At 42.3% G+C, this 119,906-nt stretch overlaps 6 protein-coding genes and 2 long non-coding RNA genes across 17 annotated transcripts; 3 read left to right on the forward strand and 5 right to left on the reverse strand.

Moving 5' to 3' along the window:
* Positions 1-2,127: 2,127 nt before the first annotated feature.
* LOC148216249 (uncharacterized) lies at positions 2,128-10,954 on the reverse strand. The gene is made up of 3 exons (XR_015795633.1): positions 10,883-10,954; positions 7,242-7,421; positions 2,128-3,661 (listed from the first exon to the last, which is right to left on the reverse strand). It is a non-coding gene; the product is annotated as an uncharacterized LOC148216249 (long non-coding RNA).
* Positions 10,955-11,128: 174 nt separating this feature from the next.
* LOC103051552 (selenide, water dikinase 1) lies at positions 11,129-20,946 on the forward strand. Its single transcript, XM_007444661.4, has 8 exons — positions 11,129-11,474; positions 12,123-12,226; positions 12,383-12,490; positions 13,890-14,044; positions 16,539-16,629; positions 17,010-17,109; positions 19,619-19,831; positions 20,214-20,946. Exons 1-8 carry the CDS (start codon positions 11,183-11,185, stop codon positions 20,441-20,443), a joined length of 1,293 nt encoding a protein of 430 aa, XP_007444723.2. The 5' UTR covers positions 11,129-11,182; the 3' UTR covers positions 20,444-20,946.
* A 152-nt stretch (positions 20,947-21,098) lies between these two features.
* IKBKG (inhibitor of nuclear factor kappa B kinase regulatory subunit gamma) lies at positions 21,099-38,016 on the reverse strand. Of its 3 annotated transcripts, XM_088137718.1 has the most exons (17): positions 37,663-38,016; positions 37,473-37,558; positions 35,508-35,596; positions 35,196-35,390; positions 33,175-33,374; positions 32,881-32,976; positions 32,346-32,519; positions 32,122-32,183; positions 31,478-31,540; positions 30,163-30,274; positions 29,936-30,054; positions 28,958-29,110; positions 28,755-28,851; positions 28,448-28,597; positions 28,207-28,349; positions 27,959-28,017; positions 21,099-21,771 (listed from the first exon to the last, which is right to left on the reverse strand). In XM_088137718.1, exons 4-17 carry the CDS (start codon positions 35,377-35,379, stop codon positions 21,614-21,616), a joined length of 1,770 nt encoding a protein of 589 aa, XP_087993844.1. In that variant the 5' UTR covers positions 35,380-35,390; positions 35,508-35,596; positions 37,473-37,558; positions 37,663-38,016; the 3' UTR covers positions 21,099-21,613. The 3 variants fall into 3 exon arrangements, with proteins under 3 accessions (XP_087993844.1, XP_087993845.1, XP_087993843.1); XM_088137719.1 differs by lacking the exon at positions 35,508-35,596 and having other exon boundaries at positions 32,385-32,519; XM_088137717.1 differs by lacking the exon at positions 35,508-35,596 and having other exon boundaries at positions 37,663-38,015.
* Positions 38,017-48,493: 10,477 nt separating this feature from the next.
* Positions 48,494-67,261, forward strand: G6PD (glucose-6-phosphate dehydrogenase). Its single transcript, XM_088137721.1, has 13 exons — positions 48,494-48,567; positions 49,630-49,775; positions 59,083-59,120; positions 59,205-59,313; positions 59,552-59,769; positions 60,474-60,632; positions 60,953-61,078; positions 62,791-62,884; positions 63,863-64,049; positions 64,181-64,416; positions 65,332-65,408; positions 65,755-65,847; positions 66,640-67,261. The coding sequence occupies exons 2-13, from the start codon at positions 49,647-49,649 to the stop codon at positions 66,728-66,730; spliced, it is 1,557 nt and encodes a 518-aa protein (XP_087993847.1). The 5' UTR covers positions 48,494-48,567; positions 49,630-49,646; the 3' UTR covers positions 66,731-67,261.
* Positions 64,425-88,026, reverse strand: LOC103052975 (ceramide kinase-like). 3 transcript variants are annotated; one of them, XM_025165108.2, is made up of 14 exons: positions 87,693-88,022; positions 78,465-78,572; positions 77,208-77,333; positions 76,451-76,579; positions 76,233-76,296; positions 73,895-74,040; positions 73,662-73,736; positions 73,150-73,302; positions 72,421-72,526; positions 72,109-72,191; positions 70,110-70,309; positions 68,397-68,593; positions 67,659-67,755; positions 64,425-65,435 (listed from the first exon to the last, which is right to left on the reverse strand). In XM_025165108.2, exons 1-13 carry the CDS (start codon positions 87,808-87,810, stop codon positions 67,692-67,694), a joined length of 1,569 nt encoding a protein of 522 aa, XP_025020876.1. In that variant the 5' UTR covers positions 87,811-88,022; the 3' UTR covers positions 64,425-65,435; positions 67,659-67,691. The 3 variants fall into 3 exon arrangements, with proteins under 3 accessions (XP_025020876.1, XP_007425796.1, XP_087993846.1); XM_007425734.4 differs by lacking the exon at positions 64,425-65,435 and having other exon boundaries at positions 66,760-67,755; XM_088137720.1 differs by lacking the exons at positions 64,425-65,435; positions 67,659-67,755; positions 70,110-70,309 and having other exon boundaries at positions 68,516-68,593; positions 87,693-88,026.
* A 5,563-nt stretch (positions 88,027-93,589) lies between these two features.
* Positions 93,590-97,501, reverse strand: LOC112540362 (serine protease 52-like). Its single transcript, XM_025165112.2, has 5 exons — positions 97,456-97,501; positions 95,750-95,927; positions 95,338-95,582; positions 94,727-94,866; positions 93,590-94,213 (listed from the first exon to the last, which is right to left on the reverse strand). Exons 1-5 carry the CDS (start codon positions 97,499-97,501, stop codon positions 93,590-93,592), a joined length of 1,233 nt encoding a protein of 410 aa, XP_025020880.2.
* A 1,860-nt stretch (positions 97,502-99,361) lies between these two features.
* Positions 99,362-119,015, forward strand: LOC103052507 (dynamin-1-like protein). 6 transcript variants are annotated; one of them, XM_025165106.2, is made up of 19 exons: positions 99,362-99,413; positions 99,599-99,740; positions 100,098-100,248; positions 101,285-101,331; positions 102,030-102,065; positions 104,187-104,258; positions 104,354-104,440; positions 107,568-107,730; positions 108,511-108,631; positions 108,795-108,926; positions 111,937-112,143; positions 112,246-112,366; positions 113,469-113,624; positions 115,196-115,285; positions 115,800-115,898; positions 115,996-116,139; positions 116,531-116,640; positions 117,277-117,436; positions 118,006-119,015. In XM_025165106.2, the coding sequence occupies exons 2-19, from the start codon at positions 99,639-99,641 to the stop codon at positions 118,060-118,062; spliced, it is 2,055 nt and encodes a 684-aa protein (XP_025020874.1). In that variant the 5' UTR covers positions 99,362-99,413; positions 99,599-99,638; the 3' UTR covers positions 118,063-119,015. The 6 variants fall into 6 exon arrangements, with proteins under 6 accessions (XP_025020874.1, XP_007425794.1, XP_087993849.1 ...); XM_007425732.3 differs by lacking the exon at positions 102,030-102,065; XM_088137723.1 differs by lacking the exon at positions 118,006-119,015 and having other exon boundaries at positions 117,277-117,998.
* On the reverse strand, positions 114,432-116,525 carry LOC148216250 (uncharacterized). The gene is made up of 3 exons (XR_015795634.1): positions 116,307-116,525; positions 115,962-116,155; positions 114,432-115,383 (listed from the first exon to the last, which is right to left on the reverse strand). It is a non-coding gene; the product is annotated as an uncharacterized LOC148216250 (long non-coding RNA).
* Positions 119,016-119,906: the final 891 nt, after the last annotated feature.

A 119,906-nucleotide genomic window follows, 5' to 3' on the forward strand; every position in this document is an offset into this window, starting at 1 on the left:
ATGCTTCTTGTCTGGACTACCTTGCAAGGCTCAGAAATATTTGAGAGCCAGCTGGATCTGCGGGCTTAACGTTATTGTTTCTGGCTGGAGCAGTTAAAGCAGCAGCAGCAGAGGCTTCAGGTGAGTGGGATTTGCAGTGGTGCCATTTATCAGCTGTGTGGCGGAAGCCAAGGGTCCACTGTTCAGATGTTGGAGGTCTTTCACAATGTGGTGGCAGCAGCAGCGGATTTGGCGCATTCTTCCCAGGCAGCAGTAGCAACAATAGCAGCAAAGTCCATGCTGTGGCTGGATTGGCACTGGGGCTTCCTAGGCTTGTGGTGCTGGGGGGACTTCAACCTGCCCTCCTCAGGAGCAGACTCGGAGGCAGCTCAGGAATTTGTGGCACATGGTAACCATAGACCTGACTCAAGTTATTTCTGCTCTGACTCACAACGGAGGCCACACATTGGACCTGTTTCTTATCTTGGGGCAGTGGTGATGTGATCTGGACTTACGGGATGTTACCCTCAGTCCCTTATCAGAGAGAGATAACTCCTTGCTGGCTTTAGAGAGGAGAGGTAGGATCTATTTGACCAGTCTTCCCCAGGAGCCTGATGAATCCTACTGGTTTTCAGAGAGAGCTTGGAGTTGTTTCTGAGGCTCTGGTACATGGTTTAACCAAGGCTTTGGTCACCACTTGGAATGAGAGATGGCATCTATCAGGACTCTCCGTGTATTTGGGTCCCAGAGGGCCCTCTGATTTTCATAGAAGCTCCAAGTGATGAAATGGCATAAGAGATGCTTTGGGCTGCTGCTGGAGGAAAATGAAGAATGAACTTGACCAAACACAAGTAAAAGCCCTTTTTAAGGATTACCTCATGGCAATAAGGGCAACAAAATGGAGTTATTTTCCTGCTGTTAGTGCATCTACAGAGAGCCAACCAGTGGCCCTCTTTAGATTAATCCAATTCTTCCTGAATGAGGAGGACCTAGGGGATTACTGATAGAACTGTTGTGAGGATTATTCTAGGCTTCCATTGGATAAAATCACTGGATGGATGTGGACACTGGATTTTTGTCCAGTCTCCAACATTCCTTTTACAGAAGATGGTTGAGAAGGTGGTTCCACAGAGGGCTGTGGAAGTATCAGATTATCTGGACCCCTTCCAGTCAGGATTCAGGCCTGGCCATAGTTCTAGGATTGATCACGCTGGTCAATGACCTTTTGTGGACTCAGGATGGGGGTAATGCATCCATCCTCACCCTCTTTGATCTCTCAGTGGCCTTCAATACCATCAATCATGGTATCTTTCTGGGCCATCTTAGAGGATTGGGAGTAGGAGGCATGGTATTATGGTGGTTCTCGTCCTTTCTCCAGGGCTGCTTTCAGTTGTTGGTGATGGGGTTAGAGATTGAGCCTGAGGTGCCTGCTTTATGGGGTACCTCAGGGCTCTCCTCTCTTCCCACTCTTATTTAGCATCTGCATGGAGCCACTGGGTGAGGTCATCCATCAGCATAGGTTATGGTATCATCAGTATGCCGATGATACTCAGTTGTATATCTCTGTCCTAGGCCAACAAGGTGATGCCATCCAGGTCCTTCCCCAGTGCCTGGAGACTTTCAGGGTTTGGATGTGGGAAAACAGGATTCAGCTCAACCCTGGCAAGACCAAATAGCTCTGGAGATCAGGAGATTTTCCATCTTTAACTCTGCATGGAGGAGGGGTACTTCCCCAGTTAGAGTTTGTGTGCAGTTTGGGGGTGCTTCTACAATCACGACTCCTGCTCGAAAAGCAGGTGGCAGCCATGGCTAGGAGAACCTTTGAACAGATTCTTCTTGTGCACCAATTGTGCCCTTTCCTGGACCAGGAGACTTGTTCTCGGTAACTCCCCCTTAGTCATCTTCCACATGGGTCACGTAACACTCTCTAAAGGGACTGCCCTTGAAGAGCATTCAGAAACTGCAGCTGGTCCAGAACGCAGTGGTGCTGGCATTTTTTGGCGTTTCTCATTATGCCCATATAACACCACTGCTTTGAGAGCTGCACTGGCTCCCAGTGGGCTTCCAGGTACTAGTCAGGCTGCTCATCATCAACTATAAAGCCTTACATGGCATAGAGCCAGACTATATTTGGGACTGCCTGTCTGCCATTGTGTCAGCCATTCAGTGTTGTCCAGATCAGGAAACAAACTCCCCAAGAAGACTGTATGGCACCTTTTATTTCCCAAGTTTCAATAAAGCCAAATAAGAAGGCTTGAGATGAGGCTTTTAATTAACAGAGGTTTTATTGGCCAAGGAAACCATCTGGATGGCTCAAGGAGTGTGGCCCAGAACCACACCTTGCAAAGCAAGCAACAAAGATTTTATAGGCATATTCAGATATTTCAGATAGTACATCCCCTCATATCCATACAAGGGAATTTTGGGATGACCCAGGGAAAAGTAAAGGTGGGCCTAAAGAGGTGAATCTAAGTTTAACTTTTTTTTCTTCTGGTTATCAAGGAAATACCTAACTTCTTTGGAATGTAGGGCCTCTCTCGTTGCAACTTCTTTGCCTGGTACCGATCTAATTTATGGCTTCAGGCATCTGGCTAATTGCTTCTAAGGAAAGGGGGGGGGGATGCTGTGCTCTCTTAGAAGGCAATCAGGCATTCAACAAAGAGATAAGGTGGGGGAAAGAAACGCTGTGCTCTTTACAAAGCAAGTTAATCCTTTGTAAATAAGATAGAGTGCACTATCACATGCATGCCCACACATTATGAGAGAGTATAAAATTGTGTATCAAAACAATGCCCTTCATTTCCTCCCTTTGCTTTTGAACGTAAGATGCTTCTTATGTATGTGATTCCACTTATACGTTTTCGGAAGAAAGCGAAGGATCATAAGTTTGGCAAATGTTTGGGCTTCATTTCTGGGGGCTGCAATTACAGTTAAACCATCAATCGTGGAAACAACAACCTTTCCTTTCCTTTCCTTTCCTTTCCTTTCCTTTCCTTTCCTTTCCTTTCCTTTCCTTTCCTTTCCTTTCCTTTCCTTTCCTTTCCTTTCCTTTCCTTTCCTTTCCTTTCTTCACACACATATACACACTCTATGGCAGTTAGCAGTCCACAGCCAGTGCTCATCACACATCCTGTTCCCTGCACCAGCTTGCTCACTCGCTCTCTTTCCCTTCAGTAAATAGTAATTCTCTTCCCCAAAAGACATGGGGAAACCAACAACAAAGGAAAAGTATTTCAGAACAAACAATCAACACAATAAAAACAATATCAGTTCCACAACTTAGTTTGTGACAAACCCAGCACGTCTAGGGGTTGTGTGGCTGGTAGAATCTATGATGCCAAATCTTCTGGTTGTTCTTGAATTAGGTCGCTACCGGTGGACCTAATCAGTCTTTGAAAAGATCTGTTGGAGAAGCTAGAGAGCGCTGCAATTTTAATTTGAGTCTATCGACCGAGGAAACTTGCCAAATGTCTGGGGATTCCTTCACCTGCTCGATCCTGGATCCGTGCACCCAAGCTTTGATGCCCTCGATTTTTACAGCAGTTGGCATGCTCAGTAGGACTTGCTTCGGCTCGGACCACTTCAGATCAGTGCAGGATGGGAACAGCTCCTTCACTCTGACCCACTGGCCTGGCTGGGCGATGGGTGGTACGTCAGGAGCGACTAGCAAGGCATCTCGGACCTGCAGGGAAATATGGAATGTGCGCTAACTTCACCTGTCCATGCAGTTTGTGCTTCATGGCGTACAACGGTCTCCCCTAAAGCATTTCGAAGGGGGACAGCAATAGTGGCCCTCTGGGCATAACCCTGATATGTGTTAAAGCAAGGGGCAGTATTTTTGGGCCACGGCAACTGAGTTGCTTTGCAAGCTGAGCTTTTAAAGTACGATCTTCAGCCCCCTTTCATGTCTTCAGCCCTGGCTGAAACCTGAGGCTTGTAATTAGAATGTGAATACCAAGGAATGTCCAGGAATTTACTGACTTGCTGAATGACTTCAAAGGTGAAGTGCCGGCTGTTATCTGATTTAACCTTTTAGGGACCAAAAATCTTGGAATGATGTGCTCCACTAGGCCCTAACCATTTCCCCCTGCAAGCTGAAATGAAGCAGGGAAGGCTTCAGGCCATCCGGAGAACAAATCCACAAAGATTAAAAGATGATTTTTGGGTCCCTTTTTGGGAAGTTCAGTAAAGTCCACTTGCCAGGCTTCTCCTGGGTATTGAGCAGTACGGAGGTGGCCTGGAGGGGTAGGTTTATCACTCTTTGGGTTATTTTTGTGGCAAACAGTGCATTGAGCTACAGCTGATTGGCAAAGGTGCCTCAGCTTCTTGTTGCTGTATCTTTGAGAAAGCCACTTTCACAGGATTTGAAGAGGTAGTTGAACACGATTGTTAACAATCCACCACCCATCCTTCCACTTTCCTTGTGGATCAAGATGATCTCTCTAATCATAGAGAGGGGAAATGGGCGATCAGGCTCTACAGGAATGAGGGGCAAAAGCTGGTGAGTTTCTGCAGGCATGACATCACCCCTCCAAGCAGCTTGTTTTGCCCAGTAATCAGCAGCACGATTGTCTTGGGAGATTTCACCTCGATCAGTCTGGTGGCCTCTGCAATAAACTATTGCTAATTGGGTAGATCAAAAAGAGATTTCATTTTCAGGGCTTTTCCATTCCACATATCCTCGGGCCTTCCAAAAAGCAGCACGTGTGTGAGCGGCTGTCAGTAAAAATGTTGGCAAGATAGCAAGCTTCTATGAGGGCTAACAGTTCAGCTGCTTGGGCTGACCAGTGAGAGGGAAGCTTACGTAGTAAAATAGGTCCATCAGTGGTGACCACAGCCAAACCTGTCTGGCGGACCCCATTTTCAGCAAAAGAAGAACCATCAGTCCAAAACTGACATTCTGCCAAGTTAAAAGGTTCAACTTGGAGGTCAGGGCGAATTCCAACAATAGTCTCTAAAACCTGATGGCAGTCATGGGGGCCTTCTGATGGGCTAGCCTCCTCTAATGGTCGAGGCAGGAGGGTGGCTGGGTTGAGCTGTTCACAGCGAAACAGTTTAACTGAATCATTTTCCAAAATTAAGCTGGCATATTTAGTCAATCGGGCTGAAGTAGCCCATGCAGGAAGTTTTTGTTCCAGCAATGTTTGAACAGAGTGGGGGGTGCAGACATCTTTTGAATTAAAAGCGCGGTAGCTGCAATTGAACGAAGGCAGCCTTTTACCACAGCATCCATGACTTTTGGATAGATAAGCAATAGGAATCCTTTTCAGGTCTTAATTTCTGGGTAAGGACTCCTAATATGCATCCTTGTTTTTCAATAACTGTATACCATACTTAGTCACTAGACAAGGTGGTCAATTAATATTTTAATTCCCAGGCATGCTTCCCATCTGATAGGACATTGCTTGATTGAGATGGGTTGTGCCTCAGGGAACAACTGAGCCATGTGGGGCTTGACAAACGGAGCAAGCCCTGGTTTCCCTTGATACCACACCCGTGGGTCAATCTGGGTGTTATCAAGTGGGCTGGCTTCAGTTGGCTTGGATAAAAACAAAAATAAGCCTGTTCTGGGGGAATGTGAAGACTCAAGCCTTGATCATTGAATTAAATGGTAGCTCTTAATTTTCCTAAAAGGTCCCAACCAAGGAGATTGATGGGACAATGTGGCATAAACAAAAAAGAATGATCCAGTTGAGGTCCCTGGGAGCAACAACTGAAAAAAGTTAGCTGATTGGTGCCATTTCCATAACTCCTGTTGCACCAATTACAGGAGCAGAGGAAATGGTCAGGCAAGGAATATTTTTGTCATTTAAAACATTATAAGTTGCACCCGTATCAATGAGAAAATGATAGGGTTGGCATTTAACTCAGCCAGAGGATCGGGGGAAAACAAAAGTCCTCTGGAGTCCCCTCAATATGAACTGTTCTCAGGGTAAAATTCAGAGGCTTGAGCACTTAAAAAGAAAAAGGAGTCCAGACCTCTGCTGGGAGTTTTGAGGTCTGCCTCTCTGTGGTTTTTGGTCTTTTTCAGCCTCTGTTGGCCCTTGAAGGTCGGGCATCAGGCTTGGCATTCCACAAACATTCATTTCTCCACTGGCCAATTTGCTCACATTTTGCACATTGATCTTTCTATATGAGTCTCTGAGGGGGAGGATTCCTGCCTCCCTTTGCTTTGTGGGCAAATGGCCAGTGCAAGAAGAGATGCTTGTATATGCATTCTCTTATCTCCTTTCTTTTCATCTTTTTTCTTTTTCCTCGAGCTCTCTCTGAGAATAAACAGTGAAAGCCATCTAGATAGGAGTTTCAAAATTTTGGGTTGATGGGGCAGGTAACTTCTGGAGCTTTTTCCTAATATCTGGAGCACTTTGGCCAACAAAAGCAGCTTTGATCATAACTTCATTGGCAGGGGCTTCTGGGTCAAGATCAGTGAAGCAGCAGTGGCCATCTTTAAGGCGTGTCAGGAATTCCATAGGGGATTCTTTAGATTCCTGAACAATTTGATGGACACAATGAAAATTCACTGTCTTTAGCACACCCAATCGCAGCCTCTGAAGGAAAGCAGTTCTAACCCTTTCCAAAACAAGTGCTCTATCTGGGGTGTTGGGGTTAGCCTCATAACTGGGCGGCTAGTCAGGAACCCAGTGGGTGGCCAGCCTGTGCATCCAAGTTTTCTTTTGCAGCTGTGTAAGTGTCAGTAGCTGCTTTAAGCACTTGGCATTTTTCTTCTAATGATAAGAAGATTGATAGCAAAATAAAAGAATACAAAATCTTGCCACTTTTTCTTTTCTTTTTCTATTTTTTTGGGGGGGGGTTTTCCTTTTCCTTTTCCTTTTTTTTTTTTCTTTTCTTTTCTTTTTTTCCCCTTTTTCTAAGCCTTCTGTTAACTAGAGGATTTCTCGGGTTTTTCCTTCAACTCGGGATTCTTTCTTTACAGACTCCACTGGAGAATTTCTCGGGCTCTTTATTTTCCCTCCCTGTCCGTCTTTCCCTCGATGCAGGAGTTCAGCTCGGGATTTCTCGGGATTTCTCGGGCCGATTTTTCCTATAATCAGCTCGGGGTCTGGCCAGTGTACCCTCCCTAATGTGAAATCCTTCTCCATGTAACGGTGAGTCCTCCTAACCTAGAATCCTCCTCTAGGACAATATATTCCAACAAGCACACATACTGCACTCACTTCGTAGGCAAGCCCCCAGTGGAATTTCCTACGTCTCACTCACGCACTCTCAAGGCAGCTCTCCCCACCTAATAAAAGCATACTCACCCTTTTCCATTTTCCCCAAATCCACTTTATACAACAGATATAAAAGAAAAAGCCTCAATTTTGAGCGTTCAGGTTCAGCTGGAGCGGAGTCTGTTGACGGTGCCCAGCACAAGGTCACTGGAAAACTTTCCAGGCGCACACTTGACGTTGTTAAAGGTCCCCGCCGATTTCCTCCATCCGCTGTAGTGAAGGCAATTTAGAGAGGGGCTAAAAACAGCCTCCCCAAGGAATCCCTGTCTTTGGGACTCCTGGCTGGCTCACCAAAAATGTATGGCACCTTTTATTTCCCAAGTTTCAATAAAGCCAAATAAGAAGGCTTGAGATGAGGCTTTTAATTAACAGAGGTTTTATTGGCCAAGGAAACCATCTGGATGGCTCAAGGAGTGTGGCCCAGAACCACACCTTGCAAAGCAAGCAACAAAGATTTTATAGGCATATTCAGATATTTCAGATAGTACATCCCCTCATATCCATACAAGGGAATTTTGGGATGACCCAGGGAAAAGTAAAGGTGGGCCTAAAGAGGTGAATCTAAGTTTAACTTTTTTTTCTTCTGGTTATCAAGGAAATACCTAACTTCTTTGGAATGTAGGGCCTCTCTCATTGCAACTTCTTTGCCTGGTACCGATCTAATTTATGGCTTCAGGCATCTGGCTAATTGCTTCTAAGGAAATGGGGGGGGGGAATGCTGTGCTCTCTTAGAAGGCAATCAGGCATTCAACAAAGAGATAAGGTGGGGGAAAGAAACGCTGTGCTCTTTACAAAGCAAGTTAATCCTTTGTAAATAAGATAGAGTGCACTATCACATGCATGCCCACACATTATGAAAGAGTATAAAATTGTGTATCAAAACAATGCCCTTCAAGACTAAAACTAAGCTTCATTGAGACAGGCAATATTAAGAGAATCTTGAAGGTCTGATTGTGTTCTTCCCTCTCTTTTATACCCCAGTGAGTCAGGGAGGGGCCAGCCTGAGTCTCTTTCTAATACTACTTCCTTTCCAGGGCTCAAGGAAAGGTTCTGCCCTTTTAGTTTTGTGACTCTGGTTTCTTTGGCAGCTGGATGTGCTTTTACCATTAAGGAGGGCAATTGCAACACAATGACAGAGACAGCGGAGGCTTTTATGATTCTTTTACTATATACAATTATTTATAGCTAGTAGGAACCTCTTTGTACAAAAATGTCACTTTCTCTGAGCCTCTTTCTCAGGTCTATTCACTAACAACCACCAACTCTGGTGCTAAGCTACCAATCACACACACTTTTTCTTCCTTCCTCCTCCTCTGATTTCTCACTAAGAGAGAAAGACAGGAAGAGAATTGGCTGGATTACTTCAGAGTGTGCTCAGCATGTTTTGTCTTCTTGGATTTCATCAACTAACCCTCTGCGTAGTTGCTGTATGATACACTTCCCTCTGGGTCTTCTGCCCAGTCCTTCCCATCTGGGGCTCCCCCAAAGACTCCACGTGTCTGTCTGGAGCCAGCCGTCTCCCTCCTTCCCCGTCTACGGTGGGTTTTAGGTGTCGTTTGTCCTTCTATCTGTTGTTTCGCTTGTTTTCTGCTGGGGAACCCTCTTGTTCACTTCCTCACCTTCTTCTCCCTCCCAGGGCTGGGAAATTGTGACCACACAAACAAACTCTCCCACACACTTACTATGATGTTTCTCCCCAGCCAAAACTTCTAACAGTGTCTCCAACAACATGTTCTGCAATACCTGCTGAAATGTGGCAACATATCTGTTTCTCTTCTCTATCTATCTGCCTCTCTCTTTCCTTCACAGGTCCGACCAGCAGCATGTCCCTCAGCAACTCAGGTAGTGGGTCCCCCACACACAGGGATTTAGTCCCCAACTCCTATATACAAGACTTGACCAATGGGAATGCTACTTATATCTGCCCCACAACAGTCCTAGCCAGCAGCTCCTCAGCTCTTGTGATAGCACAGCTGCACTCCAAAGCCATACCTGAGCTGCTTCTCCTCCCCCGCCTTATTTTTTTTTCTCCTTCTGTTGACTCAAGCCAACACCACAGCAACCAAGCCAGGCTACTAAAATCTATATGCCACAAACAGCTTCTGAACATTTCCCTGAAGACCATCTCTGTGGTCCACATCATCTCTGCTGGCCCCACTAGAACTAGCAGTGAGGGCATGCTCTCTTCCATTAAACAATGTCATCTCGTTGGACCCTGGAGTCATGCCTTCTCTGTGGCAGCGCCCGTTCTATAGAACATCATCCCTTCAGAGTTCTGGATGGCTCCAATCTTTTTCACCTTTCATAAAGCATTAAAGACCTGGCTGTGTTTTGTTTGTGACCTCAGGCATTATGGCTGTCATTGAACTATTGTTTTTAACCCTTGTATGCCACCCGGAGTCACTTTTGTGAGATGGGTGGCCATTTAAATTCTTTAAGGAAATGAATGCACTTTATCATCTACTCTTCATACATTCCAAGTCATAATCTTCCATAGGTCATGAAGATATTGACTTCCACTGCTCATTATAGCTAAGACTGCAGCTTTCCATAACACTTTTATTAAGTGAAGGAAAAACAGATTAGGTTACTATCCTTGGTCACACCTGTGCCATGTGTAGCATTGCCAGCTAACATTAAGGATAGAAATATCAGTCAGTTTACCAATATGCTAAGTGTAACCAAAGCTCATTCTATGCCAGGCATGTTCATATTATGATCTTCAAACTAAAGATTACCTTGCAAGGAAACATTTTGTTACTCCCATGCCACGCAGTAGGAGACACATACAGTATACTGACATATTTTGGATATATTAACAATGTTTTTATTGATTAAACCAATCTCTATACTGCCCCAGTCTAACAGCTCTGGGTAATTAGTCCAAGTGCAAGAGAAGAGCTTTCTGGTGAGAACATCCTTAATCAAGATGCCACTGCAAAAAAGTTCTCATCTCCCTGGATTCAGCAAACAAGACTGATTTAATGGAGGATCTGAGTGAAAAGCTTGAAATGAATATTCTAAATACTGGGTAGAATCATATGGGTAAAGTTAATTGCTTCTATAACTGGGTTCCATATCACTAGACCTTCAAAAAGAAACTTTCTGACAGCGCAACCACTGGTATCTTTACCAGCATCCAGGTAATAATTATGATTCTAAACTGATATTTGAATTTCATCTTTTTGAAACTGAAATTCAGAGTCATTCTGGAGTCAGGTGATGCCAAAATCAAACAAATGATCTTGGAAACATTCTTTTTTAGTCTTCCATACTTATTTATTTATTAAATTTATATGGCCACCCACCTCGTACAAAATGACTCTGGATGGCATACAATCATTAAAATAAAACAATAAATATACAAAAACAATTATTAAAATTATTGTGTTATTTATAACCCACCATAATCCTGATGGATTCTTGATATGGTATGTGATTAATAGTGACAAGTATTTGATTAATTCATAGTGAAAAGTTACACGATTTTTGGCTACATGCTTATAGCACTGCCTGGAAACTTTTAAAATGTGAGCGTAATAAAACTTTTGGATGTGGGATAGCAATTAGTCAATCTTGAAAAGCTATGCAGGATACAGCCTGGTTAGTACGTAGATGAGAAATCATCAGAAAAGTCTGTAGACCAGAGTAGGAAGTTACAAAAATATTACAGAAAACCACAGCGGCAAACCAGGAGTGACTTTCATCCATTGTTCAGAACGTCCCCCTTCTATGACATCACTGCCTACAATTTAAATATGAACTTCCGAAAGCGTCGTCCCTCAACTTCTCGCGAGATTCTTCCGTCGCTTTGCTAGAGAATAACCCGCGGGCGGGGGAAGGGGGAACGCAAGCTTGCCCTTCCCCCGCCCTTAGATTGAGGCCAACTCCCGTCCTGCCCGCGCGAAGTCTGGCGAACGTTTTTTCTGCCCAGTTCTCGCGGGAAAAGAAGCTTCTGCTGTAGAGCGACCATGGCGGCGGTGGCTGGTTCGCCGTCTGCCACTCTCCCTTCTTTGACGACGACCACCACTCCAAGTCCCGCCGCCCTGCCGCCCGGGCCACCAGGTTACCGGCCCTTTGAGCCTGAGGCGCTGGGTCTGAGCCCGGGCTGGAGGCTCACCAGCTATGGGGAGCTGCGCGGCTGAGGCTGCAAAGTCCCCCAGGAGACGCTGCTCAGACTCCTGGAGGGACTTGGCACTTCCCATGCCGGGTCGGCCGGAGCGGGGGAGGCGGCGGCTGCCGGGAGTCCTGCTCCCACCCTTGGTGAGGAAAGGGGCGAATATGGCCTTTGAGGAAGGTGGTTGCCTGTTGTGTGCTACTACGCGGGGATGTTTCAAAACTGCTGGGAGGGTTAGTAGTGGACGATGGAGGTGGTAGTGCAAAACTTGAGCGGGTTAGAGGCGGCAAATACGGTGCATTGGTAGCGTCTGGGCTACAGATCAAACGGGTGCGCTGTTTAAAACCTTTATCTTGCATAAACTCTGCAAGCGGCCCTAAACTAAATGCATTCGATTTTAGTCTTTGCTCCCACATAATCTTCACATGTGGATAATATGTCTCTAAATAAAAATCTCCATTGATTTTAACTTTACTCTGGTGACTCCACGGGCATGTAATTCTTGGCAGTACTGCAGAAATGGTTTGCTGTTGCATGTTGGGATTATAGTTTGATTTTAGTCTAGCAGAGGTTATAAAGGTCACAGTAACACAGTGCATGGCTAGCTGCTCAAAAGTGCTACTTAAGTCTTTTTCTTGCTGTTTATTCTGTAACCTTGGCACTGTCTCACCTCATTCCCTATTTTATTGCATAAGTACTGAAAGTGAAGGTACAGACCATCCACTTCCAAGTAATTGCTTGAATTGGAAATAAATGCAGAGGTTCAAGAATGCTGTGATCCCTCTTCTCTACAGGCATTGGAATGGACTCCTGTGTGATTCCCTTGAGGCATGGGGGCCTATCCCTTGTACAGACTACAGACTTTTTTTACCCACTAGTAGAAGATCCCTATATGATGGTGAGTTTGCATGCTGGTGAGGAGGTGGAGGGAATGTTGATCAATTTGGAACGGATTAAGCTGTGTCAGTGAAACTTGGTTTCTTCCTCCCAGTTGATTATAACAGTTGTCTTGCCCTTCTTGCTCAGTGCTTGTTGTTTCATTTATTTGATTTAGGGCCGCATTGCTTGTGCCAATGTGCTGAGTGACCTTTATGCCATGGGTATCACAGAATGTGACAATATGCTTATGCTGCTGAGTGTGAGCCAGAAAATGACTGAGGAGGTGAGAAACATTTTACCTCTTAAAATAATTTGAATATGTTTTTTATATGTTGGCTGGGTTCATGTAATACCTCAAGTTATAATGTAATTCAGTGATTTTTGGCTTAAGATACGCAAAGCAGTTAGTGTAGCCCCTTGAATGAATAAAGGGGACATTAAGTGTTAGCTTGTCCCCAATCCACTGTTTTTAGTATTATAATGGGAAATTTTCTTGTACTGTTTGTAACTTACGTTGGTAGATATAAACTGCTCAAAACCTGTGGGAACTAAGCAACATAGAAGCCATAGTAAATAAATAAAACAACTAAGCCACTGTTTTGATTAATTATAGGATTGTAGGTAAATGAAGTTGTGAAATGAATTTATTTAAGTGAACGTAGTCATTTCAGTGAAGTTTATTTAAACAAATGATGACTTAGCATATTGTGAAACATAACTACTTGTAATTACAGAACAGATATATGTACTTAACTTTTAAATTAAAGATTACCTTTCTGTATTGTTAGTGTTGAAAGTAATGAATGATTGCAAAAAACCTACCTGTTTAATTCCATCTTTTCATCCAAAAAAATTCCGTGACCTTTTCTGTGGCCAAGAAAGTGAAAACAGTACAGTATTTTGAAAATCTTAAATTTAATAATTTTAATGTAATTTAAAATTAATTTAATTGTATGTAATTTAAAAATACAGTATTTTGAAAATCTTAAAAGTGTAGGAACATAGCTATGTAAGAACATAGATCATATGCTTGTAGTGCAGAAGATTCGAGGTTCAATCCTTGCACACCACTTAATTGGATCCAGTGGTAGCTAACATGAAAGTCCTCAAGCTCTCATTTTAGAAATCCATTGACAAAATAGATGTTGAATGAGTATGAGGCGTTTTTCAGTAAGAAAACAACACTTTTTACATGCTCAAAGGTGTTTCTAATGCAGATTTTCTGGAACGAAGTTTGTTTCTAGGATTTGAGTGAATGATTGATTGTAGAGGTAAGCTTGGACACTTGTTAAACCATAGTTTTTCCTGATTGTATTTTTAAATGAGACCATAGTCTTTGCAAATAGCCAGCAAAAACATAGAATTGCTTGTTTATGTTCATTTTCCATCAGCATTTGTACACCTATGTGCAGGGATACCCAGTGCACCCATTCATTAAATTTTGTACATTCTGATTTGCTGTCTTTTTGTAAATAATGATTTATTAGCGTGGACATCTTAAGATTCTTTAAACATAACTTAGTATGATATCTGAATTGAGCAAGCAGTGTTTCACTGGTGTAGATCATCTTTTGTTGTGAAGTATGCTGGCAAATCATCTTGAATTTCCTAGACATAATTTCCTGTTCCTGGTCTGTTGGGTACAAATGGTTCTTAAGTCCTTTCTTGTATATGTCACCCAGGAGCGGGAAAAAATCATGCCTCTGATAATCAAGGGTTTCCGGGATGCAGCAGAAGATGGTGGCACTTCAGTAACTGGTGGGCAGACTGTCTTGAATCCTTGGATCATTGTTGGAGGGGTTGCAACAGTTGTTTGTCAGCCCAATGAATTCATTATGTGAGTATTAAGCTCTCATTAGCAAATGGAAATTTGAAAAAGTAGGGTATCGCATTTCAGGTGCATGTATAGAAGAGGCAAACATGTTGCATTGTCTGTAATCGCTACAAGAATTCTTGTTAGGCTACAAAGTAACTAAGTCCAAACTTTAGAAAAGTGATTAATAAATGAACTAATATTTTTATGTAGTTTTTATTAGAGAAAGTTGAGTAGGAGTCAAAGCTAGTAAATTTTCTGTTTGAAGGTGAACTATATTGGTGTTTGGGTTATTATGTAGGACACCAAATCATGTATAAGATGAGACTCCAGTGACTCAGAGCATGGACTACATATAGTAATGCTGGTTGAGCAAGATTGCCTTTATAAACAGTATGAATGGGGAGTTGCTTGTGAATTACATGTAACATCCATCCCCTCTCAAATTCCTGCTTGACTGGTGAGAGGGAGCTGGTCTGTATTGCTGGGTGGAGCTAGTTTCTCCCACTTGTGCCTTCCTTGATACTTGAATCAAAACTGGAGATGCAAGAAATAGCATGATTATTCTCAGAATCCTCCAGTACTTCTTGGAAGTTTTTTTCCCACGGAATAAACTAATCTGACAGTGGGAGGAAGGTGTCATTCATTTCCAGAGATACATATCCCAGAATGGAAGTGGTTTGAAATATTCTGGACATAAACAGGGAAACAATTTCTCCAACATGCTCAGATCAACCTATTCTAGGAAAAACCCAGAACATTCTTGAAACAGACTACAGGTTGTCCTCGCTTACCAACCACAATTGGAGCCAGCAACTCCATCGCTAAGTGCTGCAGTCACTAAGCAAAATGTCATGTGACCTTGCTGGACTTATGACCCCACTTTCACTTCCATTGTTAAGCAAGCCATCACATGAGCACAACTTGCGATTTCACTTCTGCATTCATTAATTCTGCGTGTTGGAAGCCAGTTGTGAAGCACATGAATGGTGATCACATGACTCTGGAATGCTGTGATGGTCATAAATGTGCACTAGTTACAAAGTGCCTGAATGGCAACCCACATGACCACAGGATGCTGCGATAGTCATAAATGCAAGGATTGGTCACAAAGCTGTTTTTCTTTTTCTTTCCAACCATCATAACTTTCAATGCTCACTAAACAAGGCAGTCAGCAAGCGGGGACTACCTGTATACAGTTTGGCACACAAATATTTAGAATCAACTTAGACTTGGAGAAAGAAGATTGCTAATCTGGAGGGATTATATTTTATGTTGAGATTCTGCTGGTGTACAGTATATTTGCCTAGTTATCTCCCTGCCTCATGTGATGAAGTTGCTTTCAGATTTACTACTGAAGGTTCTCAAAATAGGTGTCCTAAGCATCTTCAGGAGGCTGGGAGATGGCTAGAATTCAAGTAGAGAAAGACTAGTAGTTATTCTTATGACACAGTGAGCAAGCAAGCAATGATAAGCCTGTTCTGTGATGGTGAAGGTGGCACAGATCTTTTTGCCAACATTTTCTGGGTTCGTACATTGCATTAAATAAATTCATGCATGATGCTGAGATACAAATCACAGTTTTACATAGTACTTTGGATTGATTTATATATCATTCCAGGCCAAAACAGCTAAACCCAGTCTGTTGTGCCTTCTCAGTCATCCAGGACTGGCTTACAAATTGTTGGACCCAGTTTGGCCCAATAGAAGCTGTGAAAAAACTTTAGAAGTCTGCTGTAACATATTTTCCATAATCTGTTGAAGCAGGAAGGTGATTAGGAGACTTTTGTCCTGTTTGTCGGATGACCTTTGTTTACTCCTAAAGCTAAGAAGAATGCTTGATCAATTCTGGAAACGCCCCGTTTAGGGCTCTCCAAGGTTGGGGATTTTAAGTCCTGGAAAGCACTTTCCTAAATCAATAAAATTACAGTAGAATGCTGTGTTGTACATTCCTACTATTACTGAATAACATTGTGGTAGTCCTTGCTTCACATGTACTCGTTCAGCAACTGTTTGAAGTTATAACGGCTCTGAATGAGAGATACTTATGACAGGTCCTCATAGTTGCAGCCATCACAGTGTTCTCACAGTCATGTGATCATGATTCAGGTGCTCAGATTGCAATTATATTGCAGCGTCCTGCGGTCATGTGATAATCATTTCTGACCTTCGCTGCCAGCTTTTGACAAAATCAATGGAGAAGCCACAGGAGGTCACAAATGGCAAACATGTGGCAGCAGGACACTGACCACGCAGGATTCCCCTAATGACGGCAACTGGGACTGCTGGAATGGCCATAAGTCAGCATAGTCACCTGACATGCCTTTCAACCATGTCCCTTAGCAACGGGGTTCCCAATTACCATTGGTAAGTGAGGACTACCTGTATTTTTTTCTTTTTGTAGTTGAATTTATGTTTTATGTGATTCGGTATAAAATAAGCTTTACAGGCTGTAGGTTAGCCTATTAAGGCAGTAAGAAAATAATAAGGGAAGGCATTCTTGTTCCCTTGATTCTAGGCCAGACAGTGCAGTTCCAGGAGATGTCCTTGTGCTTACCAAGCCTCTGGGGACTCAAGTGGCTGTAAACGCTCACCAATGGTTAGATAATGTAAGTGTTTATCCATGGGGAAATGTGCATGTTTCTTTGTGTTTATGTATTCCAATAAAGAGGAAAAGTGCCCTCACCCCACCCCACCCCATACACACATGGAAAAGAACAAAAAGAAAATATTTTCTGAGAATAATGCAAGCTCCAAGTTGCAAGGTGACTTTAGAATACTGTATTCCCATCCACAAAATCTGTATCATTTGCTTGATGTGAAGATGGTAAGTAGGCAAGGAGTGTTGTTGTTGTCCCAACTAAGTTGCTTTGTATCAAACAGTGAAGAAGTTTTTATTGAGGTCACAATGATCTGTCAGATATTCTTGCTTTTGCTAGGAAAGAGTGAAACCTTAGAGCTGCTTTAAATGCTTACATTACTCTTCCAGCCAGAGCGATGGAATAAGATTAAGTTGGTGGTCTCCAAAGAAGATGTTGAATTGGCCTACCAGGAAGCCATGTTTAGTATGGCCATGCTGAACAGAACAGGTAGGGGACTGAATGTGGGCTTAGACTTTTACTCAGTTTGCAGCACAAGGCTGCTGTGGCTGGAAATGCTGACTTCAGAAAAGAAACAAAAACACCAAGCTAATATACATTAGAGTAATAATAGAATAAACTTATTTTTGAACATGCTTCGCAGGAGCAAAGTGGAATAGAAATCAGTTTAGTGATTATTTATTCTTTAATGTCCACACTTCATTTTGTATTTCTCAAGATTCTTGGAATGTTTGGATCCCAAAACCATACTTTAAAGGGAAATTATGCTGAACGGAGGTTTCTACATTTTTAAACATCTTACTCCTGTTCTTTAAAGAGGTGTATAAAGTATGGTCTGACAATCTCTAGTACAAGAGTTGTTTTATTTTCACAGATAACATTCAACCATATCTTCCTCCAAAACCTATTTAGGGAAACAGTTAAAAAACATAACACTAAAGTACTTAATGTTCTATGGCAAGATGTTTTGAGCATGATTGGTATAGACTCGCAAAAAACGAAACAAAACTCTGAAATAATCACAAGGTTTTTGCCAATCTCTGGGATTGTAAAATGACAGTTTGTTGACCTATAGAGGCAAAATTAAAATAATTGAGCAACAATTAGATTAATATGCTATCAGAGGTAGAACATTTAGACATGTACAAAACAGTTTTTATTGGGAGCTTCCTATTAATAGTGGGGCAAAAAGTATTTAGTTAGCCACCAATTATGCAAGTTCTCCCACTTAAAAAGATGAGAGAGGCCTGTAATTTTCATCATAGGTATACCTCAACTATGAGAGACAAAATGGGGAAAAAAATCCAGAAAATCACATTGTCTGATTTTTAAAGAATTTATTTGCAAATCATGGTGGAAAATAAGTATTTGGTCAATATTAAAAGTTCATCTCAATACTTTGTTATATATCCTTTGTTGGCAATGACAGAGGTCAAACGTTTTCTGTAAGTCTTCACAAGGTTTTCACACACTGTTGCTGGTATATTGGCCCATTCCTCCATGCAGATCTCTAGAGGAGTGATGTTTTGGGGCTGTTGCTGGGCAACACAGACTTTCAACTCCCTCCAAAGGTTTTCCATGGGGTTGAGATCTGGAGACTGGCTAGGCCACTCCAGGACCTTGAAATGCTTCTTACAAAACCACTCCTTTGTTGCCCGGGTGGTGTGTTTGGGATCATTGTCATGCTGAAAGACCCAGCCACGTCTCATCTTCAATGCCCTTGCTGATGGAAGGAGGTGTTCACTCAAAATCTCACGATACATGGCCCCATTCATTCTTTCCTTTACACGGATCAGTCGTCCTGGTCCCTTTGCAGAAAAACAGCCCCAAAGCATGATGTTTCCACCCCCATGCTTCACAGTAGGTATGGTGTTCTTTGGATGCAACTCAGCATTCTCTCTCCTCCAAACACAAGTTGAGTTTAGACCAAAACGTTCTACTTTGGTTTCATCTGACCAGATGGCATTCTCCCAATCCTCTTCTGGATCATCCAAATGCTCTCTAGCAAACTTCAGACCAGCCCGGACGTGTACTGCCTTAAGCAGGGGGACACGTCTGGCACTGCAGTTTTTGAGTCCCTGGCAGCGTAGTGTGTTACTGATGGTAGCCTTTGTTACTTTAGTCCCAGCGTTCTGCAGGTCATTCACTAGGTCCCCCCGTGTGGTTCTGGGATTTTTGCTCACTGTTCTTGTGATCATTTTAACCCCACAGGGTGAGATCTTGCATGGAGCCCCAGATCAAGGGAGATTATCAGTGGTCTTGTATGTCTTCCATTTTCTAATGATTGCTCCCACAGTTGATTTCTTCACACCAAGCTGCTTGCCTATTGCAGATTCAGTCTTCCCAGCCTGGTGCAGGTCTACAATTTTGTTTCTGGTGTCCTTCAACAGCTCTTTGGTCTTGGCCATAGTGGAGTGTGACTGTTTGAGGTTGTGGACAGGTGTCTTTTATACTGATAACAAGGTCAAACAGGTGCCATTACTACAGGTAACAAGTGGAGGACAGAGGAGCCTCTTAAAGTAGTTGTTACAGGTCTGTGAGCCAGACATCTTGCTTGTTTGTAGGTGACCAAATACTTATTTTCCACCATGATTTGCAAATAAATTCTTTAAAAATCAGAAAATGTGGTTTTCTGGATTTTTTTTTCTCATTTTGTCTCTCATAGTTGAGGTATACCTATGATGAAAATTACAGGCCTCTCTCATCTTTTTAAGTGGGAGAACTTGCACAATTGGTGGCTGACTAAATACTTCTTTGCCCCACTGTGTATATAATGAGCAGCTATAAATCCACCATTTTTGTGAATCAAAGGCTGTATCCCTCTGCGCATATATTGCTGTCACCAACTTCAGATGTCTCCTAATAAAAATCAGCACTAGATAGTAAATGATTCTTGTTGTTTCAGTTATAGAACAGATAGCAATTAGCTAAAAATTGTTGTACACAGGTTTAGCTACTATTCTATTACCACTATGCCACTTTTGTTCCTGCTCTCCAGCTGCCAGTTTGATGCATACTTTCAATGCCCATGCTGCCACAGACATTACAGGATTTGGGATTCTGGGCCATGCACAGAACTTGGCCAAGCAGCAGCGTAGCGAGGTATCATTTGTCATTCATAATCTACCCATCATTGCCAAGATGGCTGCTATTAGCAAAGCATGTGGCAACCGGTCCAGGCTCCTCCAAGGGACATCTCCAGAGACTTCTGGTAAGTTGTATAAACTAGACAAGGAATGAGCAAAATGTAGACTGGGATTCTGTGCAAGACCTCTAAATGATTTGCAGTAGATCAGCAACAATTGCAGAGTCCCAAATGTTTAACAAAATTACTTCACTTCCCCAGTCCTCCCACAAAACTGCTGAAATTAAAACAAAACACAAACAACGTTGGGGTAATTAGGTGTGGATTTTGTGTGGAAAAACTGCTCTGCAAAATCATATGTAAATTAAATCTATCTTGTGTAGCATTACTTTAGTGGATTGTAAGAGTTTAGGTTAATCTGATCTGAACAAGGCTAGTGTAGTTATAAGGGCGAATGAAGAAGTATCATCCTTTGGGTGGTTATAATTTGCTGTCTTTCTGTTATCAGGAGGGCTACTGATCTGTCTACCCCGGGAGCAAGCTGCCCGCTTCTGTGCTGAAATAAAGTCACCTAAATATGGAGAAGGACACCAAGCCTGGATCATTGGCATTGTGGAAAAGGGCAACCAGACAGCTCGCATCATTGACAAACCTCGTATTATTGAAGTAACCCCACGGGGAGCCAGTGCTTCCCCTCAGGATAACAATTCTAGTGCTAGCCCTGAAGTTGCCTCATGAGGAGGAAAAATGATTTCTCCACACTGTAGGCTCTGCAATTGAAAAGGGCAGCCCTCTGAAGTTCTGGGTCAACGTACAATGTTTCTACAGCACAAATGTGCCCAGAACATATCTCCTTATTGGTTGATGGCTGGTTCCTTTCTGCTATCTGAGATAATTAGTTCTGAAGTCATGTCCTGCAAGCAGATAAATTGCTAGCATGGTTGATTTGGAGAATATGATAATTCAAATTATTTATTGGAATAGTTCTGCCTATTGTTGAGCTCTTCCAACTTTTGGCCAGACTGAGCAGCTGGTCCAAAAGGAGGGTGGGTGATTTAAAAAGCCATTTGGCTGAGTCAGAGGTCTCTCCTCTCTTCATGAAGCATCTCTCTGAAAACCCTATCAGGGCTTGGAGGAGCGGAGGAATCCTAGAGGAGCAGTGCCAAGCTCAGCTTCGTGGATTGTTGCTTTGGTTGTAAATTATGGGTGATTGAGTTAATAAAAAATGAATTTCTAAAGGATGGAGTGCTAATGCATTGTTGACCTAGAAAGTCACTGCTTAACAATTGTTGCTTTAATTGTTGCTTTAAGGTAAAAGAGTCATACAGTGCCTTTTCATCCTAAAATGTTGCTTACTAACCACAAGCAGTTTCATTTGGAAGCGCTCCTAGAAAGCAAAGGAAAAAAAAACCCTCCATCCTTTTTATTTTATGGATAAATTACCTCATTATGGCTTAATTGAGATGTTTAAGGCAAAGTTATACGGATTGAAGGATTCTTACCGGGACATGGGACAGAGAACCAGTAGTCTTCGTAGGGAAGGAGAGATTTTTTTTCATCACCCAGAAAATTAGTTACTGGGAAGCTAATAGACGTGTGACTTGTTATTCCAAGGGAGCGACCTAATCCCTGGTATCCGTGACATATAGTAAAAACACTTGTAAAGATTGCTTTACACAAACTTAGAAGAGTGCAACCCCTTTTCCCCATGGCTATGATAGCCAGGCCCTGAAGAAGGACAGCAGTAGGCTCAGCCATTATTATAAGAGGAAAAAAGTTAATGACATACAAGGGAGCAGGAAGTAAGCAGTCCATGGTCTTTGCTCCAGGATCGGCAGTTGAACTGCTGGTTCTGTTTAAAACAATGCAAATGCACATCAGCCTGGAGCTTCTCCTCCTTCATTGCTATCACTGGATACAATCCATGACATGGATCTGTAGGGTGTCCATGTCTGGAGCTTTATACTGGCATTTGGGACAATAGTGGATAGGTTGTTCTTCCAGAATGCTTTGTCTTCGCCCTGTTATAAGCTGGGGATGGAATGGAGCAGTACCCATCAAGAAAGCTGGAAAGGAAAGGAAGAAGTAGTTAGCAAACTGCACACACTGTATATTCACTCCCCTTCTAACAAACAGCAATGGCAATATTTAGTGGAAGTTACGAAAAGGAGCATTATCTGGTAAAAAAAAAATACAAGAAAAAGTGAAGTTGTATTAATTCTACATTGAGTTAATGGAAGTGATGATCTAATGGTCTAAAGATGCAATTGCTAAAATACAGTATGATCATAAAGAAGTTTAATAACTTTTATCTACCTTTTCTGTGGAAGGGTTTTCTGGCAAATTCACTGGTCTTTATCAAGGAGCTAGCAACAGTTAATAAATATGCAATATAAGGAAAACTACTTTTCAGAGAAGAAAACAGTTACTGTTTTTAAAAAGTTCAGGAAACTGCAGGCCATTGTACTTTGCACTAGGAGAAAAAAATGGATTGCTAAATATAGAGAAAACCTAGTAGGTTCCAGGGCATTCAACATTTGCGTGATTTTGAGGCGGGGGGCTGGGGGACAAAAAGATTGATGATCTCTGATGTAGAATAAAATTATGCCAATACAGTATCAGGCAAAACTTTTTTTCTTAGAAACCCCTCTCCAATCTTTTGAAGCTCTCCAAGTGTGTCCAAGTTTTATACTGACTTGATAGTCAACATAAAAGGACTTTGAGAAAATCCCATGAAAGGCTCCATCCAGTATAAACTTAGACATAAAAAAAGAAGACAGATCATCTTAGGTAAGTGACTGGTTAAATAATAGCAAGCAGAGAGCTGGTCTAAATATTTAGTTAAGAAAAACAAATGGTTCCCCCAAGTACCTAATTAGAGCACAACAATTACCTTGTTACTATACTTGGGAAGACAACCTTGTGAGATGGGTGTGACTATAACACTGCTGCTATGCTAGGTATGGCCAGTCATAAAAACACCCATTTACCAGAAGGCAGTCTGGCAAGATGGATTCCCTCCACCCTCTTTAGCACCCCAGAATGCTTCCTACAATCCAGTTTACTTTTCTTTTTTTTTCAGGGTGGCACTGAACGCTTCCAAACCAAGCATTGGGCAGCAGCAATGCAACATTTTTCCCCCCCAAGATTGCCAGGGAGGCCCAAAGGTATTCTTTGAAATAAAGATGATGCTGGAGGCAAGTATTTCTCTTCAAAAGATAAAATATTAAAGGAGAGGCAGGAGCCTACTGGGTGCGCATGGGCATCACACTGACCTAAATTTCTGAAATTACAAGTCAGCAATAACCTAACCAGGTCTGTAGGGACTATCAAATTATTAGGAGCATAAACATCCTTTACATGAGGTTGAAAAGAGGGTTCTCCAGTGAACAAATGATATTATGTTCTATCTATGGAAGTGAAAAGTAATACCTCAATTCCCACGTATGCCAGGCTCTGAACTGCCAGTTACAACAAAAATATTAATAGTTCAATGAAAATACTATAAGTGACAGAAATTGGAAGCAAATCCCATGCCATAAATCAGGAAAAGAATTAAAAATGAAGCTACCAGAATTTCAAGTTCTGACATAGCCATGTAAGCAGTTGTCCTATTGTAAGAAGATAGAGATCAGGTTGCAAAAAGAAAAAACAAGAGGTTGCAGTAGTGCTGATCTGAAAACATAGCCACAATTTAGATGCAGAAGTTTCCATTTTCCATTTTATTTATTTTGCTTCCAATGAGAGCAAGAGAGTTTCCCCAAGATAGCTGCTGACTGTTTTCATGTATATCAGAGCAAATGGTGAAAAAGAAAATTGAGCTACCTTAAGAAAACTCTATTGTAAACCCAGTTCAAACCTTTACTGGCATTACAAACATTAAAATACAAGGTATTAGCATATCATAAGGATGACAGCAGGAAAACAATACTCAAAGAAGAGTTTGGTTACATTTCCTTTTGAACACTTCCTCCAAGAACTTAGCAACAATTTGGGTAATCTCGGGTAGAGCATCACAAAGCAAATACCGGCAGGATGACGCAGGATCCACGTCCAGAGGGTATTTGCCCTGCAAGGGTCTTAGAAGCAAATCATGCCAAAGAGACACAAATAAATAGCAATCGAAAATGATATGATAGATTGTATCTGGGCTGCCACAAAGACAGAGCCTGTCATGGATGGGAATGCGTTTATACCTTCCAAGGAGCACCTTAGAAGGAAAAGCATTCACTCTAGCCAAGAAAAAGGCCCTTCGCTGGGAAGGTAACACAAGATCGTTGAAATAATGCACCATCTTGCCTAATTGATTTTCTGTACCAAGCATGGCAGGGGAGCATACACGAGGTTGGGCTGGTCTGAATTTATGGTATTCTAAGTCCAAAAGTCTCTGTTTAATAGTGCTAAATACAAAGCTTTTGTCTGAAAGGTATGGGTCCTCAATTGCAATCCCAATCTGTTTAAGCTTGGATATAATATGTTGCGACCACAGTGAGATGTAATTGTCTTTTTTGAGATATGATAGCAGACTTCGAGGAGCTGCTCTAAATAAGATTCTGAGCCAATATTTAATTGTTAGTATCCAGGCTTTAGTTTCGATTAAACTTTGACCCGTTTCTAGGCAGATTATGGGATAAGAGACGCAATTAGGAGCCCCTATGAGCTGCCTCAGAAAGGAAGCCTGTATACCTTCCACTTTAGCATTAAAAGCTCTCAACCAAAGAGGGATACCATAAAGTATTTGAGAGAGAGATTTGGCTTTAAATATCCTAATTGCTGCCGGTACAAATTGATTGCCTCTTGTAAAATAGAACTGTTTGATCTGGGCGGCAGAACAATTGGCTAAGTGAATTGACTTATTACGATGAGTTACCCAAGAAAGATTATAGCTAAAAGCAATGCCAAGGTATTTAAAAGTTTTGACTTGTTCGATTTCTATACTGCCCATAGACCATCTCGCCAGATGCCATCTTTTAGCAAATATTATTACCTTTGATTTGGAAAAATTAATCGTGAGTTACTTTGACAATAATTATAAAATGCCTCCAAATATCTTTGTAAGCCCACCCTCGAGCAGGAAAGAACTGTGGTATCATCGGCATAAAGTAACAATGGAGTAGGAAGACTGCCAAGGCTGGTGGGGTGACCATTAATTAAACTAAGGGAGTGGCCAAGTCATTCAAGAAAAGATTAAAAAGGTGAGGAGCAAGGACACAGCCCTGCTTAACTCAGGTCTATTCCTTGTTTCTTCAATTTAGACCACAGTACATCCCTCGGAATTGAGTCAAAAGCGCTTTTAAGATCTATAAATGCTACAAAAAGCTTTTTCCTTTCTAAATTCAGGTATTCTTCAATTAGAAAGTTCAATGTAAGACAGTGGTCAATCGCAGAATTTCCTTTGCAGAAGCCTATCTGTTCAGGCCTGATTACATCATTTGTATACATCCAATCTAGTAGACAGCATTCAAGATGTTTAGCGTAAAGCTTGCCTAAGATAGATAAAAGGCTGATTGGACGAAAATTAGCAGGCTGGTCAAACCCACCTTTCTTGTAAATTGGAATTATTATTGAATTGAGCCACGTGTTTGGAATTTTGCTGTAATGATCAATGAGCGTAAATAAGGAAGCCAACGGCCGGGCCCACCAATCAACATGTTTTTTAAGTAGTTCAGCTGGGAGCCCATCCGGGCCAGGCGATTTTCCCATTTTTAGATCAACAATTAATTCAATGATTTCGTCTGTGCTCACCGGAGGCCACAGTGGTAAATCTAAGGCAGTGGGACCATCTTCCTCATTGTAGGGAGCTACAGGGGCGTCATACAATGTTGAGAAATGTGCCACCCATTGCTGAGATGTAATACCAGGGGTGGCAAAAGAGGAGTTATCACTGGAATTGCTCGAAGTAAGTTTCCAAAAAGATTTACTATCCTTGCATTTGATAGCCCTATACAATTGGTCCCATTTATCCTGAAAAAATCATTTTTTTCCCCTTAATGATAAGGTCTTGGAAGCTTTCCTTATGTTTTAAAAATTCATTATATTTACTTAAGTCCCCAGCCTGGCGTAATTCTTTAAACATGCATCTCAGTTTCTTTTTCCGGATATGGCATTCCAGATTGAACCAAGTGGAAGATTTTGAGACAGCTAGCTCAGCAGGTTTAGCTTTTAGACTACATTTGCTAATTAAGCAAGAGAAGATAGAAAGAGCATCTTCAACCCTACAAGTTGAGTTAATTAAGTCCACTCGCAAGCTGATCATTGGTTCAGATCCAAGTAAAGCATGAAAATCCTTTTCTAAAGCTGCAGACCATCTAATTCTTTTAAAGATATTATCGGAGGCATGACTATCATAAAGCAATATGCGCGCAAGGTTTGATAAGTTACATTTTAAAACGATAGTCAAAGGCAAATGGTCACTTTCGATGTGAGATTCGATAGTAAAATAGGAAATATTGGTCAATAGGCTATACGAGCAGAGCATATAATTATTACACTTTGACCCCTTGCGGAGCTAAAAGTGCACCCCTTTGAGTTGGGGAAGCAGCTTAAACCGTTCAGGATTATCATATTGTACATTATGCGAAGGTCTAACATCTTCCTCCCTGCGGTATTAAAAGCTGCATCACTAGATGAGCGGGGTAAGCAGAGAATTGGCAGTAAAAGCTCTTCATCATCAAAGCCTAACTTTGAGAACCAGTCATAAATACTATTTCCAATTCTAGCGTTAAAATCACCAGCCATAAAAAGTTGATCTGCAGGAAACTTTTTAGTTAAGAGCAAAATGTAGTTAAAAAACTTGTCCCAATTGGCAATATAGTCACCATCTTCTGTAGCCTGGGGTAGATAAACATTAACAATAATAAGATTCATAGAAGGTAATACCAACCTAAGTGCTTGAACTATAGGGGGACATGAATCTAACAATAAAATCTGTGCATCAAGATTAGCATTCACTAAAATTGCTAATCCAGCCCTGTGACGGCCCTTGCTAAAAAGTTTGTAGGCTGGAAGAATAAAATTTCTAAAACCATTTAAATTAAAAGGGTTTGCTGACCAAGTTTCCTGCAAAAGAAGACAATCAAAAGAAGTTTAAAAATTTATAAAATCCATGTCATGCATTTTGTTTCTCCACCCCGCTATATTCCAAGAGACCAAACTCAAGGAACCACAGGGGGTATAAGTACTTAGTCAATCCAACTCAGTTATGTAATTCAGAGAATTAGAAGGATCATTGAATATGCAACCATTTTGGGGAATGGACTTTGAGGCAGAGTGTATGGCTTCCGTGTTTGTAAAGCTTGAATTAGTCAGTAACTCCTGGGGGTTAGGAGTAGTCAGGCTGGTCTTTAAGCCTTTAGGGATCATTAGGGTAGGCTTCGCATAAGGACTCAGTGAAGAAAGGATCATAGTCTCTTTGTTGTTCACTGCAGAGCAGGAAACCTCATCATCTCTTATGTTTTGTAGTCTGTTTTTTATTAAATCTAATCTTTCTAAAATCATTTGTTGATCCGGAGTGGGTAAGGTTCCAAAAGAACAGAGAAGCCTAAACCTAGCAGCAAGACTTGCCTGCAGTAAGCCCTGGACTGAAACTCTTCAGTTTTAACTTTGCCACACGCCCCGTACTGCTGAAATAGCACCCAAATTTTCAGCAAATTTAGCTTGATTTGGCATACTTTATCTACAAAGAATGAGTGAAAGATTTGGAGCTTTAAGTTGAGGAGAAGTGTTTCGTTGATACAGTACCGGGGGTGGGTGGGTATCAAATTCAAACTCACAATTAATGCTAGAGAAATTACTTCGTATAACAGTAAAAAGATGAAATTCGCAGCACAAATATACTGTCCAAAGACAGGCATTATTTGATTCTTAAGTGTATCTACATCCTACACCCAGGTATCACTTTATCAACACTATGAAATGAGAACCGTACATCCTTGCTGAAAGAAACAAATCTACGGCTTCTAATTCTATCAGGTGTATCTTTCTGCAGGGATGATCACATAGCCGTTGTCTGCAAATCTTTAAAGCAGCAACAGCATCTTGGGGCCATATGGTTGCCTCCGCAGCTATATCTGATTCTGGGAAATATCACATTTGATTGAAAGTTGTGGCCAAGCGCTGCATCCACACTGCCTATGCACACTCTAAAGCACTTTTTTGCCTTCAGATCTGAAGCATTGCATAGCCCTGCTTTGTCATTGTGTCAGCCTCTGAAATCAGTGGAGTTGTTGCAAAATAATCAGTGCCAACACTTACGTGGCTGAGGAGGTGGACGCATTTCTGAATGGCGATTCCTCATCTCTTCCATCAGAGCCCTAGATGGACAAGAGACAGCACCAGAATGGCTTTCAGTAGGAAATGGCAGAAGAGTGAGCTGTATTGCCTCTGACTACAGACTCCATTTCCAACAAAACACTACAGAAGTTAAACATGAGCTGTGGTAGAAAAATGGCTCTATTCCAGGTGTACAAGGGTTTCTTTCTTTCCATCCTCTACCTACTCACCGGCTGACTCCTTCAGAGTCAGCTTTCAGCTTCTCATTCTCTCTCTGCAATTGTGCAACTTGTTCCACCAGGGTCTCTCGCTGTTCATGCAGCTTTTCACGAGCCTGGCGCTCTGCCAGGAAATCTGTCTTGAAGATATCAGCCTGAATGGAAAGGACAGGATGAAGTTCCCATTACCTCTCATGTTGCACCGCTCACAAACACACCCAGGAATTCTCTAACATAGTGACATCATACTCACCTGTGCCTTGAGCACAGGCACAGTCTCCATAATAGTTTTGTGTTGTTCAGCCTCCTCCTTCAGCTTGTCAATGAGCTCTTGCTTGGCCACCAGAGCCTCTTCAGCCTGCTGCAGTTGCTGAGACAGTTCAGCAACCTGCAGATCCAAGCCCTGAGGAGGGGACAAGAAGACTACAATTACAATGTTGACACTATGTGCAAAGAAACTTTTTTCCTGGGGCAAGAGAAGGTTGTCCCATCCCATATTCTAGCTCCCACTTATCCACAGCATCAAGATTTTCCATTACAATTTATCTCATGTCTCCCACCTTGCTTCGCTTCTCACTTTCCAAGCTGGTCTTGATATGGGTATCATACTCTTGGAACAGTTGGTGATAGGCCACCTGCACTTGGGCTAGTTTTCTCCTAAATGGGAGGAGAACATACAAATTGCCACAGGACTCAGTTTGACTGCTGCTATCAGGAATGCCCTCTCTTCCTTTGGCTCTGCCCAAATCACTTTCACACTCACTTTTCCTCTGTGGCACTCTGTCGTTCCACTCGCAGAGCGCTCTCAAGGTTTTGCACCTGTAGCCGTAACTGATCCACCTGTACGCTGTGCTGTTTGGTGCGGACTTCAGCCTCCTTTTCAAGCTGTTGCAGTCGTTCACCAGCCCCACGAACCCTGTAGAGATGGCATGCACACAGGCATCTAGCTCTGCTTACCTGCCAAAGTTCCAGTGTGGACAGAATTACCTTGAACCTTTGACCCCAGCAAGTACGCACCATGACAACACTAGATCCAGCATTGTTTGATTCAGTAAGTTTTCAACACAGCTTCCTGAGTCTTCACCATCATGTTCAGGGGCATCATCCTCTTCTGTGGCTTCACATGGAAAGTGTGTCACCTTGGAGGATGTGCGTGCAACTGGGGGTCCCTCTGAGCTTTCCATCCCAGCTGCTTGCACCCCTGAAGAAGCAACCTGCCTACCTCTTCAGCAGTGCAAGTGAACAGAGTGGAAACAACAAAGAAACATCTCCAGCTCTTCACTATTTTCTGTCATTATTTTCGTTGTGATCCCATAGATCACTTAGAAACCACAGATGACCCACAGCAATACCCAGTTCACAGCTGAATAAAAAAAATCTTGTTCAGTGGCTGAGACCTGGACAGAAAGAGATGCCTTGCCCTTGTGGCCAGGAAGAGATGCTGGCCTCTTTTGCTTTTCAAGATGAGAGCTTCTTCCTCCAAGATCGAAAAAAGGCCTCTTTGTGGTGTTTTTTTCCACACTTGGTACAGAAAGATACTGCAAGCAGATTTAGGGCATGAAGGTTATCCCATTATCTCTGCTAGTTTGAAGCCAAGTGGGCCTAGAGAGGAAAGGCAGGGAGTCTCCCACAGAGCAGCCCCAGCTCATTGTTCCATAATGTCTGCATCACTGCAGGGAAAGAGGCCTCTCCCAGCTAGCTGCCCACAACATCCTGTGCAAGCCTCCTGCATGCCTCTCACCTCTCCTCCAGCTCTTTGTTTCGCTCTGTGCAAGTTTCGAGGCGGCTTTGGCTCTCCAGCAGCTCCCCCAGCAGGGATGTCACCTGGGCCTTTGCTAAGGCCTTATCCTCCCCAACTTGCTGAAATGGGAAGAGGGCCAGGGGTCAATACACCTGCAGAGGGATGGACAGGAGCCTCCTGATTTGCTCCTCCCCAGCTTGCAAAGGAGAGTCCAAGGGCACATTCACCTCCAGCTGTTTGGTCAAAGTTTGCAGCTGCTGCTGGATCTCCTGCTCCCGGGCCGTCCGGCAGGCCTGCTCCTCCAAACTGGATGCCAGCTGTTGCCGAAGGGTTAAGCTTCTGTGGGTGGAACGAAACAAGGAGGGGCACAGATTCACCCAATAAACTTTATGGGCTTACAAATAACAGGCTTTACAGAGTTTGAACAGAAATACATAAAAACATCAAATTTAGGAATAAAAAATAAAATGGAGCAGGAAAATACCAGTACTAAAGTCTAAAAATTTAAATATTTAAGAATAATCACTTCCCTATAAAGTTATTTTGCTAAACTATTAAAGAACATGTTTAGTTATAATAGTATAAAATGACATCAAATTTAGATGGAGCTACCAAATTCCATCCTTTGTTTCTACTTAGGTTGAATGAAAATTTTGTCTTGTTTCACTATTTGTTCCCTAATGATAAGAGCTATGAAACACAATTTAGCAACTTTAAAAGTAATGCCGTTGCCTGAAAGAAGAAATGAAACTCAGAATTTGTCTAGTCTGCTCAGCAAATTGCTTAGAAGTGGAGTTAAATATAAGTGACAAATTTCATCATAAAACTGACACATAGTTTCAGCTGCTCCTGAATAACAGGGACAAAGCCTCTCTCTAACGTGGACATATTCGTATCCTCCTTCCAGTAAGGCTAAAGGCAGTGCATTTTGCAATAGTAAAATTATATATTTAGACAGGACAAAAGGTTTACTTCTCAAATCAAAGGAAGCTCCTAGCATTATCTTTCTGCAAATCAATATCCATTATTTGCTGTCTGAAAACTTATTTAGCTTCAGTAACCACCCCCTCCCTCCTCCAATACCAGGGCTGTTACAGACAGGACAATATTTTGAAATTTTGCCTCTAAGCTCTTCTTCCAAGTTGAGTAAAAGCTATCTAATAGAGTTAGCAGGACTAAACCCTCAGGGAAGAACATCAATTTGCTAATAGGTGATCTTACTCATCCAAAATTGTTTCAACTGACTTACAAACTGCGTACAATGAAAGGGTGACACTGGAGTCATTTCCTTGCCCTAACTAGGAAGTGTTTGTGATTCTCAGCTGAGTATCAATAAGCATTTGGCTAGTCTTATCTTTCTTTCTCATGAAAACACTGCATTTCCTTCAGTTGTGGTGGCCATCCAGGAGACAGTTACTCCTACTTGTCCCTTCCTCAAATGCCTGTTTGCATCTGGAATTTTTAGTCCTTGATCTCTCCTAACAGCATGCATACTTAACTGGCTGTTTCTGATAAAATACCAGTGCATCATTATCTACTTACTCATCTTCAGCCTCCTTCAGTCTTTTTTGCAGCTGTTCAATTTGTTTCCCACCAACGCTGTCTCTGAGGAGGAGGAGGAGGATTATTACATCTCTGCAGGCCATTTTACATTATACGCAAATGCTGTGGATATTGCAGGGTTTTGTGTAAATTAAAGACTCCAGTGCTAGGGACTGCATGGATGGAGGGCTGTATAGGCAACCTAAAAGGACTCTGGATAGTTCCAGTGTAGCATTGCCTTAGACTGAACTCCTAAGATGATCATCATCAGTTACATTTCTGCACATTCCTGTGAAATACAAGAGTTACTGAGAGAAAGGACATTTCCTGGGTGGCTCCCTGGCTTTGGAGCAATCACCCAGAGAGGGTTATCATTGTAACATATTTTTACCATCACCATTTTTGTCCAGCATTTTTAACTTTAGCTGGCTTCTTTTCTTTTGGCAGATATATTTGTGCATTTATTGTTATAAATTTACTGTTTGGGGCAGTTTATCTGCATTAATTATTTTATTGTACATTGAAAATAATTTATTGCAAACCACTCCATAATAGGGCATAAATCTTAATAATCAACAATACTGACAGATAAATATGTTAGGATGAGTATCCAGTCTAGTCTTCAAAGGTCTCGGGATACTTACTTGTCCCCTGAGCCCTGCAGGGACTCTACTTCCAGGGACTGCTCCGATGGAAAACCATTCTCCTAGGAAGGTAAAAGGGGGGTACATCATGAGTTCAGCCTCACCAGCTCCAGTTGTCATTCCTCATCTCTTAGGCCACTATCCTGAACCACATATGAACTCCCCCCCCCATTGTCCTCCCTTGTCCCATCATATATTCAGCTTCTTCTGCTGCCAATTCTCACTTTAATCTTTATTCTGAACTCTTCTACTGGCACAATGACCTTTGCAGTTCGTTGCAGTGTGGTGATCGTGGCCTGCAAGGCAAGTTTTTCTTTCTGTAAGGCCTGGTTGGCGTCTTGCAATGCCTTCAAGTCCTCTTCTGGCCTTTCCTTTTTCTGCTTTAGTATCCCCGATGTCTGAAATAAAAACAACAATGGGAAGAAGGAACATCACTGTGATGGGAAATTTAGTATAAGTCACTCACAGCAGGCAAAAAGATACAGCCTTAATCTATCTATGGGCTGAGACAGATGTAGAAAGACTGCAAATCTCTATTTTCTATACTATTTCTTTGGATCAATTACAAATTCTACTTGCTCATCTAGGTCAGTGTTCCGTTATGTGAAATTTTCCAGAGGTGCTGAACTACATTTCCAATCCAATCATGCTCAATCAGGATTTTCTACCCTAGTTAGAACTGCTGGAATTTGTAGATTAACATATCTGGAGGGTGCTAAATTAGAGAACTGAATAGAATGATAGACAACACATACTTACCACAGTAAGTACATCTTCCTCAGTAAGAGTCACAGTGTCAGGCTCCTCTTGGGTGCCAGAGGGGTCTTTCTCTGAGAGAAATGGTCGAGAAGCTGTCTGTGAAGAGGAACATAAAAATCTTAACCGATGTGACAGTTTTGCAAATTGCTTCAATGTTGTTTCTCATGCCAACATACACCACATATTGTAAAGAGACCTATTTTTTAGCAAGATACTTAAACTGGAACAAATGGCAACTATAGGAAGACCCCAAACTCTTAACCCTTCTGTATCCCCAACTGCACCCTGTTGCACCTTCAGTCGCTCTAGATCTTGAAAAGCCTGCTCCAACTGCATTTCCAACCCCATGCGTTCCACGTGCAACTTTTCCACCACAAGCCGAGCCTCCTGGAACTTGCTCATAATGAATTCCTTCTCCTCCTTTTTGGAAGCCTGGAACTGTACAAATTCCTGGTACCGTTCTCGTAGCATGTGGTTACTTTGTCGGATGGCTTCTACACACAGAACACAGACAAAGGAGGTTTACTGGATCAGTGTCCTATCTTCTTTATGCACGGAGGTGGGGGCACACTTATTACATTATGGGGCAATGATTGAATAAACAACAAATCCACCTTCCCATCAAAATCCCTCTTTACTCTGCAGGTTGTGTGCATTCTTCTGTAATGAGAATCCAGTTCTCAGTTTTAGTCACACAATCTCACGTCTCAGAACCAAGCTCCTGAAACTAGGGAAACACACCCAAATAACTAGGATTAGGCTATCAAAATCAAAAGGTTTGACAGATTAGAATTTCATCAAATATAACTCATCCATTCAGGATGCTACTCTCTTATTGGTCCCTTTTCTCTTTCCCTTCAGACTTAATCTTACTGCAGACCATCGGTCCTATTTCTCTTTCCCTTCCCATTCATCTTACTACAGACCAGATTCTTATTATAGGTGACAGCATTCTAATCTATTTTTATTCTTATCTACAAGCTATTGCTTTTAGACTGATACTGGTCAGACACTCTCCCACTGTAACATCAGCATTTATTACTTTATTTCTGCAATTTCCATCAGCAAGTTCAGTTGGAAGAGAACTATCCTCTCCTTCCCTGATTTATCCCTGCAATGCAGCCATTCATTTCTATCTGGAGTTGATTACATGAGTAGCACTTCTCCTTTGCAGGAGATTATATACAATGACAGACCTTGTAACTAGCTCTTGGCCAGCAGCCGCAGGCCAAAAGCAACTCTATCCAAATGACTTAGAGAGCTGGCAGGAAAGGGATGAAGTGCTCTGGACTGCTCTGTCCCTAGCAGAAAAACCAAGGGAGTCCTCGGGGTTCTCTGAGCTTGGTTGTTTTCTTGCAGATGTTTTGTTACCCGACTAGGTAACATCTTCAGTGCTAGAAGGGCGTGGGGTTTGCTCTCTGTTCATGTACAATAGCTTGCCCTGTTGGTGGGGCTGTGGTTTTATCCTTGGTAGTTCCTTGATTAGGCTGTTGTTTGCTGCTTGATTGCTTGTCTGAGTTGGTAGTTCCTTGATCAGGTATTGTTTATTGGTTGAGCTTACTGCCAACACTGACAAGGCAAGCTACGGTATATAAACAGAGAGCAAACCCCACGCCCTTCTAGCACTGAAGAGGTAACAAAATGTCTGCAAGAAAACAGCCAAGCTCAGAGAACCCCAAGGACTCCACAGTTCAACCCTGAGCTACATATATTCTCTTCTATTAAAACCAAGGGAGTCCCCTCTTACATATTGAGTATAGAAATGAAATGAGCAAAAGAGGGACAAGCTTTCCAGCCATCAACAGAAAATAACTGTGGACAAATTTACAAAGTGCCCAGCATAAATTCAGAGAGGTGAAGAATTAAAGCTTTTGGAGCCTCTGAGGTGAAAAAAAGGAAATGGAATGCATGAAACCGAATCTTAGCTAGCTAGCCCAGTTGGTTAGTTTTCTTCCTAAATACATCAGGTCACTGAATATAAGCAAAAGCAAAAACAGGAAAATCAGAATCTAATCAAGGGTTGGGTATCCTGAAACTTCCAGAGGTTACAGAATTATACCCCCACAGGATCCCTCATAATTAATCAGGAGGGCTGGAGCTGCAGAGAATTATAATTCAGGAACATCTAGGAAGGGCACAGATTCCTTATTCTAAACCATTCGAGTTATCTACCCACTCTGATACTTACTTAAAATATCACCTAATTCATTTATGGAAATGTCCATGACAGGACCCAACAAGAGAAAATTGAATTGATCAACCTGGATATTTTCCATCCAAACATGACAGCAAAACTCACTCCAACATGTCCTCACCTTTGAGGTCTTTGTTCTCAGCCAGGAAATACTGCACAGCTTCATGTCCTGCTAGCTCAGCTGGCAACTGAAGGGTACCAGCTTTGCCCAGAGAGGAGTCGTCTCCCATCATGCCATAGTCACTAGCTGGGCACCCACTTGGCTGCACCATGTTGCAGCTCCAGTCCCCCTGGGCTATACTCATCCAGGCAGATCCTGGGAACAGAAAAAGCACACCTTCAGCACCTTCGTCAAAGCACACACGTGCACAATAACGGCATGTGCCATTTGCCTCAGTTTATGAAAAAGAGATAGAAAGTGATGAGAGTTTACCTTCTTTCTCATTTACTGAATGCCTGGGTTATGCAGAGGTAGAGAGGCTTTGTCTTTTTTTACTAGTCTCAAGATCCATTAAATTGAATCTAATGAAAAGGACATATAATTAAAGAACACTATTCACAGGAATTTGTTTTGAATACCAGTTCACAATCTGTTCATTTGCCTGAAAGGAAATTTTCCTCATTTCAGCAGGATAGTTTACATGTGAATTGGCGGTGGGGGCGGTGGGGGGAATAATACAGGTTCTGCTTTTTCTTAAAAAAATTGGGCCCCTGAAACATTGCCAATCTACTTCAGATCTCCCAGGGATCTAACAGCAGATCTGGAATTATCATTTGTTTACTTCCAGGCAATAGCACTTCAGATGGAAGACTCCTATAATTAAACACTTCTTCATATAAAGAAACAGAATACTCTGCCTATTGAATAGGGTCACAAATTAGGCTATGCTACAATGCAGTTAGCTCTTGGTTTGTTGAATAAGCCATAATTGGCTGGGTTCAATATATAATGTGCAAAGCCAAAACCAAGGAAATGTGATTTAGCATGTTGTGAGAGCCCCACAGAAAAAATTAGCATGTCAAGGAGAAGATGAAGCTACAGCTCCTTAGCGTGACATCTCTGCTTTTCATGTGGAAGGATTTTTTTTGAATGGACAAACATTTAGTCTTGTGAATCTTCCTGCTGAAGGTTCAGTGATACAGCCCAAGAAGAGAGGTACCACTGCAACAGGGCAAAATCTATACCTAAAGAGAGAATGTGCTCTTCAATGCCCAACTATAATAGGAGAGTAGGAAGGATAAGTTGAATGCATGAATCTCAAAGAATATAATGTAGTTTCTGGATATACATTTCAATAGATTATGATGTCAAGGTCTGAGAGTCTGGGATTAACATCAGAAAGATCAAGGTCCAGATCCTAGGTCTGTGCTAAAGCATATTAGATGGCTCATAGGATGGCTTTATATCCTGCACTAAATTATGGCTTCTTAAAAAAGCTGGAATGTTGTAGCAGGTATAGCTAACCTGTTAGCAGGTTAAATCATATTATGATTTATTGTGATGTGTGAAACCTGGGACAAGGATAGCAGGATAAATAGAAGGGAATGGGATTTAGGTAACCTACCCTAAGCTCTTTAGAAAGGGAACACATAAAAATGCAGTAAATAAAATGAGCTCAGTGGGGAGGAGAGGAAATAGGCCTATCACTCATGGCTAGGCATGGTAGTTTACATCCCTCTCCTTAAACAGCACCATAAAATAACAGAAGCAGCTATTGCCCTCATACCCATTTGCAAGTTTCCAAAAGCATTTAGCTAGCAACTGTTTAAAAAGACTTGCTCTAGACCAGTGGTTCTTAAACTCCTTGATCCAATTACCCTTTTTCCTGGTCTCCAAAAATGTCATTTCCCTCATAGAAAAACAGACTCTGTTGCTTTACAAACTAGATCCTTGACTCACAAACAAGCAATTACAAATTGCTCCATTACCCCAGGATATGCCCAAATTACCCCCTTGGGTAATTACCCCCAGTTTAAGAACCACTGCTGGCTGGGGAATTCTGGGAGTTGAAGTCCATACATGTTAAAGTGGCCAAGGTTGAAAAACACTGCTCTAGACAAACTTTTGATCAGATCCAGCATCCCTGACCACACTCTCACGGCACTCTTCCCCATCCTAGCATCCTTCAAACGTGTTTGACTACAGTTCCCATTGTATCTAGCCAGCATGACCTGGCTGTGGGGGCTAGGATGATGGAAACCGTCATCTAACGCAACTGGGGGGCGCCAAGTGGGCAAAGGATCTCCATACGACTAGTGCCTAAGGCCGAACGAGGGAGTCCGCGTGGCTCGCAGACCAAGCTGGTGTGGAAGAGGCCGGACTCCTGGGTCCCCTTGCTAAAGCAACCCCTTCCTGCAAAGGACACCCCCGTCTAAAGAGGAATAAGAAAAGTCGCACCTCTACTTCGAACTTCAGTTTCCACACTCCTTCCTGCGACTTCTTCCTTCCTGGTTTGTTGTTTTCTTGCTCACCGGAAGTGACGTCTAAAAAGAGAAAGCAGATCGGGAAAACGAAAGACGCCAGCCTCGAGTCCTGGAAGTAACGTCAATAAAAGCGGTGGCCATAGATACATCAAATCAAAGTGTACCTTAAAGCAGCCTTGCTGGCTGGGGAATTCTGGGGGTTGAAGTCCACCCGTCTTAAAGTGGCCAAGGTCGAGGAACCCTGCCTTAAAGGTCTAACGTGCGTGGGATTCCCGAATCTGAGTCGCAAAACGTCGGGCGGGCGGAGGAGGAAGGAGCGAGCGCCTTCCGTACCTCTTAGTGGTCGTCCGGATTTTGTTGCCGTAACGAAGTTATTCCCTATTAGTCCTTCTCATTTTATGGTAGAAATAGCGATGGATCCTTTTTAAAAGGCAAAAAACAAAACCCTACCAACAATATTATTTGGGATGTCCATATGTGGTATCATACATTCACGCGCACACACACGCACGTCCCAAACAGCCACTAACGCCTTGAAAACAAGATAAAGTGAGGTGTCACTGTGAGAGGAAAAGATTGTTAAACTTTAATCCCTGATTAAAACAAATACCGGATGAGGCTACAATCTCTCCCCTCTTAGAGTCTGCCCCAAAGAGTTGGGCTTACCTTACTTCTATGCACACATGTAAAACTGCACATCATTTTATGCTGTCCTTCAAGACTGTAGCTGGCCTTTCTTCCATTAAAAAAATTAATTAAATTTTAAAAAATAATTTCTTCAATTATTTGTTGGAATTTGTTGAAAACCATTATTAGTCTCCATTTTCATTTTTTCTGCAATGACAGAGAACAGATCTATCTCCTATCCACCTGGAATATGGTGGGTGTGCCACTGGATTACACTGTAGATTTATTGTAATCCACTCTTGCATCTTCTGCAATATGGGAACAACATTACAAGGTGATCAAAGGACATTTACTGAAATGCCCCCACAACACTTGCAGCAGCATGACAGGGAAGGGAACCACACTGTGTAGTTGTAATAAGCCCCTTTGTGCCATTGTATCCTACCAATAGTTTGAAAAGGGCATTGAATCTCCAAAAAACAGCTGTTATCATTCTACGGGGAGTCAACAAAAAAGTTCCAAAAATAACCAAGAAGTCCTGTCTGTGAATCACTTTTCCCCAAAACTGCCAGTCTATCATTTTCTTACAAAAATTTATTGTGGATGATAATTATTATAACTATGTATGTTCAGGTTTGTTATTATTAACTGTAGCTAAAATTACCTGCATTTTCTTTTGGCTATTGAAGATATTTAATCTGAATGAAAACAATTGCAGGAAAAGACTGAGAAAGAAATACACCACCCCAGATGTTGTAACTTTTAAATTCTCCATGATTTATTAATAGGTTGTAAGCAGAAATTAACATGCATTTTTCAGTACCATTAGCCTGCAAAACTATACTATATGCTTGAGCATCTGCCTCCTCGAAGACAGACTTCTACATAACTTTGCATACTATTTGGTTGTTACATCATGCAATTTTAAGCATGTTTCAGTCACAAGTAACTCCTGTTGAGTACTTGTTCCAGCACAAGTTTATTTAAGATTGCTTGCAATGTTATATTTGTTTAATCAAAAGCAAAACTCTTTTTTGTGTGGAATTTATTTTCAATCAAGTTGTTCAGGATTGAAATTTAAGCATATAGGTAATTTATTTAAATTTATATTACTACTGGATATCACTTGATGCAATCCTTCTTGCTGCTATTCTCAGGCCTCAAATAGTTATACACAACACACTTAAACCAAAATCAAACATTGTCTGAATTGTGTCAAGTGATCTCAACTGTTGTTATGATGAACTGTGGCTTATAGCTTAGCATGTTGTTTAAATCCAATCAATTATGGTTTTATTCTATCAATTGTGTTATTACCAAAGCTGGAATAAGGCAGCATGATGTTCCCCAGATATCACCAGGCCACCTGACTTGATTAAAAAAGAAGATATAAATGGGAAAGTAGCATGCTGCATAGTTGAAGGCCAGCCTCTAGCATCAGCCTTATTTTCAAGAATATCTGAGACTCACATGGACTTGTGGCAAGCCAGTAAAGTGTAGAAGTGAAAGTACTGGACTTGGAGAGCTTCACATCTATCTCCACCCATCAAAGCTCACAGGGTGGCTATGGGCCAGTCTCAGTTCAACCTACTCCGCAGTTAAGGGTGTTCACTGGGATGTCACAAGTAAAAAAGGTGCAGGGCTCTGATTGCATGGCCATGGCCACCTTCTTGACTTTTTTGACTTTGTACCATGGATGTCCCTGCTCATAGGGTAGTGGTGGAGAAAAATTGGAGGAGGGAATGCTAGGTATGCTGCCCTAAGCTCCTAAAGAAAAGGTAGGATATAAGCTAACAAATACAGAAAGAATTTGATGTTATTATAATGTAAAAACAAAGGTTAGCTGAATAAACTGGAGTGATCAAAGACCATCCTGAGGAAGATAGAAGTGGAGAGAGAGAACACTTCACCTGGTTGACATCGTAAATGGATGTTTTGAGATACAGCCACTTGCAACGTGCTTTAAAATTTACAGATGTATCTTCTGCTCCCAAAATGTTGTCTGCCCCAAACAAAATGAACAGGAAATCCATTCTGCAGGGATGAAGTGAATGGAATAATGATTTTAAACAATTTCTAGCAGCTGTGGGCTTAGAGATTTGCCCTGGTTGCTCCCAGAGTATTTGTTGACTGTTTATAGGCACTGGTGCCTTTTCACTTAGCTGTTTTTTTTTTTAATAAAATGATCAAAATATCATCCTAGCCTCCACATTTCTCTCATCCAAAGGAAATTATACTGTGTAATGTTGTGCCTGATAGTTCTCAGTGTGCAGGAAAACCATAACAGTGTGTATCCACCTTCAGGATGACATTCCAAACTCTCTGATCTCTAGTTAATATATAGTGTCCTTACCTGGCTGATTCCATGCAGGTAGAATACAGATGTATTGCACCTGTTTGATATTTACCTGTAAACAGCATAAAGAGCAGGGGTTACATCACTGCCAGTGGCAGCTTCTACAAAAATCTGGAGTACTTCTGGATAGCACCAAAGAGGTACAGAAAACTCTTAACTCTCTGCTCCTATCTAGTGGTTGTCTAAAAGTCTGCAGTCCAGATCTAGCAGTCCTAGGCAGCGTACAACCCCCATCTGTAGCCTGGCCAAGGGAAGCCACACTCCACTGGACACAGGCACCACCTGGCCTTGGAAACAGACAGTGGGCTAAACCCTGCATTTAACCCTTTGATAAAAGCAAGGCCCCTTTTATGCTTAGGTTTTGGGATGGTGCAACTGGTGAGAGGACAGAGGGTTATCCCAGGGGAAGACTCTGGGATTGTTGGCAGGGTTGCTTTCTTAACCTTCCTCCAGGTGAGAGGGGGTGCAAAGGCGTAACTGGAGCTGCAGCGAAAGCCCAAAAAGAGTTATGAGTGCACCCTGCCTGTGTCTAGCTGAGGGATAGACAGGAGCCCAAGTCCAGCAGAGCTACAGATTAGGCTTTTAATGACTGCCTTACCTCATGAAATCTGTCATGGAGGGCTTCCCTCTTTTAGTATCTCATTTTTGTTCATTGCTATGCTTGTTTGGCTGGCTCGCATTTGTTTTTTGTTTCCTAATTTGTGCTCCGTTTTTGTGTCTTCTGGAGAAGTCATCTGTGGTCTGAAGATGAGTTATCTTTTTCCAGTGCTGCTGGTGCCCCTATTTAAGTAATGTGGGACAGAGGAACAGCTGGGCAAAGCAAAGAGGCAGAGATGTTAAACAAGATGGGATAACTTCACTTACAACGGTTCCTACCTTCATCTACCAGGAACCTAGGGAGCCAGGTGAGTTACCACAGGTCTTGATGCTCCTCCTGCTGAATGCCAGGCATTCACAATAACACAACCTGGGGAGTCCATGGGATCATGTCAGGAAGAGGCAGAGGTTGGGAGGGGCTGTTGGGTCCTACCTAATGCCACCTGACTATGCCATAGAGGACTGGTACAGACCTGCCAGTTGATGTCATGAACATTCACATGCTGTTTTCAGATTGCTCTAATGGGAAGCAGTACATACTCATTGAATCTTGCTTTCCAGCATCTCTATTTGGAACTATCAGTTTGAAGGGCAGTGTACCTAATTTGGAACAGTCAGCTGAAGACAAGAATTCTGCTGCCTTCCCACTACCTTGCAGAGTCCTGAATAAGGCCACCAAGGAGTGTGAGAGGTGATGGTGGCAAGCCCAAAGATTTTAGTTTGAGGGGCTTTCAATGGTTATGTTGAGATCACTCTAACAGGAATGGCTCAGGATTTCAACACCTCTATGGGCTTTACACCATCTTAGAACTTATCCACGAGGCAGGCCATTTCCTTGATCTGGTTTTTGTCCTGGAAGAGAATGGTTCATATATAGAGGACCCAGAAGTGACACCCGTGTTACTGACAGAGTATTATCTAGGGAGGATTGGACTGTGGCAACATACAGTGGGGCAAAAAAGTATTTAGTCAGCCACCAATTGTGCAAGTTCTCCCACTTAAAAAGATGAGAGAGGCCTGTAATTTTCATCATAGGTATACCTCAACTATGAGAGACAAAATGGGGGGAAAAATCCAGAAAATCACATTGTCTGATTTTTAAAGAATTTATTTGCAAATCATGGTGGAAAATAAGTATTTGGTCAATATCAAAAGTTCATCTCAATACTTTGTTATATATCCTTTGTTGGCAATGACAGAGGTCAAACGTTTTCTGTAAGTCTTCACAGGGTTTTCACACACTGTTGCTGGTATTTTGGCCCATTCCTCCATGCAGATCTCCTCTAGAGCAGTGATGTTTTGGGGCTGTCACTGGGCAACATGGACTTTCAACTCCTTCCAAAGGTTTTCCATGGGGTTGAGATCTGGAGACTGGCTAGGCCACTCCAGGACCTTGAAATGCTTCTTACGAAGCCACTCCTTCGTTGCCCGGGCGGTGTGTTTGGGATCATTGTCATGCTGAAAGACCCAGCCACGTTTCATCTTCAATGCCCTTGCTGTTGGAAGGTGTTCACTCAAAATCTCACGATACATGGCCTCATTCATTCTTTCCTTTACATGGATCAGTTGTCCTGGTCCCTTTGCAGAAAAACAGCCCCAAAGCATGATGTTTCCACCCCCATGCTTCACAGTAGGTATGGTGTTCTTTGGATGCAACTCAGCATTCTCTCTCCTCCAAACACAAGTTGAGTTTAGACCAAAACATTCTACTTTGGTTTCATCTGACCATATGACATTCTCCCAATCCTCTTCTGGATCATCCAAATGCTCTCTAGCAAACTTCAGACGGGCCCAGACATGTACTGGCTTAAGCAGGGGGACATGTCTGGCACTGCAGGATTTGAGTCCCTGGTGGCATAGTGTGTTACTGATGGTAGCCTTTGTTACTTTGGTCCCAGCTCTCTGCAGTCATTCACTAGGTCCCCCCATGTAGTTCTGGGATTTTTGCTCACCGTTCTTGTGATCATTTTGACCCCACAGGGTGAGATCTTGCATGGAGCCCCAGATCAAGGGAGATTATCAGTGGTCTTATGTGTCTTCCATTTTCTAATGATTGCTCCCACAGTTGATTTCTTCACGCCAAGCTGCTTGCCTATTGCAGATTCAGTCTTCCCAGCCTGGTGCAGGTCTACAATTTTGTTTCTGGTGTCCTTCAACAGCTCTTTGGTCTTGGCCATAGTGGAGTTTGGAGTGTGACTGTTTGAGGTTGTGGACAGGTGTCTTTTATACTGATAACAAGGTCAAACAGGTGCCATTACTACAGGTAACAAGTGGAGGACAGAGGAGCCTCTTAAAGAAGTAGTTACAGGTCTGTGAGAGCCAGACATCTTGCTTGTTTGTAGGTGATCAAATACTTATTTTCCACCATGATTTGCAAATAAATTCTTTAAAAATCAGACAATGTGATTTTCTGGATTTTTTTTCCTCATTTTGTCTCTCATAGTTGAGGTATACCTATGATGAAAATTACAGGCCTCTCTCATCTTTTTAAGTGGGAGAACTTGCACAATTGGTGGCTGACTAAATACTTTTTTGCCCCACTGTATGCCCTTCTGCAGAGGTGGCGACCAGATTAGATTGGTCTACCACTAGAGGCTGATACATCATGCTAGATTCCAGTGAGTTCCAGGAAATGCTTTCTCAGACTTGACTGGCTACCCTGTCAGTGATCTGATTGAGGAGCAGAATACTAAAGTTTCCCAGGTAAGTAATAGAACCCTAAGCCATCATGGTATGTAAGGAGCTGTAGAGGCCAAGTTCAGAGGCAAATCTGATAAACAATAGAGGCATCATCCTAAAATCTGTGTTGTACAATCAGAAGAGGCACTGGGTGCCATCCTTGATCACATCTGTGGAGAAACTCCAAGGAGTTTTCTCAAGTTCTTGGACAGATTATTTAGCCTTTAGAGGCTCCAGCCAGTGTCCAAGTTCCATCTGAGCTTTCTTATGAACAGGCTGAGCAGGTTCTTCATGGACAAGGTAACTTGGATTTGTGCTACCTTTGTTGTCATTTTGAGCAATGCTATATCCTATACATCCACAACATTAATAAAAATTGTCTGGGTCAGTTTCATAGTTTGCCTTTTGAGAAAGTAGATGAGATTTAGGGGAAGCAGTGGCAAACTGAAGACAGCTCTGCTGAGAGCAGAGCCGACGACCACGACAGAACGAGAAGTCAACGAATGGACCAGCTTCTTGGAATTCCTTTCTGGACAAGGAGAGGACTTGGGATTGCCCACAAGTGCTCCAGACAGTAGCTCCCCACAAGGAGACCATAAGACAGCAGTCTCCAGCAGGCTTAGAGTTCTGGGAGCCGAGGGATCGCCATCTTTGCCCAAGCCATGGTTTGGCGCCTTCAAATGGACAGTGGGTTCACATACTTCCTTTCTCAATCACTTTTGGAAATTGCTTGTTAACAGCTTATTGGATATTAAGAACCTCCAGAACGGCAAGTTTCCTTCAATCCTTAGCAAAAGAAGTTTCATGCAAGTTTAAGGACTTAGAAAACTGTTTTGGAATAAACAGCAAAGGGTGATTAGAACGTTGATTCTGGAAAGTTATAAATGGACTAAGGGGCCAGATGGATTTGAAATAAGATTTTGAAACTAATTACAAGAATCTTTCCTGTGGAAAAGTGCTGTTGTTTAGAATTTTACTAAAAAATTAAGATTTTGAAATTAAGTATAAGAAATCTTCCCATGGGAAAACACTGTTGGCCAGAAAAAAACATAAGATGGGACTTTGAAGGTTGAACACTAGAGGGAACCAGAAAGAAGTAAAACATTATAATTAAAGGAGAAGAGACCCACTAATGGGGCAAATTATTCTAACGTGGGATGAATTTAAGGATATTTGGGAACAATGCACTCAGAAGTTATTTTTAAGATTGTCTACTATCATAAGTGGATTTAAAAGATCTGGATTTAAAAGAGACTTATAGAAGAGGAACGTTTTACTGGGCAAGGCTGAGACTAAGGCTGATTCGAATGTGGATTTAAAAATGACGGGTTACAAGAATGATATGGATAAAGATGTTACACTGGATATACAAATAAAACCAGCTGATGTCTTAATAATTAAAAGAGATATGCAAATAACAAACCAGAAGAGTGACTTGGATAACTTTTTCATTTTGGACTTACAAAAGAGATCTATGAAAGTTTTGAAGGTCTTTCTGAGAACAGACAGATAAAATGAAAAGAAATCAAGTTCTGGGACACTGTTTAAAGGGATTCAAGATTGTTATAAACAAAGGGAAGGAATGTAAAGTTGACTTTATTTGATCAAGGTTAAAATAGATATGTTGTTGTTTCTGGTAACTCTTAATGGATTTTGCTGATCAGGACCGAATGGCAAAACTTTAAAGATTTGTTTATAGATAAGAGATGAGATAGGGGAAGAAGAAATCTTTTGTTGTATTTTTAGGTAAAGTGATAAATTACTCTATTAAAAGTAAAGGAACATAAAGTTAGTTTATTTGATTATGGTTAAAATATATATGTTGTTATCTCTGGTAACTCTTGGACTTTTGCTGATTAGGATTAAATGATGAGGCTTTAAGAATTTGTTTATAAATAAGAGATGAGATATGGGAAGAAGAGAGCTTTTGTTGTAGTATCAGAGAAAGTGATAAGTTACTGAAATTATTTATACTTGTCATGATGAAGGGGGAAGTTATTTCTTTATATATCTTTTTTCTTTACCAAATTTTAAATTTTTTTTACACTTTTTCTTCTTTTTACTGTTTACCATCAAACGACAACATCTGCCTATCCCAGGTCCTTGGGAAGGCCTGGATAGGTGGATAAAAATGCCAAATCCAGTCAAAATATCTGGCTGACTGTGGAACCAATAACAATTTATTAAACTTGTATGCTGCCCAACTTTCAACAACTCTGGGTGACTCACAACAAAGAAATTACAATAAAACATTAACAAAAATGGCAAGCATGATGAAGTGAGGGGTCTCACTCTCCCTTGTCAAAGGCCTGGGTGAAGAGCCTGGAAGAGCAATTCTAAAAAAAAGCAGGGGGCACCCGGATCTTAGGGGAAACCTCATTCCAGAGGGCAGGTGCTGCTACAGGGAAGGCACCCTTCTGGGGTCCCGACAGATGACCTTGTTTAATTGAAGGAACCTGGAGTATGCCACCTTGCAGTATACTGGGACACCAGTAAGGACAGTGGAGCCTGAAATAGAAGAATTAGATCCACAGGATGTAGTCCCAAGGACATGGTCCTGTGCAAAACCATTGAAATTAGCTGCAGCTATCACTCCTTGCCTTAGGCACCAAGATACTAAGCAAACTACATTCCAGAAACAGAAACGAAGGTTGTGCAACAAGTTTACACTGAAAGAGAAGTTGAGAAAAGACCTACAGCGTTGCTTCCTGTTTTACTGTTCCACCCAGATATGAGGAAAGTTGCTTTACAAGATTGCTCAAAGGTTCACAATACTGTATGATTCTTTCTAAAATCTAAGCTCCACTGTAGAATTTGCTCCCTCTTTTCCAGTACACCAAATTCTTCATACACCAAAACTTGGTTGCTCAGTTACTCACCTGCCTTTCCACATAGCTTATGCTACATACAGCACTAAAAAAAAAAACCTACGGTCAGATGTAATTTCTACTTGGCTTTGCAGAAATAAGGCAAAACAAAAATGACATCTGCAAAAAAATGAAGTTTATTTCTGAGAGAGAAGAAAATCATTAAGAATGAATAGTGAACAAAAGAAATTCAGTCCTAACCGTCTGGGCACCTAGGGTCAATCTTCCTTATTGGCATATAATTTAGGGACTAGTCATTTCCTTGTATCTCCTTGCTTACTTTTTTAATCTTACCAAAGTTAAAATGAATTGACCTGAATAAACATTTTCTACTCTATTGCCCTGAATAAAAGGAAGAATGAGATTGTACTTGACCAAATAACTGCACATAATTGTGTTATCATCAGAAGGCAGAAGAACTTCAGAAGTGGTGCAGTGGAAACATGCCTTGAAACAAGAATCATAATCAGGTTCATGGATTATACTAAGGAATGTTTTTTTTAAAAAAACAAAAGTACTTTAAATAAGCCGCAATGACTGGGTTTACGTGTTGTGCTAGACCAGGGGTCCCCAAAATCTTCAGCTCATCGACCCCTTCATGAAGTTTCAGATTGTTTCATTGACCCCCAAACATTTATTATATGAAAATAATTTAATAACTACTACTTTAACAGTAGTACAATAATAACAATAATGGATAGTCCCATCAGCCCTTGGGGGTTGATATTGATCACTTTGGGGAACCCTGTGCTAGACCATAAAACATGACTCTAAACCACACTGACTGGGTTCACATGCTATAGGAAGTAAAAATGAAACACTGTACTAGGCAGATATAAAAGCAGCTCCTAATATTTAATCATCAGCAGAGATATCAAAATACAAGCTTGCAACACAAAAGATGGCTACGTTCACACAACATATTAAACTACACCCAAAGAACCCACTTTATGGTTTAATAAATGAAGTGAACCCAGCCAACTGTAGCTTGTTCAAAAAACAATGGCTTAGCACCATGTGAGAACCCAGCTGAGGTACTGTCTAGGAAATACTGAGTTGTCACAGGCAGATACTGAGCAACTGTAGCTCATACTAGCTTGCTAGAAAGGTGAATCTGTAGAATTTCTGACAAATGCTTTCACGGAGGGAACTTTTAATTATGGGGGGGGAAAGCAGTCCACCACAGATCCTCCCTAAGAGCACATACTAGCTTTTCGAATGTCCACTTTGTCTGTGGCAGACCTTCTTCTAAAAATACAGCCACCTGATTTATTGCAACAAACCCAAGACTTGGAGCGCTGAAAGAATGATCCCTTTTAGGTTGCAAATCCTATCCTCCTTTACGGTCAGACAGGTATAGGATCGCACTGCACAAGAGGAAATTTAATGCGACTCCTCTCGGCCTACTTTCTCAAATGTAAACAAGCGAAGGCGAGTCCACAGAAGCTGATACTGTAGCATCCGGCCCTCCCCCGCTGCCTTTCCCATGCGCTGGACTTCCTCCCATAATCCCCAGCCAGCAGCATGGTCTTTGGAATGCTGCCCGGGGAGTTCCAGGAGCGGAATTCCAGCTCTTCAGGAGACCACGAGGCTGCTGTATCTACGTCTACCGCAAAGGGATTAGTCTTCAGAGGGGGAGAGCAAGACTCTTACTTGCGTTGCCTCTAGCGCGCCCTTTCACTACCTAAAGCAGCTCCCCCCCCCCGCTCTCTGCCCCCCGCCCCATCCCGCGAAACTGGCTTGTTGAAAAGAGCCCCACCCACCCGGCGGCGAGCATCCAGCGGCGCTCCCGATTGGCTCCGGGCTCCTCGAGCCGGCACCTCCGACTGGGGGAGTTGGGCTTGCAAAGGGCGGGCGAGGCGTCTGTCAGCTCCGAAGGGGCGGGGAATGGGGAGCTGCACCAGCGGGAGAAGAAGAGCCACTTCAGCCGGGACTGGGAGCAGGTACTCGGGGCTGCGCTGGGGGCCGGCCGGAAGAGAAGCCCAGCTGAAGGGGGGGGGGTGGGGTGGGGTGGGGTGCGGTAGGTGAGCTGGGCTTCCAGGAGGTTCGCCCAGTAGGAAAAGGAAGGGCCCGGATTTATTCCCCCTTCCCTCTCTTCGGTCCCGGCCCCCGGCTTCTCCCCTACCTATAGACGGCGGAAGGAGGAGAGGGGAGAGGACCAAGAGGTCGAAGGAGGGTAGCAAAAGTTTCCGACGTGCGAGGCTACCGGGTGCCTTTTTGTGGCTGAGCAAAGAACGCGCGCCCCCCCCCCGCACCCCTGCTCACGCTGAGGCGAATTTGCGCGCAGTGGAAGTGATTAGAAGGCGGTGCAGCCGGGGGGCGGGGGGGGCGAGGAAGAGGAGGATGCCTGGCTTGGGCAGGATCGGGGTGGAGAGTGAGGGGTTAAGGAAGAGAAGGGGCCAGATGGGTGATGGTGGCAGTCAGACCCGAAAGTAACCGCCTGTTCCTCACCTGCTTTAAATGTGGGGTTCTGTGTGAGATCCCCCAGGATAAACTCTTTGCCAATTTGCTTGGAAACGCTGGCCAGATTCTCAGCTCCAGGAAGCTGACCCTTCTGTGCCTTTCGTGGTGCTCTGTTGTACTTTCTATCTTCCCGGGGAATTCAGTTGCTTCCTCTTTTTCTTGCATCCCGTTGCCTGGTTATGTAAAAAAATAATAATAATTATGTAACTTTTTTTAAAAAAAAGAGAGCAGCCACTTGACTGATACAATTGGCATTTTGTTTTTAATTCTCTTGGATTAGTGTGTCAAGCAGCAGGCCCACGTATGTATATGGAAATACGTTGACAAAGCTTGCACAGTGCATCCTGTCAGAACTGCCTGGGACAAGCTGAGCTGAGCTTCTTACTGCAGGTTGAGATTTGTGTCTTGGATATCAGCCTGGCAGTCAGCTGGCTTGGCATGTGCCATGGAGTAATGGAGGGTTGTTCACCTGGGTAACACTTTTGGGTTGGGAGGGCAAGAAGGTAGGAGGAGTTTTACCTGATCGTCCCTTTTCTTCTCAGGAAACAATACTGCCAACATGAGTCGTCGCCTGCCACTCGCGGAGCTGTCTGAAGCAGACATCTGTGGGATGCTCCGTGAAGAGCTCTACGGGGGGAATGACTTCCTCAAATTGGATACCCACATCTTCATCATCTTTGGGGCTTCGGTGAGTTTCTTTCCTCTGGGCTAGGCAAGATTTCTTGGGGTGTGTGGAGTGGAGGGTGGTATTTTAATCTTTCCTTTTCCATCTTGAACAAATAATAATGTACTGTAATAAAATTTCCCAGAGTGGTAGACCTAATTCCCAAAAGGGAGGGGGTACCTAGTTGGCCATATAATAGCCATGATATTTGAGGCACGTTTCTGTTCATAGTTATTCATGTTTTACAGAAACTGAAGCTTGAAATAATATTGGTTTATTCATTGGTAAAAGAATAACGGCAAACAAAAATAAGTGGTACTGGGTCAAATCTCTGATAGAAATAGTGAATGTAACTTACTGCTAGTTTTATTAGTGCAGCATTTAAAATGGGGGCCCAAGTGTTTGGATCTCTACAAGCTGTGCAGGAGAATCCATGTCTTCTTTGCCTCTGCTTCCCTTGTTCTTTTCTTCTTCTTGCACTTTGAACATTCAGCTTGAGGAAGAATTTTTTATAACCTGAAACATTGCATCTTCCATTTTAAAAACTTTAAATAGACCAGCTGAAAGAACCCTATCTCTAGGATTACCTCTAGAAATTGGGTTGCAATTGTTTTCTGAAAGATAAGAAAGTTCGGTGGCTGCAGAAGAAAAGTTGGATCTGACATGAAGACATGAGAAGAGAAGCCATGAGAAGATTACTTTATCTTGTATTGTAAGAATTACATCTTTGCTTCTGACCTACCATTATGATTTGAAAACCATAATTTATGGCATATTATCTCACAAATCCAAGGCTTACGTTCACTAAGCACACTATGGTTTAGTGACATATGTATTTTTCTGCTACCCTAATCCTATTATGTGAGTGTCAGAAATACAAGGATAAATTATTCTCTCCATTACACAAGGGAAAAGTGAGAATTGGACACAGCTTCTGCTTTGGTGGCAGTTTTGTAATTGGTAAAATATGCAGTTCTGCTCAGAATTCTGCTGCAAATGAACTGGATTGGAAGGAATAATATTCTTTTCTTATGAATAATTTGTCCATCCTGTATTTCCAACATTTCACTCCCTTACTGCTTTGTCCTGCTTGTACACCCCTGGTCTCACCAGAGTAATTTGGTCTAGCATCATCTCTTTCAGAAGTAGAACTGAGTGATGCAGACTTTGTGCCTGCTGCCATAAAGTTAGAGTGGCCTCAAATTACTCATAGATGAAACAGTCATACTGCTCATTAGTACACAGCATCTTGTCTTTCTGCCATTTATAAGGATGTTTGTGAGGAGAGTGTGGTTGTACAGCTCAGCACATATGAAAGGTAGTCAACGGCCCTTGTGGTGGAAGAGTGGGAGAGATTTTGAGCATGTTTAAGGGCCAGATAATTAATCCAAACATACCTTGGGTTTGATGAGGTGCCATAAAGATCAGCCCAACCAGCTCAATAAAGACTAACATGCTTCTCAGTCCCTTGATTGTAAATACAAAATGTTCTGTATTTACAGTGCAAAGAAATGTTCTAGAGGGGGACAATTTCTTCTCTCTTTTTTCTGGCTTTATTTTTTATTAATTAGGAAAAAACAACACAAAAGGCAAAAACAAGAAAAGGGAAATTATGTAAGGAATACATACCTTACATAAAATAAACTTTATGTTAGATGAAGGTTGAAATGAAAATATAATGATAATTTAAAAAAATAAGACAAAAAAGGAAAAAGAAAACATAGGAAAAAGTATTTTAGTAGCGCCCCTCTCTTCCCCCCCCTTTTCCCTCAAACACTAATTGGTACTTAAATATTTTTATACTATGCTTTGGACACCTACAGTTATTGCTCATTTCTATTTAGATTGTTTTAATTATTTTAATCAGTTTCCCATTTTCTTCAAAAACCATACAGGTAGTCCCCAGTTCTGTTTTCAAGATCTGTCCTTAAGTCAAATTTGTATGTAAACCGGAAAAATATTATTGTATAATACTGTATAAGTAGTATTGTGTAATGAACTCAAACCATTGTCTATTTAATTTGAATCATTGTGTATTTGACTTGAATTTTGCTACAGTAGACTCCAGTCTTAACTATGGGTCGCCTGTAACCAGGTGTTTTTAACCCGGGGATTCCCTGTATTCTACGTATCTTAGCTTGCCTGGCTGTGTAATACTGGCAGGGAGCAATTTAATAAAAATAACTACTCTCATGAGGCAAAATCCTTGAGAATGTACTCTGAGTCTTTTCATATATTTTTTATATCCTGTAGTTTACATTTTAGTCCAAGGCTAGATTATTCTTAATGAGAAGGATGAGCTGATCAAAGACAGAATAAAATAAGAGTAGTAATTAGAGTTTAGAGATACTACAAGGATATTGCTATAAAATACACTTGATGAAAATTTATGCTGTTAAGGATGATGTAGGCCAGCGGGGAGAGAGAAGCATATAGTAACCCTGAGAGCCAATTTGGTCTAGTGGTGAAGGTACCAGGCTAGAAATCAGGAAAGTGTGAGTTCTGGTACCACCTTAGGCATGAAAGCCGGCTGGGTGACTTTGGGCCAGTCCCTCCCTCTTAGCCCAACTCACCCCACAGGGTGGTTGTTGTAGGGGAAATAGAAGGAGGAAGGAGTACTCATTATGCTCGCAGCTTTGAGTTATTTATAAAAATAAAGGGATAAAAAAATCTATAAAAACCCCGGCCATATATTTTGGAGAGCCTCCTCAATTCTGTGGAGATAAGATGCAGTTGCTTGTGCAAAATAAAAATACTTTGTACATGCTCAGAATGTAAATATTATGTTACAGCAGTCTTCTCCAAGCTAGCACTCTACTGGACTACAATTTCCATCTTTCCCAGCCACCACAGCCATGTTGTTGTGATGATGACAGCTGTAATTCAGCAGACATGGAAAGTGCCATGGGGGTGGGGGTTAAATCTTACTACTTTAATGAAGAAGATAATCAGGAGATGAAGTAGGATAATACAAAAGAACGAGGGATGGCGCTATTAAGTAAAGCCAATAGTGTCTTGAAGATAACTTTCTGTATGTGTGCCATATGCGTGCGTGCTTACATCACTGTTGAAAGTGAGTGTGGCTGGGCTTTATTCTGGTCTTAGACAGACTTGGATCTCTGTATAGAGCAATGCACAAACTTTGCTAGCTGTAGTGGAAAAAAATAAACCTATCAAACAAAATGGAGACTGCATCCCTTACCCACCCCCCCTTGTCTTTTGGATATGACCAGGATCAAACCCAGTTCTTCTCTTTGCCTAATCCCATCAGAGCCAAACTGACCCTCCCTGCCCCAGACAAAGCCCTCTCCAATCCCATCAAACCAAAGAATAGAAGCCTCCTCACCAACTCACAGCACAGCCCAAGGGCAACCCTTACAAGGGAATTGCAATCTAGAGAAACCCCAACCTTATATCCTCCATCAGCTGATTACCTCTACATGCCATCTTCTTAACAATGAACTTCCTCAGCCCCGCTGTTCTCCTGAAAGGACCATTTTGCCTAACAACAGAACTCACCCCAGGGACACTGATAAGGACCTGCTTGGCTTCCCCAAACTGGCCAGCCAATCAAATCCCTAGGATTCCCCGCCTTGCAGCCCTCAACTTCTATGCAATTTTTTGCTTTTCCATTGATGGGGGTCCTTCTTTCTCTTAAAGCAGGCACCCAGTGATCATTGCAATAAACATGGTTCTTCTCCTCAGTGTTGTGCTCCTTACTTTGGCAAAATTCCCTGGGTGGGTGTGGCTGTGTGGTTCTTTAAACTTGTAATGGGGTGGCTTAAGACTTGCAGGGCAGCAGATTGAGTGGGTGAGAGACAAGACCACTGGATGCTTAGTGAGAGGCTAGCTAAGCAGAAGGGGACGCTCCGACACATGCTGAGTCATGGGGGAATAAGGTGTGGCATTCTTCTTAAGTGAAAGAAGGAAGTTTGTCTTCTGGGCAGTCTCATCTGTTTCTCTCTAGCACAGAACCATTTCTGATTTGGTTCAGTAGTGTGTAACTGGAAGAATAGGCCTGACTGTTTGCTCTTGGACACCTATGTATTTACCAGTTGTGGATTTCATAGCCACTAGGGCTATGGCTAGTAATCGAAGGACGTGCTTTGCAATGTGTGGGAAGACATACAAAGCACTTTTCAAATGGTGAAGGCAGCTATATTGTTCACAAAGCTTGTGCAGTTGCTGTGGAATCTGCTCTTGGCTGTTTTCACACGCATATGCATGCACAGCCATTTTGTAGCTGCTTCAACCATTCAAAAGAAGAGGCTCCTATGTACTGTATTGCAAAGTACCTTTTTAAAATACTTTGTACAGCCTGAAGAGCAATTATGCACATAATTCCACTTTATGTCAGCAAATATCAGCAGGAGATTAGTGTCAGTTCAAGCATCCGCATTTGAATGAAAGCACTGATCTGAGGCTCAGTCCCTGAATAGATTCACCTGAATGTCAGGGCACTTTCCAGAGTCTATTTTTGCAAGTTTAGTAGTATTCGTGTAGGTGATTTCAAGAACTAAAAGCTCACAAATTCTCTTGGATAAAGGGCAGTAAGCTCTCTTCTGATCCCTTCTACTCTGCGTAGATTAGTAGATTGCAAGGAGAGATATAATTGCAGCATAACAACAATTATGGTTGAGATCTCAGTAACTGAAAATACTTGTTCAGTTGTGTTCTTCCTAGCATTGTAGCCTTGAGTCTTTGGCGCGGTGGGTAAGATGCTGAGCTGGAAACTGGGAGGCTGAGTTCTAATGTTCTCCTTTGGGCCAGTCACTCTCTCTTAGCTGAACCCACCCCACGGGGTTGTTATTTTGAGGAAAATAGCATTATACAAGCTGGCTTGAGTTATACAGAAATAAAGGTGGGATAATAATCACCGTCACTGCCACTGCCATTTTGGGGCATGGCATCCTGCTTTTTACCAATTCAGTTAGGGACAACTCATGGTCCACAATCCACATTTTGTGGATTTCAGAGCTGTGTCCAAAGTAATGTTTGGAGTCCAAAACTTTGGCTTCTTTGTTGAGGAGAGGACAAGGGGTGAGAATGACTCTGCAAGGCTTAAGACACCGATACCACCTTTTAAAACCCCCGATTCTCTTAAAATAGGGACAATGCTTTCTGTTTTGGAAGGGCTTTTAATGGACAAAGTGGTTTTCTTAAACAACCCATCTTGTCCTTAACCTAACCCTAACCATTCCCCCCTTGCAGAAAACCCCAAAAGAAGCAAGATTTTTTTTTTAATGTTAACATATGTTACGGGAATGCAGGAGAAACAAATACCAAGTAAATGATATGCAATTAGTTTGCAAAATCACTGACTAAAATTGACGCCTACCCATTAATTAACACTTAAGCTGATTGATGGCAGTTAAGCTGTTTGAAGCTTTTAGCTCTAGCTCTAGTTCTAGTTCTGCTGCTGAACTCCAGGACTAGATAATATCTCTTTGATGATTGGCCAGGCTTAGGAGAGACATTAGAGGGATCATTTCATCATCTGGGTGAAAATGACCTAAAAAGAGAGCTGTACTTGGACCTCACCCAGCCATAGTCCTCATGTGCCCTAGATGTTTCACACATTTTTGGCCTAGGTCACAGCTGGAGAGTTAACAGATCAATGTTTGCAGTAGATAAAGAACTTCCAGTTTGGAATGAATACTGCAAAAGCCGGGAGCTTCAGTGCACCTTGAGCAAGGGCAGAAGGGCTGGCTGGAGTTTGCCGGCAAGGCAAAAAGGGAAGTAAGATGAATCAGGGATACAGGGAGCAGGCTGCGTGGACAAATTATAGGACAAGAATCTCCTGTATCCATATTGATAGGGCATCTGACATAAAATGAGATAGAGGGTTCTGACTTGGGGCAAGGCAGGGGCAACACTTCCTATGGCTGCAGGTGTGTGTGGAAGAGGGGAATGTAAATAGCAAGCCTCTCACCAGACCCAGACGTTAACATATGTTATCAAAAAACAGATTTGTCAACATAGATTCCTCCTGGAATGCCTGCATTCTTGCAGAAATAAGGTCTATGAATTGTTCCTCCAATGAGAATTTCTGACAAATCTGTTTCTTCTTAGCTATGCATTCATTTATTCTTGGTTATTTATTTCTGTACATTCAAGTATTTGTTAGGACAAATAGAGTCACGCCTGTAGTCAGCATACGAATTATAGTAATGAAATAAAAATCAGTTTCATACACTCAAGCACACAGCTTATTTATTTACATTCATGGTTTAAAGCAACTAATAATATTAGTTTATATTTAGGTTCATCTAACAATAATTACAGAGGAAGAATTGTAATCCTCTTGTGGGACCTAAAGCCTTTCTAAATGGAGCATTTTAAATAAGGATATGCAGTACTTTAGTTCTGAAGCAGAAAAGGTGGGAACAGCCATGCATCTTGCACTTGTCGTTGCCTCCTTATAGCAGTCATGTCTTTTCAGGTGTTCACACAGTAGTTGCATAATCCCAGAAAAATATATGTTTGAGGTAAGGAGGCACTGACAGCATGCCCTTGCTTGCTCCAAAGCAGCTTGTCACCCTGTGTTATCCTCTCCTGTCCTCAAACACCTATTTTCCTGAGATTGTGCAGCTACCCTATGAGCCCAGGAAATGACATGGCTGCTTTAAGGCGGCACCAGCAGGTGGGGCATGCTTACTTCAAAACACACCATGTCTCTAATTTTACACTAGACTTTTAAAAGCAAGGAGGGAGCAAAGGAGACTGGTTTAGGATGAAAGCCCTACATGGCAGAAAACTGTTTAGCCTGTGCAATTTCTAAGGCTTTTGGTGCGTCTGATTTAATGCTGGGCTCCATCTTAGGCCAGGCTTGTTTTGAGATATTGGGTTCCTGTCAATTTGAGGCTAGGTGTTACTGCAGGGGAAGTAAAGATATAGTGGAAATATCCTGTGCTGCTTCTGCCTGCTTTTTCTTGTGATACCTGTTCCTTGTGTAGCTGTCAAGGTAAATTGCTACATAAAAACTATTTTTCTTATTTCCTCTCCTATGGGAAATGGTAGCTCCTAACTTTTATTGTTAAGCCTGGCTACGTACACTTCCATTTGGGTTTTGTTTCCTTTCATTTGAATTGTTGCTTCAGGTTGGTAATCCAAAACTTGTTTCTCCTAATATGCCTGTTCCTCAATAATAATTTGAGCCTTAACTATGCTGTATTTCTGCCTGAAGCCTCTACTAACTTGCTATTATCTATTATGACAGTGAGTATATAAACAAGCCTCTGTGATACATGACTATCAGTGGTGCAACACTAATAACACTGGTGTTACTGGACATTGTAGTCACTATGTTCTGTCCTGTTGGGAAGAATTACTAATTCCCAGTATCTCTCTGTGATAAATAGTAAGAACAGTGGTATTTAAATGTCATAAATAAACCCTAGATTTTTTGGGGACAGATCAAGAATTTGTGTGTGTGTTTAATATTTTACTAAAAGTTAAACAAAACTTTAACTTAGTTATGTAATGATTTTAATTACTATGTACAACCATCTAGAACCAATATTATACTGCCAGTTTTATCCTATGTATCTTAAAATTTTGCATGAGGAATACATGACACTAGTAGATCACTCCAGAATAATCTCTATGATCTAGGCCTTATTGCAGTAACAGATTTTTTTTTATCCCACCTTTATTATTTTTGTTATAAATAACTCAAGGTGACGAACATACCTAATACTCCTTCCTCCTCCTATTTTCCCCACAACAACAACCCTGTGAGGTGAATTGGGCTGAGAGAGAGGGGCTGGCCCAGAGTCACCCAGCTGGCTTTCATGCCTAAGGCTGGACTAAAACTCATCGTCTCCTGGTTTCTAGCCTGGTGCCTTCATTACTAGTCCAAACTGTCCCTCATGATAATATTATACATAGTAATATTATAGATAAAGGGCTAACACAGAAGCCTTGGAGTTCCTCTTCAGCTTGGAATCCTATGAGACACGTACCCCAAAACATTTCTAGCTGCTTCATTTCTATAAGGGCAGCCCTCCATTTTTTCAACTCCATTAATCCCCAAGCAACTGTGTAATATATAGTAGCATCCCACTGATAGAATTCCATAACACAAAGATAAAAGAAATATATACCCTTCCTCAACCCAGGAGCTTATTTTTGTAACAATAGAATGAATAGAGGTTCCAAAAGATAGACCTGCCAGACATTAGATGAATGTGACCACATCCAGGTGCATTTGCTCAGACTTTATTCTAGTTGAGGATTAAGGGGGTCATCCAGAAGCTTTGCAGAAAAAGGTGGACAGAGAAAAGAGAGAGAGAGAGGGAGAGGGAGGGAGAGAGAGAGCGAGAGAGAGAGAGCGCATTCCCTGTGACATTAATTGGGGCACCAGCACAGACCTAGTAAGGTCTCTGGGCATGTTCTGAATTACTGCCTTTTCCCCAACCTGAGTGGCAGTTGTGAGATCCTGCCTTTGATCCACCCTTGAACTGGCCCCAGGTACCCTAGTTAGCGCTGACACAGCAGGGCCCTGGCTAGGCTTGACTCTGTCTCTGGCTTGATGCACTGAGATCTGTAGGTTCTGCTGCTTAGCAGCCTGGCAGCCAACTGACAGCTGAGGGTGTGAGGGAGCTGGGCTAAGAGCCCACAGCGTGGGTGGCAGCAGGCTGAGATGGCATGACTTGGCATCTTTGCAGGCAGCACCAATGGCCACCAAGCACCCTGCCTGCCACCCAATGAAGGAGTAAGGCAAGTGCCAGGGCCTTTTGGAGCAGTGTGGCAGTGTCAGGCGCAACAGAGGAATAAAGGCCTTGTGTCAGGGGTGTGTGTGATACAATGAAATGTAGGCTTCATTCAGGGTGCTGTAGCGTTTTGGTCTTGTTTGCACACAGCAGAACATGGCATTAAAACAGCACTTTAGGTGCAAGCATTTCTCTCTCTCAACTATTCCGAAAAGTCTGGTTTGCAAAGGAGTCTTCAGGAAATAAATGAAGGAGAGAATGTGAGAAGGAGGGTAGTGATCTTTGTTTTATATTCCACTTCATTTCTCTAGTTGCTGATTGGTTACCACTGATGGAGGAATGGATATTGATCTGTAATTATCCTCAGTGTATCATAGTTTAATTAGTCTAGCAATTAACTATGAATTCTGTGATTGAAATGCATGTATTTTTCTTGGTTTTTCTTGCGTGTGTGGTCATCAGGTTAAGGACTGACTCCAGGGTGAGAGAGGGTATTCCCTCCTGGCCACTTGGGTTCCAACCCCAGACATGTCAGAGCATAGAATCAGTTCTGAGCACACATTCACCGTCTCTTAAAAAATCATCCAATGGCCTTTTCCTCTATCTTCTATCTGCAGGGTGACCTAGCCAAGAAGAAGATCTATCCAACTATCTGGTAGGTCCAGTTTGTTGCCCAGGAAGGTTCTTCTAACTTCTTGTACCTGGCCTGATTTCATGACCAGCCTGATTTTCTGTACAGGTGGTTATATCGTGATGGGCTGCTTCCCGACGACACGTATGTGGTGGGTTATGCCCGGTCCCAGCTCACAGTTGCCGATATCCGCAAACAGAGTCAGCCATATCTCAAGGTGAGGCCTGCCTCTTCAGCACCTCTAGCCATCCCAGGATGCTGGGCATGTGCTTGGGCTTTGCTGCAATGCTGCCAAGAGCCATAGTGTGCAGAACTAAATCCACTCTGCCAGATGAACCCTGATAGACAGTTGCTGCCATAGGCAGTGGTGAGGGGAGAAGACACCCATGGGAAAGAAGAGAAAGAATTACTACTCACTATTTTTTGCAGGATAACAGATCTTGATATCATTCTAGGCCAGGCCCGAAGAAGAAAAAAAACTGGATGACTTCTTTGCCCGTAATTCGTACATCTCAGGCAAATATAACGACCGGGCCTCTTTTGAACAGCTAAGCGCTCACCTGAATACCCTTCACAATGGAGAGAAGGCAAACCGTCTCTTCTATCTGGCCCTCCCACCCAGTGTCTACAAGGAAGTCACTACCCACATCCAGAAGACTTGCATGAGCTCTATGTAAGTTTTGGGGCCTAGGGTTAATCCCTGAGAGATAACAGAAGGCAGTGAGTCTCAAGGAAAGTAGGGCTTGTATGTGTGCAGAGTCAGAGGAGGCTGCATTTGACAGGAAACGGAGCTTAAGCCAGACCCTGATTAATATGAAGCATGGTTAAGAATACTGCCAGCATAATTGCCCTTAAGAAGGAAGGGGGCGGTTCACATCAGGAGAAAACAAGTGATCCTTTCTTGGAAGCAGTTGTAAACCTATTTCTAGGAGTTGATGAGCCATCGCTTGATTTCAGCCCTGCCCCCTCGAGCTAGAAAAAACTCTTGCTATTTTTCTTAAGTTATCAGCCCAAAGAGGACACGTGTGGGAAGAAAAAGGAGTCTGCCAATGTATCCTGATATTTATTATTTTTGAAAAATTCTGCTTGCTCTTATACTAAAGGAGTAAAATAGAGGAGAAAAGAGGGTGGGTTGTTTCCATTTATGGCTGCAAAGATACAGGCAGTATCTGGAGACTGAGCAAGGCTTACCGTGACAGTGAGATAGATTTTGAGTGCTCTTCAGAGGCTGCTCCAAAGGAACGCCATCCACATTCTGCTTCAAACACCACTGAAAACCTCTGCAGATCAAGCAACCTTCTCTAAGTATGTTTTTGATGTTATCATGTTTGCATGTTTTCTATCTTTTGCTGCCCTCTTTCCTTCCCAAATCTCAAGTGGCTGGAATCGGCTCATTGTGGAAAAGCCTTTTGGGAAGGACTTGGATAGCTCCAATGATCTGTCCAATCACATCTCGGCACTTTTTAGAGAAGACCAGATCTACCGCATTGACCACTATCTTGGCAAGGAGATGGTGCAGAACCTGATGGTGCTCAGGTAAAGTAAAAACTTGGGAGTAGTGAAGTTAGGCCATCAAGTCTACGCAGGGATGGTGGGGCGCAGATAGCAGCTACTAGGAACAGATTTACCTCTTCTTGTTTACTCTATACCAGACTCCTTAAACTTGACTCTTACTATGTAGAAGCTTTCCTTAACCTTGATACCAACAAAGCATCGTTTTTATAGGGTGTGGGCAACAGCATTGTTGGGTGGAGCAGGGCCCAGCCTGTAAAATTAGAGGCCCTATGGTTTGACTGTCTGAGACACCTCTAGTTTGCAGCCTCTGACTCAAATCATCTTCGGTTTCCTTTATATAGATTTGGAAACCGGATATTTGGCCCCATCTGGAACCGTGACAACGTGGCCTGTGTCATTCTGACTTTCAAGGAGCCATTTGGCACGGAGGGCCGGGGAGGATACTTCGATGACTTTGGCATTATTCGGTATGTGCTGGGGCTGAGATGCAGCAATATGTGTTGCTGTAGCAGAGATTTTGTGATATTTTACAAAACAAATTGTATTAATTATGTTATAGTAACATACGTATTAGTAAACTAGTGACTATTGATAAACATATATGGTAATTTTTTCCTTTTTTTTTCTTAGTTTGTTTCAGGATTTTTAAAAAATTCTTTTGTTTAGGTTTCTATTATTTGAGTTTAAAAACTGTTTTTTTTTAATTGTGCATGTTAAAAACTTTTTAAAAAAGAATATGTGCTGGGGCTGAGGTTGGAGGGGTGGGATGTGGCTCTCTCTTGGGTTATTGGGTAAATATTGGCAAACCATTGTGTTAATACAGTAAATGACCAACACAATATTTGGCTGCAAGCAGGTCTATTTCCTTCAATAGCAGAAAGGCATTCCAGAACACGCCATTGCAGTCTGTAGGTAGAGAGGAATGCTTCTACATAGAAAATTAACACGGTTAATTTAGCTTTCTCCTTAACTTGCTAGTTTTCAAATTACAGAGTATCAGAGAAAAATGGGTAATTAGATGTAAAAAAGGAAGTGTAGGGTTGGGGGGCAGTTGCAGAGGAGATGCTTGATAACTTTTACAGCCACCCAAAGTCCCCTCCAACTTTACTTTTCAGTTTCAGAAATTAGCTGGGAAAAATGAACAATTGTGGAGGGTGTTTTGCAGAAGGGTATCCCCAGGTATAGAAAGATTAAATATTCTTGAAAACTCCACATTTCCCAAAATAGCTTGTAATTTACCTCTGCAGTCTGAATCCTTTATCTCATCCCATATTCTCTATTTTTCCACACTCCAGCACATTTGCTGCATATGTACAGTTCAGCTATTTCTCACAATGTCACGCTGACTGGAATACAGCCACCTTATAACTGTTGCCCCAACATATTTTTCTGGATTTAAGTGGCTGCCAAGGCTTGATTTCCAGCCATCATATTTGCATGTTAGCCACTGCATATCTACTTACATGCAAAGAAACTGTAGTTAATTTGCTGCAGAGCAGCAAGGATATATGGAAAGTGGTGGTTTGAGATCTGTGGATCAGAGCAGCCTGATCCAAGGTGGTGCCTTCCAGATATGTTGGGTTTTGAGCCTTACAATCCACACAAGCAGCACCTGCAAATAGAATGACTGTGGCAAAAGAAAGCAAAGATAGTACCAATAGTAATAGGCACCTTGGGTGCAATCCCAAAACATCAGGAGCACCACTTGAACAACACTGGCATTGACAAAATCACCATCAGTCAATTGCAAGACAGCTTTACTTGGAACAGCTTATATCCTGCAATGATACCTTTAACACCATCAAACAACAACATCTGCCTATCCCAGGTCCTTGGGAAGGTGGATAAAAATGTCAAATCCAGTCTACACGACTGGCTGATGTGTGACCAACAATAGTAATTGCAGCCCTTGAAGCAATACCTAAAGGACTCCCTCAATATCTGGAAATAATTGAATTTATTGGACCTGAGCACACTAATTTTATAAAAAAACACCCTGCTTGGAACTGCCTATATTCTTAGACACTACCTTAATAATTCTTAGGTCCTTGGTTAGGACTTGAGTTATTAAGTTTCCACCAGTCTTAGACTGTGATTCTAACTGTAGATTACCCACTGATGATGATGATGATAAGTTGTGCACTGTTGTAACCAAAACATGCTCTTGCTATTTCTGTAGGGATGTTATGCAGAATCATCTTCTTCAGATGCTCTGTCTGGTAGCCATGGAGAAACCAACTTCTACCAACTCAGATGATGTGCGTGATGAGAAGGTAGGACCCTGGTTCTTCTGACTCAGTGCCTATGGGCAAGGCTGCATTTTGCTACTTCCTGCAGCTCACTCTACTGAGCCTTCTTAGATTTCCATCTGTTGGCAATGCTTCCCTTGTTGCTCATTTTAGGCTCAGAGCTTCCTAGGTTTAATTTTTCTAGATTCTTTTAATTACAAAACTAAATGAACTATAAAGCAATGTGTTAGCTTCAAGCATCATCTTTATTTCCAAGGATGCTTCTGGATCCCACATAGACCCCACAGGCATTAGATTTAAAAAAAAACTCATGGATGGCTGCATCTCAGTCCCTTGATTGGGTATGTGCCCATCTGCCCAGGAAAAAAGACAAAGGTTATGTGGGGTTAGTATGGAATGTCTCCAGAGGAGGGAGCTACAGGAGATGGCAAGGAGCAACTTTACCAATTTTCCTTAAATAACTTGGATATTTTGTGTCTAGCCATGTTTGCTATAACAGCCATTTTGTCAGAATACCTGTGATGTGTTCTCAAAGTTCAGACACGCTCAGTGGCCTAAAAGCAGGGGATCCCTGATCTATCTCTAAAATAGGAATGAGTTACAAAGCACCTAGACTAAATCTTTCTAAAACATTTTCATCTCTTCTAAAAAAAAAACAAAAAAACCCAGAAAAGTGAGTGTCTCATAATGACCTGAACACCAATGCTGACCAAACTGGAGCAGTTCTTTCTGCTAAATTCTCTTCCCTTAAAGGTTCCTTCAGTCAAGATAAACATTCAGTATTACTGTCATTTTCAGCTGGAGACCGTTTCTCTGTATGTATAACATGTGCATAAGTGTATCTTCCTGCCAATTGGAAAACCTGCATGTTGGTCACATATAATTTCCCTTGCTAAGTTGACTACTTGTACTGAGACTTGGAACTGATGCAGTTGCCTCCACCCCTTTCAATTCACTTCTGGTGATGTGTGATCTTGGACTCTCCCCGTGTATTTCTGTTAGGTGAAGGTTCTGAAGTGCATCTCAGAAGTGAAATGTGAAGATGTAGTACTTGCTCAGTATGTGGGCAATCCATCTGGAAAAGGAGAGGCTCAGAAGGGCTATCTTGATGACCCCACAGTTCCAGCTGGCTCTACCACCCCTACCTTTGCTGCTGCTGTGTTGTACGTGGATAATGAAAGGTGGGATGGTGAGTATGACCATGCAGCAAAGGACCAGCCAAAGGAAAACATGTTTTGAGCTGGGGGAAAATAGTGTTACATTTTTGTGGAGGGGAGGGTGTCCTTCTATCTCATTGCTTATTTAATACTCCCCCTGTAGGAGTACCATTTGTCTTGCGCTGTGGCAAGGCACTGAATGAACGCAAGGCAGAGGTACGGCTGCAGTTCCGGGAGGTACCAGGTGACATCTTCCACCACCAGTGCAAACGGAATGAACTGGTGATCCGTGTGCAGCCTAACGAGGCCGTCTACACCAAGATGATGACCAAGAAACCAGGCATGTTCTTCAACCCAGAAGAATCTGAGCTGGACCTCACTTATGGCAACCGCTACAAGGTACGTTATTTTATCTCCCAAGGAAAGTATAAGCAATACATTTTTATAAGGGTTCAAGGTGCCTGCTATATAGACAAGTAGGTACACATTAGCTGAATGTCCATGGTTGTGCTTACACAACATGCTAAACTTGGTCAACAAAAGAATACAATTATCCAATTTATTCACACAACATGCTAAGCTTCATTAGATGATGGGGGAGGGGAGTGGAATTGTTAGGTTAATGTATTTTATGAACCTAGCCTGTTTGGTTAATTAATATTTCAATGTATTGTTTGAACCCATAAAATTGGCTAACTCAATAACCAGGATAGGCATGTTGCATGAACATGGCTAGTAAATGGCTGCATAGTTTGATTGGTTTGAATACCAGGGTAGCAATATATAGGGTGATGGGGAGGTGATATCTGTATAGACTAGAAACCTAAGGAGCATATAGTTGTTGTTCTCTATCTCAATAAGTTAAATTATTGCTGGCATATTTTCAGACATACCTCCATCTATTTAGCACCCCACAGGAAGGTCTAGGAATTTAGAGCATCTTTACAAACATGTGGATATCCTTTGAAAAACATATCTTTGTTGTCTTTCAATAGACAGACTGGATTCACAAATGTGGTTAGTTTGATTTTGGGTAGGCAGGATGTGAACCCCTTCATCAGGGCTTCTAAAGTATGGTGTATGGCTTAACTTAATATGTGAATCCTGGCATATTGCAGTGACACTTTCAGACATGGAAGTCATCGCTTTACATTGTGTAACCATGTGTTAGATGTTAGACCTCTTAACATTGCACTTTCATAGTCAAGGAGTGCTATCTGCTTTTAAATGCTTTTATTTCCGGAGCTAATTGTTAGGAATAGGCAATCTTACAGCATGCAATGCTTAACATCTTATTTCTATCCTTTTCTGCAGGATGTGAAACTCCCAGATGCTTACGAGCGCCTCATCCTGGATGTTTTCTGTGGCAGCCAGATGCACTTTGTGCGCAGGTGCGTGTGGGGAGGTCATCAGGACACCTTTAGGAGAAAAACCGAAGTCCTGTCTCAACAGGGCTGCTGTATTTTCCAAACTCCTGGTAGCACTTGGCCCCTAATTTTTTCACTAGATTTCTTCCGCGGGTTATGCGTATCTCTGATGTGCATAGGGCATTAGGGCATAGTTCCTTTTAGTTTGAAATCCCTGAACTACTGTTGCAGATTGACACCCAGAATGGGCTGATCTGATCTGATACTTAGTGGAGGTTATGCCCAGTCCTCCCTGGCCTGGTAGCAACTCTTTTCTAGCATTTCTTTGGATTTCTACAACCCAGCCTAACCCTGATGCCTTCTCCTTCAGTGACGAGCTGCGAGAGGCCTGGCGTATATTCACTCCGCTACTCCACAAAATTGAGGCAGAGAAGACAAAACCGATTCCATATTGCTATGGCAGGTGAGGTTAGAAAAGATTGCAGGGCATGCTTTAAATAAATATGCAGGTTGTTGGGAGGGCAGCAGTGCGTCCTTTGAAAAGCGGACTATAGAGATGACACACTATCCCAAACCTTTTGCACATGATCCTGTACAAATACAGAAGTTTCATTCTTAGCCTTTTCTGTCTTCTAGAAATAGTCTTGCTCTCCCATCACAGGGCAGGGTTCTCTTTCAGATGACATACGGGCCTTTGCAATGGACTTGACCTGCTTTCATATCCCACAGAATATCTAAGACATTCTGATATCCCTACTCACTTTTCAAGGTACCAGGCACTAGTTTCCCATAACGATTACCCTAGGACACATTCATAGATCCTTGTCACATGACAAGGTTAAACAAAGGCTTGGGGCCAGGGCTGGCCCAATGGTAGAATCAAGGAAGACACAGAGCAGGTACCCAAGTGCCAAGACTGCCTGGCCCCTCTGCATTCATGTTCTCTTGGATCCTGAGAGCACACAGGAGATGGTGGGCAGAGGTGGTGGGGGAGGAGGGAAGAGAGATTTAGGCCAGATGAAATGTAAAGGACTGTTGTGAATTCCAGTCATTTCACTGAAATGAAAACAGCACACCAGTCATCTCTGGATCATTGAAGAAGCTATTAATTATGTTTCCCAGCTCCTCAGGAGGTGAGAAGAGGGGCAGTACAGAATCAGAAACAGTCATTAGTTGAAACCCATGAGTGTAGGTGAGGCTTGCTCATGGCCATGTTTCCAGATGTGCTAATGGGGGGGGGGCTTTAATCTTCTAGCCGTGGCCCTGCAGAGGCTGATGAATTGATGAAGAGAGTTGGATTTCAGTATGAAGGCACCTACCGGTGGGTCAATCCTCACAAGCTCTGAATCCTGCCAGCCTGCACCTCTTGAAATGGCAACCATGGCTCGACTCCACACCTCTCCAGAGAAACCGAGCTGGCCGGGCTGGGCAGTGGCCTCCCCATGTCCTATCCAAAGACTGTAACATGCTCAGCTTGCCTGAGGGAGCAACTTATTGGGCTTAGGCACTGGTGTACTCCAGCTTCAGTGGAGTCTCTTCAGTGTGGAGTGAACAGCATCTTCTTCACTGCCCTCTTGGCGGACTTTGTGTAGGAGATACCCTCTGTATCTCAATTCCCTTTGAAGGGCTGGCATCAGATAAGCTTACTGACCCATTCTGTTTCTGCTGCTATACTGGGAAAACTTCTCAAGGTGTGGGGAAGTGCTGAGGTTTTTTCTCCAATACCCCATCCTTCCTCATCTACATATGCTGCTCTATCAATTGCACTAGCTCTGCTTTCACTTGCAACTACTTCTTACATTCCTGTTCAGTCTCCTTTGGATTTTGTACGTGATGCTGTTCTGTAAATGAAAGTTATTACAAAAACTCCCTCATCATTCTGTGTCTCTAGAGCAGTGTATGTTTGAGAGGTCTTAAGTCTACTTGTAACAATTAGCTGGGCTTAATCTTCACCTATTTGGGCAACTGAATCTCAGTATTGCACAATTGCAGCTGGCCTGAAGGCCATAAAATACGGGAGCAGAGGACCTGGGATCTGTGCGGCCAACCTAGCATCCATGCCTCTGCCTTCCCCCAGGACAAGGCAGCAGCCTCAGACAGGAGTTGGGGGCAGCACTTCTCTACGGAGGAGGCCGTCTCTGATAATTGGAGCTGAACTTTCTCTCAAGCCCAGCTTCTATCCTTGAGCCTCTTGGGTTCAATTCCTAATAAATAAACATATTAGGCAGTAACTCTCTTGAGGCCGTGGTCCGACGTCTTCAGCAGTAGACTTGCCTTCCATCAGGTCATTCATTGGGCAGAAAGCTTCTAGAATATGCTGGGCTCCTGTTCAATTCCACGGGCAAAGAGATGGATGAGACTCCCGTGTACTCTAAGGGGAGAGGAGATCAGAACAAGCGCTGATAGAATAGTGACTGCAGTATAATTTGCAACATAAAGCTGCTCCCTCCTAGACCTATAAGATACACCTTCCAGTTGGTATTTTCTCTAGGCCAGGGCTGCACAACATTTTTCAAGCCAAATGTCACATTTGGCCGCCTTGGTGGGGTGCTGGAACCTGCATACTAAAAAGTAGATAGTGCTAGGACAGCAACTCCATTTAATGTGATCACTCCCCATGCATTTAATAATGTCCTCCTTCTGTTACCTTAAACATTGCAATCCAGTGGGCAAATCTGAACCAGCGTGCAAGATTTGTACCCTTTTTGGAAGGCCCCCCCTCCATCTTTCTGAGAGCTTGCTAGCCAGACCAAGCCTTCAGAGCTTTCCCCCCTCTTCTTCCACCTCCCAGTGCTCTGCCTTGTTACTACTATTACTCATTACTGCCCAGCTCTCTTCAGTCTCGTTCTGGGTTACCAGTTATTGCTGTGTTCCTTTTAGAGTTCCACTGAAAGAGTCCTAAACTTCATACAAGTTTTGTCCATTAGTCCAAGTTGGCCCACTGTGCTCCCTCTCCCTGCACCCTTGTGCTACAGCCCAGCAATCTTTGACCCACCCCATCAGATGACCTACCGAATGGTGATGTCAGTGTGGTTCAAGGTCTCACCATCGCAGGTCCAGCAGCTGACTGGCGGCCGTCCTTGGCATATTCCCCCACAGAGCATGTTCTGTTCCTGTGCAGCTGGTTGTCCATCCTGCCAGTCCTCCCCTTTGGAGGAGGTGAAGCGAACAGCGCGAACCCGGTACACACTCACAAAGGGCAGATCAAACTGTGGAACACAATTGTATCTCCTGAGCAGAAGCAGCCCCTTGTCTCTAGAGCTTGGAGGGAGCTGTTGCAAACATCTTTGGTAATAGAGTGGAGGACAGCACAACTTGCAAGCTCCAGGAATTTGGAGGTAGTCCCCAGTGTGATGTTTCATTTGACAAGACAAAATACAATAGGGGAGAACTTTCTAAATTTATTAATTGTAACTTAGCATGGTTTTTATCCACCCTCCTGGTTTTTTTTAAAGTCAGACCTCTGAATATCACTCAAAAGCTAAGTATGGCCCTCAGCAAGATGTGCACTCTACTAGTGACAGAAGGAGTCATGTTTGTGAGATGGGTGGCTATATAAATGGGGAGGGAGGGAGGGGCAGGAACTCCAGAGGTTCATCTACCCCAATTTTGCTCCCACTAACAGATCCGATTACTGAGATCCTTTATGACTGATATTCAGGATCTTCTACAGAAAAATACATATGTGCTAGCTCTTCCTCTCTTCTAGAAAGTAAATAACAAAAAAGTAATTTCTGTACTACATTTCCTCAGGCAGGGAGCTAAGCAATATGTAAGGTTTACATAGATAACAACAAACTACAAGTAGCATCACATCAGTACCAGCATGACTGTTCCACTAAAGTAGTCATGCTATTGAAACAAACGAAGCAAAAGAGATTCATTTTCACCAACCCCAAAAAAAGGCAAAAGAAGAGCCAAACATATGCTGGTGTTTGCAAAATGCTCTAAAATGCACATCTGGAAATTAAATAATCATCCAATACAGCAAGTCAAGTCATTTAAGTATCTTGGCATATTTCATGTCACAACCACATGTAGGCTACACATGGAATATGTGATCCAAAAAGCTCAAAGATCCACCACAGCCCTCCAAATTTCCTTCCATACCAAAGGGGCATTGTATATTCTTCCCTGTGACACTCTATAGAAGTGAAAAGTTGGACTTTAAAGAAGCAGGATAGGAAGAGTATTGACACCTTTGAACTTTGGTGTTGGAGAAGACTCCTGAGTATACTGTGGATAGCCACGAAAACAAACTGATGGATCATTGGACCAATCAACCAAGAGTTCTCACTTGAGGCACAAGTGACCGGGCTCAAATTATCTTATTTCAGACACATTATGTGAAGACTCAGCTCTCTGGAAAAGGCTCTAATGCTGGAAAAGGTGGAAGGAAAGAGCAGCAAGGGGGATGGACTCAGTTACAGTGGTGACTGCATTGTCCCTGCTTTGCCAGGCAGGCTAGGATTCTGAACCTCCCTCAGACCTGTCCGTCCATCCACCCCTGTCAAAGCCCTCCCTCGTCAGTCCCCTCCCCCCAACTTTCAGAAAATGGAATGAGAGGATTGGCAGTTCTACCCTCCAATCTTCACAGGGCTCCATTTCAGAGCAGGAATAAATGCGCTTATTTTATCAGTTGTTCTCTTTGTAGAACTGTAACCATGAAGACTTAAAATCCTGACCCCCATGTCAGTAGGATAGCACCAGGGCTCCTCTCCATACCTGGTCTGAGCAATTGGTGTGCCGATTCAAATGCTGCAGGAAGGACAACACTGAGCATTTGTGCACCAAAATGAGATCGGCAGTTCCATCAGCCAAGTGGGCACAAGGTGAGAGACCCTGGGGGCTCTTGGGACAGGCACTGCTCATGCAGGTCAGGTTGACTGCCAGGAAGCTACCATGAACCTGCTGCCATTCACCACCTGGAGAGGAGAAAGAGGCTTATCTTGAGCATCTTCACCCAGGAAGCTCCTTAGCTAGTCAGGGATCCCAGTAAGAGTTGTTCCTGACAACATTATTATCAAGAGATAACTCTTACTACTTTTTGTCTACTACAAGGCTTTTTCCAGAGCCAAGCCCTCCTCATTTTCTGAAATTATGCTGCCTAATGACAGGCAGGCTAACCCTATTAGCCTAGATCTAGCAGTTCTGGTCTGTGATTGCCAAAAGCACAGGCAGAGGATTTGCCCAATATTTTATTTCTGTAGAAATATGGGCTCTCAGGACACTCCCTCTTCTACCCCACCCTTGAGGAAGAAAGCAAAGCAGCTCAGACTGGTTGTGTTCCCTGCTGTTGGCAAAATAGAGGCATTGAAAGTAGAAACCATCTGCCAGGCACATTTTCTTTAGTTTGCTTTTCCAGGAGAGAGATCGCGAGGAAGCAAGAAGGTCACTGAAGCATGAGACAGTGTGCATGGCAAGTGGCCAAAGGATAGCAGACAAAGATGCCCCATAATAACCTTTCCAAATGAACTAACAGGATTTCTATTCATCATTTCAAACACTCTGAATCCATTAGCTATGTAAACATTACAATCTTATAAAACAGGCTGCTGTTATTATTCCTTGTTATATATGACCACCCAGAGTCACTTTATGTGAGATGGGCCTCTATATAAGTTCAATCAATCAATCAATCAATCAATCAATCAATCAATCAATCAATCAATCAATCAATGGGAATCCTGAATTTAGGGGACTGGAACTTGCTTAAGATCACCCAGCGAGCTGGCAGCCAAGGTGAAATTAGAAGATTTCTATTTCAACAGTCCCTTTTTTCCAGAGTAACCTTTTTGCTGGGCGGAGGTGGGTAGTGAAAGCCACACTTCTTTAAAACACTTTTTCTTTTCTTTTTCAGCTACATGGGGCATGACAATAATGCAATATGTATCACTAAAGCAGGAAGTGGTAGGTTTTTCTACCTCCCTTTCATTTTTTTTTTACATAAAAGGAGTACAGTTAGCCTATTGAGGGATTTGCATACCTATTTCATTTCTTATTTAAAAAATAAGATCATCTCACTGTAATCTGGCAATTTGCAGATGTATTTTGGCAACATAACCTGGGGAGGGGGAGGAGGAAAAGGGAAGGATTCAGGGAGCAGGGTATCTACCCAAACTGTCCTCTGAGTCAAGCTTCTGTGCTTTTAAGTAATAATCGCAGGGTAGACCTGTGTTCACAGAGGCCATCTCCATCTTACCTACATGGGGCATGCCTATGATAAAGGCCAGCCAGCTTCAGACAAGTAAGACTACTTCCAAAATCAAATTTGGCCAACCTAACAAGACATGGGCTGGAAACATAATCAGACCCGTGCAAGTGTATAGCTTGCTTTTTAAAAAACTGCAAGTAAAAGCACATTCTGTGACAAGAAGTGGCTGCGGGATATGGAGATTTTACGTCTCTCATACAGTACATCACTACAGCCTGGCTTGTCAGATCTGAGCCATCCTTGCCCAGGCAATTATACAGAGAACTGGTGCAGCCAAACGGATCGTAAGACTGGACTGGAAGTCCAACTGAAGACTGTAAAGTTTAGCTAATGACCCAGGGCAAGGCACATCCTCTTGGCCCCAGGCTAGCCCCAGCATGGAGAGGGTGGGGGTTGTGAGATACTAATGCTTACTTACCTTATAAGCTTCTTGCCCAAGGATTACAGCAAGACTTATTTTCAGTGTCAGTCTTTTGCGGTTGAAAAAGAAAAGTCTTCTGGCGCTCTTACCTGTCTGCCTTGTGAATTCTGAAAATTTTTCTTCCTTGCTTTCACCCACGAGGTTTTTGCTAGACTCAGAACAGACCATGCAGCTGGAAAGGAGAACTGGTGTTATAACTGGATCCTATATAATTCCCCACTTGGTCCTCCTAATGGGTTGGAGCTCAGTTTTCATGATTCCTAGCCAGCTGGGAATCATGAGAGCTATAGTCCAAAATATTAGAAGAACTGGAGAAGGCCACTCTACCCGCTTCTGCGGCTGTGTTCCTGGCCTTTGCCAATTGTTGTAAATCTGATTGTTGCAGTTTCCCATCAACGTACCCTGACCGGCAGCGCGACTGATCTCGTGGATTGGTCTCCTCTGACGTTGCTAACTGGAATTCCACAGTGCCTTCATAGCTGCGGTTGCTCAGCACTGCTTTGGCTCCTGAAAGAGAAGATAACTGAAAGCATGGTTTGGGCTGGGTGTGTACACACACATACATGCTCGCATGCACACACCGCCCCCACCCCCACTGGCAGAAAATTCAGGGGTTCTTTTGTTTTTAATAGCTTTTGTTTAATTCTGGAGTACTATAAACATGTTTTAACTGCAGTAGGTGCAGGGTTGCTGAATCCTGGTGGAGGATACAGAGAAAGGCTGGTGATTTGCAGACTTGTGTGAGAGCGGTTTTGGAGGAATCCGATCACTGACAAAGAAATCACAGCTGTTGTCGCAATAAACAGTTTCTGTGCCTTTCCAAAAAGACTGAGCTGGGGGAAGCTACAATTATATCACATTAATGATCATGTTTTCTCTTGAAAATGCCACTGCTCAAGTAGCATCATGCATATTTTCAAAAATACTTCAATAATTCCTGAGACTCGGAATTTAAAATTGTCCGGGCACAGAGGAGCGCTCTCTGACTAGGACCCCTGAGCCCGGATTTCTTTCACGCCTGTCAAGAATAATTTCATTTTATGGGTCTGTGTTTTCCTTGCATGTTTGCCCTCTCCCAGCTTGCTGTACCCAGTGTATCACAGCGTTTTTCTTCTGCTGCTGAAATATACCTGCAAAGGTGTAGCGCACTGGCCCCATCCAACGGTGCTTCTCGCTGGTGCTCACGACATCACCGTAGAAACCGTAACCGACCAGGGAGACGGAGTAGCGTAAAAGCTTCCCATTGTGCCAAATGCTGCAGACATCCAGGGGCTGGCTGTCCCCTAGGAAAGGAAAAAAAAGGCGGCATTGAAAAGAGACCAGAAGGAAAATGCCCCACTTTCCCACCCCATCTTAGGTGTGGGCTGGTATCTATAGGCCCACAGCCTTTTCCCAAGAAAGATAAATGTTTCTGCTCTCAAACACAAATGCAGAATAGCTGGCCCCACTCTGTAGTGACCCCAGCAGACATCCCAGTTTTTTTGTTGGAAGGACAGGACCACGGATGAGTCAGACCATTTTCAACCTTGCCCTACAGTTGATTTACTTCCAAACCTAGCTTTCCAAAATTCCCTACTCAGAGAAATTTGAAGGACCCGTACTCTCAACAGCCACAGATGGATAGTGTGTGTTGGCTAAGCACCTATAATGATGTGCAGAGTGGAGGTGACGGGGTCATTTGTTCCCACAGTTGCAAAGCAGACACAATCTGTAGAACCTGGAGTAGAAACAGAAGACATCCTATCACCCAGCTGCTGAAAAATACCTCAGAAGGCTATCTGCTTCCCCCAGACCCTTGGATTAAAGTTTCAGCCGTTACTTCCTAGCTCTTAAAGGAAGCCTCAGGTCTTGATTTTGGGAAGCTATTGGCCTCACCTGCAGGAATGATGCCAATACGAAGTCTTGGGGACAGAGGCTCCGCATCAAAGTCCTCTTTGAGTTTCCCTGCCTTTTGCTGGGTCCGGTCGATTAAGGCGTGCATCAGTTCATTGAATGTGCCGTCACCTCCCACACTCACCAGCCTGGGGTGGAGAGGAGGTATAAGCCTAGTTAGTCAGGCTCTGAAGCAAGTGCCTTTATGGACCTCTTCTAGGCCGATAATGGAGATTACCTCATTTCTCCCCACTGCCATGAGGGACAAGGATGCTGCCATGGCTGTTAACATAACGTTGAGTGGCGTGGAGCTAAAACATCCTATGGGGTTGTTCATGACCCCTTAATACCGTGAGTAGAATTAAGTGGCAAAAGAGTTCATGACAGAAGCTACTTCTCTGTGCATAGAGAGCTCTGATGGGGAACAATATTCAGCCAAGCTGGCTCTCAGACGTTTTATTTTTCTACAATTTATTATTACCTGCACTATTTCATCTCCTTTCAGTAATAAAATGCAAGGCAGTTAACAGGACACTGATTAAACCCCAAATGGCTCAGTGTCAGATTCATGCCCAAAGGAGTTTAAAAAATGCCATACATCACTTCCTAATTGTAGCCTGAACAGGACATATTGGGGGCAAATTCTGCTCTTGCAAAACGCATGATGTATACATTTTTTATATTTTAATAATCATACTTTTTTTGAGATCTCAAAATTCTTTTGACTGGATTTAGCTGTTATATTTAAATGTTATATCTGAGACTTCAACTCAGTCCTTGCAAGATGGAATGGCTTTGGGTTTTTGCCCCCCACAGGGTCTGGTGATATGTCATTTCTAACTCTGGACAGGGTTGCACTTCCCCGGATTGAGCTGGTATGCAATTTGGGGATCCTCCTGGACTCATGGCTCCCACTTGATCAGGTGGTGGCCATGGCTGGGGGGGCCTTTGCACAGATTCCTCTTATGCACCAATTGTGCTCTTTACTAGACCAGGAGGCCTTGCTCATGGTCACTCACACCTTAGTAACTTCCTGTTTGGATTAGTGCAATGTGCTAATAGGGCTTCTGTTGAAAACCACTTGGAAACTACAACCAGTCCAGAACACAGCAGTGCACACAGTGCTGGGTTTTTGTAGGTTCACCCACATTACAGCTCTGTGCACGAGCTGCACTGGCTCCCAGTTTCCTGTTGGGTGCAATTCAAGGTGCTGGTTATCACCTTTAGTCCTACATGACACAGGATCAGGTTATTTGTGGGACTGCCTCTCCCTGAGAGTATCTGCCCATCCTACCAGATCGGATAGGGTGGGCATGCTCCAGATTCCTTCCCTGAAATGTTGCCTTCTAGTGGGACCTCAGAAGTTTGCCTTTTCCATGGTTGCCCCTACCTTATGGAACACCCTCTCTCCAATGATTTGGCAGGCCCCCACCCTTTTAGCCTTCCAGAAGGCCATCAAGACCTGGTTTTTCACCCAGGCACTGGGGTAGAGTGAGAGTGTCTTGGGTTAGTTGTTAAGGCACCCCAAGGGGCCTTTGGTTTTGTTTTACAGTTTTATGTTGATGATAGATACTGCAGACAGACAGACAGACAGACAGACAGTTCTAAGGTTTTATTGATGTTGTGAGCTGCCCAGAGTTGTGTTTTAAGATGGGTAGTCATGCAAATCTTTTAAATAAATGAAATGAAATGAAATGAAAATAATTAAATATATTTAAAACCTTTTTGTAACATCCTTCAGAATTTTTTAAAAAAATATAATTTTAATTTGCAAACAAGGCCAGAAGCATTCCTGTTTGTAAAGGCATTTAGGAACAAGAACTAATCTTAAATCAAATCTCTAATGTTCATAACATCTAATGACATCTATGAAAGCATTTTCCTAACTATTGTATTGTTTAAAAATCCACTTTTAGCCTAGTTATGGTGGAATCAAGCATTAAATGTGGTTGTATAACCTAGCTGTGAATGAATTAATGAACTAATGAATTGCAGCATTTGGAATTAGCTAGAAGTTCTAGACTGGGTTTCCTCCCTTTTTCTTCATTTGAATCATCGGAAGATGTATCTGGTTTGCAGCCCTTGTTCTATGGGACTCCTAATGTCTGCTTGGAGCAGATCACTTGGCTTCCAAAGAATAGTTTTTGCTAACTTGGTGCCCTCCAAATGTAATCCTGTGCTGGGGGATTCTGGGTATTATAGTTCCAGGATAAGTGGAGAGCAACAGGTTGGGGAAGGTGCCATAGAGTGAACTGAATGGATGGCTCAGATTGAACTAGAGGCATGAATGTCCTCAGAAAGCAGGGAATACAGATTCAGGCAACCTACGGCAAAAACTTACCCATCAAAGTCACGGAGATCTTGCTGCAGGATGTAGTCACGAGCCGCATTCGCATGGCAGGTTTCTGAGAGGACAGAGAGAGGAAGAAAGCAGGAGACTGTTTATTACAAGACTCAGACAAAGGATGTAGCAACAGGAGAGGCTAGAAGCCACTGGGGATAAAAGATGTCACAATGTGAAGGAAAGGGGTAGTGATGGAGGAAGACAACAGGACTTACCCACAGTCTGAGCATGGATCCCGGCCAGGGCAAACAGTGGAGCCACCTGACTTCGGTAGATCTCCATTGCTCGCTTACGTCCTCCCGCTGGATTGATGAAGACAAGGAGACTCTTGGGCCGTGTAACACCTGAAGCAGAAGACAGGGAAAGGCAAATGTCTGCAGGATGAGATGGAGGATCCAATTAGGTGTCATTTTGTGTCAGGGGTAAAAGGTTAGGGCAAAGTCTCCTTCAAGTTGTAGAGTTTGCTTGGCAACAGTGCAGAAGTGGCTTGCCCTGGCTTTCTTCCAGAATCTAGTCTTCAGCCCTGGTATTTATGATAGTCTCCTAACCACCTACTAACCAGGCTCAACCTGACTTAGCTTCCCAGCCTGAACAAGGTCAGGCCGTTGCCTCCTGCAGGGTAGGACTTCATTTAACACCAACTCAAGACTTATTTTCAGTGACATTCAAAAGGAAAAAAAAAATACAGATGGCCTTTGAGCATGTACTGTACAAAGCATCTTTCCCTTATTACCAACTAAGAGCAGTTTATTTCATTTCCTGATCTGGTTTACCTTGAAGGGCTTACATTGCCCCACTTGCAATTAAGAGAGGTTCCCTGGCTCCCTTCTTGGAAACCATACCCCACCCACTAATATGCTGCCTGTCTTTGCCATGGCAGCCATGCCTTGTCTTCTAAGAGACAAGGAAGGCACCTCTTCGCAGCTCCACTACTTTCCACCTCTCCTGACTTCAGCTTGGCTAGGAACTGACCATGATGATGAATCCAGGTCTGAAGGGCACAGACCCAGCGTGTTGCCAGCTGAGACGTGGATGGGGCAGTGAACTCCAGCACCCCGAGGTTCCAATACTCTCCTTTTTCCCGCTGTATAAAAAAAACTGGAAAGAAAGGGAGAAAGGGCAGGGAGGAGAACATTAGAGTGATTGCTAGAGGATTTATGAGTAAGATCAGATGGAGTGATTGCTCAGGACATTATGAGCCAATTTTGCATGTGAAATTATGCACATTTATTTACACATGCATGCAAACGTCCTGAAGAATTGTGTTACTATTAATTTGAGTTCTTAGATATATATCCTGCCTTTTCACCAGGAGCTCAAAGTGGTATACAAAGTACTCATCAAATCAAATCAAATCTTTATTATGGTCATAGACCAGCATATATAAATCACTCATTTCTCCAATTTCCCCCAACAACAATCCTGTAGTGTAGACTGGACTGTAAAAAGTCCAAAGTTACCCAGTGAACTTCAGGTTACACTGACTCTAATTTTGAATTTCTACTTCCTGAGTTTCCTGGTTACAGTTAGGGAAAGGTGATGATGAATGCATTAGCTGAGTTCATATAACTCTTAAGCCCAAATTAACCAACCACAATTACTATATTCGCATAATATGGTGTGCCCCCAAAGAGAAGCTGTATTATTGCTTAATGTGATACTCCGGTTCATACAACACACCGTGCCTTCAATATCCAAGGGTGGGAAACAGGTGATAAAAAAATCTGTTACCATGTAAGGGTGGGAGAAAAAAGCATATAAACAGAGCTATATTCCTAGATTCTTTATAGCTGATCTTTTTTCATATAACAGCATATTTCATATCTGCAATGAAAGCAACTTAATTGAGTCTCATCCTTGGATCTTTTCTGCAAAGCCCATAAATCTAGCTTAGTGTGTGTAAACCAGGGAAGTGCAACACTTTGGATCTGACACCCATAGTGTAAACACTGTCTGTTGTCTCTCAACTCTTCTCCTACACTCAGTGAAAGGAATAAGACACAAGGACCACAACTTATTTAAAAGAATCACCCTGAACAAAAATGGACTCGCCTGACAGATGTTTCAATCAGCCTTAGCATGTAACCAAACAAAACTGTTCACAGCTGTAACCCATCTGCCCCAGATTTCGGTTTCGGTTTTGGTTTAATTTGACTTTTGTGACCCTGCATAATAATACCCAGCTACCTGGATGCTATAAACCTGCCTGTTTGGATCCATCTTGCTCACCTGTGAAAGAGTTTTCATCCACAGTAGATTCCCAAACCTCCTTTCTTTTACTGGCTCTTCCAAGCCTCACAGCAACCATCTCCTGGATGGGGATGCAGAAACCCAGGTCTGAAAGGGAGAGAAGAAATTTGCTAATTTTTATTTATTGAATTTCTGTCCTGCCACCTTTCTGCTTCTTCAACAGCTGTCTGTGTGGGTTTGTTTGTGTGTATATTTGTTGGGGGGGAGTGTATACACACAACATTAATACAGGTAAAATCAGGATTAAAATTAAACATTAGAAGCTTGGCAGAAGAGGTGATAGCAATTCTCAGAAGCCTTGATAAAAGCTTGCTTTAGTCTGAGGACAGGGACATAAGGATCCAAATCCATGTCTTTGTCGTCTCTTCTTGACATGCTCCCACAGTTGAGAGCTTTTCAATAGCACACCGGCACTAAAATTGTCACCATCTGTCCTTCAACTGCTCACTCTTGAGCGCTTGCTGGCTGGCTGGCTGGCAATTGGTAGAAAATAATTACTTGGGGGAAAACTCATTCCTTCCACCAGTAGAGGGAGGTTCAGAAAATGCTTGTCAGTGGGGATGCTAACATTCAGAGCTAGCTTCAGGTTTAGGGGGACTTTGGAGCAAGGACCCTGAGGGGTTCTTTACCAATTTTCTTGCCCTTTCCCCCTGGTTCCCATTTGTACCCACTAAAAGAAGAAGACAAGATGCTTGGAGATTATTGCTCATTTGCCTTGCCACATATCCAGCAAGTTCAGTGAAGGAGAGCCACCGAACCAGGGGGCTCCAGGATCTGGTAGTGAGGCCATTACCGAATTGCAGACCTCAGCATCAGCCCAACAAAGTTGATTCAAAAGTCTTCAAAAGTTCAGAAGTGTAAGTTTTGTCCTTGCCTTATATCCTGAAATGTAATCCCTTCACGAGGGACGCCGAGGAGGCTAAAATGTTAAGAGTTGAGATCTAGCAATCCTTTCTATTAATTACCTCAGCTTGTGTGGCAGGAATTTCATAAATGGAATGATGGTGTCCCATAGAATTAGTGGTCCATTCTTAACATCACACACACTGTTTCTGAATTTTCCTTAGGCAGAGTCAGATTTCCTTTTCATCCCATTCCCCAATCCTTTGATCAAGCCCTGCTGCCTCATATTTTATCACTTTTTTTTTTTGAGGGCCCCAATTATGCACACAGCGTTTTTGCTCTGGGTTGAAAAGAAATGTTTTAGACCACTTCACAATAAAGTGCTCTAAATTCTAAACTTTCACAAAATACGTATCCCTTCTGTCAGAAGACAGCTTTTTCTCCCAGCGGGAAGTTGTCAAAACCAAAGGATGCCATGTATAGAGTGCCTCCTCTCCAACTCCTCCATCTTTTCTCCATTTTTGCAATTGATTTCATATTACAGAAAATAGGATAACTGACTGTGCCACTTCTAAGGGTTTAACTTCTTCCCTTTCCAGCAGCTGGCCAGATGAATGAAACTTCTGGTCAAGGTCAGTAATATTCTGCTTTTAACTCAATACCTACAAGCATAAAACCAACTGTATTTTCCCAGACCATTAAAACTACTATGGCTTGACCCAGAGGGGCCTCAACTTGAAGAACCTGTTCTGGCATCCGCATTTCTTTACCGGAGGGAAAGTGCTGTGATGGAAACTGCAGAGTACGTGCTACGTCTTCATGAAATCCAACCCCCATCCCCAGCTGGTAAAAAATGTTGAAACCCATCTCTTCCGCCTTGGTGACAGCCTCAAGGGAACATGCTTTGAGTTAACTTGGGTCCAGCTTGAAGTGCCAGGAGACCTTGGGACCTTGGGCCTGGATGCTCATCCATGACAACACTTTTGTCATTCTTTTCTGCAAAAAACCTGAGCAAAGGACAAGAAGCAGGAGTCGGAAGCCTCTTGGCCCTCAAGGCCAAAATGAGCTGAGAGAAGAGTTGTGATAACTACTAACATGGCTTATTTTTTAATAAAAGTACAAGCAAATTTGTGACCAGGAGTTGTGGATGGGAAGTTATCAAAATGGCTCCTCCTTGCACTTCCAATGCATCTTATTTATTGGAGGCTGGAGGCAAAAAAAAAATATGGCGGTGTCTTTAGCATCCATCCTGTGCTTTTTCTGAGCTTCCCAAGAACTTGTTGTGAGAGGCTGTTCTCCATTCAAAGAATCCCCTCCTTATGTCTCTGTCTCTGTTCTAGTTAAAACAGAAGCATAACTGTTCACTTACATATTTTAATTTTTTAGAAATACTTTGCCCAAGTTCCTGTGAGATCATTCTCTTGGCTGCACAACATTTCATGGTATTTTCTTTCTTTTTACTAAAACACCTTTCTATTAAGGCTAAAAGAATCTTCCAAGGTATATAATTACAGATGACCTCACATTCACACAATCATGTCATTTTTATATTGAGGCTCTTAAAGGAATTTTATTCTGTCCAAGACGCACAATCTATGGTTAAGGGACTAAGCTTTTCTTCTCAAAGAGCTGACATAACATCATCTCATGTTCGAGTTTTATACTTTTCTAGCCTTCTTGTTTACTTGGTAATTAATATCTCATATTTGACAGAAAGTTACTAAATTTTAGATAAGAATATTTTAAATTTTGAAATGAAAATGATGTTAAGTGAAGCATCTTTGTCATTTTTTAGATATAAGTTAAGCGAAACTATAGTTCTCAGTTTCAGGAACATCTGTGTATTGTTACCTTCCAAAAAGTCAGGCCAGCTAGAAAATACAGGAGGGAAAAAAGGTACAGTAGATACTATAGGTAATCCAACAATAAATGAATGGCCACAGCATCTCAAGCGTGGGTAGAAAATAATTTATTGCATAAAAGGCCAAAGTGTTTCAGACACAGTGCTAAGCACCTAAAAGACATCAATTAGAAAACTTTTAATTGATGTTGTATGTATGTATGTATGTATGTATGTATGTGTATATATATATATATATATATATATATATATATATTTATGTTCTTAATGTTTGTTGTGAGTCGCCCAGAGTTCCCGCATCGGGGGGAGATGGGCGAGTGAGAAATTCAATCAATCAATCAATCAATCAATCAATCAATCAATCAATCAATCAATAAAACACTAGTTAGAACACACAAATTATTTTATGGCTTTAACCCCTGACATATTTCCTGCTTTTTCTTCTTGTATTGCTCTAGTGTCATCAGATGCCAGGCAAAACATAGACAGGAAATGTCAGTTGTCTTTTGGAATATGTTTTGTCAAGCTAGCTGTTAGCTTCGTCCTCCTCAGAATACAAACTTTGTGTTAAACTTGGCATGAACAAGGGGGCCTTTTTACTTCAGAGATGTTTTACATTTAGTTACATTTTACATTACATTTTACATTTACATGTTTTACATTTAATTTACTACTATTTTCCTCCAACTTAAATTGTGCAAGTGATGTTTCCTCTGTCACTACATGTTGCTCTAACAGGACTGCTGGCAGATATGTGACCTGCTGACTACAGGCTGAAGCATCTGAGAGAAGAAGGATGGTCAGGCCTTCTTCTATAGTTGTGGTCTATGCAGACTCTCACAGAACCTGGTGAGGACACTCAAAAGAGGGACAGTGTTGAAGTGAGCTCGTGAGGGAGCATAAATGGAGGAAAGAGGTCCTCCAAAGTTCCAGGCTATTTAGAGCACTTAGATAGAAAGTAAGCCCTTAAATTACTCTTGTTTCAGAACGAATATTAGTTACTGCATGGTAGAAATGCAAATACAAATTACCAATGTTTTAAAAATGATGTGTTTTTCCCAGCAAGGGGCAAATCATCTCCTTCTTCAAGACAAAATATGAACTTTCCTTAAAGAGGAATAAGCCACTCTAGCCATATCCCATTTTTCCAACAAGTCAGAATCAGTCCCTCCCTCCGCTCAAAAATTTTCTTTGTCTACCTTTGTTCATTTGATGTCAAGCTGGCAAATTCAGAAAACAAGAACCCCTTGGATTTCTAGAATGGACTTCATTGCTATTAGGATAATGTAATAAAATCTTGAAAGCATCCCAAAGCAATTCTCCAGATCAATTTGTACCAAGTGTGATTAAGGTAGAATTACCCTGAGTCTCTTTCTCACATTTCCCCACCTCTAATGAATTAAGGATTTTTTTTAATGGCCCAATTCTCCCCTGTAACTGTGTTGCTTCATCTTCCATGTTCCCAGGTTCTATTAGATATTCCATCTCATTTGAAGACACAATTATTCAAATAAAGAATTCTCCAGAATACCATAAAACAATCAAATACAACAATTCTAATACAAAGTTATGAGAACTAGAAATCAAATGCCCAGGCTTGATAATAGTAGTAGTGAAAAAGGACTTGAAATAGTTATTGAATGCAAATAACATACAGGTCCTCAGCATTATATACAGTGGTACCTCGGGTCACGAACGCTTCTGTTCACAAACAATTCAGGTCATGAACAGCACCGTTCGCAAAATGTTGCTTCCGTTCGTGAACTCTGCATCGGGTGATGAACAGGATCCGCGGCCATTTTCCCTCCCGTGACATGTGGTCGTGGCTTCCTGTAGGGAGGGGGACTCTCCCTCCAAACAATAACCGCCTCCCCACCTGCCTTCCTGTCCTCCACGCCTCAAGCAAGGTTAGCGTTCTCTCTCTTCATAGTGTACTGTACTGTACTTTGTGTCATATTTTTGTGGTTTTAAAAAAAATACATATGGTTCAGAATGGATTAACCATATTTACACAGAACTTTATGGGAAAATTTGATTCGGGTCACGACCAAAATCGGTTGGCGACCAAATTCGTAGGGGTCAGAACGGATTAACCATATTTACATTGAACCTTATGGGAAAATTTGATTCGGATCGCAACCAATTCGGGTTGCGACCAGAGTCGCGGAACGAATTAAGTTCGTGACCCAAGGTACCACTGTAGTTGCAAAAAAAAGATTATCACAGTTTTAAGCTGCATCAACAGAAGTGCAGTTTTTGAATCACACAAAGTTCCACTTTATTCTGTGTTGGTCAAACCCATTCTTGAGTACTATGTCCAATTCTGGGCAGCAGGACTAGAACTTCAGAAAGCAATGAAGGTGATCAGGAGGCTAGAAAACAAAGTGCTATGGAGACCAAATGGAAGGAGTTGGGAATGTTTCATTTTAGCACTTTTCAAGAACCTTAAAAGATATCACACAGCGTCCTCTATTGTTCCACAGTGCAGGACACAAAATAATTAATTTAAGTTACAGGAAGACAGATTCCATAAAAAAAAAAAAGAGCTAGCAATAAGATTATTTGACAGTAGAACCAATTACCAGAGAGTGGGCTCCACTACATTGGATTTATTCAAGAGAAGCTAGTCACCATCTGCCTGGCATGCTTCAATTTAGATTCTTGCACTAAAAGGGGGGGGGGGCTGGACATGATGATCTAAAAGGTGCCTCCCAATTCTACGAATCTACTATTCATATAAAAAAAGATTATATCAACCACAATCCTTGGTCTCTCCACTGCTTGACACTAATTTAGCATTTAAAAGGTATAGAAATGAATGGAGAAGTGAAGTTCATATGTTTGAAGGATTCACATGTTGAACCTTTCCAAGAGCTCTTTGTGATAACCGAACGTCTCCAAATAAAGTTGGATGTAGCATTGAATTTTTCCATCCCTCAGTTCTGCAGGATTGGGTTAACTTCAATCCTACGTCATTCAACTGTTTTGTCATTAAATAAAAATTCCTCATCAATTTAATCTCACTTGGTTAAAATGGGGAATGGAGGGAAATGGGACATTTCAACTTAAAGGATATTCTGATTTCTTGCTGGAGGGCCAGAAGGGGAATCCCACTGAGAAGAGCTGGCGGCTCCTCATTAGGTCTGCTAAATTATCTTTGTTTACTACTGAAGACTGTCCTATTTACTCTAGAAGTGGAGAAATACTAATGCCAGGAGGCTGGGATGACCCTTAGCACTGGCCAATCTGTAATAATCTGGAGCAGCAACTTTTGCAGAGACTCTCTTGCTTCTTCCTTATTACATGAGAGCAAGACTGCTACAAAGGTAGAAAATGGGGAAACAAAAATGGGCCCATGGAATCTTTTAGAGAGCAAAAAATTCCAGATGTATTCACATACCAGTCTTTTAATCTCCATCCTAGAGTCTTTCCCAGATTTGGGCATCTGTGCTTAGCCTTTGCAGAAATTTGACCAACCCCTATTACCCTCAACTCTCTCACCCCTTAAGCTCCCTTCATTCATAGATGTCTCTCTTCCCAGATTAGGCTAGATTTCCATGCCCATCATGTTAGGTACCTCATTCTGCCTGATGGTTCCAAAATACAAGATTCCCCATACAGTACATATTTAATTTCTTCCAACAAGGTTTAACTAGCCCATCAAAGTTTGGCCAGTCCCACTTGGACACTTTTTCCCCAGAATGTCATTACCTCATCCAATTCACATGGGAGCTCTCTGTTGTTTGGGATTCATTTTTTTGTTGTGAAAAATGCATCTCCCCTACTTTGGGTCTTCTGTGAAGTCATTCTTCTCCGGATGCCTTGTCAAATGAAATTTTCCTGAACAAATCTTTCTACCTTTGACCTGCTCTGGGTAGGTCTCATGTATTTCATTTTTCATACATGAATTTCATTTTTCATACATGTCCATTCAAACAAATACATGATATAAAGCTAGACATGCTCATGATACCATGACATTATGGAGCATTACAAGCTAGTGACAATATCCCAGCCTTAAGGGTTCATTAAGTAATGTGATTATACATGGTTAAGGTATACAGTACATGAATTATACTGATTTAAATAGTTTGTATACATTCATATTTGTCTGATTTATACCCCCACCTTTAATTCAGAAGCTCAAGGCAACGTACATTCATACTCCTCCTTTTTTCTCCCCAAAACAATAACCCCATGAGACCAACTGGCCCAAAGTCCCCCAGTGAAGTTCTATGGCTGAGGGTGGATTAGAATCTGGGCCTCCCAAGTCCTAGTCCAACAGCTTAACCTCTAGAACCGGAGCTCATGTCTTTATAGACATGGCTGCAAAAGCAGACACCATATTTGGGTTACAGTAATAATTCCTCCAGTCAACTACACTACATCTTGTATCCCAGAGATATATTCTATCAGCCATTCAGTAATATTCCTCTCAGTTGCTTTATCATTTGCATGTAGCAGTGACATTTTAAGGCCATCTTCCCTCCTGGTATGTTTGGAGTTGCAGCCAATGGTCTTCTAGGCTGAGTGTGATGGGAATCATGGTTTATAAAGATATAAAGCTGAAGGCATGCAATAGGTCCTTGCTTTGCGATGACTCTCATTTGCATGCATTGTTCTGGTGCCGGTTTTGAACAATGTCAGGAGGTAGTGTGGACTGAAGTGTTGGGATCAAGACTGTGGTTAACTAAGGCAAACCAGGTAGCACAGAAGTTTCCCTTCCCAAAAGCCACGTACTGTATAAATTCTGCAGCTCACTTTACCCCATAAGTAACTCCTCCCTGTACCGAACCAGCAGAAAAGTCCATTGCTGTAACTGACTTGACCCATTGCACTAAAACATAAGGTAGCTTGTTCGGTTTTGTCTCAGTTGGACTTGGGAACCTGGTGTTTTCTGTGAACCTGGCCACCCTCCCATGCTCAGCAAACCATGGATTTGAATGCATATGAAATCTTTAAATATGCTACATAAAATCCTAAGTATCATTATTCCTATCTTACTCTGAAATTTTAGCACACAGAGAGGCATCTACTGGGGAAAAAGCAGATAGGAATGTGACACACACAGATGGCTCAACCAGATTTACTCCTCTATAAAACAAAAGCCAGGGGCACGGCCTTTCCTCTCAGGCCTCACTGAAATTAAACGACACCATATTGAGCATTATAAGCTCAGACAGACTTGCTTTTTCAGAGGCATTTATTCACAGATCGTGTTAAGACTGGATGTTGTTGATCAGACCAGAGTCTAATCATAATCCATAACGGTAAGGTTCAAATACCCTGCTGAGCCAAAGAAAACAAACCACATTATGACTTAGCTTTATAGGCAAGACAGGCCATTATTATCAGTTTACTTTTGGTCAAAGACTAAAACCCACAGAACCCAACACACATATACGCCCACCCCTTTCAGTTCACATTCCTTCTATGCTCAGCCAAGATAATCATTAGCTCCCAGAAAGAAACTATTTTAGAGCTGAGTGGGTATTTTTACCTTGTTTATCTGCTAAGTCAGGAAAAATATTAACCAAGACTGATGACTTCAGGGTACAGTCATTAGCTAGGCACAGGTACTACAGTTAACAATGCTTATGAGTATTCATAGTTCAAACTGCCTCTCCCTCTGTGTCAATGGCCTGTTTTAGTCAAGATGCTTCCTTGGAGTAAACTGGAGAGCTGCCAAGCTAGGGCAAAACAGGTTGAAATGGGCTGGGTACCAGTTTCTCCTTAGTACAACAAAGGGAGAATTAAAAACAAGTAGGTCCGAAGCAGACTTTCAATATGAGGGAGTCTGTCCCAACTTTGTTTCTGCCAGATGTTTGGATTACAACTGTCTTAATTCCCATCTGTACTAAGAATTAGGGTGTCATCTTGATGCTCTGGATGCAACTCCTACAAACCCATGCTTTGGCCAACAATGAGGGTTGATGCACAAAACACCTGGCATTTATTCTCTTAAACCCCCAAACTCAAGGTGCATTTTGAGGTCCACTGAGGAGCACAGAATCACAAGCACCAGAAATCTGGAGTACCTTGAGGGGGTTGTGGATTAGGGTTGCAGATAGAGGTCCCCGATTGTTTCAACTCTGCCTTTTACTGGCATTGCTTTGCTAGGACAAGTAACAGCCACTCCTTCTACTTTCTCTCCAAGGTGCCCTTCAGCTGTGTTGTTCTGTAACACCCCCCAAATGGGACGGGAGCTGTAGTTCGGTATCTCTGAAGATGCCAGGTGGGGGAAGGCTGACCCCTTCAGAAAGTGCAAGAAAGAAGGAAAGCGAGAATAATTCATAAAGGAAAAGGCACCTTCCAAAGGCTGCTAACTGGGATTGGGTCGAGACCAGTGTCCCCGCTCTCCAAGACCCGACAGGAGGCCATCGGCGGTAGCCCTCATTCCCAGGATCACCCACCCACTCACCCCCGGGCTATCGCGGGGGCGCCCGCACCACCCAGCTTCCAACCAACCATTCGGGACGCGAGAGAAGAGCGGAGAGACTCACCGGTAGCCCGGCTTACGAGCTCCGGAGTGCCCAGCAAGAACTCGCCGCCCGGCGGTAGCGACACCAAAACCCGGCCGCGTGGAGTACGCAGCGGGCAGCGCAGAAAAGTCTCTCCCATGGCCCGGGTTCCGAAAGGACGGCGGCCGGATCGGAGGGTTGCGCTCCGTTTGTGAAACGGAAGGGGGAGACGGATCTTCGATCTCCCAGCTCCTTCCCGCGGAGCGCTTTCCTTTAGCTCAGATTGAGTTCTCCGCCTCCCCAAGGCGGAGAAACCCCCAGGAACCCGCCTGTAGCTGGCGTTATGAGCCACTTTCTTCCCGCCCTTGCCCCTGCTATGCCCCGAAGAGAGCCTGCCTAATGTTCACCCAAGACTGACCCCTTTTTCAACAAGAAAGCATATTGGGGTGGGCGCCCACTGGATGGCATGCGAGTTCAACACAAACTTTCAGTTATGGACCTTTCCTGGGGCTGTAAACTCACAAAGATGAAACGGGGGTTCAAACAAAATTATTGGGGGCAGAGCACTTTCCTTGGAGGAGGAGCATCCCAAAGATACATTTGCCTCATTAGATCATCCAATTTGGCCACTGCCACGTTTTACTTGCCCAGAGCATCACAAGATTTATTTCCATGTAAGTGTGCGAAGAATTTTTGCCTTGAGGTTTTAATCACACAATTGGGAGTGACTGAAGACAAAAGCAGAGATTGAGAGTCCCTGCAGAGGGACAAGGGGAGGAAAACTAGGCCACTGTCTCAAGGAGCTGAACTCTTAGTATCCTCCGGTATAAACCTGGTGTCTGGGTGTCGGAAAGTTGTACCTCAGCAACGTTTCACAGTCCATAGTAGTCTCACCTCTATTTTAGTTAGAAATATAGGGAAATTAACCATTTCATTCTGTTCTGTTCACAGAACTTTGGGGTCCCCTGAAAAAACTTTCAAACATTTTTTATCCATTTAGGGAAGGAATCTTTTCACCTCTCTATACCATTTGATGTGTCCATTAGAATCTGCCCACCCTACATAGATGTTCCACATATGCCCACTCTGCTAGAGATCAGTGGGGCTGGGACCCAGAGAATGAGATGCTCAGTAGTAGCCTCCTCAGTCTGAAACAGCAAGTCTCTTACGGTTCAGTGGTCCCAATCATTTCATCCTTCAAGAAATTGGTGAGAGCATTCTTAATCCAGAAGAATAATTAGTTAGGAAATTAACAGATTCTGTATGCACAGTAGATTGTTTTTATTAATATTTTTAGTTCAGTATATTTTAACCATTGTAACCAACCTGGAATTGCATCAATAGGAAGCATTCAAATGTTGATAATAAACCTAAATAAATAAACCAACCAGAGAACACCCAGCTTGGCTTGAAATCATCCCTCTTTTATAAAACGATCCTTTCATTGCTCCAACCAAGAATGTTATTTTTTATAGGAAATTAAATAAGGCAGATTTGGCAGCTGATCTCCTGATAATAAGATCTGATACCAAGTCAATATCCCTGGGCAAATGGTAGATTAAAGTTCGTTTAAGTCTGGATTGAAGGCAGGTGGCAAAACAAGTGAAGTGGGAAAAGGAAGAAAAAGAAGCTTGATGTCACTGCTTGTCCTTGACACTCTGACCTTGAACCTGAAGGGGCTGAATCTGAGTTAGAGACAGAGATGGCAGGGCTTCTTCAGATTAATATTTCTAGACCAAGTCTAGAAGTCCTGGGCCAACTTTGTTCTGTCTGTGCCCCTCAAGTGGTCAGCCAAAAGGTGACAACAAGCAAAGCCTATCATATGGTAGTAATAGATCAAATCAAATCAGATCTTTATTACGGTCATAGACCAGCACAAATAGTAATAGAAGGGGACAATATGTTACAATATGCTCCTTCCCGGTGGATCAAATATACTTTTCATGGGAACCAAACTCCCAAAAGGCATCATGGCATCAACAGAAGGCCAAGAATATTTTGCAAGTTTCTCTGTATGAGCTAAATGATTCTTGATTTAAAAGCATAAATTGTCACAAAGGATAAAAAACAGGAAAGCTCATCGCACTTCATCACTGGAACGTCATTTCCTTGTGCCTTCAAGCACTTTCACTGAGAGGAGGGATCATGGATGCCTCTCATATTTGTTCAGTGTTTTCCTGCCCACGCACAGTCTCAGATGTCCTTGATGAAATACAATTTTCCTCCTCTGTATTTGATTTCCACATAATGGAGCCACCTCTGTTAAAAACAGCAGATCAAGTCAAATCTGTTACTCTGTGCCTTGGTTAAGACTAGCCTGGTTTGAAGGAAGAGAGACAAATGCTGGGAGATTTTGGTATCCCTTTTCAACTGCTATATCATCCTGTCAAAATTATGATCCACAATTATTCCTAGTTCAGACTTAATTTGTCTTATGTTCATTGAATGTATTGACAATAGTATTCAGGTATTCTTATTATATTTCCCTTTGAACTGAAAAAAAAAATTCCCCTAGGATCACAGAATCAAAGAATTGGGAGGAGGCACGTAGGCCATGGAGTCCAGCCTCCTCCTCAATGAAGGAGTTCAAATTAAAGCCTCCCAGACCAATGGCTGCTGGCTTCCCCTTGAGCACACCCAATAAACAGAAACCAACCACCTCTCTGAGTAACTGGTTCCATGGTCAAATTGTTCTTGCTGTTGGGAACCTTTTTCTAACATTCAACCAGAATTTGATTTTCTATAACTTAAATCCATTATTCTGTGTCCTGTACTCTGGAACAAGAGATAACAGTCCAGGACTGTCTATGTGGCATCCTTTCAAGTATTTGAAGAGTGTCATCAATCATCTTTCTTCAAGACTAAACATGCCAGCTCCTTCAATCTTTCTTCACAGCACTTAGTTTCCAGTCCTTTGATCATCTTTACTGCCATTCCTGAAAAGTGTTCCAATTTTTCAGAATCCTTCAAGTGTGGAACCTAGAACTAGATAACAATACTGTAGGTGTATGCAAAGCAGAAAACAGAGCAGTTATTTCCTATTATTTGGAAATGTTATTCTAGTCAGGCAGTCAAAAATTGCATTTTCAGCCACATCATACTGCTGGTTCTTAGTCACTTTGCAATCAACTACCAAATTCTTTTTCTCAAATACTATTACAAAGCCAGGTATCCCCCATGTGATATATGTGCATTTGATTTTTGTGAAGAACTCTGCACTAGCTTCTGTTAAATTTAATTCCATTACTTTCAGCCCATTTCTCCAAGCTATCATGATGCTTCTAACTTCTGTTTCTGTCTTGTAGGACATCAGCCATCCCATCCCATTATCTGCAAACTTGATAAGTTTTCCCTTCCCCTCTCTTCACCCAAATAATTAATAAAAGTGTTGAAGAGTAGAGGACTCAGGAGTGATCCTTGCAGCATCCCACTTGATACCTCTCTCCAAATTAATGAGAAACCACTGATAAATACACTTTAAGTAAAAGTACTGATGCAGCTATGAATCTTCTTGTCTTGCCATCCAGCTCACCACAGTCTTTAATCAGTTAATGTTTTCAGTTACAACCATCCTTTACTATTGTTTTCCTACTTATTTGCTCTAGTTTTATATCAACCTGCTCTGGTTCAATAGCTCTGGTGAACACATTTTTCATTCCTTCACCTAAAATTTTACAAACTCACTCCTTCATCTTTCATGTGCCTATTCTTGATTTTCAAGTCTTCAGATTTTCACATAAGATTTCTTAATATGCCAGATAGGAGAAGATATGAGTTTATTACAGGAAAAACCAAACATTCAGAATTTCCCCCCTGAATGCTAGAAGCCCATAAAAGGGATGATGGAAGATGCAGTGCTCCCAATGGAATACACATTATTTTCTCAGAACCTTTGTTCTAGAGCAGCTATCTTTTCAACCCTGAAACAAACCCTGAGCCCAGGGGTGGGCGATCTATAGCCCCATTCTCATTCTGGCAGGCTCTGGAGTCACCCAAGATCATACTACTGAAGTCTGGCAGCAAATAACTGATTTTGTTTGTGGCATTTTTGTAATAAAAATGCACCAAATTCCCTTCAAACTCTATTCTTAAATGGAAAAAAAACCCACAACCAGTTGACCATTTCAGCCTTGCCCACCTCAGTGATATCCCTGCATCACTGCCATGCTGATTGACTTCACAGGCCTATAAAGTATTTCTTAATAGAAACAACATCCTTCCAAGGTTCAGCTAGGCTGCCTCTCTCTGCCTTAATTAAATTTCAACTACTCTCACCTCATTCAAAAAGTATTACATAAATCAGGAACTGACAGAAAGAGAGTTATCAGTTGGTCACAAAGGCACAAATGGAAAAACATGTACCGAGTACACCAGTGGTTCATGATCTAGACTAGAGATTGAATTCAGGCATCCCACTAAAACAAATAACACTATGGATTATGGAAACTCAGTCACAGAGACTGCATGGAGTCTACGTTATCCATGATATTGAAGCTGAGTACAAATTCCCCATTAATTTATTTGTGGAAAAATTTGAAACAGAGCTCAAAGCGCATATAAGGCTTCACTAAAAAGCCTAGAAATGTTACGTATCATATATGGTCATGCTTGTGAAACTCTTGCCTTCTAAACAATGCCCTTTTAATCAAATTGATTTTTGAGCAAAGTACAATGATTTATAATAGCTCTAGATAAGAATTACAAATAAAAAATGGAGTCATTGCATTCCTCTATTAGCTTTGGACCATTCAGCTCTTTATGACATGGCACTGTCTGCCATCTTGTCCAAAGCTTTCTGTACAGTTAGAGCATTCTTAGCCATGGCACACCAAGTCAAAATTAGTCAAAAAAGGTACAAAAAGTAGAGAATTTAAATGATCCTGATAGAAGAACGCGAGGCACTACCACTGATGATCTGGGATGAAAATGGGCAAGTCCCAGCTCAGAAACTGTTGCATGCTGTTATATTAATGGAATCAAACAGGGAATTAGAATTAATCTGCTGCACAGTCCAGCCTCAAAGTCAACAATCATATCTGTCTTATCTGAAAGACAAGCTTGGCCTACAAAGCGGCCAAATTCCAGTAGATTTTCCAACTGCAAAAAAAAGAAAAGAAAAAAGGCATAGGACACAAAAGCAGGCAGCTGCATTGAGTAATATCTGTGATTTCTTTCCCTAGTTTTAAATAGTGCCACATAGTACTCAATGCTCATTGCTCGATCCATATCTGAAAGCGTTTTGAGAAAATTTTAGTTCCCCATCTGTAATGTTAGACTTCAGACTTTTAATCATAAAAATAATAAACCATATTTTCTAAATTTATTTCCAAAGCAAATCTAGCATTACCATTAAATAATGCATTATCCAATTTATACACTGACTACTTAACATTTTGAAAACTTTCATCATTATATTTTATTATGTGCTGGTTATTAAATTCCCTTAATATTTAATTTAGAATTATTTCCACTCCTTTAAATATATCACGTGCACATGACTGATGTGCTTCAGAGTTTATTAAAAATTGTTCTGTTGGCTTGGACTACTTTCTTGTTGACAACTCCTCCTGATTTTTATTGGTTCAGTCATATGGATAACTTTCTTTCACAGAGAGAATGGCTAAGCCATTATACTCTACTAGAATCATTTTATTTTAAACCCGTTAGAGAAAGAAAAAAAAAGAGAGAACAAAAAGAAATAAATGATTGATTATCCTGCAGTCCGCTGATGTGTATGTTCCTGGATGTCCACTGCCTTCAGTACCCTTTCCTGGCTCCCCTCTCATTCTTGTGGGGATTCTCCTGATCAAGGCAATTCTGTGCCGCTTCACTGCATCCAGTTTCAGAGCTACCTGCTCAGATGGAGATGGGGAGACTGTGGCTATGCTGGGTGGAGCAATTCATGCCAGAAATGGATCCTCCTGTTTGCTCCTTGGCAACTATGGTTGAGCGATCACAATATGAACAGGTAAACCTTCATTGACATCTGTTGCAGCTGTGGATGGTGGAAGCTCCATAGGAGGTGCTTTCATGGTCTCTAAAGATGGCAAAGGCGTGGTAGGTGGCAATATTATGATACGTGTTTGTGTGACAGAAGTTGGTTCAGCTGTGAAAGGTAACTGCTTTTTGGTGGAAGATTCTCCATGGGGTTCGTGTCCAACAGTTATTACGTTCTCAGGCTTTTCAGTTTGAGAAAGGAAGTGCCTCGATGTTGTAGATGTCACATTCTCCTGGACTTTTGTAAGAGGTGCGTAATTGGTCGCTGTTAGTGATATGCTTGTTTGAGATATTGAGGCTGCTGTTGATACTTGCTGAGTTGCTGAAAGTGTCTTGATCATTGCTTTGGATGTGATCGATACACCTGGAGTGGCTGAAGGCAATTCTGTTTCCTGCTGAAGAGGATTCTCTAGGGATCCCTCCTGCCTTAGCCATTTTAAATGGGTTAAAAGCTGGGAAGCCAGAATAGGAGCCGAACAGTTGTGCAGGCTCTGGCTCACAATGCCCATTACTTCCCATTTTGATGTAGCTGGGTCATTGCAGATCACTGAACTACCTACAGGCACCTGCAGTAGAAGAGGAAAGAGGGCATGAAAATCAACCAGACAACTCAACGAGAGCCTAGAATATTTGTATTGGTGCTTTTTGCTGGTGGATTGGCTGTCCAGATGAGATTTTTATCACTGATGTTGTCATAGCAGGGATGGGTTCAGCCAGCATCACAGGCTTCTGACACATCCAATGAGTTCTAAATATAGATTTGCTTGGTTAGGAAATCCAAATGATTCCAGCAAAAGTTTGGTTTAAAAGTTTCAATGTTTCAGAATAATCTTAGGCTTAAAAACACAGAAACCATGCTGGAAACACACTGAGAAATCTACTCCCTCTTTGAAACAGTAGCATTCAGGTTTCAATTATGTAGATAAAGAAGAGGGCTTTGGGAGGGACATTAATTCAGTCAGTTTCACGGTCCTGAGTGCTACAGGAAATCTAACACAGGGAGTTAGAATTGTCACGGAAAACAGAGGGAAACTTTCTTCATCCACAGGTTTGACCTTGAGTCTATTTATATAGGTTACCCTGCAATCTGCGTGCTTAGGAGGCTTTATTCTTGCAACGCACAAGTTCCGTTCATCTGTAGATCCAGGCCAGTGCTTAGAACACTCTGAGGCACTCAGACCCTCCACAGTGGTCATCTTTAACAACAATTTCATGGTTCCTATGGAGAGGGAGAAAAGATCCTCAGCTACGTGAATTGTTATCGTTATATTAAGTTAAGGTTTCCTGCAATGCTTCCTTTATCTTAATAGGTGTGTAGGACTGTGCATATGCAATATTTATACTTTAAATATTGATACTGTTTATATTTTTAAAGTTAGTTTAAAATTATAAAATTCTGGAAAAACCTGCTTAACCTCTTCCCCACCTTCTGACCACATCTTCAAATATTTTCAGAGCAGCAAGAAGGATAAATAATTCACTAAAAATAATCTTAACTGCATATCAAATACTGTACTAGCTGTCATGCTTATCCAATAATTCTTTAAAGCTATGCCAGATGCACTGAATCCTGCCTTTAGTTAGCTGGTTTTTACAATAACTTGAAGACATTTGTACTTGTGGCTGTGACCCTCACAGATGGGAGTATTTCTGTAGTCCAAAAACCCAGACAGAATGCTCCCAAACTCACCATTATCACCTCGTTCAAAAATCCTACATTGCTCCGTTTTGTCATATGGTTTTTGTTCTTTGGGAATACAAGCTGGCCACATGTCTTGCCTTCTTAAATCAACTGGCTGACCAAGCAAGATGAGTCCCAGGTCATTATTGGGTGCTGTATTCCAGGAACTGAAGCCCCGATGTAGCAGAAATTGGCTCACTGTCTTGGTGGAGAAACGCCTGTGAGATCCAGTCAACTCTACTTGGCTCGGATTCCTACAAGACATACATAACAGCTCATTTTGAACCAATCAAGGGAACTGATTCTGGTATGCTCAGCTGTAGGACCTTCCCATAACCTGGAGGTTGTTTAGTGTTATATTCCCTTGCATGTCAATCATTCCTAGAAGGAAAAAAGTGTTCTAATTTCTTCCATTACTCACATCAGCAGGAAGCAGTTGGCTGCTGTCAAGACCCACCAACTGCTCAGGATAACTCCTTGGCATCTCTTGCCATTGCCATAGATGTTCACAAGCCATGGTACTTCTGGGATGTTTTTGTGTTCCGGGGACATGTGTTCATTTTTGTCCGACTTGGGTTGCACATGATGAAGATCACAAACTGTAGGAGACCAGTAGATTATTGTAGGAAACCCTAACCTAAGCATCCTATCTGTGCAATATAACATACTCTCCAGCGGTGGTGAGCTTTAGGGCTGGTCACAGAGTTAACCAGCTTACAAAAACTATAACTGGTGAAGAGATTATTCATTCACCAATATCTAGATAGTTAAGTGAATAAATAGCAATGTTTCATATAATTCTTTAATAAAAAAACAAGGAAGTCAAAATAAGGCACTGGAAGCAGAATTCCAGATACTACATACTGCTATCTATTAGTACTAGTAGTAACAGTAGTACAGATAATAACAACAACAACAACAAATCTGGAGCACCGCTTGAACACCATTGGCATTGACAAAATCACCATCAATCAATTGCAAAAGGCAGCTTTACTTGGAACAGCTTATGCCCTGCGACGATAACTTTAACATCATCAAATAACATCATCTGCTTATCGCACGTCCTTGGGAAAGACTCGATAGGTGGATAAAAATGACAAATCCAGTCTAAACATCTGGCTGACTAGGCAACCAACCATAATAATATAGTCCTAACTTCTAAATAATAGTTGTTTCTTGGGTCTTCCAACTTAAATATGTCACTTAACTAAAAAACAAACAAACAAAAGTGAGTGCTAAGGTTGCATAGGCCTCTCTCTCAGTCCTCCCAAAGGGGGAACAGGACTCAAGTCTACTACATTGGGTTGTTGTTGCTTACAGTTGGAGGAGGAGGAGGAAGACAGAAGTAGCTGGAAGATAACATACAGACTGAATAGATGCCCCATCTTCCTTTCTGTGGCTAAGGGAATTGCGAGAGAACCTGGGGCATCCAGGACGGAACTTTTGAGCTCACAAAAGGCTGATCTGTGACCTCAGCTACACAGAGGTCTAACGTCATGGCAGACAGTCTGCAGCATTGCCAACTCTTGATGACCCTTAGTGCTAAACGACTGTAATTTGCATGCACATTTATTTCAAAGATGCTTCTATTATCAGCACAATGAGCCACCCCCATTCCTAGTGCTCTATGTGTGTGTATGCAGAGCTGTGATGCAGTGACGGACATTGCTACACTATTGAAAAATTGCAGATGCGAATCATATTTTATGGCATTTGATGATCTGAAATAAGGGGCCTTTACAGTTTAAAAGAAGGTTTTAGCTGGCAACTTACTGATACATGAATAGTTTCAAATTAGCATGCTGTAGGTCAGAGTTGGGCAACTTGGGGAGGTTGAGGTCTACATTCCAAAAAAGTGGCATGTCAGAGGGCACACCCCACAAAACCCAATCTCATTTTACTTATATTTCAATGTGATTAAAACGACACAGTTAATAAAGTTAACTTTATTAACATTAACATTAATGACAATTTTGGAATGCCTCTGGGAGACTTACTTAAGGGCAGCCTACAGTTTTTGCTGTTGCTGAGACTTGTTCTTGATCACTGACTTCTCACACAAGGGATAGCTCCAAGGAGTATTTAAGGAGTGTGTCTGTGTGTTTTGCTATTGCACTGTCACTGTACTATATGTTTCCTCAGCCAGATTACAGTAGTACTGATTTTCTACCATCTCTACTAGAGTCTACACTCCTTTATCAAATGTTGAAAATTACGATAAGCTATTTCAAAAGTTCTTCTGCATTATAAAGCAGAATGTTTTTTGAAAAGTGACCAAATTTAAAATAAAAGGAATTTAAGCAGCAGGGAGAGATTTACACTGCTGTTTTATTCCATAAGTTGTGACTGCCTTACTTCTCAAACAAAGGCAGGGGTTCCAACTTGTCTTCCTAAAGCTATTTTTTGTCACAAATCATTTTTTCTTCTATTCTTATGACCAGTCTTTTGGACAATCATGGTTTCCATGTGCTGCTGAGTATGATGTATTTTAAGTTGCAGTTGCGGATGCTGTAGGTGGCCCATGCTACTTACATGCACAGAGAAAATCAAGCCTAGGAGTCTTCTATCACAGTTAGGAAAATGACTAAAGATTATGAAATTGAGAACACACAGATCAGTAGTAGAATTAGGTTGTAAAATGGGCAACTCAAACAGAAGTCGGGATGGAGAGGTTTATTTATTACTAATTCTCCTATGGATTGGTGGACAGTAAAAGGATTGTTTTAAAAAAGAAACTATTTCAATTCGACAGATAAGAAAGCATGGTGGTGTGTGTTTGACAAAAGCAGTTGGAACCTACAGTTGCATTGTTTTTGGTCACTAGGAAACACAAATCTCTCATAGTTATGATAGTTTGGGTGTCTCATATTCACACTCTAAATGCAGTGGATATTACACTGTATGGTGAATCATTTGCTTCTTGAACAGCGATTGTATTTTTGAAGACTACCAGCAGTGTGGTGCAGATTCTCCCCCAGAAAGTGGAAATCCCTGCTCTCTCTTTTTTTCAGCGCCAGCTGAGGTATGGCCAAATTCCCAATCTGAAAGTCAATTACAAACATGGGAAGATACCCCTACCACAGTTTGAATTAGAATGGGGCTCATCATGCTGAGCCATAGATTACTTAACCATGACTTTTCAAATAAACATTTAGTTGGATTCCTCCAAGCATGCTAGGCCATTAACCATGGGTATCAAGTCACAATGGCAGAATTTAAACAACATGCTAAGCTAAAACAAACAGGCTAGTTATGACTTTGTGCAATGATTAAACTAGCCCAGATCTTAAGATCTGTGGATCTTAAGTGTAGTGGAATTTTGGACTTTCATTGCTAATCCATATTGGAATAGGAGATGCTGGAGCAAACATTAAAGCCATTCCTGAAAATGTTGGCAAGAAAACTGCATGGACTTGTCCATGTGGTCACCAGGAGTCAAAACAGACTCAAATGAACAACAACAACAACAACAAAAGCTATTCAGATTTCAGCTTCCTTTTGTATCTGATTTACTAGTTTTCCCAGACACAGCACCTGCAAGATGCATTAGACTACAATCCCCATAATTCCCAACCAGCACGGACGAAGACTTTAGTCTGACACAAAGGAAGTAAAATGATCGCATTATCATTTTCGCCATTATTAATTTAAAAAAAAATACAAGGGGCCACTAACAAAACAGGGGATGCTGGAAGCAGTCATCAGTTTAACCGCCGTTCCGAAAAGCTTTCGCTACTAGCAGTCTTCCTAAAAAGAATTCTTGGGCTGTTGCTATGCTTTCGGTTGCTAAGACCTTTCTGTCTCTTTTAAGAGTCTCTCTATGGTCGTCTATTTGAAAAGCTTTCAAGATGGGGTGCATGATTGGTTCTCGATTTGGCCAATGAAAATGTAATCTCACCCTAGAATATTTCTCTTCTCCAATGGAGCTGACGTCTTACTTGATGAACAGACAAATATCCTATAGAAACAAAGAAGGTTGAAGAACTTGACCAATACAGCTAAGGGGTGAGGCGGGCAAATCGATAGTATTTCCTGATTGTGGAGTGAATGGAGCTGTATCCGGGTTCAGAGTAAATATTCTGAGGGTGAGTGTTAGCGCTGCCTGGATACTCGTGTCCGTTATATGGGCTGGATTTGCTCAGGGCCTCATTTGGAGAAATGAGATAGCGTGCTTCTTTGGGGAGGAGGGAAGAAAACAAGACTTCGTGGTGGCAGGGAATTCCCGCGACTTCTAATTTCCTTTTGGCTAATCGTCCTCTTTACTTCCTAGGGAATAAGAGCCCCCTTCCACGAGTTGAGCCTTCGTCATTATGGAGACTCTCATCCCTGTGGTCAATAAGCTACAAGAGATTTTCAACACAGTGGGAGCCGAAATCATACAGCTGCCCCAAATTGTGGTAGTTGGCTCTCAGGTGAGGTTCTGTCTCCATTTAGGTTTTTCCATGCCCATTCTTAATAATGCGGCTTGATTCTGTAGTAGAACAAATTTTGGTTAAACCAGTAGGTAAAACTTTTAAAGACATGCTCTGCTTATCCCCAGCTAACATCTGATGAGTAAACTTCAGTTAAAGATGCAGTGGGGGCTGAAAATATCATCTCTATTAATGTACAAGTTTGAGAGGATCTTAAGGGATTGGGTTTGTGAGTATGCATAGAGGTAACCAGCATGAGGTATAGGAACCCTTTTTATAACATGTTCTTCCTGTATACTTTTACAAAAGTGAGACTGCCTTTTCTTATCCTACCTGTAACGCTACTTATTTCCACAGAGTAGTGGGAAGAGCTCAGTGCTAGAGAGCATTGTAGGCCGGGATTTCTTGCCACGAGGCTCTGGAATTGTCACACGGCGGCCCCTCATCTTGCAGCTGGTCCATGTGCCAACCCTGGAGGAGAGGAGGCGGAAAGCTAGTGGAGAAAGTGGTAAGGGAAAAGTTGGGGACTGGGGTACTTCTCTCACTATGGTGACAAAGTAAAGGAGAGACGCGAGCACCAGAACATTAGCTCTGTAGCTCTGATCCAGCAGATGGAATATTATTATCTAGAAGGGACTGACTTGGCCTCTACCCTCCAAATACTTGGAGCATAAATCACATCATTTAGAGACTGAAAAAGGTTGAGCTAGAATGAGCTAAGTTTGTCACCTCAAGAGCTGTATCGTCCCTAGAGTCCTGCATAGTGTTGCATAGTCCTGCATGTATGGGTATTTATGTGTGTGAAATGTGCCTGATATCATCATGCGGGTACTGTGACTTACTACTTGCATCAGACTTTGCAGGGCAGGTACAGAATCATGACGTTTACACAATGACAATGGTGTGCCTATATCCTCATTTTGGTGTTACCACAGTTTGCTGCAGTTGCTGCTGCATGAGGTCAGTGGACAGGGCTAAGTTCCTCCCTCTTCCCAAATCCTGTCCTTCAGAGACATGATTCAGTGAGGGAGGATATAAAGATTCTGCATCCCTAGTGAACATTAAGTAATCCAAAACAATTCCTCTGCACAATGATGAACAAGTTAAGAATTATTGCTTGAGTGGGAAGCATCCTGTAGAAATGATTACATTGGGCATAGGCTAAAAAGCTGATGCTGTCTGATTCTGACTGTCTATACAATCTAAATTCAGTGACTGGGAATAACGGGCCATATATTAGCTTCAGTGTTGTTGCCTCATAGTGAAAAAATATATTTGGTGAAATTTGAGATCTTTGGTTCAATGAGCTGTCAGTTTTTCACTGGCTCAGCTATATTAGTTATTTTATCTGACATTTTTGATAGAAGCAAAATCATATGCTGATAGCTAGCATAGGGTGGTGGTTACAGTGACAAACTAAGGCTGGGGAGACACAGGTTCAAATCCCCACTTAGCCGTGAAGTGAACTGACTGAAGCGATGTCTTGTAGGAAAAGTGTCAGAAAAAAATTCTCATGTGGCTTTTGTCTTTGCTTTGGTCCGCAGTTGCCCAGCCTGAGGAATGGGCCACTTTCCTGCACTGCAAGCACAAGGTAAAGGTGGTATTACTTATGGTTAGAGTCAGCCCAGGCCAATTGCCAGACTAGGTGGGTGCCTAATATGGCAAAAAGACATCAAGTTAATAGGGGAAGATCCTCCCAGAGAGAAACAGTGACAGTTCCCCATGGGGGGGACATTGGTGTCTAAGGGTTCAGGATAATCTGTCTTTTCCCATCACACAATAACTCTGTTCTAAGAGAACTCCTTTTTCTCATTTTGTACAAGACCTGAAAGTCTCCATTCTCTTGTAAGAAGTGGGGATAAAATGAAGTCCTTGGAGTAACCCAAAAAAGGAAGAGGCATTCCCTTCTGCGACGCACCATAAGAACACTGAGGTGGGGGGGGAGAGAGAAAGAGAATTAACACTTCTATGCGCAGGTTTGCTTTGTCCTGCTCCTGCCACCTTGTATGTTTAATGACTGGATTTATGCATCATGTTGAGCAATGGCTTATTTTTAACCCTGGTTTATTGAATAATTCATGCTATATTATTTACACAGCCCATTAAGATATGGATTGCTTATTGATAGCTTGCTGAATCACAATTGGTTGGGTTTCCTTGTGCAAACAAATCACATACGGCTTAGCATGATGTGTGAGCCTAATAATTTTCTTGTTTCCTTTTTGATTTAAAGGCTTGCAGTTACTGTTGTGGGAAAGAGGCTAATATTGTCCTCTTTCCTATATATAGGTAGTTCCCAGTTTAAGAACAAGTTCCGTTCCCAAGGTCTGTCCTTAAGTCGAATTTGTATGTAAGCTGGAACAATATTATTGTATAATACTGTATAAGTATTATTGTGTAATTAGCTTGAACCATTGTGTATTTAACTCAAATCATTGTGTATTTAACTCAAATTTTGCTACAGTAGGCTCCATTCTTAACTATGGGTTGTCTGTAACCTGGGTGTTCTTCCCTGTATCTTTTGTTACCCACGCCCATTCAGATTTTTCCTTTTCCTGTCTAACAATGGATTTTAGGGCCCAGGAAGAGAGGACAAGAGCATGTAAGGTTATATTGATATCACAGTTGGTGGTTTTCCCTTAATTGGTGGGAGAATTCCTTCCTGTTACTAAAGTAATTTTTTTTTGTCTGTCACGTTGTCTTGTACAAAATATTAAGAAAATATCCAAACAGTGGACGCCAAACAGAAGAAAAGCAAAAAAAAAAAGAGGGGGGGAATAGACATTCATTCCAGTCTTTCACTAAGCAGAATTTATGATGTCTAAAATCTTGAAATGTTGGAGAAATGGGCTAAAGGTAGCAATAATAATAGTAATACAGGCAACTATGAAGCTCTTCACTTAGGAAAGAAGAAGCAAATCCATAGATACAGAATGGGAGATGGTAATGGTATTTGTGAAAAGATCTTGGAATAGAAGTTGCTTGCAAATAGAATGTGCGTCAACAGTGTGATGTGGGTGCTGCAAAAGAGAAATGCAATTTTTGGATAGATCAACAACAATATAATTTCCAAATCACTGGAAGTAGTGCTTCTACTCAATTCTGCATTGGTCTGATCTTCACCTTGAATACTGTACAGTTGTGTGCACCTTACTTTTAGGAGGTTTCAGAGCAAATGGCTCTGTAGAGCCAAGATGATGATCAGGGAACCAGAAACTAAGTTTTATGGATAGAGATTGAAGGAGCTGAGTATGTTTAGCCTTGAGAAAAGACAACTGAGGAGAATATGGTAGTGCTCTTTAAATACCTGAAAGGATGTCACACAGCAGAAGGTTAAGGCTTGTTCCAGAGCGCCAGACTCAAAAGAATGGATTTAAATTATAGAATTGAACGTTAAAAAAAATCCCTCGAAGTAACCAATTCCCCCCCTTTTTTTAATTGGGTGTGTTCAAGTTGCGACTGGTAAGCGGTCAGTCTAGAATGCAGGAGGGATGGTCTCAATGACCTGACTTCCCCCTGCCGATTCTCTGGTACTGAAGGGAACAGTCAGAAAAGGATTCTGTGTGAAAAGGAAATCCAGTAGTGACATTTTGATGTTTTTCTCTTTTCCATGGAGCTTTCTTTCGACTGCTTCACTTACCACTCCTGGAGAAAAAAAATAAGTCTCTTTTCCCTTTTTTTCCTAATGCGTAAATGTAAATAAGAAATATGTGAAACCATATAGGTCAGGATTTGTTACCTTCCAGACCTTACACATTTGTTAAAATAAACCCTATCATACCATGCTTAGCATTCACTGAAGTAAGTTGACTCATTGCCGTGTTGCTGATGTGGCTTGCTGGCTTATAGACGCTTCTCTGCCGTACTAAATGTTGATCCTCCACATTTTTAGATTTTATGCCCAACGACAGAAGGCGTTTTATATGCACACCACCAAAGGCAGTGATTCTATCCTTTATGAAGTGTTTGTGGGTAAAAAGTTGCTTATGATTTTCAGCCCTGTTGAAATAATGTCAACTCCTAACTTCTTCCCAAGGATGTAATTCTGGCACCTTGTCCTAATCCCACTTGGGATTAACGCCATTGTTTTAAACAATGTGTTTATAGGGTGAAAGCCAAGCTCTTCCAAGCCCCCACATCTCTCTTCTGTTCTGTAGCTTCTGATTTTTATTTTTTATTGGAAAGCATGGAGGGTTTTGGCCTTTATTTTATGCAAAATTATAACATGATGTATTCTATTTAAAATGTTTGAGGTGGACCGCTTCTTCTGCCCTATTCTTTCTTGGTTTCTCCTCTTCTGCTTTCTACTCCCTGCTCCAGTACTGCCCACAAGCAGGCAAGATGGGGAAGAGGATCAGTAAAAAAGCAGAAAAGCAAGCACCCTTGCATGTTCTCCTGCAGCCCCTTATGATGCTAGAGGCCTTTCTTTTTATTCTCTTTCCTCAGACTTTTACTGACTTTGATGAGATTCGTCAAGAAATTGAGAATGAAACCGAGCGGATGACTGGGACCAATAAGGTACCAGCACACTGAACTATTCACCCCTGCTGCTGAGAGTGTTGTGGTCCAAATGCCCTTTTCTGTCTTTCTCTAATAGTTTCTCTTGCTTCCAGGGAATCAGTCCAGAGCCCCTGTATTTGAAGATTTATTCGCCTCATGTGCTTAACTTGACGTTGGTAGATCTTCCAGGAATCACTAAGGTGAGAACCTGAGAAGTGGTGCACTCTGTCTCCCATGTCCTAAGAGAGACCTAGAAGTCGTTGAATGTTAGAAGACCTTCCCAAAGACATTAAAGGCAGAACTTCATCAGCAATACCTGGGGAATGTGTAGCCTTGGGTACCAGTATACTAAATGATGAATGGTCCCCCTCCTTTCTCCCACCTCCCACTTTTTTCTTAGGACCATTCCTTTTAGCCATTTGGTCCCACTGAACTAGAAGAAAAGCTGGGTTACGGTGATGGTGGTGAGCAGAAGATAAGAGAGTGTAAATGAATAATAGGTATAGGATTGTTTGTTCTTACCATGCCACTCTGTTAGCATCAGAAAAGAGTTTCAGTTGAAGGCCTCACCTTTCACAGGAAGACTCCCCAAATCCTATGGCTACAATTAGAGGGTTGTGTAGTTTGAGATAAAGTATCTCTTACAGACTGTAAACATTTGTATACTCTCTGCGAATGTTTTGTCTTCACTAGAAACTGGCATTTTGTGCTTTGAGATGGAGTTGGTTACCTTTGTATGGGTAACAGAAACAATCTTAGTAGCTTTGTTTCACCCAGAGTCAGCTTCAGTGGAAAGGCATACTTACTTAAGGCACCCTGATTGCTTGGCATTACTCTGGGCCTGGTCTGGAGCAAAGGAATCCCATTTTTCTCTTTACTTATTGGAGAGAAAAGCTAAAATCCCATGTGATTCCCTCTGAGCTCCTGAATCTCACTGGTATACATTTAAACTAAACAAATACGTATGACTTTTCAATTGAGCTCTGCAGGCTACATAAAATAGATCAACATATGAGATGCTGTTATTTTGTTTAATTTGTTCTGCTTATGCTAATCATGGAGAAGGGGCATATACAGTGGGGCAAAAAAGTATTTAGTCAGCCACCAATTCTGCAAGTTCTCCCACTTAAAAAGATGAGAGAGGCCTGTAATTTTCATCATAGGTATACCTCAACTATGAGAGACAAAATGGGGAAAAAAATCCAGAAAATCACATTGTCTGATTTTTAAAGAATTTATTTGCAAATCATGGTGGAAAATAAGTATTTGGTCAATATCAAAAGTTCATCTCAATACTTTGATATATATCCTTTGTTGGGAATGACAGAGGTCAAACGTTTTCTGTAAGTCTTCACAAGGTTTTCACACACTGTTGCTGGTATTTTGGCCCATTCCTCCATGCAGATCTCCTCTAGAGCAATGATGTTTTGGGGCTGTCGCTGGGCAACACAGACTTTCAACTCCCTCCAAAGGTTTGCCATGGGGTTGAGATCTGGAGACTGGCTAGGCCACTCCAGGACCTTGAAATGCTTCTTACGAAGCCACTCCTTTGTTGCCCGGGTGGTGTGTTTGGGATCATTGTCATGCTGAAAGACCCAGCCACGTTTCATCTTCAATGCCCTTGCTGATGGAAGGAGGTGTTCACTCAAAATCTCACGATGCATGGCCCCATTCATTCTTTCCTTTACACGGATCAGTCGTCCTGGTCCCTTTGCAGAAAAACAGCCCCAAAGCATGATGTTTCCACTCCCATGCTTCACAGTAGGTATGGTGTTCTTTGGGTGCAACTCAGCATTCTCTCTCCTCCAAACACGACGAGTTGAGTTTAGACCAAAACATTCTACTTTGGTTTCATCTGACCATATGACATTCTAACAATCCTCTTCTGGATCATCCAAATGCTCTCTAGCAAACTTCAGACAGGCCCAGACATGTACTGGCTTAAGCAGGGGGACACGTCTGGCACTGCAGGATTTGAGTCCCTGGCAGCATAGTGTGTTACTGATGGTAGCCTTTGTTACTTTGGTCCCAGCTCTCTGCAGGTCATTCACTAGGTCCCCCCGTGTGGTTCTGGGATTTTTGCTCACCATTCTTGTGATCATTTTGATCCCACGGGGTGAGATCTTGTGTGGAACCCCAGATCGAGGGAGATTATCAGTGGTCTTGTATGTCTTCCATTTTCTAATGATTGCTCCCACAGTTGATTTCTTCACACCAAGCTGCTTGCCTATTGCAGATTCAGTCTTCCGAGCCTGGTGCAGGTCTACAATTTTGTTTCTGGTGTCCTTCGACAGTTCTTTGGTCTTGCCCATAGTGGAGTTTAGAGTGTGACTGTTTGAGGTTGTGGACAGGTGTCTTTTATACTGATAACAAGGTCAAACAGGTGCCATTACTACAGGTAACGAGTGGAGGATAGAGGAGCCTCTTAAAGAAGTAGTTACAGGTCTGTGAGAGCCAGACATCTTGCTTGTTTGTAGGTGACCAAATACTTATTTTCCACCATGATTTGCAAATAAATTCTTTAAAAATCAGACAATGTGATTTTCTGGATTTTTTTTCTCATTTTGTCTCTCATAGTTGAGGTATACCTATGATGAAAATTACAGGCCTCTCTCATCTTTTTAAGTGGGAGAACTTGCACAATTGGTGGCTGACTAAATACTTTTTTGCCCCACTGTACACACACACCTCTCAGCTTTGTACAATTTAAACAAACACTCCCTGACCTCACATATTCAAGTTTATTTTTGCTGCTATTACATTAAAAAGATAATTTAAACTCTTAGGCAGATGAATTCTAAAGCATGTTTTGTTTCTAGATTCTAGAACAAATAATGTTCTCCAGCTATGAGGACTAGAAACATGTTATTCCTTTCAGGCCACAGAAATATTCCTGGATTGGAGGATATGGTCTTTATTGAAGAGAATACAGTTCAGAGTTAGAAGGGCATATTTCTCAAACATGCATCCATATTTTTAGACTGCAGATGTGTGAATTCAGGAGTCCTTTTGGCTCTCAAACTTTGTTCTGTTTTTCTTCCTAGAGTGAGGGCTATAAATCAAGAGTACTTGCTCCTAATCCCTTTGCTCTTTTCCTCTCGGGTGGAAACAGAGCAGTAAACAAGAGTGCTTAGTATGGTGTGATGCAGTTAGTATTGCATTATCAGCCTTCTCAATTCAGAGTGGAAATAAAAAACAGATGAAGTTTTTTAAGGTTAATAATGAAAAGATGTTATGTTTTTCACATTTTGCTACATAATACTTTAGGAGGATTCTCCTTAAGAGTGGCTTATAAATCTCTCAAATCCAGCCTTTGCAATACCACAGGTGCCTATTGGAGATCAACCCCCTGATATTGAGAATCAAGTCCGAGATATGATCTTATCCTACATCTCCAACCCAAACTGCTTAATCCTGGCTGTCACTGCTGCCAATACTGACATGGCCACCTCAGAGGCACTAAAACTAGCACGGGATGTTGACCCCGATGGTATGGCTGTATTTGTGTTGTACTTGAGGAGAAGAAAATACGAAGTCGTGATAATAATACTTAGTAAATACGGAGAGCCACAGGATATTATAAAATAGTCCTCTATTTTTGAAGCTTGGGAATCTGGTTTAGTAATGTCAGCACAGCAGAACCGAATATTTATTTGCTGTTTGAAGTTTGAGACCTACTCTTAAATGATGACAGATAAATCGGAAAGGGAATAAAGCAGGTGGGTGAGAGGGTGATCGGAGGGAGCACCTTTCTCCCACTGTTTCTGCTCATTGTATAAATTCTGACACAATGGGCTCACCCCATCTGTCCAACAAGGCCATCTGACGGGGCCTAGGAAGTAGGCCTCTCTGTCACGACACCTGCTCTCTGGAATAGCATCCCTGAGTCCTCCTATCCTTTCCATGAGTCTTGAAGACTTGGCTTTTTTCCCAGGCTCTGGGGTAGGTTGGGGGGGACAGGAGGAGGGTATTCTACCTGGATCGGATTATGTTGGTGTGCTTATGGTGTATGCTTATTCCCCCTATTATGACCATCTTGTAGTCTTCTTGGTCTAATGTACTATAGTCTTATTTTTAATTAGTACCTCACCCAGAATTTCTAATGAGTTGGGCAGCCTTAGAAATCTAAATTATAAATATATAAATTGAATGAATGCAAAAGATAGCAGACTGGGTGGGGGGCGGTGCACGAGGAATAAAGGAACAGCCTCTGTCACCCCACCCTCTTTCCCCGTCTGATATCACTAACTGGAGAAGAGTTTCTCTGCAGGGCGAAGGACACTGGCTGTGATCACCAAGCTGGATCTGATGGATGCTGGGACTGATGCCATGGACGTGCTGATGGGCCGGGTTATTCCTGTCAAGCTCGGCATCATTGGGGTGGTCAACAGGTCAGTGGTGATGCATGTAGGGAACCGAAGAACCTAGAGGGGGATCCAATGCTAGATGGAGAGAGCATCTTGTTGCAAAACCTCTTTCCGGTGGGTGAATCCATCAGGCAGATTGTGTTATCTAGACAGATTGTCTAGATGGTACTTTTGCTTCCTCTGCCAGGAGCCAACATGATATCAACAGTAACAAGAGCATCAGTGAGTCCCTGCAGGATGAGCAAGGATTCATGCAGAAGAAATACCCTTCGCTTGCCAATCGCAATGGCACGCGACATTTGGCCAAGACTCTGAACAGGTGAGAGGGAACTGAGTGTGGTTAGGAAACACCAGGTAGGATGGCACCCATTGCTTGAGGTTGCAGTATTTTCTGTGTAGAAAAGAACAACTTCTGTTCTGTACTCTGAAGACGAGCGCCTTAGTGGATTAGGCTAAGTCATACCTTCCCTCGGCGGCTCGGCAGCAGTCTCTCGAGAAGCATCATCAGCATCATCATCTCTCCTGATCAGGCTCCCTAGCAATTGGTACTGAGAGGCTGATAGCCTGTGACAATCCTAAGATCTGGTCATCATGACCAGGAGCGCCGGGAGCCTTATCTTTCTAGTTCTCTGAGGAAGAAACACACAGGCAGCATCCCGGTGCCCCCAGGACTGACTAATTCACTAGGCACAGGGCCTGGGGCCCATGGAAATGTTTTAATTTTTGTTTAATCACAAAGAATAAAAATTAAGTAAAATTTATTTTCATGCCTTTTAATAAATATGTATTTATTGTCATGCCTTTTAATTTAAAAATAGGCAAGAGATGCACAGTGTTTGAACATCAGACCAGGGATTTGTAACCTATAGGTGTAGCATGAGTACTAAAATTTAGTAACTGATGATACATGACAGACATCATAATTAATCAGCAACAATTGATTATTATTACAGAATAATATTATATATAAATTTACTATTCCTTTTCTCTGTAAAAATACAAAGAATATTTTGAAAATCATATCAGCTATTATTTTTAATACTATTATTTTTCTGGAGGCAGGAGCCCATGAAGGCAAACGTGCCCAGAGCCCACAGAAGTCATAGTGTGTTCTTGAAGGCTAGAAACCTCCTCTCAATTTTAAAGAAGTTTGCAAATAGCAGTTTAGATACCCGAGAGTCCTGCGCATGCCAAGCTTTAAAACAAAACTTCAACTGTGGAGTCCTTGGTGCTCTCTGAGCTTGGTTGTTTGCTTTTAGACATTTCATTATCCGACTAGGTAATCATCAGTGCTGGTGGGTGTGGGGTTTGCTCCCTGTTTATATGCTGGGGGTGTTGGTGGGTGTTTATATGCTGGGGTGTTGGTGGGGGTGTTTATATGGTGGGGTGTTGGTGGGGGTGTGGTTTTCTCCTTGGTAGTTCCTTGATTAGGGTATTGTTTTCTACCTGATTATTTGTCTGGTGTTAATCCCTGATTATCTGGGTGTTGGCTGCTGGAGAGGATGTGTTCTGGTCTTTTTGTTTCCTTCTTAGCTTTTTTATTGTCTCTTCTGAATGGTGTGTAAATATGATTTATCTCTATTGATGGCTGATTTGTCTGAATGCCAAGCTTCCAGGAATTCCCTAGCTTTTTTCGATTTAGCTTGGTCTAGGATGCTCATAGTTTCCTAGCTGAAACTATAGGTAAATCTATCCATGTGTTGTGAGATTAAGGACTTTTCCTCATGTCTTCTGACTGCTAGTTGGTGTTCATGGATACGCTCTGCTAGTCTTCTGCCTGTCTATCCTAGATCCATGATCATTAGCCATATCATTTTTCAGCCGCTTTGTTGTGCTATTTTCCATCCAGCTGTGCAGTTTATTGGAATATATGTAGCTCAGGGTTGAACCTGAGGTTGAACAAGACATCTTCTATTGGAACCACATATACAGAATACAGAATACAGAATACTTTAATGGCCAAGTATAAAATATATACAAGGAATTTGTCTTTGGTGACGAACAGCAAGATCAACAGTGCATTTGGATAGCAACAGAAAAATAATAAACAATAATACTACACAGTAAAATAACTTTTTCAAAGGGAGAAGCCACTGTCCAGCACATATCGAGTCATGTAGTGTTTAACAGAGCAATGGCACAAGGGAAAAAACTATTCCGATATCTAGATGTTTTAATATATGGTGCTCTGTAGCACTGTTCTGAAGGAAGAAGTTGGAACAGTTTCCAACTATGGGTGTCAAACACTTCAGAAAGCACGCAAATGGGAGAAATTTGGATGTAGGCAAACTTCCACCAAGGAACAACTATTCTTTCTGCACAGCATGCCCTGCCCACAAGCATCAGATTCAAATCTCCAATAAACTGAAATAAATCCAATAAGTGGCTAAAAATGATACAGCTAATGATCATGGATGCTCACCTCAGACTAAACAAATACCAGCACACCATAGATAACCTCAAGGAGGAACTGGAACAAACCATGACCCCAGAACACACAAAAATGCTGACAACCACCATCAAGACTACATCTCTAAGACAAGAAGGAAGCTAAAGGAAACAAGAAGCCAGAACACAACCTCTCCAGCAGCCAACACCCAGATAAGCAGGGATTAACACCAGGCAAACATTCAAGCAGAAAGTAATACAAGGAACTACCAAGGGAAAAAACCACACCCCCACCAGCACTGGCAGAGCAAGCTACTACATATAAACAAGGAGCAAACCCCTCACTCACTAACACTGATGATGTTACTTACCTAGTCAGGTAATGAAACGTCTGCAATTAAACAACCAAGCCCGGAGAACACCAAGGTCTCCACAGTTCAACCCTGAGCTACAGATATTCTCTTCTATTAAAACTTCAGCTAGCATTAAAATCTCAGAGTGGGAGCTATGGATTGTGAGAGGCATTCTGGACAGAAATGCTGGGTGTTATTGTGAAGCCAGGAATTGTGTGTGAGCTCCTTGTCTTGCTGCAGCATTTGTACAGGAAAGAAGGATCCCACAGGAGTGTTTTCATCCTGAGTTGCAACTTTCCAGAGCACCATCCTTCCTGTTCCTAAAATCTTTAAACTGCTCAGCAGCAGAATGCAAGTGCAGCACAAGGAACAGATTGGAATCAACTCAGGTTTTCCCCCATTCAGATATTGCTCAGCCAGGAAATAAAGGTTAGGCTCGAGTGAGCAACATGAATCTTCTTTGGGCCATCTGAATGTTGGTCTGTGTTGTCTTCTCCAACACTTCTCTTTTGGTCCTTCAACATCTTATTCCTAAAAGCAGGGTGCTTTCCTTAAAGGGCCAGGCTGATGCCCTTCTCCTTCTCCCAGGCTGCTGATGCACCATATCCGTGACTGCTTGCCTGAACTAAAGACCCGGGTGAACGTGCTCACAGCTCAGTATCAATCAGTGCTGCAGAGCTATGGGCAGCCCATTGAGGACAAGAATGCCACTTTGCTTCAGATCATCACTAAGTTTGCCACTGAGTATTGCAACACCATTGAGGGCACAGCACGCAATATTGAGACCTCCGAGCTGTGAGTGAAGCCTCTGCTGAGCCATATGGCCATGGAGCTAAATGTGGGGTAAATCAGCTGGCAGTGGGATGCTGGGGTTGATCTGCTTTCCCTGCTGGCCAGGTGCGGTGGTGCCAGGATGTGCTACATTTTCCATGAAACCTTTGGGCGCACTCTGGAGTCCATTGATCCGCTGGCTGGACTTACGATGCTGGATATTTTGACAGCCATTAGAAATGCCACAGTAAGTTAACACTATGTTGTTTTAAGGTCACTATGACCAAACCTTTGCCCCAGATGCAAGGCCATTTATCCATTATTTTTCACTTTCACCCATGTTCTCCTTTTCTAATTAGGCTGTAATTGCACAAGTATATTGCGCAAGAAAACTTTATTGTGTAGTGACAGAGGTATTGGAGTTCCTATAAAATCTTTCTGCTCCTGTGAACTTAGTAGGGGGCGGGACACACACCAAGTTTCCTTCCCTTGCCAACTGCAGTAATGGGTAATGTTATCTTGGCTTGGAGCATTGTAAGAATTATGAGTGGCTGCCTGCCCTACTGAAAGCATGAAATTCCATTGTAGATGCTGCAGGCAATGCTCCATTCACGTAGAAGAAGGCCAAAGTATTCCCAGGCTGTCTGAAAATCAGACAGCCAAAATGTGTGTGCTCGGATATGTATCTGTGGGTATTGTCTCAGTGTTTGCAGTTTCCAAGCATCCCCCAAACTATTAAAGCCAGTGAGCCAACAGAATGGATCTTGTATCCCCCTAACAGAGGGTTGGTAGAGGCTTCATCATCCAGTTTCTAATGATAGATGTTTTGGTATACCAGGAGGAGGAGGGCAGGGAGAGAGATTCTATCTGTCCCAACTTAGATAGAAGGAGGATAACAAAAGGCAACCATTCTGTGGCTTCTTGGCACATTTAATTTCACCCAAGATGTCCAGTTCTATAGGAAGTCCCTTTTTCCCTTCTACAGTGAGTGTGATAGCTAACCTTTCTCGTAGCAGGCCATCTTCTGTATTTGTAGTACTATACCAGCTTGTCCTCCTGGAAATCACTAGGCTATCTCAAGTAAAGAACAAGTCACTGCTTAAAGAACACTTTTGCTTGCTGAGCCATGCTATAACAACACTTTGGCCCTGTCGTGTGAGGCAGAAACAGAATGCTATTAATTCCTAAGTTAGCAACACCGGAAGTGTGTATTTGAAATTATGCTGAGCTTGTCAGAATTGCAACTGGCCCTTGGGGGCTTAGATTATGCTCTTTTAAGCCCCTCTCGCATAGGCTTGCTCCCCACTGCCAGTTCTTGAAATGCAGTTGCTTCTTCATTTCTCCGGCAGGGTCCCCGCCCAGCCCTTTTTGTCCCCGAGGTCTCTTTTGAGCTGCTGGTGAAACGTCAGATCAAGCGACTGGAGGAGCCGAGTCTTCGGTGCGTGGAGCTGGTGCATGAGGAGCTGCAGCGCATCATCCAGCACTGCACCACCTATAACACGCAGGTACAGCCTTGCTGGGCCCGTGTTCGGTCAGCCCTCCTGCCTCCCTCACCGGAACGCGGGCCCTTGAGTGGGTTCTGGGCCCTCATTCCAGTGCGCGTGAACTCTCAAGGGTAACCCTTGCTACCCTTAGACAGTTAAATACCCAACTTCTGAAGATAGCATCCTTCAGTGGGGGAAAGTTCCACCACACTCCGTTGGTCTAGCAAGCAAGCAGAAAAATGGTTTTTTTACTTCAGTGCTCTTGTTCATCTCTTCTGCCAGTTGCAATGCAACTATTGCATTTCAAAGTGCAAACATGATCCCCAGTTAGCATTTCAAAATACTTGCTCTTGGTCTCGCCCTGCGAGGTTCGTACCATTCTTCTGTGGAAGCAGGGGATGGTAATTTAAGCTCATATTTAGGTTTTTGAGCTCTTGAATCATTACAGTTGGGCTGGTTGGCTGAAGTCCTTACACTAAATATTGGAAATAGTAATTAAATAAATAAAAGGCATATTAGCCTTAGCCTGTGTTCCTTCCCCATGCCCTTTGTTTTGTCTGGAAGGCCCTCCTATTCTCCATTTACAAAAGCCCTTTCAGAGATGCTTCCCAAACCTGTTATGTTCCCCTACCTTTTAGAATAGCTTTCATGGGGCCTGTAGCATCTGTCACCTCCACATGCTCTACTGCAGTGTTGTCCAAACTTGGCCACTTTAAGATGAGTGGACTTCAACTCCCAGAATTCCCCAGCCAGGCCACGTTTGGACAACACTGCTCTACTGTTAGAGATTATGGGCATTGCAGTCCAGAATTTCAGATGGGACGTGCCTGATCCAAGTGAGAGTTGTACTGATCATCTAAACAAACCTTATGAAGCCAGAAGTGCACCATGCCCTTGTGAGTCCTCAGCAGAATTTGATAGATTGCAGGCTGAGGAACCAGGTGCCACAACCCCATACAACTTTAGAGAATTGTTTTCTGGGAAGTCCTAAATATTCTGCTTTTGTAAATCTTTCAGGAAGGCGTTTATAGCCTCCTTTCAGCTGACTGATAAGTAGCTGTGTTTTATTATGAAAGTATGCAAATATAATAAAGCACATTAAATACCTTGTATCTAAGAATAATGCACATTGAAAAGATTAAAAAAAAAGAAACCTCTTAAATTTTAATGTAGTACATGAATATCTTATGGTTATGCCTATTTAAACCTCTGTACCAATAAATAAACAGTCCTCGTGATAGGTAAAATACTGGCTCATAGATTCTCCTTTCCCTTATCTAATGTGTAAATTTTCTATCGGATCAGTCTTCATAGAGGAAGCCGTTTACAAGGTGATCTATAATGGCTTCTCTTAAGGATCCACTGGTAATTTTGCCGTCAATTTATTTTCAGTAAATCAGTGTGAGATACAGTGATGTATTAATAACACAAATAACATTCAGTCTAGACATCCTTGATTATTTTAATATTTTAATGTACTACCTGTACAAAAATATATAGACTGAGTGTGAAAACTTCCTTAGAAGTTCCATTTTAGACCACTGCCAGCTTTTGTTTCAAAAAAAGGTAAAACTAAAAAAAAAATTCTTCAGGAGTTGCTGCGTTTCCCCAAGTTGCATGAGGCCATTGTGGAGGTGGTGACAGGAGTCCTTCGCCGGAGGCTGCCCATCACCAATGAGATGGTAATTGTTTTTCTTTTTTCTTTTGGTAAGAATAACAGTATGGAATGGCCCTTGCTGCTGCATGTCTCTTCCAGAGGCTTTGAAGCTGGTGGGTGTATCTGGAATTTAGAGTGAGTGGCGCATACGCTCTCGTATGACAGCTGTTATGGTAGACACAGCTAGTCTCAAAACACCACATGGCAAAATAACAAAGTTGCGCTTTATTGCTCCCTCTGCCTCCCTCCCGCTATGAGCCCAGGATGTTTTCTAACATTTCAGCTTATTGCCATCTTATCTGGGAAGCTGTATGTACTTTCAAATGAAGCTTTGGGTTATTTCTGTTTTTTATGAATGATTCTGGGCTCCTTGGGAGGCCTAGAGGTAGTCTTGGATATAAAAATGGTACTTAAGGTTGATGTTTTGCTTTGTAGCATGACACCTGCAGGTTGCTTTTTTGTGGGACAGAGATCTTGGGCATTATTGAGCACAATGCCACCCACCAGACACCCTAGGCCTAATAATGCCTCTCTCCTAGGTGCACAACCTGGTTGCCATTGAGCTGGCCTATATTAATACCAAGCACCCTGACTTCATAGACACAGCACTGGTCTCTGCCTCAGTGAGCAATTCTAAGGTAACTTTCCATGGATGCCCCCCCCCACCCCACCCCGTCCTTAATGTCTACCTGGTGTCTTACCTTGCAGCCCGTTCTTGCATTTCTTCCAATCTAGAGTGAAACTGTTGCAGATGGTACCTGGCGATGGAAAAGTGAGAAAGCAGAAGAACCTGGCACTGATGATAGGCCTAAGGGATCCTCCCAGACTTTGGTCTATTCTAGCCCCAGCCGGTCCCACGCAGTCAATCTGCTAGACACGGTCAGCCGGGATAAATCTGGGAGGAATAGGGAGGGAGAGAACAGGTGGGCTGGCTAGAACATAGCCTCCTTTTAGCAGCAAAGAATGCTGCTGGGGCTTGCAATATGGAAACCCAGGGATGAATTGGAAGAAGTCCCAATACTTGCATAAGAAGTACATGATCTTACTGTTAGGTCAGTGCTTTTTGCCCCTGGAACTTAAGCAGCTTTGGACTGTATTTGTGTGATAGGGAAACAACACCGTCAGGATGGATTACTGCAAAGGGATGGGAAAGAGATATTTACTGTTACCTCAGCCAAGGGTGTAGGACCTTGAGTAGCTGCTCTCCCAGCTAAGCTGCTGTAGCCTCTGGTGGGCACTGCTCACCACCATTTCCCCTGCCTCTCCCTAGCCCATGCCAGCAACACGGAAGCTAAGCCAGCGTGAACAGCGAGACTGTGAAGTCATCCGGAGGCTTATCAAGTCCTACTTCCTCATTGTGCGCAAAAGCATCCAGGACAGGTAAGTGGGTTGGCAGGGAAACTGGGATTGGTTAGTGGATGAGCTGCAGGTGTCATCTCGATTTAGTCTGCCTTCCAAAGTGGGTTTTCTGCTAGCAGAGGTTTGAGAGTAAGCAGAGACTAGCATGACAAATACTAGCAATGGCACAAGTCCAGGGAAGATTTTATGCAACTGTAGAGAAACATTGACTATAGGCCTTTTTAAATGAGGAGAAGGCAGCCTTCCTTCCCCAACTCAACCCCTTAAAGACGTTTGGGGGTTTGGGGGACTGCTGCTCTCAAAATTCTTGGCCAGTTTCTGATATGTACCATTTCCAATTTTCCCTAACCCCAGTACATTTTAATGTATGTCATTTCTTGCTGCTTTAATCAGAATATTTCATCTTCTACCGGGAAGTCACGGCATCCATGATATGTAGTTCTCACTCTGAAGTACTACAGAAGGAGAGTATCTAAGCCAAAAGTGTCATAGTAATCTATTTCTGCTGCAGTATCTAAGCCTAAAGTGCTATAGTAATGTATTTCTGCTACAAACAGGAAAGATGAAATTATACTTGAACAGCAACTGTCAGTTTAAAAATTGGGGACTTTAAGAACTTGTGTGTCTAAATCAATTTATCTGCTTTCCTTCCTGCAGTGTCCCCAAAACTGTGATGCATTTTCTTGTGAACTATGTCAAGGACCATCTTCAGAGTGAACTTGTGGGCCAGCTGTACAAGCCCCAGCTTCTAGACACACTCCTCACAGAGTCTGAGGACATGGCTCAGCAGCGTAATGAAGCAGCCAATATGCTCAAGGTGATGGAGGGAGATGGGTGGGCAGGGGTGCTAGAAATCAGCTCTGGTTCAATGATGGTCAGAGAAAACTGTGTTTCTGGCTCACGAGGAGCAGAACCAGTTTGCTGCTTTAAATCCTTCCCCAATACTGAAAGCTGCAAAAACTCTTTCCCAAGATACTGAAAATGGCACTGGGTTTCAACTAAAATGGCTGTATTTTAACCTTTTAAAAGCCTTAAGCGCCCTGAGTAGCCTTCTCCAACTTGGACAACTCCCTCTGTGTGTTGTCTGGCTTCAGTTCCCAGACTAAGTGTGTAAGGCTGGGAAAGACTGGCCAAGATCCAAGGAGCCTTACTCCAAGCCCCATCACCATTGCAACCAGTCTTTCTTCAGATCAGTGACCAAACTCCCCACTTTCAGATAGCTACTTGACAAGTATTTTAGCATTGCATATATAGTCCGTTAATTTATTTTTAGTACAACACTTTAATGAAAGTACTTTTTTTTAGGTTTTAGATGTAATTTTTTTTGGTTACTTGACAAGAGTTGGAATGTCTGAATCCTCAGCCAAGTTTTCTGTTCTTTTGCAGGCATTACAGAAAGCCAGCCAAACAATATCAGAGATCCGAGAGACTCAGCTCTGGTGAGATGTACTTAAAGCTTCAGAAGATTCCATGTTGCAAGAACATTACTCATTGAGACCCATGCAAGTGTTCAGCTCTGACTCCCACCTGAATCTTTACTTTCCCAGATGGGGAAGAAATTGTGTCCTGAGTGATCAAGCTCTAGTTTAGCACAAGAGTGTGTCCCTATTTGAAGTGTGTTGAAGTGTCCGTGGTGTACGGATAGCATTCTGGAGCCTGCATAGGGTGGCTCTCCCCTGCTACCTCATTGGTCTTCCATGATTTTCCAACCCTGCTAGATTCATCAGTATTAAATTCCTGCTTTGTTCAGATCAAATTTATTTTATTGATAGCTGCATCCTTGAGCACTTGCTGAGTTTGGCCAGTCTTTATGGCAGATTAAATCTAGCTCTAATTTCCATACATTTCCTGAACATGGTGCATTTGGTAAATTTATTGATGTGAAACCCCTTGTCTGTGTTTGCTTAACTACTAGGAACATACGGTTCTGTATTTGGCCTTGCAAATGCCTTTTATTCTCATAACTGCTCTACAGGTAAAAAGAGGAGTCTCTCGATAGATAAAAATGCCTGGGTAAGCTTGAATAAGATAAGTGCTGTCCTGGCAGAGATTGATCCACTCTGACCCAATCCAGGAGCTGATAATGCTGGATCTCACTCTGAATTGTGCTTTCACTCCACGTTTTACCCAAGAGTCATGTGCAATAGTGTCACTTGTGGGAGCCTTCACCTGTGATGCTTGAGGGGTGGGGGTGGGGAACTGAACAGTCCCCAAGTTTGCATGCATCTCTGAGCCAAGCAGGGACCAGGCTTGGCCTGCACATTTTCATGAAATAAACTTGTGGAAGATTGTATAATCGGTGTGTTTTGTTTTCTTTAAAGGGAGTCAAAAACATATGACAGATAAGGTCCTATTAGGGCACCTGGATCCTGGCAACTGCTGATACAGAGTGCTGATTGCTGGGTTTAAACTCTACATCACAGAAGAAGGGATTAGAAAGCAAAAGCATTTGAGTGTCTTATAAAATGGATTTTAAATGTTGCTGCAGAGGGTGGAATAGAAGTCAGACAGAATGTCCACGGCAGTGTTTCTCAACTTTGGCAATTTTAAGACGGGTGGACTTCGACGCCCAGAATTTCCCAGCCAGTCTACGGGGAATCTGAATCAATTTGATTGACATGGATGGGCAAGGGATGAATACATGGGGTCATACATCATGCAAGACCTAAGTCTTTTCAACATTCAGCAGTTACTTCAAATTGGTGTGCAAAATTTCTATGGCACCTGGGAACTGGGTCTGCTGCCCTACATGGTATGGTGACACTTGACTGTTGTTTCTTTTGTATCCCTTGAGCTTAAAAGGATAGTGTGGATTAACTGGCACTGGAGTTACACAACCAGTCTTTCATATTTTGCTGCCAGCTGGATGAATGAGTAGAGATTGTCTGCAGCACCATCTCTGGAAATGGGTGCCTTAACTCTCACTGTTCTGTCCTTCTGGATGGCAACCATTTCTGCTTGTTGGTGCAGGTTCATTCCCAAAAGATAGCCTGGGCTTAGAAAAGCTGCACATGTATGAGGATTATTAATTATGAGGGGGATCTAGTGATAGGTGCTACAGTCTGAGACAACATAGCCTAGGTGGAAAATGCTACTTAAAACAAGCTTTAGGCTGGCATCCTGAAAGGTGGAAGATCTATTGAAGCATGCTTCACACACACTGTCCACTTGTTACAGGACTAATAATGTAAGCAAATAACACACAAGACACCCCTTTTCCACACAGCAAGGACATTTGATCAATTTATGAAGCATCAAATATACAGTTTCATATATACAAAGTGGAA

This window comes from Python bivittatus, unplaced genomic scaffold, assembly GCF_059951505.1.
Source record: "Python bivittatus isolate LINGU-HERP-01145 unplaced genomic scaffold, Pbiv_v1 ctg000220_np1212, whole genome shotgun sequence".
In the NCBI taxonomy this organism is placed as follows: Eukaryota; Metazoa; Chordata; class Lepidosauria; order Squamata; family Pythonidae; genus Python; species Python bivittatus.

Bases quoted from the DNA above. Each gene is read 5' to 3' on its own strand.
- IKBKG (XM_088137718.1), bottom strand. From the start codon at position 35,379: ATGAGTATAGCCCAGGGGGACTGGAGCTGCAACATGGTGCAGCCAAGT. The intron at 32,184-32,345 runs GTGAGAATTGGC...TTACCTTCCTAG, and splicing joins AGTTCAGAATAAAGATTAAA to GAGAATGGTTTTCCATCGGA. The intron at 28,598-28,754 runs GTGGGAGACATG...TCCCCTCCTCAG, and splicing joins AAAGTGAGAAGCGAAGCAAG to GGCTTGGATCTGCAGGTTGC.
- G6PD (XM_088137721.1), top strand. From the start codon at position 49,647: ATGAGTCGTCGCCTGCCACTCGCGGAGCTGTCTGAAGCAGACATCTGT. The intron at 59,121-59,204 runs GTAGGTCCAGTT...TTTTCTGTACAG, and splicing joins AAGATCTATCCAACTATCTG to GTGGTTATATCGTGATGGGC. The intron at 64,417-65,331 runs GTACGTTATTTT...CCTTTTCTGCAG, and splicing joins CTTATGGCAACCGCTACAAG to GATGTGAAACTCCCAGATGC.
- LOC103052975 (XM_025165108.2), bottom strand. From the start codon at position 87,810: ATGGGAGAGACTTTTCTGCGCTGCCCGCTGCGTACTCCACGCGGCCGG. The intron at 78,573-87,692 runs GTGAGTCTCTCC...TCTCCCTTTCAG, and splicing joins GCTCGTAAGCCGGGCTACCG to ACCTGGGTTTCTGCATCCCC. The intron at 67,756-68,396 runs GTAGGTCATCTG...CTCTCCCCTTAG, and splicing joins CACACTGACATCACCATTCG to AGTACACGGGAGTCTCATCC.
- LOC112540362 (XM_025165112.2), bottom strand. From the start codon at position 97,501: ATGGTAGAAAATCAGTACTACTGTAATCTGGCTGAGGAAACATATA. The intron at 95,928-97,455 runs GTACAGTGACAG...GGTCTCCTACAG, and splicing joins TCTGGCTGAGGAAACATATA to TTTGTGATCTTCATCATGTG. The intron at 95,583-95,749 runs GTGAGTAATGGA...TATGTCTTGTAG, and splicing joins GCCAACTGCTTCCTGCTGAT to GAATCCGAGCCAAGTAGAGT.
- LOC103052507 (XM_088137723.1), top strand. From the start codon at position 99,639: ATGGAGACTCTCATCCCTGTGGTCAATAAGCTACAAGAGATTTTCAAC. The intron at 108,927-111,936 runs GTGAGAGGGAAC...TCCTTCTCCCAG, and splicing joins TTGGCCAAGACTCTGAACAG to GCTGCTGATGCACCATATCC. The intron at 115,286-115,799 runs GTAATTGTTTTT...CCTCTCTCCTAG, and splicing joins TGCCCATCACCAATGAGATG to GTGCACAACCTGGTTGCCAT.